The sequence below is a fragment of the Mangifera indica genome, chromosome 7 (genome assembly GCF_011075055.1).
Source record: "Mangifera indica cultivar Alphonso chromosome 7, CATAS_Mindica_2.1, whole genome shotgun sequence".
In the NCBI taxonomy this organism is placed as follows: domain Eukaryota; kingdom Viridiplantae; phylum Streptophyta; class Magnoliopsida; order Sapindales; family Anacardiaceae; genus Mangifera; species Mangifera indica.
In genome coordinates this window covers 6,312,371-6,456,549 of record NC_058143.1, presented here as the reverse complement: position 1 = coordinate 6,456,549, position 144,179 = coordinate 6,312,371, and the positions used below count along the sequence as shown (strand labels likewise).

The 144,179-nt window shown below is 29.9% G+C and overlaps 8 protein-coding genes, 4 non-coding genes and 2 pseudogenes across 16 annotated transcripts; 11 read left to right on the top strand and 3 right to left on the bottom strand.

Annotated features, from left to right (window-relative positions):
- Nucleotides 1–29,635: 29,635 nt before the first annotated feature.
- Nucleotides 29,636–39,017, bottom strand: LOC123221116 (protease 2). The gene is made up of 11 exons (XM_044643823.1): nt 38,714–39,017; nt 37,586–37,869; nt 37,314–37,508; nt 36,215–36,558; nt 35,537–35,828; nt 34,314–34,472; nt 31,892–32,257; nt 31,049–31,114; nt 30,835–30,883; nt 30,348–30,471; nt 29,636–30,008 (listed from the first exon to the last, which is right to left on the bottom strand). Exons 1-11 carry the CDS (start codon nt 39,000–39,002, stop codon nt 29,918–29,920), a joined length of 2,259 nt encoding a protein of 752 aa, XP_044499758.1. The 5' UTR covers nt 39,003–39,017; the 3' UTR covers nt 29,636–29,917.
- A 7,143-nt stretch (nt 39,018–46,160) lies between these two features.
- On the top strand, nt 46,161–53,591 carry LOC123221608 (prolyl 4-hydroxylase 1). Of its 2 annotated transcripts, XM_044644465.1 has the most exons (12): nt 46,161–46,351; nt 46,462–46,509; nt 47,849–47,917; nt 48,810–48,862; nt 49,657–49,722; nt 50,631–50,705; nt 51,119–51,193; nt 51,439–51,509; nt 51,603–51,654; nt 51,791–51,880; nt 52,428–52,520; nt 53,192–53,591. In XM_044644465.1, exons 1-12 carry the CDS (start codon nt 46,288–46,290, stop codon nt 53,297–53,299), a joined length of 864 nt encoding a protein of 287 aa, XP_044500400.1. In that variant the 5' UTR covers nt 46,161–46,287; the 3' UTR covers nt 53,300–53,591. The 2 variants fall into 2 exon arrangements, with proteins under 2 accessions (XP_044500400.1, XP_044500401.1); XM_044644466.1 differs by lacking the exon at nt 47,849–47,917 and having other exon boundaries at nt 46,162–46,351.
- A 2,558-nt stretch (nt 53,592–56,149) lies between these two features.
- On the top strand, nt 56,150–62,332 carry LOC123220056 (protein CMSS1). The gene is made up of 6 exons (XM_044642052.1): nt 56,150–56,910; nt 57,742–57,937; nt 58,031–58,103; nt 60,743–60,792; nt 61,460–61,573; nt 61,996–62,332. The coding sequence occupies exons 1-6, from the start codon at nt 56,658–56,660 to the stop codon at nt 62,132–62,134; spliced, it is 825 nt and encodes a 274-aa protein (XP_044497987.1). The 5' UTR covers nt 56,150–56,657; the 3' UTR covers nt 62,135–62,332.
- On the top strand, nt 58,468–58,552 carry LOC123222241. Its single transcript, XR_006503564.1, has one exon. It is a non-coding gene; the product is annotated as a small nucleolar RNA Z122 (small nucleolar RNA).
- LOC123222240 lies at nt 58,725–58,810 on the top strand. Its single transcript, XR_006503563.1, has one exon. It is a non-coding gene; the product is annotated as a small nucleolar RNA Z122 (small nucleolar RNA).
- Nucleotides 59,225–59,310, top strand: LOC123222239. Its single transcript, XR_006503562.1, has one exon. It is a non-coding gene; the product is annotated as a small nucleolar RNA Z122 (small nucleolar RNA).
- Nucleotides 59,869–59,954, top strand: LOC123222242. The gene has a single exon (XR_006503565.1). It is a non-coding gene; the product is annotated as a small nucleolar RNA Z122 (small nucleolar RNA).
- Nucleotides 62,333–65,427: 3,095 nt separating the features above from the next.
- LOC123220134 (pirin-like protein) lies at nt 65,428–67,563 on the top strand. The gene is made up of 6 exons (XM_044642159.1): nt 65,428–65,696; nt 65,821–65,870; nt 65,964–66,031; nt 66,114–66,176; nt 66,261–66,364; nt 66,739–67,563. The coding sequence occupies exons 1-6, from the start codon at nt 65,509–65,511 to the stop codon at nt 67,220–67,222; spliced, it is 957 nt and encodes a 318-aa protein (XP_044498094.1). The 5' UTR covers nt 65,428–65,508; the 3' UTR covers nt 67,223–67,563.
- Nucleotides 67,564–68,430: 867 nt separating this feature from the next.
- LOC123221815 (ras-related protein RABA5c) lies at nt 68,431–75,076 on the bottom strand. Of its 2 annotated transcripts, XM_044644734.1 has the most exons (3): nt 74,653–75,076; nt 69,236–69,594; nt 68,431–68,842 (listed from the first exon to the last, which is right to left on the bottom strand). In XM_044644734.1, the coding sequence occupies exons 1-2, from the start codon at nt 74,984–74,986 to the stop codon at nt 69,272–69,274; spliced, it is 657 nt and encodes a 218-aa protein (XP_044500669.1). In that variant the 5' UTR covers nt 74,987–75,076; the 3' UTR covers nt 68,431–68,842; nt 69,236–69,271. The 2 variants fall into 2 exon arrangements, with proteins under 2 accessions (XP_044500669.1, XP_044500668.1); XM_044644733.1 differs by lacking the exon at nt 68,431–68,842 and having other exon boundaries at nt 68,932–69,594.
- A 1,136-nt stretch (nt 75,077–76,212) lies between these two features.
- On the top strand, nt 76,213–76,715 carry LOC123220024 (defensin-like protein 296). The gene is made up of 2 exons (XM_044642017.1): nt 76,213–76,291; nt 76,407–76,715. Exons 1-2 carry the CDS (start codon nt 76,231–76,233, stop codon nt 76,604–76,606), a joined length of 261 nt encoding a protein of 86 aa, XP_044497952.1. The 5' UTR covers nt 76,213–76,230; the 3' UTR covers nt 76,607–76,715.
- A 28,838-nt stretch (nt 76,716–105,553) lies between these two features.
- On the bottom strand, nt 105,554–107,700 carry LOC123221425 (annotated as a pseudogene).
- A 3,692-nt stretch (nt 107,701–111,392) lies between these two features.
- Nucleotides 111,393–115,943, top strand: LOC123221424 (annotated as a pseudogene).
- An 11,843-nt stretch (nt 115,944–127,786) lies between these two features.
- On the top strand, nt 127,787–128,938 carry LOC123219931 (receptor-like protein 14). The gene is made up of 2 exons (XM_044641904.1): nt 127,787–128,190; nt 128,464–128,938. The coding sequence occupies exons 1-2, from the start codon at nt 127,800–127,802 to the stop codon at nt 128,646–128,648; spliced, it is 576 nt and encodes a 191-aa protein (XP_044497839.1). The 5' UTR covers nt 127,787–127,799; the 3' UTR covers nt 128,649–128,938.
- Nucleotides 128,939–130,076: 1,138 nt separating this feature from the next.
- On the top strand, nt 130,077–136,441 carry LOC123220691 (receptor-like protein 13). 3 transcript variants are annotated; one of them, XM_044643246.1, is made up of 7 exons: nt 130,077–130,182; nt 130,856–130,930; nt 131,225–131,293; nt 131,900–131,965; nt 132,402–132,476; nt 133,182–133,256; nt 134,177–136,441. In XM_044643246.1, exons 1-7 carry the CDS (start codon nt 130,119–130,121, stop codon nt 136,309–136,311), a joined length of 2,559 nt encoding a protein of 852 aa, XP_044499181.1. In that variant the 5' UTR covers nt 130,077–130,118; the 3' UTR covers nt 136,312–136,441. The 3 variants fall into 3 exon arrangements, with proteins under 3 accessions (XP_044499181.1, XP_044499182.1, XP_044499183.1); XM_044643247.1 differs by lacking the exon at nt 131,900–131,965; XM_044643248.1 differs by lacking the exon at nt 130,856–130,930 and having other exon boundaries at nt 130,095–130,182.
- The last annotated feature ends 7,738 nt before the right edge of the window (nt 136,442–144,179 follow it).

The following is a 144,179-nucleotide window of genomic DNA, read 5'->3' as shown; positions in this document are numbered from 1 at the left end:
ATTGTTTTGGGTTTTACCTGCTCAATCAAATTTTAGACTGAAAGACATTTCATTAACATATAAATTATGACATGCTATTGCTTGAAGATGGAGAACTAGCTTACAGAAAAGAAGGAAGAAAACCATATATTAAAGAAAACCCTCCCTTCACAATCAAGATTTTACAGTAAGTATATAAATTAGATAACACTGCCTCAACGTAAGATAGCAGATTCAAATATCGATCACAGAGTTTCATTAACATATAAGCTTGGTAATAAGATATATAGACAGCTATAGGATTCCCATATTAAAATCACATAAACAAGAGAGTAAAGCCGCAAACAGAAACATCAGATCAGAAGAGACGGCTTCATTTTATTTAATGGCTTTTAAGCCTAAGTTTAACAATTATCCACGCGAATCCACTTAACTTTCTGACCAAAAATTTTGAAATCGGTCTTTCCGTAAATGTCAATTCTGTACTTTCCATCTTCAAGCTGATAAAGTGTAAGCCAGTCACGAGCCTGAAGACGCATAGCTCGAGAAAATCCAAGCCAACCACCAGTAAAAACAGGCCTTGGATGACCTTGTCTTCTGGTAGAGAAACGGAAAAGCCATTCTCCGCCGTTCCAGTCAGTAACCGGCAAATCACTTCCTTCAAAATAATGAAGATCTGGCAGAGCTCTGGTTGGTACTGACAGCCTGACAGTAGTGTCACTCTGTGACAGAAACTTCGAGAAGACCTCCATAGCCAACGGATCACTGAATGCAAGTTCGTTGTCTAAAGAGGTCACTAGCTTTTTATCCATGAAATTGTGCATTTTGAAGTCGGTCATTCTATACACGTGCACCTATAGCAGATTTTTTTTGTCCACAAGCACATGCGTTAAGAGCCTTGTCGTTTTGAACGTCATGTCATCTGATTAAATATGATGTAATTACCAATATAATTACTAAATAATATGATTTAAAATAGGGTAAATAATTAAAATAATAATTTTGATGAGTTCATAAAAAAAATATCCAGCTGCTCTATTTTTGTATAGAATTAGATGAAATTACCTTTTTATATAATAGTCATATAATAGAGTTTTTTATTCAGTTTTATCCATCTGAAAATCCATATGCACTGCACATCTGAGAATCCATATACCGTCCACATATGGAGTAGTCGATAGACATACCAATTTTTTGCCATCGATCTAAAGAATTATGTCAGTCACACAAAATTAAAGCTGAAAAAAAGTAAGCTATCATTCATCTTCATCTTTTAATGTTTAGGATAAAAATATATACAATAAAACTATATATATTCATTTTAGATATATATATATATATATATATATATATATATATATATTATCATATGATTGAATGATATTAAATTAAGAATAAAATAACACTTAATCATATGATGACAAATATAAATATGAGGCCTGAGTATATACAGCCCAGACAACAGCAAATGCCACACAGAACAGTAAGACCACAAGTGATAGAATAGAAACCTCACCAAACAGAGGCAATTTCACTTTCTTCTGACCGCAATTTCTACATTTCCTTCATAGCAAAAAAAAAATGTGTACATAAACAAGGAATGGAAGAAACATGTTTTTCTCTTTAAAATTGGCAATGAAACCCCAGAACTACTAAAACAACCAACAACTTGTAGATACTAGAGCAGGATGAAGAAGATAGCACATACCCCAACACTAGTGTTACTATACAATTATGCATTCCCTGAAAACAAAAAAATACTCAATGAGCTCAGTACATTCATTGTCATAAAATATTAACACCAAATGAAATAGCATAAGGAAATTCAATTTGTATAAGCATGCTGGAAAAGATTGGGCAGTGCCTAGATATTACATGCATTTGTATGCACACAAAATTATTCTTATTCACTTGAAATGAAAATTACACCCAAAAATCTAAAAAAACTAAAGGGCTCCCAAACACTTGGTTCCCAACTTGTAGATAGTAGAGCAGGATGAAAATTAGCTGCATGTCAAATCAGAATATTCCTATTATATTATATATTATGCTGTCACTTTCAATTCTTAATTTTTTACAAAATTTTACATACCTCAAAAAGTCAGAATTAGCCGCTACGGCACCGTAAATGTTTCAAAATTCCAAGTGGATCTTTGACTTAGGGTCACAGTTGGTTAGATCAATGTTTGGATTAATGAATTATTTAAATAAATATTATAATAATATTTAATTAAACAAAATTTTAATTTAACAATATATAATATATATGAATTAAATGATGAACCAGCATAATTTAATCAGTTCAATAGCAGGTCAAACCAGTTCAAATGTTAAAATTAATTTTTTTTTTTAACTTAATCAAGACTTAATAACCAATTCAATCTAGTACGGTATTGTATCCTAAAAGTTAGATTGGTCATTAGGTCTCGATCACAAAATTTAAATTATATATTATATCATATATTAAAAATTTAGTTTTTCGTATTATATATTGTATATGGTATCATATTTTATTAATAAAAAGTTATAATTATTATATCATTATAATCTTAAAAAATATTGCAAATGTTCTTTGAAATTATAAAATTTATTAAATGGATCTCTATTACGCTATTACTTTTTTAAAAAATTGTATTAATTTATATAAATAATATACTATAAATCGATTATATCATATATTTCTTTGAATATCTTAATATATATTTATTTTTTATTTATTTTATTTTATATTATACCATATATACATACATACATATATACACTGTGCATATATAGCGGTTTATTTAACATAGTACTGAAGACAAAATTAGAAATAGACAAACAAATAAAAATAGTCAAAAGGTTGAAGAAAAGCTACACCATTGGTTTTAATTAAAGCAGGATAGAATTGAAAGGTGAACTATTTTGATCGAGACAGTGGTAGTTATTATATATATCATCAAATAATAACTATCATCAAATAATAACTAGAACTATTTTGATCGAGACAGTGGTAGTTATTATATATATCATCAAAATAGTTCACCTTTCAATTCTATCCTGCTTTAATAGTTCACCTTTCAATTCTATCCTGCTTTAATTAAAACCAATGGTGTAGCTTTTCTTCAACCTTTTGACTATTTTTATTTGTTTGTCTATTTCTAATTTTGTCTTCAGTACTATGTTAAATGAAGGTTCATTTAAGCATCAGAGAAAAGCCAACAATAGGTGGGCTAATGTTCAGCAAATTTCTTATTTAACCCTTTTTCAAATTGCACCGGCAACATTATTATTGAAATTTTCAAGTGTGGATATTAATTAGCCAAGCCTCCCAATTGTACAAATCGTCCAATAATCTACTTTCCTCTTCTCCTGTGTCCCTATTTAATTGTTGGCCCACGTTTTGAAAGCTACAATGCATACTGTTTCATTGCCGCACTAAAAAAATTTTGGGATATAGAATATTCTAGCTTTTTTTCAATAGTATATACATATATATCACACAACTCGTTTATTTAATAAAAATATTATAATAATATTTTTTTTTTCTAAAATACCCCCCTTTGACATTACTCATATAGAGAGATTTTGTCTTTTTTTCATCATCCTTCCAAGAAAAAAAATATATCTACAACTCTGAAAAATAATTGAAGCAAGCACATATGATTGAATAATAAATCCTATAAAAGAAATTTAAAGAAAGGAATTGCTAGTCGTTATAAAGGATTCATATAAACACAAGAGAGGAAGAGATGAAAATTTTCAAATTTCTTTAGAGAATTCATATTTCTTACAAAGATTTCACGACAAAATCATCTAAATTCAAATAAGTCTTAATTCAAGTCCTTATGTTTTGTGTTTTCTTCTTTAACAATGAAAATCAAATAATATAAAATAAATTCATATTTATAATTTCATGTGAAATATAATTTTATTATGATTTTATGTTGTTTATATTGTTCAATGTTATAATTTTATATTATTGTATTGTTTAATATTGTTATAATGTTATTTAATGTTGCATTGATAGTTAAAAAATACAAAAATTCAGTTCTATATAAAAACTAAATGAAGAAAAAGGTGGCAGTAACGCCAACTCTTAGTGTCAATGCCAACCCTTGGCATTAACGCTAAGGGTTGGTGTTGCCGCCAACCCTTGGCTTCCCACCAACTTGTTTTTTATCTGGTTTTTATCCAGAATTGAATTTTTGTATTTTTTAACCATCAATACACCATAAACCAATATTTTAACAACATTAAACAATACAACAACATGAAATCACAACATTAAACAATCTAACAATATAAAATCATAACAATCTTATATTTCATATGTGAATTTTTTAAAGAAATTTGACAATTTTCGTCTCCCTCTCCCTTATATCTAAATTGAATCCGTTATAATGAATTTCTCTCATGAGTTTTATTGTTCAATCACAGATGTCTTCTTTGTTAAATAATTTTTTTTTTATATTGTAAATATTTCTTCTCTTGTTGGAAGGTGAAGGAAAAAAAAAAAGAGATCACTTCTTTCTTTCCACACAAGTTTCATCAATTGAGATATTTTAGGAAAATAGATTACTATTATAGTACTTTTGTTTAGAGTTTGAAATAAGTAACATATATATATGCACGGTTAAAAAAAAGATAAAAAATTTTAGTATTGAAGAAAGCTACAATGAGACCTTGGGAGCTAGAGAGAACGAATTAAATCACAATTCATGAAAGAGAGAACTTAAAAATTAAAAAAAGAAGGCCAAAGGACTATTTCACACCCAAGGTATGCTGCAATCTCAAGTTTCTACTCTTTATCTTTGATAATACTAATTACCCACCTATGAGCAGTAAAATTAACGGAACCCTAACTCCTTAAAATTTTATCTCTTTTTACCCCCTCTAAACTTTAAAAACTAAAAGTTTCCCCTAGCCTAAGTTTTAAAAAATGACAGTTTCACCCTAGGGTTTCGTTTTGAAATCTTTGACGACATCTCCAACTCTATTGCCGACGACCTTTCCTTCTGGCAATCTCTTTCCTCCCTTTTGAACATTCAAATGGAAGAAAAGAGATCACCGAAAGGAGAGGATACTTCAGGAGGGAGAGGTCGTCGGCAATGGAGTTGGAGATATCGTCAGAGATTTCAAAACGAAACCCTAAGGTAAAACTGTCATTTTTTAAAACTTAGACTGGGGGAAATTTTAGTTTTTAAAGTTTAGGGGATAAAAATAGATTCTATTTTAGTTTATTTTAAATATTATAGAGAAAATAACGATTTTACCCTTATCACCGTTAATTTTAACTGTTCATGAGTGGATGTTTAATATTATCAAAGATAAATGGTAGAAACTTGAGATTGCAGTATACTTTGGATGGGAAATAGTCCTTTGGCCATTAAGAAGGCGAAAAGGATTAGGCTTTATTCTTTGACGATCGAATTAGAAGGTGAAATCACATCATAAAGAGAAAATATGGGTGATTTATTTTAATTTATTCAAAAAAGAGTTACATTTATTAAAGTTAACATTGTTTTAATATTTTCTCACATTTTTCATTTCAATGATTGTCTTCATTGATGAATTGTAGAGGACTATTTCCCGTCTTCATTGATGAATTGTAAAGGACTATTTCCCACTCCATTTTTTATGAACTAACATATTCACATCATTTAACTTTGAAAAAATAATTTTTCACTTATTTGTAAAAATCAATAGTTAGTTTTAACTATTAAATGGTATATATGTTATTTTATTCAAATATTATAATATGGAATGTAAATAGGTATATAATTGTTATTTTTTAAAATTTATTAGGGCAAATAAACATTTCTCTTTATCTTTTTTCCCAAATTATCATATTCATTTAATATATTTTGAAAATATATTTATAATTCTAATAGTTTTAATATAACATTTATGTTCCTAATTTGTTGTATTATATTAATTTTTTGAAGTGTAATTATAATTTTTATCCAAAAGGACATAATAAAATTTAAAATTTTTAGAACAACCCTAAATTTTTTGAGAATTTTTAAAACCCCTAAAAATTATTGTGACCACTCTTAAAATTTTTAAAAATTACACTTATATGTCATTTTCAATTATAGTGGTCATTGTCTATCGATGTACTAGTTTTTTTAATTTAATTAAAAGTAATATAAATTAGCAGTGTAAAAATTATTTAATAAACTTTTGGGAGCATAATTTTATTTAGCTAGAAGGTTTTTTTGTCTTTTCAAATATTGTATAAAAAATAGATTTTTTTAAAATAAATTTAATAAATTAATTGAAGATTGGTTTTTTCAATTTTAAAAGATAGAATTTATCATTTCATCAAACCTTGTGTGAAAAATAATTATTTGGTTATTGTTATATCACTTATATAAAGGGAATAATATATTTATATTTATATTATTATTTTTGTGAGTAACCTTATTATTTCTAAGGAAAATCTGATTGTGATTCAGATTCTTAAGAGATCAAGAGTGGTGTTGCCCACCAACTCACCAAACAGCAAAACTTGTTTGCGGCAATGTTACACGTTACAGATCTGATTGCCAATTTCAACGTTTGAACAGTCCATACGTACGAATTATGCATGCATATATGAGTATAACGTGGCTAACTTAGCTGAGCTGAAGCTTTATCCCCATGAATCCACGTTACTTTTTGACACAGTAACTCAAAATCAGTCTCCCTAAACGCCTCAATTCTGTATTAACCGTGTTCCAGCCGAGTGAATATGAGTAAATCATTATTTTAGAGACGCTTAGCTTGAGTAAATCTAACCCAATCTCCGGTAAAATCAGACCTTGGATGGCTGACGTTCCTAATGGAAAAAATGAAATTTCCACTCTCATTCAGTCCAGTCTCTAACCAGCAAATCACGTCCTCCAGAATTCTCAAAATGTGGCAGCAACTGGCTGCTATTGCCAGCTTGACAGTCCAATCGGTCTTCGGAAAGAAACTAAGAGAAAACCTCAAAAACTAACTAGAAAACCAGAGAATTATCAGAGAGCCAGATATTCTGAATATGGTAAGTACGCTGTAGTTGCTGCTAATTATACAGTCATTTCATGCAAAACAATTGCACCAATAATTAGAAAAGGCAATACAATACACACTCTGATTGGACCAACTGATACTACGGATTTGATTGGGATCTTTTGCCCAGACCTTGGACTGGTTCAACCGATCAGTTCCCGCAAGTTTCATTTAAAGATTCACAATTTGGATGCTCTGAGCAACGACAAGCAAATTACTACCCGGCAAAACAATTTTGTTGGATTATATATTGGCGAAGGTCGAAATCTCACCCAAGGTTTGATGAAATAACGGATTTTAACCAGTTTGAGTTTGATGAAATTGTCATTTCAAAGTCAATGCATAACTCCAATATCGTTCATAGATTTATAGTTTTTATTGAACAAGAAAACTTAGACAACAAGAAATTAAAATTTTCATAATCTCCAAAGAAAGAATGCACTATGCATTTACAAAACTATCTCTGAGCTATCATCTTTTAACATGAAGTTTTTGGTCTGAGCTAATAGTTTCCTGTTTCTAGGCACTTTTTGTTGCCCGTTAGGTTATTAATAGATTAATTTCTCTCCTTCTCGTTACTCTTTTCGTTAAGGGGGGCTTCTGCGTGCTTGACATTGTATACAAATCAACACCTAAATCTCAATTTTAAGAAATTTACTCACAATATATTTGAATCCCACATTTTCCCATAACTAGTGCTTAATTTTGAACATGCAAAAGAAAATGGATGAAATTTGTAGTGATATGGCTCTCAAATGAGACAGAAGCAACACTTTCATGAATACTATTTATAGTTTTGTGAAAATGACAAATGAAATCTTTGATTGAATGTGTACTAATATTTATTTCTAATTATTTTCCATCATCTATTGCTTAAAATTATACTAGTTATAATTATTCAAATTTAGCAAGAGTATGGCTAAAAAGAAACTTAAAAATAAAATCATCTATTGCTTAAGATACTGATGCTGGACAACAAGAAGTTAAAAAGATAAGCATATCTAATGACATTTATAAATTGAGAAATTCTATCACACATATTTATAATATAGCTCAAATATGTACAAAGAATAGTCAAACTACATATCTATTTGATAAAAATGATCAATGCAAATAGAGAGAGTAACATACTAACACTCTCGTAAAATTGATAAAAAAAAAATCTTAGTAATTAGTTTAAAAATCTTAAAATCCCAATCAATGAAACAAGAGAGAATTTAAACACAGAAGATTAAATATTAAAAGTGATTATTTATTGATTAAAAAAAACATTTTGATCAAGCAACTCATCAAATAAGCTATACCAAAAAGATAAAATTCATGATAAGATTCATAAAATTCTTGGATACAAATAGAAATGACCAAAAAATAATAATATTTCAAAGTTAGAGATTTCACTCAAATGTGCGTCATCATATAAAGGGTGAAAGGAATTGAGTTGAAGAAAGTGAGCTAGCAAAAGCATACTTAAGGAAACGTGCTATAATAAGAGTGTCTATATTTTTCAAAGCTTTTTAAGTTTGAAGAGCAGACCCAAACCTACCCTCAGGGACTAGTTCTGCCCCAATGGCACAAAAGAAAAGAATAAATTATGAGTCATTCCTAAATCAGAGTAAAAATAAACTATGAATCATTTTCAAAATAATACTTAATGTTAAATGTAAAGCATGTATAAGTTTTGAATATTCATAGAATAGGTCTAGATTTGATCTAGGCTAAGGCCAAACAAGACACAATTCAAGATCAGTTTAAATCCAAAAATGTCAACTTATGATTGATGAGTTGAAACTCGAATTCAACTAAAAAATAATGTAACATTCTATTTTATATAAATATTAACAAATTTTAGGATTAAAGCAGTCAAAGACACAAAAGAGAAGAAAAAATTATGAATCATTCCTAAATCAGAGTAAAAATAAACTATGAATAATTCCCAAAACAATATTTAATATTAAATGTAAAGCATGTATGAGTTTTGAATATAATGTATCAAACAAATATAAAACAAAGGTTAATACACTAACATAAAACTAGAAAAGGACAACTAGCTCCATGTCAACCTAGGTTGATTCTATTTTTAAATTAACCTTGAAATGGCAAACCTGCCTCAACTATAATGTCTTGATCTAATTCTAGGTTGATTCTATTTACTTGATCCCCACTAAAAAGAAAAGAAAAATAGATTGAAAGTTACTCTAGAGACGTAAAGTTCTACAAGCTTATAAAAGATAAGCATTTCAAGTTCGGAAATCTTAAAATGTTGACCTTGGTTAGAGAACTTGATAAAATCATTCCTAGAAAACACTCAGTTTCTTTATCAATTCCATTGATGTGAAACCACTCAATCAGTGGATTATAAATTCTTAAATTTGAAATAGAAAGTTTTGTAAGATTATTAGGAAAACCTTTTCTAGGAAATGATGTAATTGGGACAATTTGTTGTCTCTAATCGTTGTTGAGATTTTAAACACTGCATGATCTTTAACAGTTCATTAAGATTGTCACATGCTATTATTTCAAGGCTTAAAAGAGTGTTAGGAAGCTCTCTTCTTAAGGTGGAAACAAGCCTTGGACAATTTCGAATGTAAACATACTAAAGACAGGTGTGAATGTTGAGGCCTTCTAAATGTTCAACTTAATGGTAACCATATTATTGTTTACAGTAAATGTGAATAAAAATGAAATTAAACAACTAGAACGTGACTAGCACATGATTAGCACGTGATTAGCACATGATAGGGAAATCATATTGCTTAAAGTCATAAATGACAAGCCCACATTACCTAGTAATTCAAGCATTGACCCTTTCAAACATTGGCAAATTGGTGAATTCACTAAAAATAAAAACATTGCATCAATCACAAAGCCCATAATTGTCATATTAATCTTTTCGACAGTTGCATACAATGTCCAACTTTGAGTTGATTGACTCTAGATGAATTTATAACAGTGATACTCAGTTTGGTTCATAACAATCTTGGAGATCATTAAATTATTTGTAGTTTTGTATGCATAGTATAACTCATTTTAGTTGAATACAAAAATTACAAAAGCATAGGTGCAGAGACAATGGGTGTTCTTTTTTTTCTTTTAATTTTATAAAGTTTGCATTTTTTCTTCTGAGAATTCTCCCATGTAGCAGATTCTATTAGTTCATCACAGTCTATATGTGATACTAATGGCACCACCTGATTTCAAATGATGAAACCTTTGAGCTTGGATTCTTAAGTCCTATTATAACATCTATCATTACTACATGTAATATATTTGGAATCACTACATATAATTCAGAGCATATTAACTAATAAGTTCCTGTAGTTTTATTTTTCAATCAATTTTACACCTTTCTAATACTCATTAACCTATCATGATGTGATTGCATTCACTAGGCATTAACAAGTCTAATTGAAAATTAGACTGGAGAAAAGTCTCAGCTATGCTAAACTGGAAAAGGGTTGGATGGAAGGAAATTTCTGCCATTCATTTTTGTTTATAGAAAACAAAAGACCATAATAAATTTCCCAAGGCAAACAAAGAAACTTTACTTGATATTTTGTTTTTCCTCCTTTAAATGAAATAACTTAGTATAAGCACAAGTATACCAACTACTAAACCAATTGTTGTATCTTCTTATTTCCCTCACTCGACCTTAAAAAACAATTTGGATACAGCCAAGCAAATGAATCAACAATACTACACCAAAAACAATATATCTATGTAACACAAAAATGATTAAGCCAATGCCTAGTTCTAAAGTAGACATTAGAATAACTAAGTACTACCCATTACTTGTCATTTGTCTGATATCAATCAAATTACCAACCACATGGTGTAACCATTACTTGTTCCGTTAACACAGGGGCAAAACTAGGCCTTTTTAGGATAGGTCTAGACCCACCCTTAATTTTAAATTTCTTTTGAAAAACTTGAGCAAACTCACCATTATTTTTTTTATTTGGCCTACCTTTATTATGATTTTTTTTTTTAAGTTTGAGCAACCTACCTTGTTTTTTTTATTAGATGTATCTTGATTTTGGGTTTTTTTTTTTTTAAGTTTGAACAGTCTACCCTTATTTCTTTTATTGGGCCTATTCTTATTCTAATTTTTTTTTTAAGTTTAAACAACCCAAAAACTTTCAAATCCCTAACTTCTATAACTTAATTGGATTTTTCACCTCACCTTCTTTATTTTTCTTCACTCATTCTCCCTTGTTACCCCATTGCTCATTCTCTAAGAATTTGATAAATTGTTGTTCCATTGCTTCAAGTTTTCCAAGTAAAATTTTTTATTTTTCTAGTGACAATTTCATGTTGATATGTTAAGTTTGAGTTATGAGAAATAAAATGTTGGGTTTCAATATGTCATTCCTGGTTTTTTTTTTTTTTTTTTTCGCTTCTTGTTTTATTTCTGCTTGTGGATAATTAATTTTTAGCATGAAATATTGAGTGCATTTTGGTTATGTTGTCTTAAAGATGAGACCTTTTTTTTTGGTAATTTAAGAATATATTAAAAAAAAAAGACCCTGAGTGAGGGTTGTAAACAACCTAAGTTTACCTTTACAGAAATGAAGGGAAGCCGAAGAACTACAAAATGTAAGACTATCAAAGCAACAAAAAAAAAAACATCCTAACATTCTGCTTTTGAAGATCTATCACCGTTCTTATGATAATAGAGTTCAAAAGGGGAACACAAAGAGCTATACAAGATTCGAATGCTAAATACATACAAATTAGTAAGTCCGTGAGCAAAAAAAACCAAAACAAGCAAAAGGGCAACTTTTAACTAAAAATGGTAAGAGATAGGGAAGCCAGGGGCTAAACAAGGAAACCAAGATGTTTATGAAATCGCAGAACCTTAAGGGAGTTTAACACAAACAATTTTTTGTCATAAATTCTATAACCTAGAAAATGTACAACTAAGGGAGAACTTGTAGCTGAATTAAAGAGCTCATTGGAAAGTAGGAGGCAAACTACTTAGAAGAAAGCCTGTAAGACTGAAAGTAGTAACCAAAAATAGCCATTTACAAGAGGAGAGACCAAGGAAACACAAGTTGCAGGATTGCATCCCAAAAGAAGATGCAACAAAAAATCAGCAGAGAGGGAAGAAGGATTTTACTAGCATTATGGACTTAAGCTGAAAAAGTAGAAACTAGGTAGGCTAAAAGAAACTTGATCTGTAAAAAGGAAGTCAAGAAACCAAGATCGATAAAAGTTATAATTGTTGGGAGTTTATTATTTTAATGAAGAGATTTGAAGAGATAAAAGTTATTTATAAATTGTTGGGAGTTAATAGTGTTTAAAATGGTTGGTGTGTTTTCTAGAAAATAGTCTTTTATGATATTACTAGGATAAAGGAGCTTCTATGGGTCATATGAATTAAATATTGACTTTTTCATTCAAAATGCTACCACCACTAATTTTTTTAACAAAGGTTTGCATTCATGTTTACAACATCATTGAAATTAAACCTATAAATAAACATGTAACATCATTAGTTATGTGATGTTTTGTTAACAATAAATTACCAAATTTGATATACATAAACTTGATATCTTTTTGTTTCTCTTTACGTGAGTTTATATGGTAATTTTGTTGGGATTATTTTTTATTTTAGGAAATTTAATCCTAATTTGATTTATCCTAGTTATAGCAATAGTATTATATTATCCATAAAACAAGGGAATCCTAGCAAATTTATATATAAGTTTATATTTATTATATGAGTTTGTGTTGTTGTGCATTGCATTTAGAAAATAATTTTTTTTTTTTATAGATTTGATATTTGATTGAGTGTTACACTAAGGTAAAATATGTGTTAATTGGTGAATAATGACAAAGCTGTGGAGGCCCCCTTTAGTGAAAATCCTAATTTCGCCCCTGCCTCGACATATGAATTTTTGTATGTCATACAAGAATAGTTATGTAAGCATTTAACCATACATTCCTTTAGATTCATATTTGCATTAACCTAAGAGTGTTTAGCATATGACAATTTCAACCCTTTAAATTTGATAAAACCACCTATTGTTGACAAGTTTAATGGCTCATTCTAAACACACTACTGTGACCAATCCATATTTCTTGGTGATTTAGGTGTGAACCTTTTCAAACATTGGCAAATCAATGATTCACTAAGAATACATCACCATATGAACCTCAAAGCCCATAATTATCACATTTATCTATCAACATAGTTGTATACAACATCCAACTTTTAGTTGATTGACTCCACATGATTTTATTACGTTGATACTCAACTAAGTTTATAAAAAATCTTGGACATCTCTAAATTAATTATGGTTTTATGTGTATAATATTATTCATTTTCATTGGATACACAGCTAAAAATGAAGAGTAGGCTAGGCCACAACTTTGGGGTACCACTAAATCTCAAGCCATTCCAAGGGCACCCCTATAGAATTTGGTCGATCTCTTCCACGTAACTATCTCAATAATTTGTTGTGGTTCTAACTGTTAGGTTATGACGAGCTCATAAGACAACGAAACTTGTCATTTAAAATTTTTTGAAGCAAACACACTAGTGCTGCATGATCCATTCGTAAAGGATCATTATATAATCAAGCATATTTTTATATATTTAAATGAACTAAGAAAGAATCTAGAAGAAAAGCTACATAGGCGACCCCTTCATTTTGATAGTCATGAACCTTTAATGTAATCACTTTCAAACCCAAGGAAAAGGTCACACCTTAGTATCCACATGAAGCATGGGCTCTAGGATGCTCAAAAGTGCCCAAATGTACAACTAGGAGGCTTGTGCATGGGAAGGTGTTTCAGAGGCACAAACATGCACTTTGTATATGGGGTGAAATAAACTCAAATTGTAAAATTATATCTTTTTATATAGAAACCATGTACACCTATACATCATCCTATCCATATCTTGTGCATTCTGTGATTTATCCAAATTTTCGGGGTAGAAAAGGATAATGGATAATCTTGTTTAAGAGCCATACATTCAGATGCATAAGCATGCATGATTGTGAATAAACTAGAATTATCCATTTGGGTTGTATGTTTATCTTATCGAATAAAGTATGATCTCCACAATTACTATTATACACAAACACCTCATGATTGTTACACTTTAGTCTCTAGATCCAATAAATTGTTCTTTGAGCTGAAAGACTTTCAAGACTCAAAATCCATTATGTAGATTATGTATCAAATTCAGTGCGAATAATCTTATACCTCTAGAGTTTGATCAACTCATTTTGTATATAACCTACAAGTTCTTTATTAGGTCGATAATGGATAGGTTCGTGTTGAGATCTCAACTTAACGACTGTTTCAACACAAATTAAGTTAACCTTTAGCAAAACATCATGGCCACCCAACTAACAAAGTGTCAATAATTAACTCATAACCTATCAATAATATAGTTATTCATATAATTCAGTCATTTTGTCATACAACATCTCTTCAAGGCTAAAACATAGATTTAGTGTCTACCTCAATATACTTTCGATGTATATAGCCTAAAACCTATATCAATATCTAAACGAAATCAGATTAAGTATTGTGATCACAAATTTTATTGGTTATTGATAATCATTAGTTTTGGTCTAATAGAGATGTTAGTTTTTGTGCTCAAAAGTAACGTATCCTTTATTGATATACTATAGCCTTTGACATATTTCAATATGACCAATCACCATTTTTTTTGCAATCCTCTATAAAGACTACATTAGGCTAGTGTCTGACTATACCAATCATTACACAAGATGATCCGGTGATCTCAAGTCTAAGGATCATATGTATCCCTATTTGCTAAGAAAATTTATTATGTAGACATTGGCACAACCATTCATATGGAATTATCTTGGTAAGTGTGTTTAGTGTACACATTTATAAGGTATATTTATGTGTCACACCAAATTGTCAATAAATAACTTTAACACATGAGATATGTTACCACCTTTCAATAGGGTCCTTCAACACTATGATAGTTCTAACTATATTACTAATGCCTTTAGTCATAGTAGTATCAGGACTACAAATGTTTATAGAACGATCACCTAACTGAACATAAGGTCCTCAAGATTAGTTATGATAAACTGATTCCTTCATCATGGTTCAACTATTCTAAAGGCATTTTTCTTGGCATTAATATATGTTCTTGCAAACAAAGGAGGCCAAAAGAAATTACATATACCACTTTTATTCATGAACCTATGTCATTTGGAGAATTGGGTTGACAACACCATTTCTAACATTGACATATAGGTGAAGTTTCCAGGAGATAGGTCATCATGGCTTTTCCAAGATGTTAAACATCACTTGAAACTAGTTCCTAAGTCCCACCCAGGCTTCACTCTTGCAAGCAAAATATCATATAGGTAGTCAAAACTTTACCACAAAAAATCAATCTCAGAATTCTTATCTTGTTCATCTTTCAGGACAAGATTCCCTATATTCAAGAGCTAAAGTATTACCCCGAAACTTGACAGTTGTCTTGTGAATTTTGCAAACCAAACTACATTGGTGTTTTGACTCATTAAAACAAAATTGCCCAAGCCATTTATCAACAACAAACTTGTCAAATCATTAATGGGATTGCCTTTATTAACAACTTTTTAATTGGGATAGTTTTGTGCAAAATCCTTTAGTACTGATTGGTGTTATTACCAGGATTGAAAAATCCAAACTCAAAGGTTCCATCATTCGAAATCAAGGTAGTGTCATTGTTTTCACAAAGAAATTGTGATAAACTGATAAAATTTGCTACATATGAGAATTTTGAGAAGAAAACATGTAAAGTGAATAAAATTACAAAAAAGAATACCTATGGCCTTTGCACCTATGCTTTTGTAACTTTTGTATCCAACAAAAAGGAGTTATACTGTACATACAAAACCACAAATAGTTTAGTGATCTCCAAGATTGTTAAGAACCAAACTAAGTATCAATGTGATAGTTCTTTCAGAGTCAATCAACTCAAAGTTAGACATTATATGCAACAATTGAGAGATAGATATGACAATTATGGGCTTTGTGATTCATATAGTGCATGTATTCTTAGTGAATCACACATTTGCCAATGTTTGAAAGGGTTAACAGTTAAATTAACAAGTAATGTGGACTTATCATTTATGATTAACTAATATGATTTCCTTGTCATGTGTTAATCACGTGCTAGTCACGTGCTAACAATATTGTGTTGTTTAATTTCTTTTTTAAGTCACATGTATTGTGAACAAACGTTCTATTTAAGTTATGAGCTCTAAGCAGTTATTAGTCTCAAGATTTATAAGATTGCCCAGTAACTACCTAGTCGATGATATGCCTACGAGAGATAGGCAGTCAAAGATAAACAAGTACTCAAGTAAAGAGTCATAGTTAGTCATTGAAGAATTCAGCATTGAAGATGAAGTACAAATGTCCCCACTATCTTCCACCAAAACTTGCAAATTTTTATAGCCAGTTATCTCATACCTTTTCAAAAAAAAAAAGGGTAGCATACCACCTGTAATACATATTTGAAAGTGACAACCTTTGATTTTCAAGCTTTACAATCGTGCATTACCTTGTTTTAGTCCCTCAAGTAACAATCTAAGAGCATAACAATCTAAATCTTGAAAAAACTCAATTTGGAAAAAAAAATGGCTTGTGGAAATTACACATATGACTTTACTTCATGAACCTATATCGTTTAGAGAATTGGGTTGACAACACCATCTCTAACATTAACATGTAAGTGAAGTTTCCAAGAGATAGGTCATCATAGCTTTTCCAAGATGTTAAACGTTCTTGAAACTAGTTCCTAAGTCCCACACAAGTTTCATTCTTGCAAGCAAAGTATCATATAGGTAGTCAAAACATTAGCACAAAAAATCAATCTCAGAATTCCTATCTTGTTCATCTTTCAAGACAAGATTCCCTATATTCAAGAGCTAAAGTATTACCCCAAAACTTGACAGTTGTCTTGTAAATTTTGCAAACCAAACTGCACTGGTGTTTTGATTCATTAACACAAGATTGCCTAAGCCATTTCTCAACAACAAACCTATCAAATCATTGATAGGATTGCCTTTATTGATAATTTCTTAATCAGGATAGTTTTGTACAAAATCCTTTAGTAATGATTGGTATTATTACCAGGATTGAAAAATCCAAACTCAAAGGTTCCATCATTTGAAATCAAGGTGGTGCTATTGTTATCACAAAAAAACTGTGATAAACTGACAGAATTTGCTACATATGAGACTTTTGAAAAGAAAACATGTAAAGTGAATAAAATTAAAAAAAGAATACCTATGGTCTTTGCACCTATGCTTTCGTAATTTTTGTATCCAATAAAAAGGCGTTATACTGCACATAAAAAACCACAAATACTTTAGTGATCTCCAAGATTGTTATGAACCAAACTAAGTATCAACGTGATAGTTCTTTTAGAGTCAATCAATTCAAAGTTGGACATTATATACAACAATTGAGAGATAGATATGACAATTATGGGCTTTGTGATTCATATAGTGCATGTATTCTTAGTGAATCACACATTTGCCAATGTTTGAAAGGGTTAACAGTTAAAATAACAAGTAATGTGGACTTATCTTTTATGACTAACTAATATGATTTTCTCATCATGTGCTAATCACATGCTAGTCATGTGCTAATAATATCGAGTTGTTTAATTTCTTTTTTAAGGCATATGTATTGTGAACAAACGTTATATTTAAGTTATGAGCTCAAAGCAGTTGTTAGTCTCAAGGTATATAAGATTGCCCAATAACTGCCTAGTCGATGATATGCCTACGAGAGATAGGCAGTCAAAGATATACAAGTACTCAAGTAAAGAATCATAGTTAGTCACTGAAGAAATTCAGCATTGAAGATGAAGTGCAAATGTCCTCACTGTCTTCCACTAAAACTTGCAAATTCTTGTAGCCAGTCATCTCATACCTTTTTAGGAATAAGGTAGCATGCCTCATGCAATACATATTTGAAAGTGATAACCTTTGATTTTCAACCTTTGCAGTCATGCATTATCTTGCTTTAGTCCCTCAAGTCAAGATCTTAGAACATAACAATCTAAATCTTGAAAAAACTCAACTTGGAAAAAAAAAATGGCTTGTGAAAATTACACATATGACTTTTATTCATGAACCTATATCGTTTGGAGAATTGGCTTGACAACACCATCTCTAACACTAACATGTAAGTGAAGTGTCTATGAGATAGGTCATCATGGCTTTTCCAAGATGTTAAACACCGTTTGCAACTAGTTCTTAAGTCACTCCCAACCTTCATTCTTGCAGGCAAAGTATAATATAGATAGTCAAAACTTTTCCACAAAAACTCAATCTCAGAATTCATATCTTGTTCATCTTTCAGGACAAGATTCCCTATTTTCAAGAGCTAAAGTATTACCCAAAAACTTGATAGTTGTCTTGTAAATTTTACAAACCAAACTGCATTAGTGTTTTGATTCATTAAAACAAGACTACCTAAGTCATTTATCAACAACAAACCTATCAAATCATTAATGGGATTGCCTTTATTGACAACTTTTTAATCGGGATACTTTTGTACAAAATCCTTTAGCAATGATTGGTGTTATTACCAAGATTGAAAAATCCAAACTCAAAGGTTCTATCATTTGAAATCAAGGTGGTGCCACTATTATCGCAAGTAAACTGTGCTAAACTAATAGAATTTGCTACATATGAGAATTTTGAAAAGAAAACATGTAAAGTGAATAAAATTTTGAGAAGTGCAAATGTCCTCACTGTCTTTCACTAAAACTTGCAAATTCTTGTAGTTAATTATCTCATACCTTTTTAGAAAACAAGGTAGCATGCCTCCTACATTACATATTAGAAAGTGACAACCTTTGATTTCCTAGCTTTGCAGTCATGCATTATCTTGTTTTAGTCCCTCAAGCAAAGATCTTAGAGCATAACAATCTAAATCTTGAAAAAACTCAATTTGGAAAAAAGAAATGGCTTATGGAAATTACACATATGACTTCTATTTATGAACCTATATCGTTTGGAGAATTGGCTTGACAACACTATCTATAACACTAATATGTAAGTGAAGTTTCTAGGAGATGGGTCATCGTGGCCTTTCCAAAATGTTAAACGTCGCTTGAAACTAGTTCTTAAGTCCCATCCAAGCTTCATTCTTGTAAGCAAAATATCATATAGATAGTTAAAACTTTACCACAAAAGATCAATCTCAGAATTCCTATCTTGTACATCTTTCAAGACAAGATTCCCTATATTCAAGAGCTGAAGTATTACCCCAAAGCATGACAGTTGTCTTGTAAATTTTGCAAACCAAACTACATTGGTATTCTAACTCATTAAAACAAGATTGCCTAAGCCATTTATCAACAACAAACCTATCAAATCATTAGTGGGATTGCCTTTATTGACAACTTTTTAATCGGGATAATTTTATATAACATCCTTTAGTAATGATTGGTGTTATTACCAGGATGGGAAAATCCAAACTCAAAGGTTCTATCATTTGAAATCAAGGTGTTGTCATGGTTATCATAAAAAAACTGTGATAAATTGATAGAATTTGCTACATATGAGAATTTTGAGAAGAAAACATGTAAGGTGAATAAAATTAATAAAAGAATAACTATAGTTTTTGCACCTATGCTTTTATAATTTTTATATCCAACAAAAAGGAGTTATACTACATATACAAAACCACAAATAGTTCAGTGATCTCCAAGATTGTTATGAACCAAACTAAGTATCAACGTGATAGTTCTTTTGGAGTCAATCAACTCAAAGTTAGACATTATATGCAACAATTGAGAGATATATATGACAATTATGGGCTTTGTGATTCATATAGTGCATGTATTTTTAGTGAATCGCACATTTGCCAATGTTTGAAAGGGTTAATAATTAAATTAACAAGTAATGTGGACTTATCCTTTATGACTACCTAATATGATTTCCTCGTCATGTGCTAATCGCGTGCTAGTCACGTGCTAATAATATCGCGTTGTTTAATTTCTTTTTTAAGTCACATGTATTATGAACAAACATTCTATTTAAGTTAGGAGCTCTAAGCAGTTGTTAGTCTCAAGGTATATAAGATTGCCCGATAACTGCCTAGTCAATGATATGCCTATGAGAGATAGGCAGTCAAAGATATACAAGTACTCAAGTAAAGAATCGTAGTTAGTCACTAAACAATTCGACATTGAGGATGAAGTGCAAATGTCCCCACTGTCTTCCATTAAAACTTACAAATTCTTGTACCCAGTTATCTTATACCTTTTCAGAAAGAAAGGTAGCATGCCTCCTACAATACATATTTGAATGTGATAACCTTTGATTTCCAAGCTTTGCAATCGTGCATTATCTTGCCTTAGTCCATCAAGTAAAAATCTTATAGCATAACAATCTAAATCTTGAAAAAACTCAATTTTGGAAAAAAAAAATGGCTTGTGGAAATTACACATATGACTTTTATTCATGAACCTATATCGTTTGGAGATTTCGCTTGAGAACACCTTCTCTAACACTAACATGTAAGTGAAGTTTCTAGGAGATGGGTCATCATGGCTTTTCCAAAATGTTAAACGTCGCTTGAAACTAGTTCTTAAGTCCCACCCAAGCTTCATTCTTGTAAGCAAAATATCATATAGATAGTCAAAACTTTACCACAAAAGATCAATCTCAAAATTCTTATCTTGTTCATCTTTCAAGACAAGATTCCATATATTCAAGAGCTAAAGTATTACCCCAAAGCATGACAGTTGTCTTGTAAATTTTGCAAACTAAACTACATTAGTATTTTAACTCATTAAAACAAGATTGCCTAAGCCATTTATCAACAACAAACCTGTCAAATCATTTATGGGATTGCTTTTATTGACAACTTTTTAATTGGGATAATTTTATATAAAATCCTTTAGTAATGAGTGGTGTTATTACCAGGATTGAAAAATCCAAACTCAAAGGTTCTATCATTTGAAATCAAGGTGGTGTCATTGTTATCACAAAGAAATTGTGATAAACTGATAGAATTTGTTACATATGAGAATTTTGAGAAGAAAACATGTAAAGTGAATAAAATTAATAAAAGAATACCTATGGTCTTTGCACCTATGCTTTTGTAATTTTTGTATCCAACAAAAAGGGGTTATACTACACATACAAACCACAAATAGTTCAATGATCTCCAAGATTGTTATGAACCAAACTAAGTATCAACGTGATAATTCTTTTAGAGTCAATCAACTCAAAGTTAGACATTATATGCAACAATTGATAGATAGATATGACAATTATGGGCTTTGTGATTCATATAGTACATGTATTTTTAGTTAATCACACATTTGTCAATGTTTGAAAGGGTCAACAATTAAATTAACAAGTAATGTGGACTTATTATTTATGACTAACTAATATGATTTCCTCGTCATATGCTAATCACGTACTAGTCACGTGCTAATAATATTGTGTTGTTTAATTTCTTTTTTAAGTCACATGTATTGTGAACAAACGTTCTATTTAAATTATGAGCTCTAAGCAGTTGTCAGTCTCAAGGTATATAAGATGCCCAATAACTGCCTAGTCGATGATATGCCTTCGAGAGATAGGCAGTCAAGGATATACAAGTACTAAAGCAAAGAATCGTAATTAGTCACTGAAGAATTCAGCATTGAAGATGAAGTGCAAATGTCCCCACTGTCTTCCACTAAAACTTGCAAAATTCTTGTAGCCAGTTATCTCATACCTTTTCAAAAAAGAAGGTAGCATGCCTCCTACAATACATATTAGAAAGTGACAACCTTTGATTTCCAAGCTTTGCAGTCGTGCATTATCTTGTTTTAGTCCCTCAAGTAAAGATTTTAGTGCACAACAATCTAAATCATGAAAAAACTCAATTTGGAAAAAAAAAATGGCTTGTGGAAGGATTACAGGACTTGAACAATTTTCAACATGATACTCTAAGGGGGAAGTGAAGGTTTGGGGCCATTGTGGTTGTTTTTGAAGACATCCAATTCCAAGTGTTTCATATCCTTTAATATCTCCTCAACTATAGCATGTGAATGATTCATATTTTCAAACTTTGAAACTCAAAGTTCTCTTCCAAAAAACTTGAAATACGTCAAATCTTTCAAACAAAAGCCTAACAATATTGTACACAATAAACATGAAAGATCAAATGACCTAAGAGAGGGGTGAATTGGGTAATTTAAAATAATTTTTACTAAATTAAAAAATTAAACCAATTTATACAACTTAATAAATATTGGCTATTTTTAATGCAATTGTAAGTATGTCAAGATATATTTCAAATAATCAATACATTCAAAACAACATAATCCAAATTATAAGTTTAAGGGAAGAAAAAAATCAAACAAGTGATTTATAGTGGTTCAGCGCAACACAATCTATGTCCACTCTTTCAAGCTATCTCTTATGAGATATTCCATTAATTCTTGGTTGACAAAACCCCAACCAAGTTTTTCTTCACAATACAAATAACTTGCAAGATGCTATTAACTTTTACAACTGTTATAACTCACTTTCTCTCACTTGAAATATATAGTCTCTCTAATAGTGAACCTTACTCTTTTGTAATACGAATTTTATGAGAAAATAAAGTTTAAAACTCTCTCAAATAGTAAATATAAAAGTTATAGTTCAATACAACCCAACACAAGTGTATTCAAGAGAATGAGTAAGCAAAGGTTATGATTAAGAATAAAAGATTTTGCAAGTGAATAGGTCAATAACAATTTGTTCTCAAATTTATGAAAGTTTTTGTTTGCAAAAGCCATTCTCAAGTGATTTTGATTGAGTTTATATAAGAGAAAATGATGAAAGTTATGATTGTGCATAAAACTAGTTGTTTGAATTTTCCAAAAAACATAAAATTTTATCAATCAGATATAATTTGGTCATCAGATATGACGCGACACTTTTGTAATATCCACATGGCACTAACTGTTAAAAAATTCATAATACAATTTAGTCGATCAGATTTGTGGAAGTCAAAATATATGGCTTCTGGATAATTCAAAAGCTGTCATCAAACAATTCGATTGGTTAAATTGGGTCAACCAAATTTTATTACATTTTACCCCTTGAATTTTAAAATTTGTAATTTCCCTCCTAAAACTTTGAAATATGACAATTTAACTCATTTTAGAAAACTCTTTCAAAACCAACTTTGAGATATGAAATTTTATTGTATAAAACTTCATAATTTTAAATGAGTTGTTGAAATTTGATAAAAATTTTGACTTACTAAGTTTGAAAAATGATATTTTTAACCCAAAATTTTGAAATTTATGGGAAATGTCAATTTAACCTGATTTTGGAAAACTTATTCAAATCGTAAATTAAGATATAATATTTTAGTTCACAAAACTTCATAATTTCAAATAGGTTATTGGAATTTGATAAAAATCGGTTTAACTCTTTAAGTTTGAAAAATAACACTGTAACCTAAAAATATGAAAGATATAAAAACAAATTTTTGAATGAACTTTTACATACAAACAAATTTTCTAATCAATACTAATACTTCAAGATACAAAAACCATCTACCTAAATTTGAGTTTTCTTCAAATCTTCAAGAATTCTTCATTTTGAGTCTTGTTTTTAGTTTTTATCTTGATACTTCTTCAAGTACATTAGGTGAAATATTGCAATTTAAACTCACACTCAAGTAAAGTTATTAGTCAATATGATTAGAAACATATTAGTTTATTATCATCAAAATACGAATGTAATAATTCATTGAGTCAACAAAACTTAGACAAGAAGCTTTTTCATTCATAAGGCATCTCTTTTAATAAATTTGCTTTGTTTATATCAAGATAACATAAATGGGTCAAAAACCTGATTTCAGAAACCATTTGAGCTACTTAGATTGTGGATAAGGTCATGCATTACAAACTAACAACCATCATGTGTTCGGTCATTGAAATTGACCTCAATAATAAATCACGCAAATTAGGATTCAAAAACTAACAAATCAAATACATGCGAAAGAGTAAGTTTATTTTTATAAAATAAATCAAATCCAAACTGATCTAAATATTCGAAATCAAATCAACTCAGTTGAATTCAAAATTAAATTGTTTTTTAACCAATTTTAAACTTCAATTTATTGAGCTTGAATTAACACATTTATATACAAATTAACCTTTAGCTGGATCTTATTTAAACTCAACGTAGTTTAAATCTAAGTCTAACATAAATCTAAGGAGCCCTTACCAATTTTAAGCCCTTTAACAGTGGAGTAGAGAAAGGTGGGAAACGTGTTGATAACGGATACATCGAGTTCGCGTGTAATTCTACGGGAACAGTAGTTGGTTCCTCTAAGAAGGACGGCATAAGGCTCGCCATCGCTACGGTGTGAACGTCGCTGGTAACACTGTTGAAAGTAAACAGAGCAATATCCTATTAAAAGAATACACTGATCAACACCACCATGACAATAGCCATTTTCGGGTTGAATATGGGCCCCTGTGTGTTAAACTCGTTATCCAGTAGAGGACCGAGTGGCACAGTTCTGAATTGCACAGTGACGTACGGCAAGACATAGAGTGTAAAAAGTAGAAAGAATAAAATGCCATGATTGGAAATGGAAAGTCTGAAAATCCAAAGACATTGATTCTTCTTTAGGACTGCCATAGCTCAAGTAAACTGCAGTTGCTATTTTTTTTCATATCTGAGCTTCGCTCCAAAGTGAAGCAAGGCACATCTGAGAAAGCCTAAAAAGAGAAGAAGGGGCCAAAAAACAGGCAAAGTGTTGGCGCTAAAGAAGAGCCTGATAGCTAGAGAGACGATGCAATCTGCTGTGAAATATAAAGAAAGTGGGTTTACATGCATTGACGCGCAGGTGAACGCGTTTGGTAGAGAGTTAATCAAATTTGCTTTCTGACTTTTAAGAGAACTTTGGCCCCACAACTTTACAGAGGTATTTATGTTTGGTTGACTAACGATGATTATGTGGCGGCCACGTAGTAGAGAGAAATATCAAAAGGAAAGATAAAGATAATTCGATTTAACCAATAAGCTTCTTAAAATTAGAATCTGGTGGTTCCTATGACAATTGCCAATGTTTGAAAGGGTTAACAGTTAAATTAACAAATAATGTGAACTTATCATTTATAACTAAATAATATGATTTCGTCGTCATGTGCTAATCACGTGCTAGTCACGTGCTAATAATATCGCGTTGTTTAATTTCTTTTTTAGTTCACATGTATTGTAAACAAACGTTCTATTTAACTTATGAGTTCTAAACAGTTGTCAGTCTTAAGGTATATAAGATTGCCCAATAACTGTCTAGTCGATAATATGCCTACGAGAGATAGACAGTCAAAGATATACTAGTACTCAAGTAAAGAATCGTGGTTAGTCACTCAAGAATTCAGCATTGAAGATGAAGTGCAAATATCCCTATTGTCTTCCACTAAAACTTGCAAATTCTTGTAGCCAATTATCTCATACCTTTTCAGAAAATAAGGTAGCATGCCTCCTACATTACATATTAGAAAGTGACAACCTTTGATTTCCAAGCCTTGCAGTCGTGCATTATCTTGCTTTAGTCCCTCAAGTAAAGATCTTAGAGCATAACAATCTAAATCTTGAAAAAACTCAATTTGGAAAAAAAAATGGCTTGTGGAAATTACACATATGACTTTTATTCATGAACCTATATCGTTTGGAGTATTGGCTTGACAACACCATCTCTAACACTAACATGTAAGTGAAGTTTCTAGGAGAAGGGTCATCATGGCTTTTCAAGCGATGTTAAACATCGCTTGAAACTAGTTCTTAAGTCCCACCCAAGCTTCATTCTTGCAAGCAAAGTATCATATACATAGTCAAAACTTTACCACAAAAAATCAATCTCAGAATCCCTATCTTATTCATCTTTCAGGACAAGATTCTCTATATTTAAGAGCTAAAGTATTACACCAAAACTTGACAGTTGTCTTGTAAATTTCGCAAACCAAACTGCATTGGCGTTTTGACTCATTAAAACAAGATTGTCTAAGCCATTTATCATCAACAAGCCTGTCAAATCATTAATGAGATTGCCTTTATTGACAACTTTTTAATTAGGATAGTTTTGTACAAAATCCTTTAGTAATGATTGGTGTTATTACCAGGATTGAAAAATCCAAACTCAAAGGTTCCATCATTTGAAATCAGGGTGGTGCCATTGTTATCACAAAGAAACTATGATAAACTGATAGAATTTGCTACATATGAGAATTTTGTGAAGAAAACATGTAAATTGAATAAAATTAATAAAAGAATACCTATGGTCTTTATGTGTTTCTAATTTTTGTATCCAACAAAAATGGCTTATACTGCATATACAAAACCACAAATAGTTCAATGATCTCCAAGATTGTTATGAACCAAACTAAATATCAATGTGATAGTTCTTTTAGAGTCAATCAACTCAAAGTTGGACATTATATGCAACAATTGAGAGATAGATATGACAATTATGGGCTTTGTGATTCATATAGTGCATGTATTCTTAGTGAATCACATATTTGCCAATGTTTGAAAGGGTTAACAGTTAAATTAACAAGTAATGTGGATTTATCATTTATGACTAACTAATATGATTTCCTCGTCTTGTGTTACTCACGTGCTAATAATATTGTGTTGTTTAATTTCTTTTTTAAGTCACATGTATTGTGAACAAACGTTCTATTTAAATTATGAGCTCTAAGCAGTTGTCAGTCTCAAGGTATATAAGATGCCCAATAACTGTCTAGTCGATGATATGCCTTCGAGAGATAGACAGTCAAGGATATACAAGTACTCAAGCAAAGAATCGTAATTAGTCACTGAAGAATTCAGCATTGAAGATGAAGTGCAAATGTCCCCACTGTCTTCCACTAAAACTTGCAAAATTCTTGTAGCCAATTATCTCATACCTTTTCAAAAAAGAAGGTAGCATGCCTCCTACAATACATATTAGAAAGTGACAACCTTTGATTTCCAAGCTTTGCAGTCATGCATTATCTTGTTTTAGTCCCTCAAGTAAAGATCTTAGAGCATAACAATCTAAATCATGAAAAAACTCAATTTGGAAAAAAAAAAAAATGGCTTGTGGAAGGATTACAGGACTCGAACAATTTTCAACATGATACTCTGAGAGGGAAGTGAAGGTTTGGGGCCATTGTGTTTGTTTTTTAAGACATCCCATTCCAAGTGTTTCATGTCTTTTAATATCTCCTCAACTATGGCAAGTGAATCATTCATATTTTCAAACTTTGAAACACAAAGTTCTCTACCAAAAAACTTGAATACGTCAAATCTTTCAAACAAAAACCTAACAGTATTGTACACAATAAACATGAAAGATCAAATGACCTAAGAGAAGGGTGAATTAGGTAGTTTAATACAATTTTTACTAAATTACAAAATTAAACCAATTTATGCAACTTAATAAATATTGGCTATTTTTAATGCAATTGTAAGTATGTCAAGATATATTTCAAATAATCAATGCAATCAAAACAACATAATCCAAATTATAAGTTTAAGGGAAGAAAAAAATCAAACAAGTGATGTATACTGATTCAGCGCAACACGATCTATGTCCACTCCTCCAAAATATCTCTCTTGAAATATTCCATTAATTCTTGGTTGACAAAACCCCAACCAAGTTTTTCTTCACAATAAAAACAACTTTCAAGGTGTTATTAACCTTTACAACTATTATAACTCACTTTTTCTCACTTGAAATCTATAGTCTCTCCAATAGTGAACCTTATTCTTTTGTAATACGAATTTTATGAGAAAATAAAGTTTAAAACTCTCTCAAATATTGAATATGAAAGTTATAGTTCAATACAACCCAACACAAGTGTATTCAAGAGAATGAGTAAGCAAAGGTTATGATTAAGAATAAAAGATTTTGCAAGTGAATAAGTCAATAACAATTTGTTCTCAAATATATGAAAATTTTTGGTTGCAAAAGTCATTCCCAAGTGATTTTGATTGAGTTTATATAAGGGGAAATGATGAAAGTTGCCATTGTGCATAAAACTAGTTGTTTGAATTTTCCAAAAAAAACAAAATTTTATCAATCAGATATAATTTGGCCAATCGGATGTGATGCAACACTTTTGTTGTATCCACGTGGCATTAGCAGTTAGAAAATTCATAATGCAATTCAGTCGATCAGATTTGTGGAAATCAAAATACATGGCTTTTGAATAATTCAAAAGCTATCATCAAACAATTCGATTGGTAAATTGGGTCAACCAAAGTTTTTTACATTTTACCCTTTGAATTTTGAAATTTGTAATTTACCTCCTAAAACTTTGAAATATAACAATTGAACTCATTTTGGAAAACTCTTTCAAAACCAACTTTGAGATATGAAATTTTATTGTATAAAACTTCATAATTTTAAATGAGTAATTGAAATTTGATAAAAATTTTGACTTAATAAGTTTGAAAAATGATTTTTTAACCCAAAATTTTGAAATTTATGGGAAATGTCAATTTAACCTAATTTTAAAAAACTTATTCAAATCGTAAATTAAGATATAATATTTTAGTTCACAAAACTTCATAATTTCAAATAGGTTATTGGAATTTGATAAAAATCAGTTTAACTCGTTAAATTTGAAAAATAACACTGTAACCTAAAAATATGAAAGATATGAAAACAAATTTTCTAATCAATACTAATACTTCAAGATATAAAAACCATCTACCTAAATTTGAGTTTCAAATCTTTAAGAATTTTTCATTTTGAATCTTGTTTTTAGTTTCTATCTCGATACTCCTTCAAGTGCATTAGGTAAAATATTACAATCTAAACTCACACTTAAATAAAATTATTAGTCAATATGACTAGAGATAAATTAGTTTGTTATCATCAAAATAAGAATATAATGACTCATTGAGTCAACAAAACTTACAAAAGAGGCTCTCTCATTCCTAAGGCATCTCTTTCAATAAATTTGCATTGTTTATATCAAGACAACATAAATTGGTCAAAAACCTCATTTCAGTAACCATTTGAGCTACTTAGATCGTGGATCATGCATTACAAATTAACAACCATCATGTGTTCGGCCATTGAAATTGACCTCAGTAATAAATCACGCAAATTAGGGTTCAAAACTAACAAATCAAATACATGCAAAAAATTAAGTTTGTTTTTATAAAATAAATCAAATTCGAATCAATCTAAATATTCAAAATCAAATCAACTCAGTTGAATTCAAAATTAAAAGTGGTTTTTAACCAATTTTAAGCGTCAATTCATCGAGCTTGAATTAACTCATTTATATACAAACCAATCTTTTGCTAGATCTTATTTAAACTCAACATAGTTTAAATCCAAGTCTAACATAAAGACCTTTCAAAACCATATTTTCTGTCACTAATTATTTATTGATGGATTGAGTATTACAACGTCGTAAGTATCTTATACTGTTTTACAGCAAACGATAATTAGTTAGATTTGGCATAATTTGTAAACCGAACTGATTTGCCACAAATGATACCTGGTCTTCGCACTGCCCATCCCTTGATGTCCTTTGAAATAAATCCTCAATAAATTAAAAAGAAAAAAAAAAGGCACACCAGCTAATTATTTAAATATTATAGCATTATAAATGTAATCAATATTATTAAAAACTATCACTTTTAGCATTAACAAAGATGAAATGTTCACAGATTTAAAATTATAATATCAAAATAATTAGGTTGAAAACTAACATTACTTCGAAAGGCAAGTTCTGGAAGTGCGTTCAAACTAATGAGCGCCAGTTGCTACATGGCTAAAGAATCAACCATCAGTTCATATGATAAATCGAAAGTAGTTGTTCGATCTCATAACAAATTAGTATCAAAGCAATTGCAATACATGTTACCGATCTTCTGCATTAAACTTATGGGAAATGGTTTGACTAGCTCTGCTCGGAACCAAAGCCAGGGATCATGTTTAGAGCCTTCATTATAAAAGTATATGTGAATGCATCTTCTTGAAGCTTCTCAAATCTGCAACAAAATGATTTTGCTTGATTATTTAACCAAATAGACCACTCGACCCGGTCAAAGAATGGATCAAAAGCATACTTCCAAGCAACAAAGATACAAGAATCTAATCTCACGAGTTCAATTTCCTAAATAAGCACTACTTGTTTAGGCTTAATTGAACAACGAGGATGCCATCTACCATGATTTCTAATTTCTCGTATGTCTGAGCCATAAATATTCACTCACAACAAACATGACACAGAATTCCACCAATGAAACACATAGATGATCAGCATTAACAGAAATATAATGCAAATGAAAGCCTACTTCACAAATAATCGTTAAAAGTAAGTAGCTTACCTCCCAGACTTCGAAAAATGTCCCGCACCAAGTTCACATTTAAATAACAGTGTATTAGCATCAGTTTTTGTATCCCTCAGTTTTGCCACAAACTTGGCAGGTTCTGAATACATAACGCGAGGATCTGTTTAAGAATACATTTATTAGATTTTGTGGTAATGAAAGTAATAGAAGTATCAAATATGAGCAATCTAAAATCACTCCTGGTAAATTCAAGAAGAAATGTGCGATTAATCACTATTTCATTTCTATACATGAGAAAAGGCTGGACTAAGAAACTAATTTAAGTGCCAATCGAAACTCTTTAAATGGTAAAACACCTCTATTATAAAGAAATAACATACCCAGATAACAACCAAAAAAATACTGTTATTAAACATTTATTGAGAACATTGTTGGTTAATCCCAAAATTTTGGCTCTTGATGCATAGATATGTGTATTAGAAGCAATGCCAAAAACGGAAATGATTTGGACTTTTGTTCTCACCATTTAAACCAGCAGTGACAAGAATGTTAGGATAATTTTGAGCCTTGACCTGCATAAAACATTCATAGATCAGAGCAAAAAGATAACCAAAACAGTTGAGATTTGAGTAACAATCAAACACTACATTCAAAAAGAGCCAAAGCTAATAGCATAATGGTTAATAAAGATAAAACCACGAAGAAAATAAAGTCATGCAGAGTTATGATGTACTCACATTATCAACAGGAGAATACGACTTCATATAGAAATAAAATTCCTCCTTCCTTGGGTCACCCCATTCCTACACTTAGAAAAGAAAGTATTTTAGAAGCAGTACATCATCTCTAGAACTTTGAACAAAATGCACCAGGTCCACAGTAGCAGCTTCTGGAAGTCGATTAGGATCTTGACAACACTATTGAAACAAGATAAGAGAAGACCAAGTACATCCAGAGCAGAAGAATGCAGAACCTCATTATAACAACTATCAACAAACTAATCTTCATATTGATCAGCTTTTCAAACTCAGAGATGGTTTACAAAACTAAGTATAACTTTATGTCATGTGTGTTGATAGAAAGGCAATAACTGATGATCTAATTTGGCATTTGATAAGTTTCTTAACCATTTCTTTACTTGGATTGTCAACTATCTGATAAATCTACTATTTATCAGAAAGTGTTAAATACCCCAATCAAACCGAATATAGATACAAATGTACACTTTTAAAGTGTAAACAACATGAGATACATAGATTACTTAGACCGTTTAACTATAATGCTATATTGCATGCACATTTATAGCATATTTAAAAGCCATATCCTGATTAAATTATAGCCAGACTTGAAATAAGCTTAAAAGGATGAAGTAACACCCAGTAAATAAGATGTTTCATATGCTAATTAAGAAGTGGCCATATCCAATATCTGAACAATCTTGTCAGGCACTAAATTTTACAGACAAGAAAAAAGAAATATGGTGTCTGTCAGATTTTAGCATGAATCCAACACAAATTCTGCTTAAAGGATGACATCGATGAAAATTTTTTATACTAATTCTTAAGAAGGGAATACAATACCTCCCACTCTGAAGTTGTAAGAGGGATAGTTGGATCAAGCATTGTAGTCAGAACATCAACAAAAGGGACTCCAGCAACAGCAGCCTTAAACAAATCAGGCCTCATATTGAGGACAGCACCAATAAGCAATCCCCCAGCACTTCTTCCTTCAATGCACAACTTCTCCTTTGTACAGTACTGGTTTTCTATTAAATACTGAGCACAGGCAATAAAATCAGTGAAAGTATTCTTTTTCTTTAACAACTTCCCATTCTCATACCACTGCCTCCCCATTTCACCTCCTCCCCGTATGTGAGCAATTGCATAGATGAAACCACGGTCTAATAAAGAAAGTCGTGATGCCTTGAAACTAGGATCGATGCACATCTGTCAACACCAAAGAATTAGCATAAAGAAAGTTCAGCTAAATCATTTACTTCATGGCATACACACTAAGCTGCACCATACCATAAGAATGGAAGACAATGCCTCCATACCAACATGTATGGCCAATCAACAAAAAAGATTCACCTATAGATGGATGATACAAGAATGCTATAAAGCAAAAAGAAAAAAAATTTATTACAAAATGTCAAGCAATTTCCAAATAAACCAACTGATGTCATGATTGGAAATAATTACTTATAAGACAATATTGTGACTTCTCAATTTGTCCTTCAACTTCTATGACAAGTGTTACAAAATATTATGACGATAATAATTACATTCTAGTGACAAATTTTTACCTACTTGAATAACCATTTATAATTTTACAATTGAAAATACAATAAAAAGTAGTGATTAAATAAACACAGAAAAATCAATCTCAAAATAGAATTTACTACAGACAAGGCAATAAAGAAATGCAGCAAGGCATGATTAAGGCAATGTTCCATGGCAAAACTGCAATGGAATCAGATGTCAGAAAAGCTGCATCCATGAAGCATTTTAATTTTTAGCTGCTTTAACCATACACCAGAGCAAGATTTATGGCTGTATGACTTTTTCGCATATACAGAATAAGAAAAGAGTACTTCAACTCAACCTTGTATTGCTCATATCTTCTTTCTTGTGCAATATGAGATTGGAGTTTCAACTCTTAAGAATCGTTAATGACAGTGAAAATAAAAAACTACCTGATGCAGTCACTAAGCCAACTCAGAATTACTAATACAAATCCTGGCATCCAAGCAACTCAGTTAATTTCATTATTTTCCGACAGTATTAATCACAGTACAGTACATACATTGTATATAGAAAGTTGTTGAACATTAATTTATCAGCCCCATTATGTGTGTTACACAAAGAAATCTCAGAGAGAACTCACCATTTTCTTTTATACTACTTTCTGGCATCAATTTATGGGGTCATCTATGCAGGATAGATAAAATAAGATAGGTTCATGAAAAATGCAGTGATATACATAAATTGAATGTTTCTGGCATTGCTAAAACAGAGAAAGTCAAGAAATTTTGTGAATGTAATGTGTTAACTATCCTTTGGGTGATTGGACAAGAAAAAAAATGCCCAGGTCTTTGAAGAGAAAGAAACAGGAACACCTGCAATTTACGGGATAAAAGCCCCATTATGTAACCTCTTTATGCCTTCCAAGGAATTCCAATTTCTTCTATCTTCTTCACTCACTCCATTGAGATGGGGCTGACAGTGATCTTGTCTTTTTCCTTTCTTTTTTACTTTAAAAAATGTTGATATTCACAAAAGAAATCAAAAAGTATGCATTAAGTGAACCAGGTGTCCACAAAGGAATTGAATAAAAACATGCAACCTACCTAAGATCTAGGTACAAAAAGATCTACTAAAAGCTTGACATCTAATTACAAAAACAGTGCCCTAACAACAATTCCCAAAGAAAAAAGCACCTAGAAGATTAAGAGATTGCCACTTCCAGATTAGAATGAATGAAGAAAATGGGAATACATGTATAAATTTTAAACATATAGAAAACCATAAGCAGGCCAAAATTTAACTCTGTCCCAAACAAGAGAAAAATCTTCTCCTATAATCTTCAAAAGTTCTTTTGCTTTTCTAAAATCCAAGTGACCTAAAAAAACCCAAAACAAGAAAATCGCACAAGACAACTTCTTTCTTCGGTCCCCCTAAAAGCCATAATCCTTTCAATAAGAATGGAATAGCAAAAGGAAATTAGAAACTAGCTGCCATTGAAAACCCTGAGCAGCTCAGGTTCTCAGCTAACAGTTACTTGTCTCATGTCTACAATGGTTAGATAGACACGAATTCACCTTATGTAGTTGTATAGCTTTGGCTCCTAAAGATTGCTTTGTTTTGGCTATTATGAACACACAGTCAAATACCTCTACACCCAACATGATTTCAAATGTAACAAGATTTGCAAAAAATAAAATCATAAAGATTCCAGTTCCTTCCACTAGCAAATATTCACTATAGAGATATGAATTAGTACCTCATATGAACCATAGCCATAAAGTAGTAATGGATCTGATCCATCAAGCTTCACAAGATTCTTATGATAAACAATGGATAAAGGAATCTGAGTGCCATCTGAAGCACTGGCCCACTTCCTTTCAGTAACATAATTTGATGCATCAAACTCCCCCAAGACCTAAAATAGTGGACAAGCATGCCCAATGTGAGGCACAGGAAACAAAACAGAGTTCATGGGTAAATCAGAGATAAGACATACATGTTAGAGGATTAATCATACCAAGAAGAAAATCTAATAAGTATCTAAGCTTTCGAAAAAAAAAAAAAAATGTATGAGTCCACCAATATATACTAATTTCCACCAGTAAAATATAACTCAATAAATGCATCACACCTTTTAAGAGCTGTCTTGGACACGAGTCTTACTTTTGTAAAAACAGTATGTATCACCTTTGTATAATTTTTGATATTGCAATCATGCTGTTTTTATACATTAAATGCACATTTGAAGCAATCTATTATTACCTTCATATGATCTCATAGATTAATCTCTCATAGATTAATCTCTATTCTGCGCCCCCCCACCCCCCACCCAAAACCAAAACCAACTCAGTGTTCAAATAACATTTCATCTTACAGAATAACAGCACACATTTGTCACTAACATTAATAACTGGGTAAAGGTATTGGAAATTTCCTTGCTAAATTCTCCATTAGTAAATTAACTACAATAAAAGAGAAATAGACAGTATAGATAGAGAAAGAACGAGGGGGAGAGAGCAAGACAAACTTTCCAGAACATATACTTCCACTAGTCTCTTAAATAGAATTGACTTCTTGTAAAAAACACATTTAAAATGTCAGGAAAAGCAGTTACTAACTAATTCAACCGCGAAAAAACCCAAAATATGTATTAATGAAATTACAACAAAGGGGATAAATCTGCAGGAGCAGAATATCGATATTGATCCCCATACCGAAGGGAGGTCACTCAAATTTTTATTGAAAAAGCAGAGTTCTTAGATGCAGTATGAGCATGAAGTTTCTAATTTGTTTCTCAGGTATCCTCACTGTATATTCAGAAACTAGTCTAGTAATATTTGAGAACTTCTGATAAACTTTATTTGTATGATTTCTAGGGACATTTAATGATTAAGCATAATATACCAGCACACAAGAAATATGTGAAAAACACAGAATTGAAAAAAACCAAATCCTGGTTGCCTTTTTTCATAAACTTACAGTTTCAAGCTTCTTCAAAACAGAAGTCCCTGTATTCATATCATAATCATATACTGAGGGAGGCGTCTTCAATGAGCTATACCCAAACCGCAAAATACTGGAAGAGAATTGTGATTCTAATGGTTCGACAGAGTACACAGGGTCAATAAACTCAACAGACGTGCCAACTTGAAGGCTTTTGAGTGGCTCTTCAACAGCGGGAAGGCAATAAGTGGTAATTTTGGGCAAACCCATTTCACGCTCATAAACAATAAGATGGTCTGTGAAAAGCTGTATGTCCTGAATTTTTACGCTGAAAAAAAATGTGTTATTTCACTGCAATGGTGACCCTCTACAGATATTGAGATATGAAAACTACCAACATGACGCTTACACATGCATTCTTCAAAAATGAATACTGATTGTTTCACCCAGTTGTTTGCAAAAGAACACATAGCAATGCTTAATACGTCATTGAATTTTGTTATCTTAATTTTATTAATTAAGGGAGAAAATATGCTGAAATCACACATTCAAGTTGTTTCACAAGAAAACACATTCAGGATAAAGTTTTGTCATATGCTAACAATATGACAATGTTCAATTTAAAAGAAAAAGAAAGTTAGAAAAATCAAGCTTCTTTCTCAGGTCTTCCTTTTGAAATAACTCCACCTGCTAAACTAATGAATTCATTATTACCTTTCCCTGTGCGGTATAAGAACTGTAGTTTCAGATGTATTATCCACAGGGCATGCTAGTAGTTCTGAGTTGAAGAATTCAGCACTTCTCCTCTTTATAAAGAAATGGTTTCCTCGATGACTGACAGATGTATCAGTGCCTACTACACGAGGTGTCAAAACCCTCAGTTCTTCAGGCTTGGAAACATCAAGATAGGATACAAAACTTGTAATTTTGCTTTCAGACCCAACAAACAAATATTTCTTGCTCTCTGAAGCTTCAAGAGCAAGAGAATACATATCATCCTTCTCATGATAAAGGCAAGTATCACTCGACTGGTCTGCTCCCATCTTATGTAACCACACCTGTAATAGGTCATTAACTCAAGCCATAACTTTAATTAGCTCAAGATGAGTCACAATTCTACAACAGGGAAAACACATAAAGTGAATAATTTCAATTTCTTAGCAATCAAAAACAAACACCATAATTCTGGGGTCCATGCAGAAAGTCAACCAACAGGGCAACTGGCCAAAGATGTATATTATATTAAGATAATTTACAAGTAATCAAAGTTTATAGAGGACCAAAGAGCATGTTAGTCCACATATGTAGCTGAACATTTAAGAACAAAGTTTTCAAATCAGATCATAACTAAGCATAAGATTGCCATGAATTAGAACATAGCACTACCATGAATACAATGACTTCATCAAAACTATCAGACACAACAACAAGACACAACAACACATGGATAGGAGCATTAAATTGTGCCCAAGAATACTTTCTATTTGAAAAACATGTCACAGGAGCCTAATAAAAAAAGGAGATAAACAATCATTCATAAACTCTAAGATTTAGGACTGAATGAATGCAACCCAGTGACAGACACACACAACAAATATAATGGTACATATACCACATATTCCAACAACAAACTTACCGTGAAATCAAAATCGAGACCAATCTTTGGATTGTAATATTTGCATCGTAAATGTTACAGTCCAACAACTTGGTTGTTTTTTCTTCCTCTTTTTTTTTTTTTTTTATGTGAAAGGAGAAGCATGCCAGCGAAATTAATTTTCATGTATACATCACATGAACCAGAATAGTCATATACCTTATAAGGCCGAAGGATTTCATCCATTGTAATGTAAACTAAAGCTTCATCACCAGCCCATTCAAGCTCTGAAGTTATGCCGACCAGAGGCTTCCCCACAGGAGCACCAGTCTCTATATCAATGACATAAACAGTATATATTTCATCTCCTTTAGTGTCTTCCGCGTATGCCACCAACTTATTATTTGGACTAACCTAAAACAAATAAAACTTTTAAGAAAACAGAAAACTTAATACTGCAAACACACTCACAAACTTTAACTTTTCTCAACCTTGAAAGCATCAATGCTGTAATAAGCATGATTTTCAGCCTTAACATTCTCATCCAAGATGATATGCTCTGGAGGAGCATCAGGTCCAGTTGGCATAGTATCATAGACAGAGGGTGGAATCTCACTGCTGGAGATAAGTCGCCTACAATGCTGAACATATTCCTTACCCTCTAAAGTTCTTTGATAATAGTAGTACTGCCCTCTCCGGACTGGTGCAGAAATATCATCCTCCTTGATTCTTCCTCTTATCTCAGCAAATAAATCATCCTCAAACTTTTTCACTCCTAAAAGAGTTTCCTAAATTTCATCAATCATACACCATCTCAAAAGAAAAAGTTACAGATTTATATTAGACTTGTATAATGTAGTACACAACAAAACTATCCCCTTGATTGTTTTATGTTTCCCTCCACATAAATTGTTAGGGAATTTCAAGTGTTGTTCACTACCATTTGTTTTACGAATTCAGGATGTGTTTATATATATATATATATAAAGAAAAAAGGTTTTGACAACAGAAGAGGCAAATACTACAAACATTAAAGGTCCAAATTGTAAAATAAACAAATTGACAATATGAAACATCAATAATGATATGGTAACATAACGATACTAAGATAAACAAAGTTAAAGAATTACAACATGGATTTTGACACATTTAATCTTTGGAAATCACAGAGAATAGACTAAGAGGAATTTGCTCATTATATATAACAGATTTTGCAACTTTAAAATAAAAATATCTCAAGAACAAAAAAATTCCATCCTTAAACAAGAAATTTTTAACTCAAAAATGCCGTTAGCAATCTTTTGAAATACAGGATTCCAGAAACAATCAAATTATTCTAAAAAAATACCTAAAAATTTTAAAATATACCCCTTTTCTTTAGAACAGCACTATACAAATCATAACAATTGGATTTCATTTCACATACCATAAAACCATTAAATCGGACTTAATTAGTACAAAATATAATAAAACAAACAGTTTTGTTCTAAGTTTAAATTTTAAACCCAAAAAATCATTTCAAAGTATTAAATAGGTGTGTCAAACATATTTACGAGCAGCAATAGAGCACGTGTGAGATTAAACAACCTCATGTTGAAAATTTAAAGCACGTGATATACCAGACATGAGCGACTCTGTGTAGGCATTTTCGAGCTTGAGGTATGAGAGGACGTCGGGATCGGAACGAGAGTCGTCTCGGAGCCAGTAGTAGTTGTCAACTCGGGGGTCGCCAAATATCTCCATCACGTGTTCTACCTTCTTGGCCACTGGCGGCGGCGGTGACTGTAAGTTCGCTGCCTCCATTGACGACGTTGAAAACGAGATGCGCTGGGGGATCTTGGGAGTAAGCGAAACAAACGATGAAAGTAAAGCAAAAGAGTGGAATGAACGTCTTCCAACCCGATGCATTTGCCTTTGTTTTGTTTATCTTCTTGCTTAAGATTCTGGGTGTTTTGAGAATAACACATAAATTATGGGACTATCAAAAATTAAGTTATTTTGGAGGGATTTTTTTACGAAAATCAATTATTCACTTTCCCTGATATCATACCGACTAAAAGACTATTTCCCATCCAAGGGTCAGCGCAAACTCTAACTCACTAATTTTTTAAATTTTAAATATTATAATTAAGGATAAAATCATTATTAAAAAATTTACCTCTTTTTTTACCGTAATTTTAAAAATTAATAATTTTTCTCTAATTTAACACCATTACCATCTAGGGTTTATAAAGTTTTATATTTTAGAATTAACCACCATTCTTTCAAAATTTGAAACATTATACTTATATCTCCAAATCTTCATTTAAGTTTTTTGATGATCGTTCTTATAAGCAATTCACTTTGACAACATCTTCTCTTCACCTCTAGTGGTTTCCCAATGTAGAAACCACCACAAATCAAATTGAAATGGTCATATTTTTATGCACGAATCTATACAAATTTATATAGATTCATGCAACGATCTATGCGTCGACTAACGTACAGATCGACCAGACAACATCCAAGTCTGTGAGACATCGTTTGACTAATTTGTACAAATTTACACAAATCTGTGCACAAAAATCTAACCATTTTAATCTGATTTCAATTATTTCTATGTTGAGAAACCATTGGAGAGAGAGAGCAGGCGCCATTTGTGAGGTTGACAACATGCCAAAGTAAATCGTTAGGAAAAACGGTTGTTGGAAAAATGGAATGAAATTTTGAGGGTCTAAATGCAATGTTTCAAACTTTGGTAGCTAAACTTAAAATATAAACCCTAGATGGTGTGGGTGAAAATATAATTTTTTAAAATTTGAAAAAAAAATAATTAATTTTTAAAATTATAATAGAAAAAAGAAATAATTTTTTTGTTTAAATAAATTTTATAAATAAATATTTAATTTTTTAAAAGTTAACATATATTGGTTTGCAGTAAACGTTGTGGTGGGGGGCCTATCATAAATTAGAAAATTTTCACTTGCTTGTGCTTTGAAGTAACGGCAACTACGCAAGCAAGGAACATTTCAACGATAATTAGAATTTTTTTTGTAAGTGCAATAATTAGAATTTTACTAAACCTAGAAGTTAGAGATGTCAACCAAGTCTATGACTCATATCGGACGAAGACTCACACGGTAGTGAGCCTTGTGGATAAGGCCAAACCACAAAATAGATAAGGTTTAAGGTAGGATCCTATATACAAGGTCATATTATCTGAGCCCTTATTAAATTGGCCCATAAACCTTATGGTGGGATGTCTGGTAATTATATTGAAAAAATAATTTTATAAAATAAATAATTATTAAACTTTATTAATTTATATTTCCTTTTAAATTAATACAACTGAAAATCATAAATTATAAATCAATTCTCAAAATTATATTTCATATATATTTTTAAATGATGTAAAATCATTTTATATTACTTGTTAATGTATTCTAATTAAATAAAAAAATTTATTTTATCGGTGACACTACGTTAAAACTTATTTTTTCTAACTACATTTTTCTTGATTTACTTAATACTTGAGTTGAGACAACTGTTGTTCATATATTCCACCAACAAAAAGAATTGAGTAACTCGTATGCATGGTCATCAAATAGTGTCCACTTCTCATATTTTTATTTTACTTGCTACTTCCACTATTCCCTTAATATCTATTAACAACTTAATTTCTATTTTATTTTTTTAATTTTATTCATCATTATTTTTCTTTATAATATTTTGATGATAAAAAAATATATAATATATTTTAAACAAAAAAATTATTCAAACGATTAAGACGACTTTACTATTATAGACTTAATTACCCAAGAATGAGTGTAAAGTAAGCATTATAAGAGAAACTTTATAGAAACAAATAAGAACTCTTTTCTGAAATAATAAAATAGGATAATCTTTCGGAATTCAGTTCAAAATCGGTTAATCTTTAAATCAGTTCAGTTTCTATTTATGATTTTCTCCTAACCAAAAATTCGGTTTAGCTCAAAAAATATCAAATCAATTCAGTTAACTGATTTGGAATACTCTTATAAGTTTGTATAATTTATTTATATATATAGTTTTATTTTTAATGTAAACTTTTCTTCTTATGTTAAATGTTTATAAATTTAAAGTTTTTGTATTATTGTATATATTTAAGGGTGTGTATTATGTTCATATGTGTTTAATATAAGTAAAATGCTTAGAGGAAATAAATCAAAAGCTCATATTCTAATACCTGAAATAGAATAAAAGTTTCTACTCTTTTTTAAAGGAATATTTATAGGTATTAAATTATTACTTTTTTTTTAAATAGATTGAATTTTGTTTGTTTATTAAACTCTCAAATTTCTTATTGAAAAAAATGAGCTTTTATATTTTTTCTATAGATAGAATTGAACTTTCAATATTTTTTTATTAAATATATGAAAAAACACAGTATGATTGTTTATTTTGTCTTGTTTTGAAAGTCAGATGATTAGTTTGGTAATTAGTGGAAGTTTAACCTATTCAATAGAAAAATCAAAAAATTTGATCTATTTAATAATAATATTTGAAATTATCATTTTATTAAAAAAAAATTTGGCTTCTTCAATAGAAAAATGTGATAGTTTGATATCTTTAAGTGTTGTTATCTCAATTTTAAATAAACTCCAGTCGCTCACTATTGACTCAAAAAGTCATTAACTCAAATGAGTTGACTATTAACTCAAAAAGTCATTATACTTTTATTTTGATGATAACAAACTAATATATTTCTAAGCATATTAACTAATATATTTATTTGAGTGTGAATATTAGATTGTAAAAATTTTCTTAATGCACTTAAAAAAGTATCAAGGTGGAAAATCAAATATAAAACTGAAATGAAGAATTCTTGAAGACTTGAAAAAAAAAACTTAAATTTAGATAGATAGTTTTTATAATCTTTAAGTATTTGTCATGATTACAATATTTAGTTGTATGTGAAAAATCGCTTAAAATTTTATTTTCATATTTTTAAAATTTTTGGGTTAAAGTATTATTTTTCAAACCTTAATTAGTTAAATTATTTTTGTCAAATTTCAATGACCTATATCAAATGGTGAAGTTTTTGTGGACTAAAATGCTATGTCTCAAAGTTTGGTTTGAGTAAGTTTCCAAAATAGTTTATATTGTTATTTTTATTATCTTTCAATTTTTTGCATAGAATATTATTTTTCAAACCTAATAAATTAGACCAATTTTTATCTGATTCTAATGATTTATTTAAAATTATAAAGTTTTATAAATTAAAATATCATATATTAAAATTGGTTTTGAAAAAGTTTTCTAAAATAGGTTAAATAATTATTTTTCAAAGTTTAAAAGGGAAAATTGTGATTTTTCAAAAACTTCAAACAAAAAGTGTAATAAAATTTATTTGACTGAATTGACCAATAGAATTTTTCTATTTGTGGCTACTAGATTATCTATAAGTCATGTTTTTGGCTTTCAAAAATTTGGTCAATCAAATCAGACAATGAAATTTCTAACATAGACACCACAAAAGTATCACATCACATCTAGTTAACCAAAATATATCCGATCGACCGAATTTTATATTTTTTGAAAATTTATAATGGCTAAATTTGTGTATGAGCTACTTTCTTTCTTTTTTCCTTATAAAAGCTCAATTGGATCCACTTGGGAATGACTTTTGCAAACTAAAATTTTCATACATGTAAGAGCAAAATTTTTTGAGCTATTCACTTTCAAATATTTCATTCTAATAAAAACCTTTACTTATTCACTTTCTTAAATACATTTACATTGAATTGTATTAAGCTTCAACTTTCATATATACTCTTTAAAAAACTTTTGAACTTCATCTTCTTAAAAATTCATGTTGTAAAAGAGTGAGTTTCACTTTTAGTGAGGCTAAAGATTTTTATTAAGAGGAATTAAGTTTTAGTTCTTGTAAACGTTAATAGTACATTGGAAACTATTTGTATTGTGAAGAAAAACTTGATTGAAGTTTTGTCAATTAAGGATTTGTGAAATATTTTAAAGGAGATAGCTTAGAGGAGTAAACATAGATCATGTTATGTTGAACTACTATATATCGCATGTTTAATTTTCTAATCCCTTTGATAGGTTTTCAAGGCATTGATAATCGACAATGTAAAGAAATTAAAAATTTTAAAATCAAACAATCCTAAAAAACCATAACTAGGATACTCATTTTATGCATGTGAAACGACCAACATCTATCCCACCAAGGTGCACACACTTGGTTAAAACACGGTTGAACTAGGCTTTCAACCTTATTGGACAAGTCCAATCCATTTGCAGTCTTTCTCTCATTTTTAAACACCAAGATTATTAGCAAATTATCCTAGCTTCTAAGTTTGATTCAACTATTTTTTGCATGTGACCCATAAGCTTTTTATCAAGTTGACAATGTCTGAATTCACATTAAATTTAAACACAGACTAAGATTGACCTTTAGTAAGACATCATAACCACTTAGATGACAGAGTGGCAATAAACATCTCCTAAGTTTTTATAACATCACAGTTACGTACAATTTAACTCTTCCGTCAATCAATATCTCTCAAGGTTAAAACATAGGTCTATCTCAATATCTCCTCGACATAAATTGATACACATCAATTACCAACATAGATCAAACTACAACCTAATTTCATTATAGTCACAAATTCAAACGGTCATGAATGTTAGTTAGTATTTTTATACAAGATATTTTCTCTGGTGCTTAGGAGTGATGAATAATTTATTAATCAACTATAGTTTCCATGTATCTCATGATATGATCAATCACTACATTTATGTTTACTCTAATTACAGTAGCACATTGCGATCTGTACATGAGATAGTTTGACAACCCCAAGTCAAAGAATTACATGCGCCCATGATGTTTAAAGGATTTATTTCATAGACAATAGAACAATCATCTATATGGATATCATTTGGTTGAGTCAGTCTAGTGAATACGTCTACAATGTGCACTTATATGTTTCAATAAACTATCTACAAGCAACTTCGATATCTTTTAGTACGGTTGTTCAACACCATAATAGTCTCATCATCATTACATGTGCTTTTACTCATTGTAATGTCAAGATTATAAACATCTTTAGAATAAATACTTAATGTGTATATAAAATTTTCACAATCAGTTGTTTGATTATTTTGTCATAATTCTACTATTTTAAAGATATATTATTCATATAAGCATATATATAAATAATTGTCATATGAATATAATAACAATAAATCTATTATTAATTATTAATATAAAATTATAATTATAAATGTTAAATGTGACTGGCTCTAGGGTACATACTCTAATACCTTTAATCTTATATTTTGTGTTAATTATTTGCAATATCTCTTGAAATTATCATAAAGAACATTAAAAATAGTCAACATTTATTAATATATATAAATTGTTTTGAAAAACCTAATTCATCTCATTCTTAGCCAATTCGATCTTTCATTACAAACCAAACAAAATCAAATTCCTTTTAATTCAAATTTAATTTGATTTTTAAAAACAACTAAATCCTTCTATTTGAGCCGAACCTAGCCGAATAGCTTTCGAGACCAAATTAATTCAGTTTGAATCTAACCCTAAACGAATAAAGCATCTCAAATTAAGTAATTAAAATGGGATTTACATAAGAAAATAATTTCTAGTTTTATAAATATAATAAAATAGCAAAATTAGGACCAATCAAAGTCTTGAAAATAAACCAGGAAGGATTTAAGTTATTTCAGTAAAAAGTGTTATAAGAATTATAAATAAACAATGATATCGATAATCAGTTTTAAATATTTGATTGATTATCAACAAAATTATATGTACATATTTTTTATATACAATTTAAGTACATAAATAATGTATCATCATATGATTAGACGATTTTTGATTAAAAATAAAATAATAATAAATAACATGATAATATGTTATTTATATGCTTAAATTATATATAAAAAATATATATATATAAAACATTATTTAGGGTATTACCATTTTCGTGGCCACGATTTTAGGTTCAAATTGAAAGATCATGTTTCGCATAAATATTTCAACGTGCTTGATGGTGGCTTGAAAATAGCCAATGGTGCTGGACACTGAAATTACAAGTCAACCACAACAATTTCATATATTTTTTTAATTATTATTATTATTTTATTTTTTGAAATGTTGAAACATTAGAGTATTATGATTCGTCATAGAAGATCAATATATGCTATGAGCAACAATTCACAAAATGCGCTCAATAATCACTCAAACATAGGTTTATTTTATTTTTTTTCAAATATTTTTACGTTAGTGCAAGGTGAACCAAATATTTTCTTCAAATAAATGTAAATACTTTATGATTTTATTTATAAAAAATTTATAATATTATATTTTTAATGGAAAATATATTTACCTATTTATTTAAAATATATATATCATTTATCTAGTAATCTTTAGATTTCGTATATTCTTTAAAATTTTATTATTAAAATTACTTTATTTTTAATGTAATATTATGCTATACAATTAAAAAACCAATGTACAATGAGCAAACTGAGTCATCTGTGAGCCTAAGAGTTAATAAAATTGATAGAGTATTAGAACTTTTAAAGTGAAGGTCTGAATTCGAATTTTTATCATATTTATAAAACTTTGACTTACTCAATACAATAATTATAATTTCAGTTATTATAATATTAATTACACCATCATTTTAATTTGATATCCACTCTTGTATTTGATAAGTACGAGATAATTATCATATTATAATATTGTTATCTCTCATTTTAATTTAGATATTAATCACACTGTCAATTTTGATTATCCACCCATCATTTTCGATCCCATTCATTACTATTTTTCATTGGTGTTGAGATTTTCGCATCAACGTAATACATAAAATATAAATATTTGCTTTATATAATTAATATTAATTTATAATTTAAAAGTTCATAAATGGCACTCAAATAAACAATTTATTTATTTACCAACAAAGAGCTACCTACCTAACCCACCGAACAAGCAAAGTAAATTTAAAAATACCACTAAAGATTACTTCAACTCGTCGTGGACTTTGGTTAGTTTAAACTTTCAACGGCAGAAAATTTGACAAATAGAGAGAGAGAGAGAGAGAGAAAGAAAAATCGTCTTGGTCTCCTGCTTGGCCTCCATTTGCATTGTATCGTAACGTACAGCTGAGGAGTCAAGGGCAAAGCCATGGCTTCCACCATGAAAATCGTTTTCGGACTTCTTACATTCGTCACTGTTGGCATGATTATCGGTAACTTCTGAAGATCTATCTGCTTTCTATTCAACAATTTCACTCTCGATTTTGTTTCTTTTGTTTTTACGTTTTCTTTGTAAATCTGATTCTGATCTTGATGCTTTCAGGGGCTTTGTTTCAATTAGCGTTTATAAGAAAGCTGGAAGATTCATACGGTACTTTATTTATTCAAAACACATGTATTTGGAGTCTCTCTGAGGGAATTTTCGGTAATGTCTGCAATAATTTGATAGTCATCACAGTTTATGGTAAACTTAAAGAGAACTGAATTTATATTGTGATATAATGTAAGGGACTGTTTAGTACTTTTTTCATTTTTTTAATTCAAATATTACTTTTACAAATGAAGTTTTGAAACAGATCCAACCTGGAAGGTTTTTTTTTTTTTTTTTTTTAAGATTATGATTTATTTCTTGCTTTCGTTTAATGTGAACTATTGTTAATTGAATTTATAAGCAACTTCTGTATGCGTTCATTTCTTTATCCAACTTAATTCCGGTTTTTTGGAACAACTCTAGTAGACATTTATTCTTTGTCCTACTATCCTCAATGAGTGTATTGTCATTTTGAATATTTATGTAAGCTGATTTACATTTTTGTGGCTATTTATAGACCCAGCCTACAACACTTTTGTTTTTGGAATTTTTTTTTTTTTTTTGCTTGTTAAATTGAGATGAAAATATCTCAAAAATATTATTAAGATACAAGACTAACCACAAAACATCTTAATGACTGACATTAAGATGCATCAAATCTTTTTCCTAATTGAAAATCAGTCTTCTCCAAATTCCCAGACTTTCTTCGTTATTGGGATTTTCGGTACTCTAGAGACCCCCAAAATTGAAAAGAAAAGAAAGAAGAATTTTTGTTTCAACTATTGGTTGTATATAGTACATTGTTTAGCTGTCTTAGTTTGTTATGTTTAAGTAATCTTTTGCCCTTCTCGTTAGTCCAGTTGTTTTTTATGGGGATATTTCAATCTGCTTGGTTGAGGAATCTATGCCGAGGCAGTGATATCACCTGTTATATTGCTGCTCTTGTTCATGGCTAAGTGAGATGCAACTCATGTATGTGAAACAATTTACATTAAGACCAAGCATATATTATTCATGAGCACGTTGTCTGTTTACTAGCCATTGTAGTCATATATGTGTGTGACATTTCTTATTTGTCTTGCTTTTGGACTAGCTTTTGTAAGAACATAGTTTTGTGAACAGGATGCATACGTTTGAAATCCAATTATAGAGTGTAAATTATGGTTGCTATTCCTTTTTCATTTTCAGCAATTTTATACTGTTTTGATCTATCCTTAGGATCTCGCCTTGTTTGTTAACATTTTTATTTTCAGTTTCCTATATTTACTGTCAGTTTCCTTTAAGAAAATATGTTGCCTGACAATTTAGGCTTTCTTTGCTCTTTAACTATGCTCAGATATAATCTGTTTCTTATTGTCCTCATATTAGTCAAATTACTTAAGAATCATATCCTTTATAGGCTCTGCGTTTCCATCATTTAAAAGAGTGCATAAACGTCAAAATGATGGCTACCTTCAGTTTCCCAGAGGTACATGGTCCCTGTCAAGTTTCTATTACGTAAATGCACTGAAACATTTCACTACATGAATGAATTTTACACTAGGAAATTCAGATTTTGGTCCAAGTTGATATATTTATACATATGCCACTATTGCTTTCATGGTAGATTTTGGGCTCCTTATAGGATTTGTTTCCTATGTGGACAATGAATTGGGTTTGTCATCCTATTTTCTTTTACTGTTCTCATATGGTAATATTAAGAAAGTAACACATTCAAACTTCTATAAGTGATTTCTCAACTCTTTCACCTCCTACTTTTCCCTCTCTCAAGAGCAAATCTCAAAATACCTTCAACAAATTTAAGTTGGCTTGCTCTTTTATGTGGTGTTTAGACATTCTGACATATTTTTATCTTCTGATTATTAATTGTTTGTCAACAATATCAACAGTTCAAAACAGTTGACTAATTTTTGAAGAAAAAAGAAGTTAAGAATATAACGAGGAAATGACGCAATTCTTGTTCTCTTGCTTCTTGTTTTTAGTAACATGGTAGTAGGCGAAAAAAAGAAAACGAAGAAATATTTTGTCCAAAAAGAGTAAGATCTCAAAACTTTATACCATAGTCTTTAATTTATGAGGTAGGTTAGGTTGGTAGACAAGGTTGGGTTGTCTTGAGTTCACTATGATTTCAGTTATTTGTTTGCTGAATTTCAAACTTTTGGTGACATATATTTGAGATGTTTATTTAGATTTATTAATGAATATTTGGTCTGACTTATTGTGGTTGTGTTTTCAAGTTTACAATAATTAATCTGTTTCTCTTAAGTCATTTGATATTGAATTTGTTAGTGGATGTGTTGGGTCCATAAACTTCTATACAATTTGATTTTTAATTTTGACTTTACTTTTTTCAATTTTAGGTGTTCCCATTTGGAATAATGATAAAGAAGCTGAACTCTTACGTCTTGGATATGTATGTTTCTTACCATCTTTTTCATCATATTGTTCAGTTGTTGTCATACCTGAACTCTTGAGATTTTTGGATGTTGCTCTATGTGAAGGTAAAGCCACAAAACTAAAGTGAGACAAGATAAGAAAAACTCTTTCTGGCCATTATGATTTAAAATATTAAACTTAGCTGGTTTCAACTGTTTTTGACGGCATTGAGAAATTGAATTAGAAAGACTATTTATTCCTGCTTAGATTATGCAGGAAAATTATTATGCAAATGGCATATACCTTTTTTAACAACCTGATGCCATAAAAAATCATGACAAAGTGGGGGATTGTTATATGGTTCCATTTAATATTCAATCTGTGGTGGCATAAATATAATAATGCACTTGTGATTAACATGGTAACATGTGTGAGATAGTGATAAGTCAAACTTTAATTGTGCTGTGATTAATATGGTAACATGTTTTTTCTGCATGCTAGTGTAGTTTTTCTCTAATATTGTATGTTGTTTTTTGTGGCTTGGGGGAACTTGGTATTTGGGTTGTCTTTGTATATGTTTCTGCTTGTCTTATTCAGTACTCATAACTGTATCAGGTATAGTCCTTCATTCAAGCAAATGAATGCTTTATTTGTGTTTTCTCATTTTGTTTGACCATATGTACTGGTCTTGATATGCATCCAACTGTCTTTATGATTGGAATTGCTTTTTTTCCTAAATTTGTTGCCTATAAGATGGTTCTTGTTACATTTCCTTTTCTTTGTTTATAAATTGGCTGATGAGTTTAATATTTTTACTTTTTGTTTATGTAGGTCAAACCTGAAGTAATTAGCTGGTCACCTAGAATTATATTACTTCACAACTTTTTGAGCACAGAGGTATGCTTACTTTCTTTTCTGTCATTAATATTGCTGACTCATAACCATATATTTAACCAGGACAGGTGTAGATTATTGGCTATAATGCCCCAATAGAACTGCAAGAATATCTTAAAGTTTTGCTAATATAGTTTGGTGGAACCAGTGATCATATTGTTTTTATTAGATGCATATAAACTGTTGGTAATTAGCTAGCAAAGAACTGCTCAGTTCTCATTCCACATTTGTGCATTATCTTTTTATAGTTAAAGAATAATGTGTGCTTTCCACACAGGTTTTGTTTAAACTTATAGATAGTTTCATGTAATTCTCTATATAATTATTAATTTGAGGAGGGGGGTTATTTTTTGAAATTTTATTAAACAGTTGTCTACAAAAGTTATTAGTTGAGCACCAAAGAATAAAGTTGGTTCCCAAAAATAATATTATTTATGAGAGTTTCTTAATCTATTGTATAATTTTGGTTACCATTTCTTAAGAAGCTCAATATTTAGATGAAGTTTGGCTTCTTATGTGAAGATTTTTCCTAGAGGATATTTTCCATCTTTTCTCTTTTTTTTTTTTTTTTTTTAAATTATTTGTATTAATTGGAAAAAGATTTACATAAGAGTACACTTCCAAGGTTTCACAACTTTATAGACCTTTTCACCAGCTCAAAATAATTAAATAAATTATATCCATTTACATACTTAGAAGATTCTATTAACCAAAGATATTGGGAACTTTTTTCGGTCAACTTATTTAACCAAAGGTATTGGTATCTACTACGGATGCATTTGAAACTTTTTCTGTTTGATCAATAGTAATGATGAAATTTATTCGCTAGTTATAAATCTATCGTGCAATGCTATGTTACCGATGATTCTGTTTAACTAGGGTTTTAATTGGTAACTTCATGGCCTTTGCAGGAATGTGATTATCTTAGGGCCATAGCCCGTCCTCGTCTTTATGCTTCCACTGTAGTTGATGCAAAAACAGGGAAGGTATTTCTAATAGATTATACATCACCTTGTAATTTAAATTGATAGGCTTAACACATTTCTGTTGTATACTAGGTTGTTTTTCGCTGATAGTGTAAGTTATCATGAAGACAAGTCACCATTTTGGTCATAGATATTGACTCATTTCTCATCAACATTTTATTTACTATTCAATCCTGGTAGAGTTTCTTGTATGAAGCATGTCTTTGTCTTTCTGAGTTTGGTAGGGCTTCCCATATGAAAGATGTGTTTGATGTTCTAAATTTGGTAGACTTTCACATGTGAAAGACGTTTTTATCTTTTGAAATTTGGTAGTGTTTTAAATAGAAAATGTGTTTATATTTCCAAATTTATTAATTTCTTTTACTTCCACAGATGCTTAAGTACATTAAACTTAATTAAGTTCTTCTTTTCAGGGAATCAAGAGTAATGTTAGGACAAGCTCTGGAATGTTTCTGAGCCCTGAAGAGAAGAATTACCCAATGGTGCAGGTTTGTTCTTGTCTCAGTCCTGAAGTTGTTACGTAGGGAATGTACAAAAGTATGATTGGCTTATGTTCTTGTTTATTCCACTTTTACTAGAGATTTTTAATCATGCCTTGTCCTTTTCAACATTGCATATTACTTTAATGTTGTATTATTCATATTATTGTCGGCTTCTGGCTTTGCTTTTGGTACAGTTGTAAAATTCTGCCCTAAGCTCTTTTGTTTCTGTATCTGTCTCTTGGCATAGACAGGCAATTGAAAAACGGATTTCTGTCTTTTCTCAAGTACCAATTGAAAACGGAGAACTCATCCAAGTGTTAAGGTGGGTATCTGAGTTATTTAATGTTAAGTATTTGCTTACTAGCTGGAAAACTGATCTGTTTCAGTATCAAGGCTAACATCTGCAGCAGCACAGGTACGAGAAAGATCAGTATTACAAACCTCATCATGACTACTTTGCAGATACTGTAAGTTTTTGGTTTTCTTCTTGAAATTGTTGGTATTAATTATGTTAGACTGGTTTCTGTTAATAGATTCATCATATTCCTACTCACACGATATCGTATTTTCAATGCTTTTTTTCTTCCCCTTGATCTTTGACAGTACAATTTGAAGCGCGGTGGTCAGCGGATAGCCACAGTGCTCATGTATCTGAGTGACAATGTGGAAGGGGGAGAAACTTATTTCCCAATGGTGATGACTCTAGAATGTGATGCTTATCCTCTGTTTTATCTTTTTTATGTACAGAGTCAGGTTTAATGAAAATACTAAATTTCTGCTATTGAGCATATGTAGATGCTCAACTAATCCATATTTTAATGAGTTTGCTGGGAATTCCAATGTATGGTAGGAATTTTCAGGAAATTGAGGCATTGACAAAGCTTTAGGCAATGCTTGCTGCTAGTCCATTTGGCATCTAACAGAATGCAGAAAGTCCATTATCACTTCCTTTTTAGGAAATTAGAAACAATCAGGCTTTCGATGATAAAGGGTTCAGCAATGCTGAATCATCTGTGATTTCAGTGAGGTTTAAAAAAGGAAAAGATATGATACAAATTGGAGTTTCTTTCATCTTTGTTATATTCTTGTGGATAAATATGGTGGTATTCTATACATTACATTGTGTATTTACCATGTTGGGTGATAAAATGTTAGTTTTTTGTTAATTATTCTTATTAATTTTCTGTCAATTCTTTTCGTTTGCACGATTAAAACTGCATTTTATCTCTTGTTATCTCAGGCTGGCTCGGGTGAGTGCAGCTGCGGTGGAAAGACTATGAAAGGGTTGTCTGTAAAACCAATAAAAGGAAATGCGGTGCTTTTTTGGAGCATGGTTTGTTCTCTTGTTCTCTTTAGGCTGCATATTTTTTAAGGAATATATATTTATTTTCTATTGTCTATTTCATGCTCTTGTTGCTTTGGAAATTTGATTGTCTTCAAGTAATTATATTTTTAAATCCTTTTCCGCCTTTTTTCATTAGCAATTTGATGTGTAGAGAAGTAGCCTGATCAAGTACTTATATTTTAGAATGCAACCCCATTGATTATTCTCTCTCACTTCAGGCATTATCTGCCTACTAGCTCCTCTGGAGAAAAAAAAAAAAAAACTGATTATTTGTTTTCAGTTATAGAGCATGCTTCGAGTAATTTGTCATCCTCATTGGATAATCTCTAATTTTCATTGCAATTCCAGATTGTGCAGTTGGTGATTACTAAACCTGCTTATTTGATTTGCCCATTGCGTTTTCTACCCTCAACATTTCTTTTCATAGAATAGTTGTGTGAACTTAAAATAAGAATCTTGAGCATGTTGTGACACTTGTCCTTTTTTTTGTCTTTCCTGAAATTTTGTAAAGTGCCAATGACCATGGCGTGGTCTTTTGCTTGTTCTTGACACTTTTCTTGTACAAAAGAATATGATGGTTAAATAGTTGCATCTCAGTCTTTTTTCCTGTTATGACGTCCTTGGTGTTGTCTGTAATTGTCTTTGTTTGGCTATTTTAGGGACTAGACGGACAGTCGGATCCAAATAGCATGCATGGAGGATGTGAGGTTATTTCCGGAGAGAAGTGGTCAGCTACAAAATGGATGAGACAAAGAGCTTCTAGCTGAGTTTTTCAGCTTCCCTTCAAAATGAGTAGGGTTCTTCCCTTTCATGGATCTCAATATTCATCTAGGGTTAAAGAATATAATTTTACTTTAGTCATTAGAATAAACTTGACATAAAAGTTTTAAAGTTAATGTTGGTGTCAAAATCACTAAACCACACCTTATAATCAAGTTCTAAACAAGATTAGAGGTGTAGAACCTGATATGAAACATTTTACTATCATGTATACTATAATATTTCATTTTTTGGTTTGAAATTGACTTGGTGAGGGCCCAGAGAGCCATTAATGATGTTCGTTAGATGTGCATTTTTTGACAGTCACTCTGTAAAGTGCTGCGTTTTTATGCTTAAAACTAGAAGAAAAGAGTGCAACTTCAATGATTTAGTCTACGCAGTTATGCACTAAATAAAAACATTTTTATGCCTCTTTACAAAGATAAAATGTGTGTTTCTTTTGCAAAGTGATATATCAATGTTAGTTTTTAGAATCAAGGTGTGCTTGTTTATAGTAAGATTGACACGAATTGTAATCAATTCGTAAATTAGTAATATTATGTATATATATTTTTTATATAAAATTTGAGTAAATAAATTATATGATTGAATATTATTTTATTTTTAATTTAAAATTATTTAATTATACAATAATATATTATTTATATATTCAACTTTTATGTTAAAAATTTGGATGTATGGTTTTATTGTTTGTAAATGGTTAACTCATTTTTTTAATAAACGAAGTATTTTCCAAGCTTTTCTACTTGTAAATTTTCTCGGAACTTTTCTAACTCGTTTCTCTACAGAGTTTGTCTTTCTTCGATACTAGGAGTCTCACAACCCGTTTAAAAGAAAATGTTACCCGCCCGTGGAAATGTCAACAATGCTTACAAGGAACAATATGGCAACTTTTAGGGGCGGTTGATTGGGAGTAAATAAAGATTATTCTTTACCTTATTTAATTTAATTTATAAGAAATGAAAGGTTTTAATAATTTTTTATTATAAATAGTGATAAATAATAATCTTATTATTATATTTATGAAATTTTGATTTTATTATAATTATATTTTTATTTATTAATTTTTTAAGATAAAAATACCATATAACAAAAAAAATATTTTAAAATAATTATATTTAAGAGTATTTAAATAAAATAATTTATTAATATTATTTTATTATTTATAATTAAATGGCCAAAGGTCTATTTCAATCTCAAGTTTAAGTGTTATCCCAAAGTCATATCAATGAGGTTTGAAAAACCTAAAATCTTATCCATCCGATAAAAATTATAATTATGGTTAGGGTAAAATAGTCATTTAATAAAAAATTTTAAAAATATAAAGTTTTTGTTACATTTCCCTTACCCCTCAGCTTGAAAACTCACATTCGACGCCCACCTGAAGTTTGAAAAATCAAAATTTTCCCCTTAGGGTTTGCAAAAATCATGGTCAGAGTCATCAGAGATAGTCGTCTATGGTGGCATTGGCTCTCCCTCCGGGCTCAATTCTTCTTGCCGATCATTTCCTAGCCACCAGCGTAGGCTATTTCCTCCAATGAAGATGAAATCGTCTTCGTTGGAGTGTCTTTGTCTCAAACGAAGATGATTTCAGCTTCATTCGAGACGAAGATGATCGTTGGTGGTCTCAGATAGTCATATCGTCTCCGTCTGAGACCTTTGACGGTTGTCTTCATCAGAGATGAAGACACTCTAATAAAGACAATTTCGTCTTTGTTGGAGGAAACAGTCTACACCGATGGCTGAAAAATGATTGACAGGAAGAGTTAAGCCTAGAGGGAGAGCCAACGCCACTAAAAATGGCCATTTCTAACGACTCTGACCATAATTTGCAAACCTTGAGGGGGATTTTGATTTTTCAAACTTTAGGTGGGGGTTGAATTGTGAGTTTTCAAGTTGAGGAGGGTCAAACGTAATAAAACTTTAGTTTTTTTTAAAAGACAGTTTTACCCTTAACTTTAACTGAAATTTTTAACAGATGAATGAGATTTGAGGTTTTCAAACCTGACGAGTGTGACTTGGGATAACACTTAAACTTGGGTGGGAAATAGTCCTTTGGCCCTAATTAAATATAATACTCATACACCAATTAATCTACTAAGTATTCTATTTCATAGATAATTCGAATTATTAGTTTACTTTATTAGTGAAATTATGAAAATGCTTTTAAGGGGTCGTTTGGTTTTAATATTTAAAAATTATCTTTATAATTTATCTTTTATTCTCTTGTTTGGTTTGTCAATAATAAAATATTACAGTAATATTTTATTACCAATGTTGACGTAACAGATAATATAAGTGGTAATCTGATTACCATTTTCACCTTAGGTATTTAAAGATTACTAATATAATCTTGATTTTATTATAATTATATTATTATTTATTAATTTTTTGAGACAAAAATAATTTTTTTAATTAATATGACCAATAATATAAAAATATTTAAAAATAATTATATTTAAAGACATTTAAGTAAAATAATTTTTAATAATATTTTATTACCTTTAATCAAACACAATAATTATTTATGCCTATTAAATTTTATCAAACATATTAATTATTTATACTCAATAATCTTCTAAGTAATATATCTTTAAGAAAATATTTCTATTTTGATAATAAAATATACTTGATCTAAAGCCCTTAATGATTAATATAAATTAATTGCATCTCTCAAAAACAGTGACTTAAAAAAAGGGTTTAGCAGCCCATTAGCTTCAAGGGATGGAATCCAAGCCCACCGTCTTTTCAAATCAAATTCAAACTCCAATCATACGTTGTATCTTACCTAGATTTTTCTTCACTCTTTTATAGTATGCAACAACATAGTTTCGGAAGCTTGAGAAATATCTGTTAACGTATTAGAGATCTTGGAATTGATCCTTGATCATCTGATAGGCGCGGAGGTTAGGGAAATAATTCAGGGGGTGAGTAAGAAGATGAGAGGGGCGGTGAATAGGGAAATGCTAGTGTTGGTATTTGTTGAGGAACAAGTGGTTCGATTGCTTCAAGGCGGTGGCCTTGAGAATTGGTGATGAGAATGGTTTCTATCTGTTGGAGAATTTTAGATAAAATCGCCGTTATGCCCTTCCAATGGATCGTTTTAATTGATCGAATTAGAAGGCGGGTGGGAAATTAACTTTTCAAACTGAGAGGGTGAAAAAAATATTCATCAAAGTTTGGGTAACCTTGGCGGCTATTAAACCTCCTTCATATCAGAACCTAAAACCCTAAAACAAACACCCCAACCTGAGAGCCCAAGTTGGCAGCTGAGTGTTTGATTATAAAACTCTATAACCCTAGATAAACCAGCCGCCCAGCAGCAGACAAACTCCTATCAACGCAATGGGGAGTGCTGCGAAAACGAAGAAGCTCTCAAATAAACCTAAACCTTCTCTCGCACCCAAACAACCCAAAACCAAAACCAAGTTGAAGAAGCATAAGAACAACAACATCAAGAACAAGACCCCCAACAACGACAACAATAAAACCAAGGTACAACCGGCATCAGCGTCGGAGCAACTCACTTTCTTTCTCAACCAGTTTGAGTCCGCCAATGGCGTCCAGCTTTCTTCTCTTGAGTTGGAATCAATGCAAGGTATTTCTTTTTAATTCTTATAATTCGCGTGAAAGTTTTTTTTTTTGAGAGAATTTAATGATGGGTTTGCTCGGAAAAACTCTAGGTGCATATAGCCTTCCCCAAATGTGTTTAATATGTGTGGGAAAGTTCTTGTGTTATGAACGGTTAGTTTTGTTAAGCACCTTTACATTATTGCAACTTCAGTTTTCCCGTAGCGAGAATAATTTGGTTGGTAAATAATAAATGGAGAATAGAAAAGAGTATGAAATGAATGGGAGAATGCAGAGGGGGTGTATTGATAGGAATGAGATGTGGTTAAAGATGATTGTTCTTAGGATTAATTAGTGATGTAAATTCTAGTAAGAGTAGTGGAAAAAACTTGATATTCAGAGTAAATAGAAAAATGATCAGAGAAAAAGTTTGAGAACAAGTTTTGGAAGAAAGAAAGGGAGTGCTTAGTGTTTGGAGATGACCACTGCACCCATGGTAGATCTTGATGACCAATAAAAGGAAGAGAATGTTCAAAGTGATGCGAGTGCGAGTGTTACAATGTCAAATGATTTGCAACCAAATGATATAATCAAATGATCATGAGTTTACCCAGTTCACAGTTTTATTTGTGCATGGTAGTTTTAAAATAAAAAGTGAAATGATGATAGAATTATCCTAGAAAATTACATTATAGGTGGTCACTATTTGATGAATAATCATTTGTTGATTAATCTTATCTTTTTATACACCCTTTGTAGATACTGTTTTATGTGGCTTCAATTTTGCTTATTTTTTATCTATGGAATTCATATGCACAAAAGCACTGAAAATCTGTAATTGTGGTTTATAATTTTTCAGAGTCATGTATTGTGAGGATGTCTAACAACTTGGATCAGGATGCTGAAACCTTGGGTAAGCATATGAAAGAAGCTTTTGGAACACAATGGAAAAAAGAATTGTGTGAAGGACAGGTTGTGGAAGGGAAACTTGATCCCGGAAGTCCAGCAGTTCTTATTATTAGTACTTCTGCCTTGAGATCAATAGAGCTTCTCAGGTATGGTACCTTTTCTTTGCATCTGAAATGAAAAACGATTTGAATGATTGGTGACAAGTCACAAAAATACATGATAATAAAATGTCACTGTAGGGGTTTGCGTTCTATGACCAAAGAATGCCATGCAGTAAAGCTATTCTCGAAACACATGAAGGTTGAAGAGCAGGTTGTTTCTCTTGCTTTTAACTCAATTATTTTAGCATTTTTGACATTGGAGTAATGCAATTTATGATCTATATATGTGCAATTTATTTTGTACACCATACCAGTAATCATTCTATAGTGACCTTAACCATTATACATATAAGAGTGCAGTAAAAAAAAATAATTTTTTTGACTAATCATGTCTTTGCTAGACCAATTAAACTTTTTATTTTTCAAATTAATACTATAAAAGATTATAGTATGATTGCAGGATAGTGTCTTCTTAACGTTATATACCAAATCCATATTAAATTCTAAAATTATACTGAACTTGATGTTGAATAAAATTTTGATATTTATATTTATTATTACTCTTTCGTGTTGAGTTTGCGATATGATGCTAAAAGACAGAGATATCAAAGGCACTTGTGATGCTGAATATATGTTATTTGCACGTCAGTCTGATCCAAACTTAACATTAAATTCAATATGAAATGCCCGTGGTTTATGAAAAATTTCATGCTTATCAAACATCTCTTACTATTATATCTCTAGGCCCATGATTAAATTCTTAAATCATAATGGAATTGATGTTGAAAAATTATTTACATTATTTCTTTTTTAATTATTCTTTCATTTTGAGTTTGGGAAATGATGCTAAAATACAGAGATTTCAAAGGCACTTGCAATGCTGATAATATTGTATTTGCACGTCAGTCTGATCCTAAACTCTTAATCACTATGGTCAACATTGTGATTAATTGAACATTAAGAACACTATTTAAAGTTGTTGGCACCCTTGGATATTGTGTATGCTGTCATAGCTATTTTGGATTTTGGAGTGCTTTATAGCTTTAAGATGTTTTGTGTTTTTCTTGTTCATTGAATCTGGTGGGGTTGTGTTTTTAAGCCACAATAGTTTTATGAAAATCACAGAAACTGAACTGTTATCAGTAGCAGAGAATATGGTTCTTAATTTTAAATTTTTAAATTTTATACTTTATTAAGTTGTCTCTAAGACAATCTATTTGATTTTACTAAATTAAATATCTAATTATTATAGATGTTCTTTTATATTGTTCTTTTCTTTGAAACTTTTCATTTTTCTAAACTCCTTTTATATAATTATTCTTTCATTTTGAGTTTGGGAAATGATGCTAAAATACAGAGATTTCAAAGGCACTTGCAATGCTGATAATATTGTATTTGCACGTCAGTCTGATCCTAAACTCTTAATCACTATGGTCAGCATTGTGATTAATTGAACATTAAGAACGCTATTAAAAGGTTGTTGGCACCCTTGGATATTGTGTATGCTGTCATAGCTATTTTGGATTTTGGAGTGCTTTATAGCTTTAAGATGTTTTATGTTTTTCTTGTTCATTGAATCTGGTGGGATTGTGTTTTTAAGCCACAATAGTTTTATGAAAATCACAGAAACTGAACTGTTATCAGTAGCAGAGAATGTGGTTCTTAATTTTAAATTTTTAAATTTTATACTTTATTAAGTTGTCTCTAAGACAATCTATTTGATTTTACTAAATTAAATATCTAATTATTATAGATGTTCTTTTATATTGTTCTCTTCTTTGAAACTTTTCATTTTTCTAAACTCCTTTTTGACTACAGTGCTAGACACTGAGAGCCTCCATCTCTCTTGGAATTACATAACTTCAAATCTTTCTGGGCTGTGCTTTGTAGATTTTATTTCATATCTCACCTACCTCTTTATCATAACCTATTGATTTGTTTAATTTCATTTTCTTGCATTCTTCTTCCTTGCTGGGTTTAAGAAATGATGCTAAAATTATTAGATATCACAGACTTTAACAATGCTGAATATATTGTATATGCACATCAGTCTGATCTGAAACTCTCAACTATTTTGTCATCTTTTCCAAATATGATCAATGGTAGGAATTGAGGTTGATTTTCTTTTAAATGTTTATATCAGTTTGAACTTAAGATGCTTAGATTTATTGGTTGACTTTAGAGTTCAGAAATGAGGAAAATGTTTAAATGCATGTGAGGTACACTGGCTCTAAACCACCAATTATTTACCTTGCATGTCGGTATGATCCCATTTCATCATGGGTGCTTTTTCATTTGGTTGTAAATTTTGTTTGAAATTTTTAAGTTTAAACAGTTGAGGTATGATTGCAGAATGATATAATTATCTATCTAATACAAAAATAATGTTTAAATAATATCGTATATAATATTATGCTTTGTTCATCAAAGAAAATTTTTAGTACATATATTTGTTAAATATATGATTTCAAATCTTTGCTTTTTTACAGTTAAAATGGCCTTCTAAACAAACAGCTTTATTTGCTTCTAATTGTGTCTGTTGGATGTACATTGATTCCAAAATCTTACCGAAATCGCCCTGATATTAGTTTTCAATTGTTTAACATTTATGATCACCCATATTACTAAATCTAGTCAATGGGTTTTACTTTAGGATCTAATAACATATTCATCTTTTCTCTATGAATCATTATTGGGTAATGGAAAAATAGGATTTTTTTTTTCGGGATTTGAACACAAGACCATCTTTATTGTGTATCATGTCTTGTCGGACAGTTAATACGCTCTTCTGCAATAAATTCTTGTATAACTAAAGGTTTAATTATTGTGTATCCCCAATGGTTGATGCAGGTATCCATGTTAAAGAACCGTGTTAATTTTGCTAGTGGTACACCAAGCAGGTCAGGATTTAAGTCTTTCTGTTTGATAGTATAATTTTTTTAAGAATTAAGTGTTTTCATTTTACTCTTTGTCTTTTTCTTAAATTTGTTTAATTCATGAAGTTGTTTTGTCTTATTTTATTTTTGATTTTATGTTTATTATAGAAGATTTTTGTTTGAATAGAAAAAGTTAAAAGTTTCTTACCTTTATCTTAGTGCAAAAAGTTCAATGGTATTCATTCTCAAGGGGACTTTTTCTGATGTTATTATTTTTTTCTTATTTTATCTCCTAATTTTCTTCTTATTTGCTGCTCTGTTCTTTAACTAAACTCCATAAAGTAGTTATCTAGCATCTATTTCTCTGCTGGGCTTTGTTCTCCTTGTTTTGTGATTGCTGGATATAAATGTATATTGTTCTGTTGTGCAACAATTTGCAGTACTATGAGTTCCCCTTAAGCATATGATACAATTCTGTTTTATCATCACGTAGTAGTACCTTTTGAATGCAAAGTTGCTATGACTTTTTCTTCTTGAAACAGAAGGATTAATTAGACCTTGCATTACATTGTTTGATTTTTGCCTATATCTTTGGTGAATTTTAAATTGTATAGTGGATAATATCAGTTTCTCTTTATTTAAGTTTGCAATCTAGTTGGATGATATGAATTCCTGTTCTATTTCAATGCAGAATAAAGAAGTTAATTGACATTGAGGCATTGGGGCTTTCAAGACTAGAAGTGATTGTGCTTGACATGCAATTGGATGTGAAGGGCTATTCTCTGTTCACACTTCCTCAAGTCAGGTTTGATTACAAATGAAACCTATCACCATTTTCTTTGTTGTTTTGTTTTGCTTTGATTTTATTGTATAATAGCAGAAAATGCTTTATATGCTCCTTTAGTAACTTCTGAAAATTTTACATTTTATTAAATTGGCTGCTGGATTCATGTACTTCGATATAATTGTTTATGTGCACTAAATTTGACTCAAAGGTCGGAAAATTGCCTCTAAAAGTTCTAAAAAATAGTGTTATGTAATAAAAAAGGCACTACATGTTTGTGGTTTGGTAGTTACACACCTCTGAATAGTCCATTCAGCTTGCATCTAGGTTTATAAAAAGGTACTTTCATTTCATGATTAGCAAAAGCAAAAACCTAATTTCTGTATTAGAAGTTTTATTGCAATTTAATAACCTTGTCTTATTCACACTCTCCCCTTTGGCAGGGAAGAATTCTGGGACTTGTATAAAAACTACTTTCATCAACGACTATTGCAAGGCGATCTCCGAATTTGTCTCTATGGTCCCATACCTGAAGATAATAAGTTAAAGGGTGAAAGAACTACAATAAATTCTGAAGAATGAATTTGTCTTGGTCTGGTATAAATTTTGCTCTTTTCTGATTTGATGTGCCTTTTGTTTCCCCTCAAATGTATGCACAAAATTTTGGCAGTCATTATTTAGTCCTGATGTTGTAACGATCTACTTGGTCCACATAAACACTAACTATAAGAAGTGTTACTACAACATATAAAAGAATTAGTATGACATTGACAAAGGTAATAGGCTGGTATTGTGGGTAAGATTATAGTATCAGGCTAATGATACCAATAGATGTAGTAAAACATTGAGAAAAAAAATGGGTAGCTATTGTTCTACTGCAGTAACAGGTTAAAGTTACCTCTCCTAACCCTTGGACTGTTGGATTATGATCCAAGTGTTATATATGGGATTAGCAATTACTTAGTATTTATTGAAGATATTGGGATAATATTTCTTAAGTGGAACTAGTGTATGTGCATTTGTTTGATCAAAATTGCATGTTGTGGTTGGATGGGTGTACATGTGCTTGAATCATTCAATAGTTTGTAAGTGATGTCACAATTTTTAATCCTTATTATCTTGATGAAGAATTGTCTACTTGGAATTTCATATATTAAGTCTCATAAGAGAAATTTTTGATAAACAAACAAAAGTGTTTTTTAATTACTTAAATAGAGAAGGCAAAAGGGTACAAAATAATAAAGCATTCTTCTGAATACCCACTATCACTATGGTGGACATTCCACCAAAGCATGTCTCTAGAAGTTGACTTGGAAGCTTCCAAATAAAATGAATCACACTTCTTCTTGAGTATGAAATATGATAGGTCCTATTTTGGTTTCTTTTTGAATTGATTTAGAATTCACCATTGGATTATAGTTGAAAATTCTTGACCAAGGATCCCCATTGTTGTTATTGGGCAGATAGGAGAGGATTTTATTTGACTAGTAGCATGGTATATCCAAATGTGATGAATGTTGTGAATGATAAAAATGGTGGATGACCCAAAAGTTCCACAAGATTTTGGTGTTTGCTTTTTATGCATGACATGAGATGTTTTTATATTTGAAGGATCACTTTTTGAATGGCATTTTCCACCTACTCAATTATAAGTCTCATTTAAAATGGGTTTATTTCATTTATTGTATTTATTGAAAGTTGCAAGTATTATCAGGTTGAATAAGATACTGTTTGTTTTTAACATTATGGTTTTGTTTTTGAGTTTTATAACAAAAAAACGTGTTAGTTTATATTATTTAACGAATGTGTAATTTGTTTAGAGATGTTATAATATATACATGATTTGTTCAACCATTTGAACAGGGATAAATGAAATAATAATTGTATGTTAAATGATTTTGTGTGATTGACCCATTACTAATTGTGCATTATCATCCTGAGTTAAACATAGACAAGTTGTTTATGTCAAAGGCTTGAGGTCAATGCATTGGGCACTATCCATTTCTTTTTAAGAAAATGCAGCCCATAGAAACTCCATAATTTTATGCTTTTGATAGTGATATTAACATGGTGAAAACACTATAATTGTGTTTCATTTATTATGTTAGAATAGAAGTGGCCTTTGATAAGTGCTTTTTTTAAAATTATTTATACATGTGTCCCAGAAAAGCACCTTTAAATTAAATAATGTACAAGGACTAGGAGTACTAATATTTTCAAATATTTTGGATAAATACAAGTAAATATTTTCAAATTCACAGATAATTTTCCACTTGAGAGTCTTCTATTAAGGTTGGCCTATGCCCATTCAATAAATAAATAAAAAGATGAATTCGAATTGAGTTTATTTAGATTTAAATTCATGTCCAATTGAATGAATTGAATATCTGGTTTGGCTCATGTTTGTCGATTTATTGATGTCGTTAGATCCTCCTAATTTTTGTTGACAATTTTTCTTCCCCTTCGTGACTCCTCATCTTTATTTTTTTTAGGGTCATTATTCACCGATTGGCTTATTTCTTACAATCAAATGAATTCAAAAGGATTGAGTTGTCTGTCCAAACACGACACCTGTAAATTTAATTATGGAGTTGAGCGCGGGACACATTCTGGATTCATCTAGAAGGTTCCACTGTTTTCTTCCAACGTGACGAAATTGCTTAATAAATATAAAATATTAAAAACTAATTAATAATAAATTGATAGAAATGAGGTGGAGGCAGCTGGCAGTAAATAAAAGTGGTTGGTTGGATTGTGGGATAATAATAATAAAATATTAAATAAATAAATAAATAAATAAAAGAGAGTAATTGTGGTAAGGCAACGCAATGCTTAGGTATTGTAGATGTCATTTGGATTGGGATTTTAGAATGTTCCACATCCAATAATATCATAAAGTTGGCTGGGCAGCCTTCTTACTTTCTTCTTCTCTACTTATCCCAGCGCTTGCCTTGTACGTAAATAAAACTCAAGATTTCCTTCCATTTCTAATTATAATAACAAAATAATAATAATAATATTTATGATTTCTTTCAATTAATCTCAAAATCAACAATTAATATTTATGATTAATTTCTTTTACTATAATATTTTAATTTTATTTACCATTAACATTTAATGTGAAGATATTAAATAACAATTATCTTCATTTCACGTGTTTATTTGAATGTTGACCATTGTTATGCTGTTAATTTTTATAAAGCTTTAGGAAATTCGATTTACTTTTACTCATAACAAGGGCCGAAAGACTATTTTTCATCCAAGTTTAATTACGTTTTTAAAATTATATTTGTGAGATTTAAAAATTTAAAAAATTTTTCTATCAATTAAAAATTTAATGTGTTTAAAAAAGTTTTCTATCAATTAAAAATCGCAATTAGAGTTAAAAGTAAAACTGTTTTTAATCTAAAAAAAATTAAAATTTTATTATATTTACTTTTCTTAATTTAAAAATTTTACAATTTTTTTTGTTTAAAATTTAAAAAATCAAATTTTTTTTTTAAATATTTGTAAACTATTGTCGAAGATGATACACTTCAAGATTCTCATTTATCTTTTAAAGTGGTCCGTTGACCCCACTAAAATATTATTTTATTTTTATATTTTACTTTAACCACCTTAAATTTGTATTCACAAATTAAATATTTGAAGATTTCACTCTGGATATCGAATCTAACTCAATTTCATTCCAAATAATGTGTAATTTGACTTCAAAAACAGAAAGAGGAAAGATTTTTAAGGGGGCCTCCATCACGATGATCTTAGATTGACATCATCATGACTTTGCTTCAATATGAACATTTTCTATATTTGTACTGCACATAACATAACCTCCAACAACCCAGCCAGGCCCCCATATAGATATATATATTCACACACAATCAACTTCACCATTTCATCAAGTATTCCGACTCCTCTATTTAAAGCCTTTCCCTTACTATTTCTTCTTCTGTTATATGAAACTTATTTTTAGTAACTTGTTCAAGGCACATCAGAATCTCCTTGCCCCTCCCTTTTGCAGAAAAATTATGTCTCAGTCTGATCCGCAAACTGCTTTCAACAGGCCAAGAATGGTGGCCAAGAAAGTTCTTGCCAAACCTCAACATGAGGGTGATGGTGCTGTTGTTAGAAGAAGCATTGGAAGGTTAGAATTTTTTTTTTCTTTTTTTCAATTGGGGTTTTTCAAGGTTTGGTTTTTTTGGGGTTCTTTAGTATTTTCTTTGGTCATCTGGGTAGTATAATTTATTTCTTTATTTTTGGTTTTCCAGGAGTGAATTGAAGCTTTTGGATCCTTTTCTAATGTTGGATGAGTTTTCGGGTATGGTTGAATTCATCTTCTGTTTACCAAAATAATAAATTTAGAAGGTTTGGTATTGAGATTTTAACTGTGTTTTCTTTTGGTCTTTTTCAGCATCCCCTCCTGCTGGATTTCCAGATCATCCACACAGAGGTTTTGAGACTGTTACATATATGTTACAGGTACATTAAAGCATGTTGTGTTCATAAATTTATCTCATAATTGGGATTTTTATAAGCTAACTTTGAGTTTGATGGAATCTAGGGAAGAATCACTCATCAAGATTTTGCAGGCCACAAGGGAACAATTCAAACTGGTGATGTTCAGGTAAATTATATTGACAAATTTTGTTGAATAAATTGTTTAATTTTCTGTGTCACAAATGGGGTTTTTTTTTTTTGTTTGTTGCAGTGGATGACAGCAGGAAGAGGCATAATCCATTCTGAAATGGCTGCTGGTGAAGGTGTCCAATGGGGTTTACAACTTTGGATCAATCTCTCTGCTAAAGATAAAATGTAAGCTAATTTGCTTCTCACTATAATACTGGACCAGTAATGTTACTGAAAGGATCTAGTAAACCCCTCTATTGCTACGTAAAGTTTTAAGCACCTCAGGAAAAAAAAGTTATCAAAATTTTTGCATTCAATAATTGGATTGATGTAAATTTGATAAGCATGCACCATGAAAAATTCCAATTTTTTCAACAAGGATCTTGATTGATGTGTTTAGATCATTTCAGATGGCAATCAATGTTTCCTTTTCCTTTACAGCTACAATAAGCCACCTTTTCCCTTAATTTAAGCAATTTGAATTCCATGATCAATGATTTTCATGTTTTTCTCTGCATTAGTCTTAGTGCAAAAGCGCTAAATCCAAGAATTTGTTGCAGGATTGAGCCAAGGTACCAAGAAATCCGGAGTGAAGACATCAAACAAGTAGAGAAAGACGGGGTAGAAGTCCGCATTATAGCAGGCGAATCAATGGGAGTTCAATCTCCAGTTTACACCAGAACTCCAACAATGTATCTTGATTTCACCCTGAAACCAAGAGCTCAAGTACATCAAAGTATTCCAGAATCATGGAATGCATTTGCATATGTAATTGAAGGCGAAGGCGTGTTCGGATCAATCAATTCACCGCCAGTGTCAGTTCATAACGTGTTAGTGTTGAGTCCTGGAGATGGGGTGAGTGTTTGGAATAAATCTGCAAAGCCATTGAGGTTTGTTTTGATTGCAGGGCAGCCATTGAATGAGCCAGTAGTGCAGTATGGACCATTTGTGATGAATTCACAGGCTGAAATTGAGCAAACCATTGAGGATTATCACTATTGCAAAAATGGGTTTGAAATGGCCAAGTCTTGGAGGTCTCAATGAGTGGAAAAAGGAAAAAAAAATGAATAAAATGAAAGAGAGGCATGAAGATTATTACTATTATTTAATTGAAGTGTAGCTTTTGTTGTATTTTGGATCTTTTTATCATTAGTATTCACTATCTCCATCCAATATTAAAAAAAAAGAGATACTTCAAATGGTAAGTTGAAAAGAAAGTTCTTCTAGAAGAAAAGAAGTGTGCAGGTGGGTGATGGATCAGCTCATCTTGGTTATATTTTTCAACAAAGATTTTAAAAATGGATTTGTGAATTGAATTGATTGGTGGTAGGGTTTGCATGACCTTCCACCTACAATACCAATTACTGGAACCACTTATTTTACAATTATATGACTTTATTTTATTATCTTTTGTTAGATCAGGAAAAAATAAATTCATCTTATACAAAACGACAAATATTATATATTTATATAAATTTATATATATAATTTGATATAGTAATATGAGTAGATAATTTTAAAATAAGAAAAAAATAATTAAATAATTTATTGATATGATATAGTATATGAGTTTAAAATGAGTATTATTTTGGATAACAATAATAATATGTCATTATGTAATTTATTTTATTTTTAATTTAAAATTATCAAATTACATAATATATATTATATTAGTACTCATTATAAAAATACATAATTTCATCGTTTGCCAGTACATATTGTTTTATTTTATTAAAATTCTTTCGTAAATATCTCAAAAATAACTAAAAATAAAATAAAATTATGCTCATAAATTTATACATATTATTTATATACATAGTGATAGTCAAAAAAATATTTAAATAAAATTCTTTGCAAATATCAAACCCTTCTGGGTTCCAACATTTTTTTACTCCAATGATTTGAATAAGTTAAACTAGAATTTGAATTTATAAATCTAGATTAGAATTGAACTTGAACTAACTCTTATTCTGTTTAAATAATCTTAAATCCACCCCAAAATAAGCAATAGCAGAATTAGAGCCAACTAATCTTTCTTGCCTTGAGAAAAATTTTCAATTTTATTCGTGTAAATAACAATATAAAAGCAGACATTGACTTCCCTTCCCTTTATATGAGTATCTGACTCCACCTTCGTAAGTAGGTACCAAATCACGTATAAGTTTTATCCCAGATCCATTAAATCCCATTGATTGGGTTTGGACATCTTTAGTTAATTAAGAGTATGAAGAAAAATCTAATCATCTAGAAGATTGAATCTAAGTTTAATGACATTGATGCAAAATATCAATCACAATCACGTGGTCAGGTCACATCACATCAACAAACAATTGCCATTTTCTTTACTCCTATTAAAATACTACACCTATAAATTACATTTACTCAAAACAACATTATATATTGGGGGGCCATTTGAATTTCTCACTAAACAATATTGAATTATTTAATATTATATTATTATTATTATTTTTTTGAAGCATTAGTATAAATTTTAACTACGTTTCGATAATCTCATGATTCGCCAACCTTACCAATTAATGTTGCATCATCATAGTCTTAATTGCCTTCTTATTCAAGATTTGGAAGTAAATAATGAAACAAAGAAATCCATCTACTATCTTTTTCCATATGCACCAACTTTAACCATTTTGCCCAAATTTGCTCCTACAAACACAAGATGATATATTTATAAATAATAAAACTATATACACTTTTTAATGCATAATTAAACACATAAGTAATGTATTATCATATGATTAAATGATGTATTAACATATCACAAAATGGTAACACATCTATAACATTCTTACTTAAACATAATAGATAATACAATCTCACAACAAATTGGCTGTCTGTCCACCTTGTTTTATGCTTAGGCTTCTTTACAAGCCATAGCACAATAATTTACTCTTTTTTTCTTTTCTCGAATAAAATAATAAGAAATCATTTCTATAAAAATATAATCTTATTTTTGGTGATATAAATAACCATCAAACACATTCTTAAGGAAACAAGAAATTAAAACAACAACCAACAGAATAAATTGAATTAACAAACCTCTCTTCTTCAACTTGTACACTTGATGCACAGTGATCAACTTGAACAGCAAGAAAGATACTTTCCTGTTTGCTTCGATCCATCCGGGTCATTTTTTGCTAGCGTTACTCGGTTGATGGATAATTCGGCTTTGTAAGTATCTGAGTTCAAGACCTTCCTGCTCACGTTGCTGTAAATCTCTTTGATAACTATCTCAAATGCCGTTTTAACGTTTGTTGAATCTAAAGCAGAAGTTTCCATGAAGAAAAATCCTTCTGATTCAGCAAGGCTTTTCCCTTCCTCTATGCTCACGTTCCTTATATCCTCCAAATCACATTTGTTCCCCACAAGCATCCTTGCCACAGTGGTATCAGAGTGAGCTGCATCATTGATCGATTTTAGCACAGAGCTTGAAATATTCAAGATTAAAAGCATATACAGAAGAGTTGCACATGACAGAGAATGGAAGAAAAGACAGATCATAAAACCTAATAACAGATGCCTGTGTGCATAATACATTCAAGATCTCGCAACTATCCTCTGGAAATTCCTCATCATTGCTTGGCAGAAACCGATTCACTTTACACAAAAGAGATGACTTTACAAAAAAGAGATGGCGCTCAGCACAGAGTAAGGCCATTTCATATTTTTTGCAAAAGATTTCTCAGAAATGAAATTAGAAACGGATGCAACCATGATGATTCTAAGAAGACACCACACAATTGTTATAACTGGATGTTGGGCAGTGGCCTCAATGCAATCAATTAATAATGAGCATGCAAAGGATCATAAACTCAACCTAAATCAGTCTAAGTAATCCCTTGAGAACAATAAAGTAGTGAAATCCGATCATGTTGAGAGCTTTAAAAAGCAAAAAATTCAGAGAAACAACAGAGAGGGAGTTCTGTATCTTCATGTTATGCAGCTTCATCCATAGAGATTTGCACAGGTAAAAATAGGCACACAAAATAACAATATATTAGAGGTGTTTAAGAAGTATGGCCTAAATTTGATTAGTATTTAATTGCAATCCCTAAAAAAGATTCTAAAAACTTGGTTTTCTAGTAAAACTCTTGAGTTCTCAAATCTAAGCTTAAATTAAGGCTATACAAGGTTGAATCCACAAGCATTGTGATACAAACTGTTGGAGACAGGAGGCTGGCGGGAATAAGTAGAGAAGAAGAAAGTGCAGGGTTATTTGAATTGAAGTGGAACGCAAGCGGAAGCGTCGTTTTGTAGATATTGAAGAAGTGCGGACGTTATCATTTTGTAATTAAGTAAATAATGCAAAGCGTCATTGTCTAGAGTATAAGTTGCATGATGTCGTTTAGTGCAGGGAGAAATATAAAATGTAAAACTTGGATAGAATGGCGGTTATGCTGTTAAGATGAATATTCTTCTCATGTTCTAATTCTTGTGTTCTATCTTTCTATGATCTCTGATTTCATTCTTCATTCTTGATTAATTCTTGTTAATTTGTAAGCACCCGTATCAGCGGTATCAGAGCTACGTTCAACCATGACAGAGACATGCAATCAAGATCTAAAGAGGGAGATCACTCAGATGATAGCCCAAGTAGTCGAGGAAGCAGAAATTCGGTAACAAGATCGACTACAAGAAACGCAAGACAAGCCGCAACAGTCGACGGAGGACCTTAAGAACATTGTTAGTGGCCCGAGATTACAGCATGCAGAGGTTATGAACCAGGCAACCAATCGAAGGGATGAAGGGTATCCAAGAAACGTCCAAGAACCAAGACAACAATGGAAAAGGCAGACACGTTTAGATTTCCCACGATTCTTTGGAGATGATTTTGAAAATTGGATTGTCAAAGTGGAGTGTTTCTTTGAGGTGGATGGAACGTCAACAACTAACCGTATCAAGATAGCAGCCTTGCATCTTGAGGAAAGAGCAATTCAGTGGCACCAAAGTTTCATGAAGTCTAAGAATGGTATGGCAGTAATTTGGGAGAAGTATGTGGAAGCAGTGAGGGCAAGATTTGGAAGCTATGGTATGATGACCCTTTGGCAGACTTGCGCAACCTAAAACAAGTAGGTACTCTTCAACAATAATTAGATACCTTTGAAGAGTTGTATCCAAGGGCAGGCATTAGGGAAGACCAGGCCCTCAGCTTCTTCTTGCCTGGCTCAATTGATCCTCTACAGATGCCTGTGAGGATGTTTAAGCCCAAGACTCTGATTGAAGCTTACTATCTTGCTAAGCTTCAAGAAATTATAGTAGCAGCACTTAATTTATAAAATAAATTAATGAAAACTTACATAATTTAAATGATGTTTTAAAAGAAGTGAACAAACTGTCCACAGTATATTGATAATGTAAGGATCAGAATAGTCCAAAAACAACATATTAACTAAAGATACAGGACATTAAAAGTTCCTGAAATCCACACAGCTCATATCATACACCTTTAATCACATCACTGCAAACTCACAATTGCATTCAATAAAAAGGAAAGATATGCCTAGAATATGTTACAATCAAAACTTCATATGCCACCTCATTTAAATGTTACCAACAGATTTTAGCTGTTTCAGTGCTTATAATGATTCTTCCATTTGATTCAAACATTTAAAACTCAAATCTTCCATTTCATGGCTTTTAATCTTTTATTATGGTTGGTCCATGATCCTTTTCTCAGTAGGGCTTTATATGGTTGGCTCCGGATTTCTTTGTTTGTATAAGTTGACTAAATCTTGTAACTTTTCTAAAGCTTTATAACACAAGAAATTACACTGAACTGCAAATAACTTCTTACCATTTCATGTTAAAAGATTTCGAATAATAGGCATGCTAGAAGTTGAGAGACAGGGATCCTTTGATTTTATTTTATAGGAAACAACTATATGCAAGAAAGAATTGGGACCAACGAAACTATGGAACTAATTTATTTAGCAGGCATCAACTTACTGAGGCAAGCACCTACCTAGATCTAATTGGCAATTTTCCACGTGAAATTCTTATAAAAAAACTAGGATTCATATAACAACAGATTGGCAATTTGAAGCAATGCATATATCAATTTTCCTTTCTTTGCAAAAACAATGGCAGTCTAATGTACCCTATATGAGATCTTACAATTGCAAAAACAATGACAATGAGCCTATCACAAATATAATTAGATGTCTCAACTCTTTTCTACTCAATATCCAAAAAAGTGTACAAGAAACAATAAATTATAGGTACTCATAATTAGTACCAATTTAGGTATTAATGATAATGTGTCACCGAGTAATTGGATAATTTTGAATTAAGATACAAAAATACTCAATTGCATGATGATACATCATCATTGGTACCTAAATCAGTATTACATATAGTATTTCTATTTTTAGTTTAATATATATAAAATATTAATATAACCCTTAAAGCTTATATTGACTCTCCTAGATTTCATTATTTCTTCATTAACCCCCTTATATTTTACTATTATTTAACCTTGGCCCCCTAAGTTTTATTTATGAAAAATAACATGAGAATCAACATATTTATTTTATACAAACTTACATTTTCAAAAAAAAAAATGTTGAATTTTTTCTTACTCTTGAAAGGCAGAAACTAGAAAAATAACTGACATAAGCTTAATCATATCACGGTGTTTTTTAATTATTTTACTTCAATATATGTAGTTATTTATCAAATGCATTAATTAAACTTTTATTTTCAAAGAAGAAATTCAGGAAATTGCCTTGGCTTTTCAAATAAGATATGAACATAGACTGACAGTTGGCATTGGAAACAAATTCCATGGACCTTATATAAAGACATCCTAAAATTAACTGTTAAATGGCAGATGACAGATACCAATTCACCTCCCCCATACAAAATTACCCAAAACTCCTTCCCAATCAAGATGACAAAACAGAGAAGAATCTTGCAAGTCTTATAAAAGCAAACCTGAAAGAGACCCATAGAGTAGAATCATGTAAATGTATTATTTAATCTTGAAGATACCAAATTTCATGTTTTATTATCATTTCAAGGAAGAATTTTTCAAAAATACATAATATACCCAAAAAGGAAAAACAAACAAAGAAAAAGAAAAAGAACCTCATTTACACATCAATATAGGGATAAACATAAAAATAGAAAAGATTTCTCTATTTAGTTTTCTTTCAAACCACCTTGTACTCTTAGAGCTTATATAAATAGACTCTTAGAAAAATAATTTAACAAAAACAAGTTACTGCAACCAAAAAACTAATAGACTTCCTGAAAAATAAAATGCTAGGACTCTAGAATAAAAACAAGTATGCCTGACCCATAACATCTATCAATTCATAGAATGATCCATATACCAAACATATATCATACACACTAAGACAAAACTTTGACTTTCACAACTGTCCTTAAAAACAAAAAAATCATCACACAAATGATTCCAACTGAAGATTTTTTGTGATGCTTAGAAACTAGGAATCTAATCAAAAAAAATTCCCTACAATGAAACTCAATCTCAGATTTAATACTTGAATTGATGTGGCAGATTCCACATAGATGTTTAGGAATGGGAAACCAGCTCCTTTTATATTTGTTTCCATCAAAGTTTATGAAATTACATTAACTTCAAAGTTCAACCCCTACACATCCACATCTACCTTAAAGAGAAAGGTGAAAAATAAAGATCTAACAGAAATGAGACAGCAAAAGAACACCTTAACAGGTTACAATATCTTCAATTACATAAATCTGATTGTGAGCAGTCAACTCAAAGGTTAGATCACACTGAATCTTATGCAATCTATCTAATGCTAAAGGCCGGAAATGCTTCAGATTCACCTTGCCTTGTTATATAACTTTCTTAGTTTCTGAATAAGATTTGACACCAGATAAAAACTACTCACTGCCCTAATATATCTTGCCTGGGGAGACAAGATGTACGTTGACCGTCTACAGCACCTAAACAAAGACTTAGTTTGGTATCAAAAAATAACTACTAACATTAAGTCCTATGAAAAAGGTCCCAGTAAAATTGGATTTAAAAGAAGCACCATAACGAAGAAACACACTCATAAACTGTAAAATCATTTCTTAAAATATCACAAATTGAAATAATAGTTCAAAACACTAACAAACATGATCGATACACAACCCACAAGGATGAAAGAGGAAATTAAAATATATTCGCACAAATGGACAAACACTAAACAACCGCACACAAACTCCACAAAAAAAAAGCAACAACTATCGAGTCTTTTCAACTTTTTAATTTTTAATTTTTGGCTTTTCTTTCTTCTATCTCAAGTCTCTGCACTAATCATCATAAGTTAACTTCACATTTAAAGAAATGCCACCTCACTTTGCTAAGTCATTCACCACGAATCATAATTAGTTAAACTTTGAAAACTTTTTTCCAGATCTAATATTCTAAACCACCAGAACAATCCAACCAAACAAAAACAAAAGCGAAACACACTTACTCTTCAGCTCATCAAGCCATCGACCGACATTATCAAAAGTAGTTCTCCTACTAATATCATACACAACGAGAGCACCCACAGCGCCGCGGTAGTAAGCAGAAGTGACAGCACGGAACCGTTCTTGACCGGCGGTGTCCCAAATCTGAGCTTTGACCTCTTTGCCGTCGATCTCCATGTTCTGCGTCTGAAACTCGACGCCAATGGTGGCCTTCGAGTGAGGATTGAACTCGTTGCGAGCGTAGCGAGAGAGGAGATTGGATTTGCCGACCGCGGAATCGCCAATTATGACGATCTTGAAGAGATACTCCTCGCCGCCCTCGTCGTCAGAGGACATGATTTCGATTGCTTTGGTGTCGTTTGAGGGAGAGAGAGAGAGTGAGAAAGAAAGTTGTCTCAACGAGTGAATTAATTAGACGTAGCGCACTGGTGTGTGTCAAGCTGGCATTAAGACATACTGCGCATGAAGTGGACTCATCATAGATTTTAAGGTATTTTTTTTATCTTTTTTTTAAAATGTGTTATTAATTACGTTTTAAAACCCGACCCGCTTTTTGAGCTCCTTATTGCCACGATCCAGGTCCGTCACCGGTCTAATGGGCAGGATTGATAAATTATTTAGGGATGGGTTTGATAAATTTTTTAAAAAGGAGTTGAACTAATATATATTTAAAATTTATTTTTTTGTTTTTATTTTATATAAGGATCAAAATAATATTTTTAATGAAAGTTTAAAGAGAAGGTAAGAGGTCAAAATACACCCTTGCCACAATAATTATAGTTGATGATCTCCTCTTTAGAGGTTTCTTCCAATGCTAAAGTCGTCATTTCCACCTTAGGTTTGAGAAAAAAAGAGTTTTAAAGCAAAAAAATAATTTCAATAGTTTTAAGCAAAAAAGAGTTTTTGAATATTTTAAATAAATATATTAGTTGTTAAAATTAAGTACTAATATTTTAAAGATATATTAATATTTTAAATAAATATATTAATATAAAAAGATGAGACAGGGCAAAAAAAGATTCGACTTCATCATTTTTCCGTTAGGGTTGAAACCCTTAAATTTAGACCGAAGTTGTCATCTTTATATAAAGGCTAAGGTTTGCAAGAATTATAGGTTTTGATATGAGTGAAAAAATAATATTAAAACTAAAAAAATATAGTGTCGTCTTTTTAGTAATCCAATCATAAAAGTTTACAGATTTTACGATGAAAGGTGGAAGAGTATTGTTTTCGACTTAGAGGGTGAGATGGTATCAAAGTGGCAAACAGTTGATGACAAATAGTGGTTCTCCTATCTCCTTTATTAGATTTGTGGGATTAAGAAGCCAATAGGCCAAAAGATAAGAACAAAATTGAATTTGTTCGTTTTTTAATTATTAAGAGAAGGTTCTAAAAACAGTAAAATAATAAAAAAGAATTTAATTAATAGATATATTCCCTTATGAATCTCATGGAATTACATTGTTGCTGACTTTGGCTAATTTTCCTTCTATTACATGATACCTACAGCATATTAAGTATATAAATTGATTCTACTGTATAAAAGAAATATATTCATTCAACATACTCACCAAGAGAAAATGGCCAAAGCTTCTTCCAAAACTGGATCATTCACCTTGCTCACCATCTTCATTGTTTTTGGTTAGTCTTTCTTACATTATATTTTATGTACTGCTCGTTCAAGTATTAATTTGATTTTGGCAACGTATTTAAAGAAATGTGTAGCTGATGTTATACCATTGCCGATAACTTACAGGTTTACTAATTAACATGAAGCTGCCAGGGGTAGAAGCACAATTGCGGTGCAAAAGCGTTGCAGATTGTACGGATCTCAGATGTACTGACGGCCCTGTTCAGTGTAGTAATGGCATATGTGTATGCGGTGATGTTGCTGCAGTTGATAAGTTGTCAACTTCAGCTAATTGTAAAACCACATCCAACTGCAAGAAAGATTAATGTTCTTGCTCTTAAGTGCATCGAAAGCGACCTATATGTCGATGTGAAACCCTAATTTATTTTTCTTTTCACCATCTTGAATAAAATTTTAAAATACTAATTTAGTTGTTAAAATTAGTTGTCGACTTTGATAGACAAATGGGAAATTGACTTTTCAAATTTAAAGGGTGAGAATTATTAGTTTATTAAACGTTGGGTGAAAAATGGTTATTTGGCCTAATTATACCCATTAATCTTGAAGGTCATGGTAATTATTTAGCTTTATTAATAAAATATTTCTCAAAATAAACACAACCTAAAAGACATTCAAATTGATAGGCACGAGAAATGTGTGCCTAAGGTGTCACGAAATGTGTGACCTTGGTCACTTCAATTCATTTCTCACAAAAATCATCTCTGTGTAACTATCTATAAGAATTTTAAATCAAATGGATTGAAAAACTTTTATCATCTATTAAGATGGTGTTTGTCGACTTTGCAATATTGGATGTCATAATATTATATTTGAAAGATGAACATTGTCATTGTGCCCATCATTCATTCTCAATATCATGTTATAACTACCACAAAACTTGAAATTTAGTGCCCTAATTTTATGAAATAGGTTTAGGAATAGTGCAACTCTATATTACTTTGTTGCTATAAAGAGCTAACTTTATAAACATCTTTTTGACCTTATGTTCATGTGTAAGAATCATGACTCACATGACATTAAAAAATTTATTTTATCAAATATAATTGTATTTATTTTAATATTAATATTAATTATTTTATCAAATAAATACAATTATATTTGATAAAATAATTTTTTTAATATCATATAAGCCATAATTCTTACACATGAACATAAAGGCAGAAAGATGTTTATAAAGTTAGCTCTTTATAACAACAAAGTAATATAGAGTTGCACTATTCCTAAACCTATTAGGGTTTTAAATTTGAAGTTTTTGTGGTGGTTAATACCTAAAATTTTGTTGGTTAATGTAAAGATGTAACTCTTTATGATAAAACGATGTAACTCTTTATAATTAAAAGACATGTCATTCTATAAAGATGCGACTTTTGATGAGCAGTCACCATTAACTCTATTAATATGGGTTGATCCTCTCTCTACCCCTTATAATATTACATTACTTTGACAACTTACATAGTTACAATATATTACTACATAATCAACATACAACTAATAGTAATAACTTATAGATGAAAAACCTTAAATTGTTTTTATCCATCATTAAATCAAGGAGTCAAGTGAGAGAAATCAATATCCTCTAAATTCTTCATGAAATCTCTTTATGTTTGGTACGTTTCAAAATGTGATGAATCAAAGTATATTTTTCTATCTTTAGTTTATATGAAAAACATGAAGTTTAAAAATTTATGAATATAATAGTTTAACATTTAATTATTTCTTTATGAATGTAGCAATAACTTACATTATGGGCATAATTAATTGTTTATATTATGATTGCAATTATGACTTATATAAATGACAATTTGATATTTAATTTTTTCTGCTTGAATATAATTATTATAGCTTACATGTGGTATCAGAGCATAGTTTAGAAATTCATGTTTTTTTATTAAAGATCGTTGATTTAATGCATAGTTTAAATTTAAATTTGTTTAATTACATATAAAACTGACAATATTGATTCATGTATAAATGCTAAGAACGAGTCTTGGTATTGCATTGACAATTATGACATATTGATCTTCCTTTTTCTTTTATGAAAAATACATATAATGTATGTTATACTTCACGAATAAATCATAATTATGTATTAGTGTATATATTTGTTACACATGACAAATAAATGAGTGTACTTAGATTTGAAGAAATATGTAAACAACATATGCATGGCCTAAGGCGATTTTTTGAGTCACGTGTTCATAGAGATTTTCTCATTTATATGCACAATACTAAGGGAAAAGTCACATAGCCAAATTGTTGCATCGAATAAAAAAGAAAAGAAATGTTGCATTGTAGTTTTGAATTCTAATTTCCTAATGGTTATTGTTTTTGGTTCTTAAAGTTTATTTTTCACTATGAATTTTTTATGTATGATTGGTCATTTAAAATATTAATAATGACAAATATTAAAGATTTTTTAGAAATTTATTATAATTTGAAATTTATATAATGAATGATTTGTTAGCTATCAAAGTGGTCAAATTTTAATGTAAATAAATTTCAGATTATTTGAATTTTATTATAATTTGAATTTTATATTATGAATGATTTATTAGTCAGCAAAGTGACCAAGTCTTAATAAAAATAAATTTCAAATTGTAAATATTAATAATGAGTTGTAATTTATTATAATTTAAAATGTTTATTATAAATGATTTGTTAATCACTAAAGTGGCTAAATCTTAATGTAAATGAATTTTAAAGATGACATTAAGATTATGTAATAATGTTTGTTTATGGGTAAATTGAAATTTATATTATGAGATACTTCGGGATTTACCCAAAGGCTAATTATTTTTTCTTATAATTGACAAACATGATTGTTGTAATTAGTATGTTTTATTAGTTTTATTTTGTATATCCAAAAATAACAAAATAGATCTAATTAGTGCATATGTGGTTACCAGTCCTTTGATTTTTTGATAGTGATCACCTTTATGCTTTATGATTTTGACAATGATTGAAACAACTTTTTCACAAACTCAATGGTCTCAAACTTCTTTCCAAGTCCTTTAAGGTCATTTACCAAGTTTGAGAACTTCTTGTACATATGAGTTATATTCTTTTCCAACTTTATTTCTAACAACTCATACTTTCAGAAGAGACGCTTGATTTTGGACTCCTTCACTTGACTTGTACTTTTATGAGTAATTTGAAGGATAATCTACACCTTTTAGGCTAAATCACATGAGGAAACATGATTAAATTTAGTTCAATCCAATGCACAAAACAACATATTCATAGCTCTTGCATTTAAACTCATCAATTTTTCATCTTTCTCGTTAAAATCTTCTTCATTCTTAAGCAAATTTGTTCTAGGGTACATAGGCACAAGGTCACAATTTTCAATGATTTTTCACAACTTATAATCTACAAATTGAATGTGAAATTTCATCATTATTTTTTATTGAGTATTGTTTAACTGACAAAACAATAGTAGTCTAGTAATGTTATGTCTTTTACCAAACATAGGGGTAGATGCATTAGCCATTTTTTAAAGAATTTAAACTCCAAAATTTGTTGGAATTTATAACCTAAAGTCCAAACTCTAATGTCAATTGAAAAATCCTAAATGACTAATAATTCTAGAGTAAAGTGAATAGGATTATTTAAAACTTTTTAACCAAATAAAAATCTTGAACAAATTTTTAATCAATCACAATTTCACAAACAATTTCAACAAAGATATTCAATCTAAATCAATGTCCAACAAGTTTATTCAAACAATCAAACATAGATAATATTGAACAATTTATCAAAAACATATAATATAAATATAATGCATAAAGTAAAGAGAGTAAAGAAAAAAAATGCTTAAGATTTATAGTTGTTTGGAGCTTTCTCTTTTAAGCCTTTTACATCTACTTTTTCAAGCAAGCCACTTAAAGTTTCAATAGTAAAAAATCCCTCTTTACATTAGTTCTCTGGGTATTTCGTCCACGTTTACTAGTTGATAGGGATTACGCCTAACTCAATATTTATTCAAGATTTTGCCCACCACTACAGTTATATGAGATTTTACCCAAGTGTTTGAATATAGAAAATAATGTAAAATGCCTCTATAAGACTGTTACAAGAAAATAAACATAAATATATCTTTCAAGAATTTGAGTTATGAGCTTGTGTGACAGAAATTGGAGAAGAAGAGAGTTTAAGCTTTTTACATTATAGTCTTTAACCTATTCCACATTAAATAGTCCTCAATTTATAGTCTTGGATGACTGGAATGGCTCAAATGACCACTGATTAGGATAATATATCTGTTGAGCTTCGATAATGATGTTTTGGCCTTGAAAACATGATAGGATAGACATCCTATTACACATTTTGGCTTTGATAGCTTCAAAATAGTCTTCTAATGATCAAATTCTTGAAATGCATCACTCGAGGGACATACAACTCTTTTTTTGGGACGAGCTTCCTTTTTTATACCTTCAAAAATCAATTCTAGATACTTCAAAAATCAATAGTGTTGACCGATCATTGTTGATTGGTCAACGATAATGGTCAAACTTTGATTGTTGATCGGTCAATCGACCTGGGTAGGTGTTGATCTGTTTAGGTTTAACTTGATTGATCATAGGTTGACCTGTTGACTAGTGGGTTTGGACAACCAATTGATCAAATGGGTTGGACAATTGGGTTTTTCCAACCTGAATCAATGAAGAACCCTAATTCTCAACTGGTTGAATTGGTCATCTTCCGACCATCGGTCAGTTAAGAGACCATAGGGCTTTTGAAACTTTTTCTATGATGATCCTATTCATATCAACTTTTGACACCAACGTTGCCAGAATCCGACAAAATGGTGGCATGAAAGTCACATCGTGGGTCATGGTTTTTGGTCTAATTTCGCTGATTTTGACGCTGTTTTCAAGCTTTTTTAATCTAGTGCATGTAAAACTACTTTGAGCAACATTCAAACACATTTCTAGATCTTAATTTTATGCATATTAGACTAATTGAATTTGTGTCCAAAACGAATTTTAACAAAAAATTTTAATAAAAAATCATGTAATTCATAATTTAATTTTTATAGAATATATGCATATACAAGACCTAAATTTTGATACCAATGTTGAAAAATTTAAACATACCATAAATCATAGTTTGTACACTCTGTAAATTGAAATTGCATATCAAGTTTTGCACTCTAGTTTCTAGATTATTTGAATACGATGTGTTTCAACCCATTTCCGAATGATCCCATCGGAATAAATTCTTTCTAGACTATATATTCATTTGATTTTATTAAACGACAAAAAAATTCATCAATATGTGTCCACAATATTTTAACAGAGGCAACAAATACTAAGCAAAACAAGCTGTAGAGAAAAGAATGAATAGAAGATGCAGGGCGTTCTAGTGGAACACGAGAGAGAGAGCTACGAACTAACAAGCCCTGGAGACGAGACGAGAAATGGCTTCGACAGTTTCCAAGAGAGATAATTTATTTTGCGAGTTCCATAATTAAGAAAAATAATTAATGTCTATTAAATGATAACTGACTTTATATTTAAAAAGAATTAATTATTATTTTGGAACAAAACTAAAAATATCTTAAAAAATGAACCTTAAATCTTTAGGATAAAATTAAAATTTCATCTCCTAAAATTATTAGTTTTGTCAAAATAAAATCATCCTTAAAACTATCATTTTGAGACGACACTAAAAATATTTCTATGATAAAATTAAAATTTTGTCCCTAAAATAACAATTTGGTCCCAAAGATTATCATTTTGGGACTCTGAAAATGAATCTAGAATTAACATTTCATCCCTAAAAGTATCATTTTGGGACAAAATTCAAATTTTGTCCTTACAAACAAATCCTAAGTCTTAGGGGAAGAAATTGAAATTTTGTCCCCTAAAATAATCATTTTCGGACAAAATTAAAATTTCATCCCCAAAATTATCATTTTGGGACTCTAAAATTGAATCCTAAGTTTTAGGAGACAAAATTAAAATTTTCTCCCTAGAGGTAACATTCTAGGACAAAAGTCAAATTTTATCTCTAAAAATAAATTATAAGTTTTAGGAGACGAAATTAAAATTTTATCTTTTAAAATTATCATTTTAAGACAAAATTAAAATTTCATCTCTAAAAAGTAATATTATGAGATGAAACTAAAATTGTCTCTAAAAATAAATCATAAGTTGTAAGAGATAAAATTAAAATTTCATTCCTAAAAGTAAAATTTTGGGCCAAAAGTCAAATTTTGTCCTTAAAAATAAATCCTAAATTTTCAGAGCAAAATTAAAATTTTATCACTTAAAATTATTATTCTAGAATAAAATTAAAATTTTATCTGTAGAAGTAACATTCTAGGACGGAACTAACGTTGACTCTAAAAATGAATCCTAAGTTTTTGAGAACAAAATTAAAATTTTGTCTTTAAAAATAAATCCTAAATTTTAAAGGGCGAAATTAAAATTTGGTCTCCTAAAATAATCATTTTAGGATAAAATTAAAATTCCTCCATAAAAATAACATTTTAAAATGAGATTAAAATTTCATTCATAAAATTATCATTTTTGGACGAAACTAAAATTTTCTTAGTCTGAATCTTAAGTTTTAGGGTATGAAATTCAATTTTCACCTCTAAAAATAGTATTTTGGGATGAAATTAAAATCATCCCTAAATTAAATATTTGTGTAGTGACTCCTCCAAAAATCCCCTCCAACCACGTTTTGCTGCCCTTCCCTCCTCTAGTCTACTTCCCTCTTTGTCAACAGGTTTGACAAAGTCATTTGTTGTTGTTTGATTTGCAAACATGAGTAGCTGTCTTCTTTGTATATGGTTTCCTTGCAACACTTGTCTTATATCTCTTCCATAGTCTTCTCTCGAACACTTACAGCTGACTTTGAAGGAGCTGGAGGACCATCTGTCTCTGACGGAGTGGAGTAAAAGTGAGAAAGAGGGTCAGTGAAAAAGTATTCATAAGAACATATGATAACTGTTAGATGAACAACAATGGAGATGTAAACATCACATGGCAGTTGATGAAAATACTAGAGAAGTATAATATTTTGTCGTTTTAATACAACAAAATGTTAATCATTTCCCTATTAAAAAAAGTAAGGACAAAAATTATAACATATATTCAACAACTTAATTAATTATTTTCAAAGATGTTCAATCAGTTTTTCGTGCATGCCAATTTGCATTTGAAGTAATCATCGAGATTATTACAAGCATAAATATCTTAAATTTCATTGACAAAGAAGAATCTAAACTAGATGTTTTGATAGGTATTGATAAGAAATCCTGTGTCATCCTAACTAGTGTTGGATAAATTGAAAATTGGTGACGTTACCATTCTAGAATATCCAAAATCTGAGACTATTAGATAAAACAACATAAGATACGAGAATGACATTTAATTATTAACAACAAAATCTTTGAGCTTTGGATCATGCTAGCTTATATTTTATTGAATTTTATGAGATAATAATTCGGATCTTACTGAATCCATTTCCATTTCTTTTTTGGAAGGGACTACTCCGTGCCCGGGCAACCTGAATTCTTCATCCCTTCAAGTCAAGTTGTATTGCCTCAAAAATGAGCAAATTATAGAGTAATGAAACCCAAAGAAAAACAAGCATTAAAATGCACAAATGCGAAAACATAGTAAGTATTTATGTGAAAAACTTAACATGATTTACAATGGTTGAAGAAGATGAAGATTACGATATGAAAAAAAGACTATGTTATTCTCTCTATTTTGCCCACAAGTCGTTGTGATTCAATTTGTTGCCCACTACCACCTCAGGCCTCGTAAAAATTTACATCTCAAATTTGTACATTTTAAAATTCGGATAATCCACTTTTAGAATTCAGATTACCACTATATAACATATAGAAATTCTGAATATTTGTAAACCTCACTTTTGACTGCTTTAGACCCAGAAGAATAGACTAAATCACGTTAAATAAAATGACAAGGAGTGGATAGAACTTATGACAAATTTCACAAAAGCCTTTTTTTTGTTTTTTGTTTTTCTAATCTTAATCGGCTAAGAATCCGAATCCGAACTCGAGTAGTAAAGCAAACACTAAATAGAGAGCAAATTTGTGCTGTACATTAGAATATGATAGTTTGATTTTTTTTTTTTTTAAAGGTTTGAAAGCTTGCTATCTAGTCCCTATAGCCCATTGAAACCCTAGCCACCATTCTCGTCATCATTTCTCCACTGCTGCAGTCTCATTGTCTAAACCCTAAACCACCGTGGTTCATTTGATTATAATTTGAGATCATGTTAATGACTCAACTTGATCCAATCGTCAATGAAATCATAACAACTTTGTAAAAGAAAAACCATTGTTTAACAAAGAACCATAAACCATTGTTCATGAGGAAACTGTTATATTTTGTATTACGCTATGAAATTAACTATTGTTCATAATGAAACACCGTAAACAATAGTTTCATCATGAACAGTATTTTCTGGATTCATTACTTGTTATACTTATTCTTCTGCATTATTTTCCATATTCTACAATCTACAACACTTGCATCTGATGAAGACAAGCTTATATTTCACATGATATACAAAGTTCCATCAACAACTTCAAAAACAATAACAGTCCTTTGATAATATGATCTTGACTGGAATTGCACTGACCTGGAGTGATTCCAGTCACCATCGATGGCCTTTTAAGTTTTAAAATATATTAATTTCCTAAACTAGAGTGAAAATATATTTAATAAAGTTTGGGGGTACAATGCTATTTATTTTTAATAAATATTAAAAGGTTATGAAAGGTATTTTCGTAGTTTATCCTAAAAGTTACTAACATCGATAAAAGTGTTTGACAAAGTGTGGCAAAATGTCATGCTTCGACTAATTTTGACATAGTTTAGGTGGGAAACTGTCCCTCTCTCTTCTTTTAATGGCAGTAAGCTTTCAATTTGAATTCTTATATGCTAAGACACTTCATTTCCATCTTAAAAATTTCTCCTTTTAACATAGTTCAATCATGCATTCACGCTTGTCACCCTTGCATTTATTTTCAAGGCATCTTTACATGGCATATTAATTGCTATATAAACGAACTTAACGTCTAATTTTTATCAGTAAATTCCATCATATATAGTTTACAAAATAACAACAAAAAATTGAATCCAAACCCTATTACACATGATGATGAGTAGGGTTTCTAGTTGTTTTGTAAACAATATACATCCAAGAGAAACAAGGATGTACATGATTGACATATGTTAAAAAAAGTAGTCTTAAAAATGGCAATTAAATGTCTTACAAAACAAGAATTCAAATTAAAATTAGAATTAAAAGTGTATTGTCATTGAAAGAATGGTTAATAAAAGAAGAGTAGAGCTATGTGCACAAAAACTATGCAAATATAATGATGTGTCTCTATTTGATTTGATAATTTTAAATTAAAAATAAAAAATATTCAATCATATAATAATATGTTATTGTTTGTGCTCATAGTTTTATTGATAAAATAATACTTTTTGTATCAAGAAAGAGTACAAGTAAATAATGGGGGATCGGGACATTCCAATCATAGAGAAAAAATAAGACTAAATTATGAAAAGAAAAAGAGGTTGATAGAAGATTTAAGAAAAGAGGGAGGCTGGGCAAAAAAAGAGAATGAGGACATTAAGAAACGAGCCAACGACAAGAGGGAGGATGGGTTGGATGATGTGGCAGCAAACAATGACATGATAAAGTGATGTTGCTTGCTTATGTGGCATGAGGTGGCATGTTTCTTAATTATGGAAAGTTTAATTTAATTAAACTTTTCTAAGTTTTTAATTTAAAGTCAATTTTCTATTATTTTGGATAAATTATTAAGTCTTAAAAAAGTCATATTTTGATTTAGGAAATAAAAAGCTTTTTAGAATTATTTATTTAGGAAAGATGAATTTTAATTAGAAGTCTATTAATATTATTTTCTAAAATTATAGTTTCCTAAAATTTGGAATTAATTAATATTACTGATTCTAGTTAAACTATTGTGCTATTTTAATAGAATTAAGATTTTTATTTTAGTTAGGAGAGTCACTAACTTATATAAAGGGCTTAAGTCTTTGATAGTCAATCAATTTATCAATTATTAATAAAATTTAGTTTAAATTTTTTTAAGAATTGTTTTGTAAATAGCATTAAATTATTGTTTGTCTCTTTGCATCCGTTAAACAATATCAACTCTAAACGTTTTTGTGAAAGTTATTACTACCCTAACTATGCTTGTCCTACTGAATTCATAATTAAATTATTTTCAAGCACTCTTTTAGATTTAAACTGGTTTCAAACTATATCTTGTTTAAACTTGATGATAATGTTATTTGATATTTACACAACTTGTGTATAGTTATTTGTTAAGTCTACAAATTTGATGATAATATTCATATTGGAGGGACATGAAACTTTTGAAAAAAAAAACAATGAAGCAAATTGGTTTTTGCCTAAACTTATTATTTTTACAACAATATTGCATGTATAGAAAGAATGAGGAGCAACGGGTGCTAATGATTGACGTAATTAAAAAATTAAATGATCATATCATATGATAATACGTTAATTTTATTATACATTAATATCAATTTTGTGAGTACATATAATGGTACTCTTATTTTTATTATACATATGATGGAGGGCTACATTCAAATCAAAACCAAGGATACTTTTTCTCCCATGCATTATTATCATTACTGAAATAGAATCCGTCCTCTTTCGCCAACCAAAAACAATTTCCAGTTTCTTTGCAAGTCACAGTTTCTACTCCAGCTTTAAAGACATCGATCGTCTTCTGTTGCGACCCACTTCTCATCTCACACCAGAAATGCGTAAGCCTCCATACATGGTTGCCAAATTTAAAGTCAAAACCTTGATTCATCAAAAGAGTGCGTTCTCCAATATCGTCATCGTTGGATCGACAATGAGCTATGAGAGGAGTAGAATTGTTGCTAATGCCATTGGTGATGTAGACATGGTACTTAAAGCGAATACCCAAAAAGTTTTCACGATCATTTGCAAGTGTTGGAGCTTGAAAAAACAGAACGGCAATTAAGGAGAGGCAGAAAAATTGTATCCAAACCTTGTAACACATGATGATGAATGGTGCTTCTACTTGTTATTTTGTAAACTATATCTAAAGGAATTTACTAATAAAAATTAGACTTAAACTTCATTTATATAGCAATTAACATGGAATATAAAGATGCTTGGAATATACTTGTAAGGGGACACGTGTGTATGCATGATTGGGCTATGTTAAAAAGAGAAATTTATAAAATGGAAACTAAGTGTCTTACCTAATAAAAATTCAAATGACAATTATTATCATTTGAGATGTGTTAAATTTGGGTAATATTTTTATTATTAAAAATAAAAAAAATTGTAAAGATAAATTACTTAGAAGATTATTAAATATAAATTATTACTATATTTGATAAAATTTAGTAAAAAATGATAGATAGAAATAATTATTATGTTTGCTCAGAAGTAGTAAAAGAATATTAGTATATTATTTTACTTAAATATCCTTGGGTATGATTATTTTAAAAAATTATGTTAATTATGTGTTATATTAATTGAAGATGAGGTTAATTTTATTCTTAAAAAAATCAATAAATAAAGATATAATTATAATAAATCAAACTTAACTTGGTAATATTTTAATATCTATATTTTTCTAATTATAGAAAAAATCATACTAAAAATTGGTGTTCAAATATGTGAAGTTTTAACCAATATATCAAATTACTATTATTTTTCATTTATGGATTCCTATATTTGATTTTAAAATCTATTTATCTTTTGTGTGTAGGTTTAGCAAATTTGAAAAACTTGCAAGCATTGGATTTAAGTAGTAATCAAATAAATGGGCATCTATCAAATCTAGGTATCTACCATCAAGCAATTTTTAATTTAAATTTTTAATGTTGAAAATTCAAATTAAATTGGTATATAGAAATTTAATCTTGATATTAGAGGATTTTACTTGTAGATATTATTAAACATATTTTTTAGATATATTTTTAAACAGTATAATGAACTTATGATATTTGAATTGGGTTAGTTTTACTGAATTCTCTTCCAAGTATTTAAAATTTCAAGTAATTTATATATAGTTGAAAATTTTCAAGTACGAATATTAATTAAAATTAACACAAAAATTTCTGTCTAAACCTTTTTGGACAAACTTTGAATGAATTTACTTTTTTAGGCAAATTTAATTTTTATTTTAATAATAACCCTCTCTGCTAAGTACCTTAGATTTAGCATAGTTTTTCCTCAGCAACGTTTTCTTCCAGAGCTACATCATCACATTGATGATATGTTTGATAACTTATAAACTAAACATTCAAAAACTTATTCGAAAATAGATCAATTTTTGGTGTAATTGTTGATATATACAAATCAAAATGAAAAAAATAAACATAAGTGCGAAGAGTGCATGCAGGTGCATGTGAGCGCGAAGAGTGCGTGTGGGTGCATGAAACTTTATAATATTTGAATTGGGTTGAATTTCCTAATTTACAATTTATTACTTTTCTTCTTTTTCTATGTGATTTTCAAACTCTTTTCTTTTTAATATTATTTATTCAATTTTTTTTTTTTTGCAGGTTTAGCAAATATGACAAACTTGAAAACATTGGATCTAAGTTTAAATCAAATCAACACTTCTTTAACAAGTTTAGGTATATACTATTTAAAAATTTGTAAAATTTTGTGCTTTATATTATAAATATCACATTAAAAAAATCAAATATATTTCGATTTCCAACAATATTTGATTTTCAATTATAAATATTAACTACATGATAATAAAATCACATGACAAAGATTTTATGTCGGTGGTTCAATATGGTACAAATTTACAAAGATAAAAATATTATCATTTTTCACGATTATTTCACAATCTTAATAAATAAATATAAGAGAAACAAGAAAATGTAGTAATATTTTAATTTATGATATATTTAGTAATTTAGCTCTCACTTGATGTAGGTTTACAAAGTTTAAAAAATTTGAAAAAGTTATATATGAGGGTGCCACAATCTGAGAGAGCAGAGTTGGTTCAATACGGCGAACCAGAGAAGCTCAAGAAAAGTAAAGAAAGAATTATTGTTTTCTATTACTTGTGTTTACAATCTTTACATACAATGACTTATATAGTGTAAACTCTAATCTATCTTTGGTAATGAAATATTAAATTGTACAAATAAGGCTGTGCTTTGAATGGAAAAATAATCTGCTAATTAATGTGTGATGTCTAAAAATCTGGGATATGATTTCCAAGGATAATATAGATATGATTTCCAGGGGTAATGTAGGATTCCCAGGGATGTGATAGGATTTCCAAGGATGTGATATGATCTGATTTCCAATACTCCCTCTCAAGCTTGTGGTTTGTAGATGTCATAAACTCCAAGCTTGTGTAAAAAGTAAAAATGTTGTCTTGATCCCAAGGGTTTGGTGAATATATCAGCTAGTTGTTCTATGGTTCGAACATGGTAAGGTTTAATTAAACCTTCCTGTATCTTGTCTCTCACAAAGTGACAATCAATCTCTATATGCTTAGTTCTTTCATGGAAGACAAGATTAGTAGAGATATCCTTTGCTGCCTTATTGTCACAATAAAGTCTAACCGATTATGAAATTGTCACGCCCAAATCTTCTAATAGACCACGAATCCATATTATTTCACAAGTAGTTTTTGCCATTGCCCGGTATTCTGTTTCAGCTGAAAAGAGAGAGACAATAGATTGTTTCTTTGTTTTCCATGAGATAAGTGAATTCCTAATTTTGACACAAAAAACTGTGAGTGATTTCCTTGTCATGGGACATGAACCCTAGTCTGATTCACAATAAGCTGTTACTTTCAAGTTCTTTTCTCGAGGAAACAATAACCCTAGACCCGGACATCTTTTCAAGTATTTAATTACCTTTAAAGCTGCATCCATGTGAGACTGCTTTGGTGCATGCATAAATTGACTAAGAATCTAAACCGCATAACTGATGTCTAGTCTGGTCATTGTGAAATAGATTAGTCGTCCTACTAGCCGTTGATATTCAAGATGATTCTGTAATGGTGGGTCTTCTGCTGATTTGCTGTTATGATCATATTCTTAACTGGTGAGTTTGATGTTTTGTTTTACTAGGATGATACTTGGTTTACAAGCAAATAATCCAGTATCTGCTATTAATTCTAAGGCGTACTTCCTTTGGCTGAGGACAATTCCATTTATAGATTGGGCAATTTCAATTCCCAGAAAATATTTTGGAGATCCTAAATCTTTTATCCTGAATGATTTATGGAGGTGAGCTTTCAACTTCTCTATGGCGATAACGTCATTCCCAGTTGTAAGGATATCATCCATATAGACCACGAGGCATATGAATGAATTTCTTTGTCTTCTTGTGAACAAGGCATAATCATGTCTTGACTGTTTGAAACCTAGCTTGATCAATGCCTCTGTTATCTTGGTGTTCCATTGCCGAGATGCTTGTTTCAAGCCATATAAGGACTTTCATAGTTGACATACAAGATTCTCCCCTTATCTGTGAACTCTTAATGGAACTTCCATATATATTTCTTTATCTAAGTCTCTATGAAGAAAAGCATTATGAACATCCATCTGATAAAGAGACCAGTCATAAGAAGCTGTAATAACAAGGAGTGTGTGAACAGTAACATGTTTAATGACAGGTCAAAAAGTCTCCTGGTAATCAAAGCCCTCCTACTGAGTAAATCCTTTTACAACCAATCAAGCTTTATAACGTTTAATGGAACCATCCGCTCGATGTTTTATTTTGAAGACCCATTTGCAACCTATGGGTTTCCTATGAGATGGTCGTGGTACTAAATCCCAGGTTTTGTTGAAGTACAAAGCTTTTAGTTCTTCTGCCATCGCCTAACACCAATGAGGTAATTGAACTACTTCTGAATATGAGTTAGGTTCACGATATTTAGAGATGTGATTGATACAGGCTCTATGCCTTGGAGATAACCTATCATAATTGATATATTGAGAAATAACATATGGTTTAGATGAAGTAACACAAACATAGTCAGTGCTCCAAATGGGAGGTTTTTTGGTTCGTGATGAACATCTCAAGGGAACTTGTGTAGGATCAGAAGTAGCTAGAACATCCATGGACGATGAAGTTGGATCTAAAATAGGTGAAAGTGGATCAGCACCTTAAGTAGAGTCAAAACCCATTGATATACCACCAGTGTTGTAAGACGATGAAATTACATCGTATTTTTATCCAAGGAATTCAGTGTGAGTCATTGGTGGTGAACTAGTAGATGTCGTGTCCTTAATCTCATTAGCAAAAGGAAAAACATTTTCATGAAATGTGACATCTTTACTGATGAAGAATTTATTTATAGTCATATTATATAGGCGATATCCCTTTTGTAGTGGGGGATATCCCATGAATACATAGCTAGTTGCTTGAGTGTCAAATTTGTCTGCTTGCTGAAGTTTAGTGGAGTAGCAGAGACACCCAAATACTCTTAAGTTCCTGATGTCTGGTTTTTTGCCAAAGAGAAGTTCATAAGGTGTTTTGTCACCCAGAACCTTGGTTGGCATTCTATTGATCAGATAGGCTGTCGTGACCATATAATCTCCTTAGAATTTAGGTGGTACTTTGGATTGGTGTTTGAGGGCACGAGCTACTTCCAATAGATGTCTATGTTTTCATTCCACAATACCATTCTATTGTGGTGTGTAAGGGCAGGAACTTTCATGTAGAATTCCTTAAGAGTCAAAGTAGGTAATGGTGGTATGGTTAAAAAAATCTTTTGCATTGTCTATTCAGATTCGCCAGATTTTTGTGTGGAATTGAGTTTGGACCATGGATACGAATTTCAAGAAAAAGGTATGTGTTTGGGCTTTTGAGTTCATGAGGTACAACCATATGGCACGTGAGAAGTCATCTACTATGGTAAGAACGTATTTGGATCCATCATAATTAGGTGTACTATAAGGTCCCCAAATGTCTAAATGTATCAATTGGAATGGTTTTGTGGTTGAAGAAGTGCTTATAGGAAAGGTAATGAGAGTTTGCTTAGCAAAGGGGCAAATGAGACACTTTGGATATGGGATAGTACTCGAATGCCCTAATCTTTGATGAGAAATTAATGACACTTTATTAATTTGATTTGTATTACAGTAGGGAGAAGTAATACAATTTTTATTCAATAAAGGGAATGTCTTGGGGTTCGGTGTCCAGTAGTATAACTCATATTGTTTTTTACCCAAGCCCATCAGATTGCTAGTCGAATAGTCCTGAAATGTGTATATAATAGGTAAAAAGGTTACTACGCATTTTTTGTCTACGCATAGTTTGGAAACTGAGATGAGGTTAAAGCAGAATATGGGTATACAAAAGGCATTTTTTAGTATGAGTTTATCTAATCAGACATCTCCTATTTGTGTGGCTTGAGTTGTGGTCTCATTAGGTAATTTAACTGGTGTTGGAGGGGACAAATATTTTATGTTGGTACAGAATTTTGGGGAACATATTATATGGTCACTAGCCTTTGAATCTATTATCTAAACATCTAGAGAAATAAAAGTATTAAAGCACAAAATCGTACCTACGTAGGAAGTAGAGATGTCATTGCCCTTTGGTATCTGATTTAGAAGTTGGATCAGTTAATCATATTGTTCAGATGAGAGTTCGGTTGTAGCTCCTAAACTGGTTGAAGCAGCTTGATTTACAGTGGGCCCTTCTGCCTTTGTTTTACTGGATCCAGGATGACCATGCAACTTCTAGTAAGTGTCTCTGGTGTGATTACGTCGCTTGTAATAGTCACAATATAATTTTCCCTTTTGTTTGGGTGGCTAATTATAATTATTAAAATTGTTTGGGACTTGATGAAAATTGTTAAAAGTTTGGGTGCCAATTTGATTTTGTGCTGTGGGCGAATATGAGCCGTTGGATCTCTTGACTCCATCCTATCCATTCATCTTGCCATATAAATTAAAAGCTTGAGGTGGCCCTAATTCATTTTCTTCTCCAGCGGCTTGTTTCCTTTGATAAACATTGAGAGCTGCTGCTTCTTTCTCTTCATCATGGCCGGTGCTCCTCTGACTTTCATCTTGAATGGCAAGATGATATGCTCGTCGTAGTGATAGTGCATCTGCAAAGGTAAGTATATGAGTTTTGAAAGCGACAAATCCTTTATTCAGCCCCATTAGAAAACGTGTCAGCCTCTCCCATTCCTTTGTGCATTAAATCTATCTAAGAACCTCTGGTGGTGCAACGATCGACTCTTCGAAGGCATCCAACTCGTTCTAGGTAGCGGAAAGTCTATTGAAGTAGTTTGTGACACTCTGATTTTCTTGTCGAATCTCTGTAAGGGTTTGTCGAATGCTATAGATCTTCGCAAGATCTAAAGCTCCATACATGTCTCTGATGAATCCCCATAGCTTGCTAGCGTCTTCTGTAGGTGGTAGACTAGCTGCAATTTCTTCAGTCAAACAGTTGCTAATCTAGGCTCGGACAAGGGTATTACATCGTACCCAAAATCGGGCAAGGTCAGGTTTAGATGACATGGGTATAGTGCCATCGACGAATCCAATCTTGTTCTTTGCAATAAGCACTCTTCTGAAATCTCTAGCCTACTGTGCATAATTCTCGACTCCAGTCAATGTTTGTTTTATCAAAACGAGTTCTGGTCCATCTGATGGTGAAGCATAAAGAACATCTCCAGGCTCCGATTTATTTTTGTTTGTAGGAATTAGGCGAAACGCTGGCATTTGTGATGTTTCAATAGTGGATTGAGGTGATATAGGATTGATGGATGTTGCTTTAATTAGCTCCATCTAATCCGGTTCTTCTTTGTGCAGGTTAATAGGATGCAAGTGAGGCTGCCTTGTATTGGAACTAAACAGAAGATTAAAGAAAGAGCAATTCGGAACCTTGCTCTGATACCATGCCAAAATCTGAGAGAGTAGAGTTGGTTCAATACGGCGAACCAGAGAAGCTCAAGAAAAGTAAAGAAAGAATTATTGTTTTCTATTACTTGTGTTTACAATCTTTACATACAATGACTTATATAGTGTAAACTCTAATCTATCTTTGGTAACGAAATATTAAATTGTACAAATAAGGCTATGCTTTGAATGGAAAAAAAATCTGCTAATCAATGTGTGATGTTTAAAAATCTGGGATATGATTTCCAAGGATAATGTAGATATGATTTCCAGGGATAATGTAGGATTCCCATGGATGTGATAGGATTTCCAGGGATGTGATATGATCTGATTTCCAATAGAGGGATAATGGATTAGGTGGTTCTCTTGCTTTGTTAAGTAGCATTTTTGCCTTTTGCCTTGTTGCCATTTGCCAAAATTTAAAATCACATTGTATTATTTTTAAGTAGCACTAAAATCTTCAATTTAAATATGTAATACTCAAATGCCAATGTTGAAACCTTTAAAAATATCTTGACATGTAGTTTTATCTGTTAGATTCAATTAATCTTTAAGAATGCATAATTATTTAATTTTTTTTAATTATCTATCCAATTTTCATATTTTATCTCTTTTTTATTGGTGCAAGGTTAGTAATTTGACAAATTTGAAAATATTGGATTTAAGTATGAATCAAATCATCAATGCTAAAGGTATGAAAATTTTCAAAATTTTCTGTAATTGAACATTTATTCTAAATAACAATAAGAAATGTTTCAAGTAAATAAACTTATAAAATAAATAAAGCAGACAATCACTTAACATGTCTATCAAATCAATATGTGTTGAAGAAAGTGTTTAGATAATTTAAGAGTAAATAGTATTAATTTTTAAGCTAGCTATATTTCATTGTATCTGCTATGCTCATATAAATTAATTAAACCATATAAGGTTATCGGAGAGTGATTTTTGTATTATAAAATATAATTCTTTCTTTTGGTGTAAGACTAAAAGAATATGATAGAAACTTGGAAGTGTTGGATATAACCCATTATGTAACATTACTATATGTGTAGGACAAAATTTATATATGTAGTTAGCTCAAAAAGAGCAAGATTGTAATATTTTTTTCTCTTCTTTTGTCATCAAATTCTCATCTTATATTTAAAAATTTTGACAAACTTGAAAGAGTTGTATATGGCATCCAATGAAATGACTTGTATATGAGATCTAATAAAATGAGTGATGACCATGTCGATTTAGGTAACAATGGAATGTTATAAGCTTCAAAGTTTTATATCAAAATATTAAACTAAAATTATCCTGCCAATTCTTGTATTTACTTATCATAATAATTTTACGACACTGATTTAGTATTTTGAAACCCTCAATTTAAAATATACTATACTTAACTACCAATTTTGGATCTTTCTATTATAATTTAACCTTTTGATTGTCAAGTAATTCTTAAGAAAAAATATTAGCAAATGATTTTATTTTGCTCTTTCAAATTATAAATTCCTATATATGATTTTAAAATTCTATTTGTTTTTTCTTTTTTTTTTTTGGGCATAGGTTATCAATTTTGAAAAACTTGAAAGTGTTGGATTTAAGTAAAAATCAAACAATTTGACATAGCAAATTTTATTTTAAATAATTAAAGTTGAAAATTTAAATTAAATTGGTCATAGTAGAGGTTCTCCTTAAAGATATTATTATAATCCTTTTTAGATATATTTTTTAAAACAGTATAAACATGTAATATTTTAGTTGGATTGGTTTCTCTAAATTCTCTTCCAAGTAATTAAAATTTCGAGTTTGATGGCATGATTGTTCCTTCATATATATCTTATTTAAATCTTATGGTGCAGGTGTAGTAAATTTGACAAATTTAAAAATATTGGATTTAAGTTTAAATCATATCAACACTTCTGTAACAAGTTTAGGTATATAGAATGTAAAAATTTGTAAAATTTTGTGTTTTATGCATATATGAATTCAAATATCGTCGAGCTCGTTATGCTTGAGCTCAAAGTCGGCTTGAGTTCGGCTCGGCTCATTTCGAATTCGAGTATTCGTTATTAAAACGATATCGTTTTAATATATATTAGTCAAAACGACGTTGTTTTGTATCAAAAATTTTAATTTATAAACTTTGACAATTAAGCTCCAGCTCAAAAACATCGGTTCGAGCTCGAACTTGCTTAGGACTGACTCGTTTCGAGCTCGTTTGAGTCAAGCTTAAGCTCAAGCTCGAACAGGCTCGGATCAAATCCAGCCTTATATTAAACAGTAATAAAATAAATAAATAAGAGAAAAAGTAGGATATAAGGTAATATTTTAATTTCTTATTTAGTAATCTAGCTCTCTCTTGATGCAGTTTTACAAAATTTAAAATGTTCGAAAAAGTTATATATGAGTGATAATGGAATGAGCAGTTTTCTTACTCCATTAGATAATATTAAAGTTTTTAATTTAAATATTTAATATTTAAATACCAATATTAAAACTTTTAATAATAACTTTATAAATAGTCATATTTGTTGAATTCAATTAATCTTTCACAATGTATAATTATCTAACTTTTTCTATAATAACCTATTTGATTTTTATATTTGATTTCTCTTTTTCAGTGGTGTTAGTTTAGTAAATTTGAATAGATAGGATTTAAGTGTTAATCCAATCGTCTATGCTAAAGACTTAAAAAAATCTAAAAATTTCTTTTTATTGTTAAAATGAATAATAACCCTTATGTTATTGAACCTTTATCCAAGTACTGTTTGCATAAATAACAATAAGAAATGTTTTAAGTAATCAAACTCATAAAGTGACAATCATGTAATGTGCCTTAAACTATGTATATTTCATTGTATTTGCTAATTGACTCAAATAAATCAATTAAATTACATAGGGTTATTGGAGAGTGATTTTTGTATTTTAAAATCTAATTATTTCTCTTGGTATAAGATTTAAAAAAATTGAGAAACTTGAAGTGTTGGATCTGAGTCGTAATGTAACATTACTAGATAATAATAATAATAGACATGGATATAGGACAAAGTATATTGTTGTCTACGTTATTGAAAAAGAAGTTTATTTTTGTCTTGTATACATGCTCTAGAAATTAACATATTCATTTCTATTAAAGAATTTATATATGTAGTTAGCTCAAAAGAGTACATTTGCAATATAGTCATCTCTTCTTTTCTTGTTATCAACATTTTGTTCATTTATTTTTTCCATACAATTCCAAAATTGCCTTCATAATAAATTTTACCTATATGTGTATGAGTGTTAAACCTTGTTATTTTCTCTATTTGATCCTACTTTTAGAAACATGTGAATTGAAGAACTTGGTTATATTGGATCTCAGTTTCAATAGTTTCAATGGCCACCACTTGAAATGCCTACATAACTTGACTGGCCTTAAAGTTCTTGATCTTTCAATTAATCAGTTAAGTGGGAAGTACGTGTCATTTGTTGCTAATGATCTCACATCCCTTGAATATTTGTTACTTTCTCATAACAGTTTAGAAGGTTTCTCGACTTATGATCTGATTCAACCTGCAAGTGAAAATCAACTTCCAACATATCAATTGAAGGTCATCATATTATAGAATTATAGCTTAAATGTTATACCTGTTTTTCTTTCATACCATTACAATTTAAGATTTATTGACTTTTCTAATAACAAATTGGTTGGAAATTTCCTCATTTGGTTGTTAGAAAATAACACCAAATTACAAGACCTAAGTTTAAGGAAAAACTCATTCTTAGGAATCCTTCAAGTGCCTAAGTCTAAATGCAATCTACATCTTCTAAATATTGCTAGAAACAATTTCACAGGTCAACTACCCGAGAATATACATATAATTTTGCCTACTTGTAGTATATAGACATGTCAAAGAATTTATTACAAGGTAAAATTCCTTCTTCAATAGGTGAAATGAAAAGACTTAGTACTTTGAACTTGTCTAGTGATAATTTTTCAAGAGAGTTACCTGATAATTTTGTTAATGGTTGCTTCTCATTAAGAAACTAAGACTGTCAGATAACAAATTTCAGGGGCATACTTTTCCTAGGCATATGAAGCTAACATAATTGCAGTGGTTATACTTGGATAACAACAACTTTAGTGGAAAGACTGGAAATGGGCTTTTGAACCTAACTTCTTTGTTTTTCTTAGATATCAACAACAATAAGACATCTGGTCAAATTCCACAATGGATTGGCAAAATTTCAAGTCTTGATTATCTTTTAATGTCAAACAATCTTTTAGAAAATACTCTTCCCATTGAGCTAAGCAATCTTAAAGGACTTTTAATGCTAGATGTCTCTGAAAATAGGTTGTCGGGATCCATAACACAAGACTTTAATCTGTCGGTGAAATATCTTTACATGCAAAAGAATGCTCTTAATGGATCAATCCCAAATTCATTGTTTGAAAACTCTAATTTGATTACAACTAATTTGAGAGACAACAAGTTTTTTTGAAAATATTGATCTCTATTGGTTTAATGATCATTCAACTGTTCATTTTCTTCTCTTATCAAACAATGAGCTATAAGACAATATTCCTAACCAATTGTGTCAACTAAGAAACATAGGTCTTTTAGATCTTTCACATAACAAACTCAATGGGTCAATACCTTCATGTTTTACTAATTTGACATGTTGGAGTATGGTTGGAGATATTGATTGTAAGCAAGGATTTTAAAATCGGACCGAACTGGATGGTCGAATCAATTGGACTGTGAACCGGTACTGTAGCCAGGTGTTGTTAAACACATAACTGTTGTAAGGTTAAAACTAGATTGGACCACGATCGAACCATCGATTCGCATCTGAACCACGGTCCAACCTGGTCAAGGTGGTTCCCGATTCAAAGCTGCATATAAAATAACAGTTTTATTTTTTTCTTGTTCTTTGCAGTGTACGCAAACGCAAATCTTTAGTTGCTACAACCGACGAATTTCTCCTACTTCACAAGTTGAAATTGTCATTGATTCATCTCTTGTTGACGAAGGTTTAAAGACGCCAGCCGACGACGATGCAACCGTCGAGGGGTGTTCGTTTGCAGGCTCACAAGACAGTAGTTTCACAACTATATTTGTAACCTTTCACGACGACTTTTCAAGCTTAGATGACAGCTGACGACGACGAGGTTCCATTGCTGTTATGACAGACGACTTCTTAGGTAACAACGGGAAGCTAGTGTGTATCCAAGGCTTTGTAAACTGTTTGGATCCAATGCTTTCTTTTGCTTGGATTTGAAGTTTTGAAACAATATATTATTACTTGATTTTTGTATAGTGAAGCAATAAAGATTGAAACTTCAAACAAATTAGAAAATATATAAATAATAGGTCAATTTATATAAACAAATGTCAATTCTCAATTAGAAAATATATAAATTAGTAACTATTAATTGATGTATTATTAATTTGTAATTTTATGTTATGAATTTATAATTTTATTATGTATCTGTATTGAATGTCTAGATTGAATATATTTTATTCATAATGTGGTTAGTTTCTAAGAATTTAAAAGTTGAATATAAGTCTTCTGTGATACCCTATTTACATATAATAACCTAATATATGACAATTTATAACGAATATTGAAATTTAGATTACGAATGTATGGAGTTATGTATGATGAAATTCCATAGTTGAATTAAATAATAAAATTGATTATAAGTTTTTGAGTTTTTGACTTTCACATAACAAATATTGATGATATTAAATTTTAAAATTAGAAGTTATACTTTAAAAACCTAATTATAAAAGTTTTTATTTTTAATGCTCAGTATATATTTAATGAATATATATATATATATATATATATATATATATATATATATATATATATAAATTGCAATTCTGATTTTATTGTTATTCTTATATGCAATAGATAAATAAAATGGAAGTATGTCCTCATCTGGATCTGGGGTTTCTTCAACACCATATCGAGTGAAAGGTGATATTACTTAGACACATGTTTCTGAGAGTGTAGATGAGAATGAAAGGAAGATGTTGAAGTGTTTATACTGTGGTAAAACAATTAGAAGAGGTGGCATATATAGAATGAAGCAACATTTGGCCCAAAAAAAAAGGGATATTGGTCCATGCACTAAAGTTCCTCATGATGTTAGATATCAAATGGTGAATGCATTAGATGAGATTGCAGCAAAAAATAAAGAAAAACAAGAATTTCGTAGGCATGCAACTCCTTTTGGTGCTACTATACCTCCATTTGAGGGTGATATTGTAGTTGAAGAATTTGAAGGATTGTCTTCTCCTATGAACATGACTAAAGGCAATACTGGTATTAGGTCTTCCAGAAAAAAAATTAGACTTGCAAATGATTCAAAAAGAAAAAGACCGATTGGGGTTGGTGATTTTTTTACTCCAAGGACTACTAATGGGGCTCAACCTTCAATAAAGAGTGTTTTGGCTGGAAAAGAAGCCAAATGGAGAGTTGACATGACTGTTGTGAGGTTCTTATATGATGCTTGTATCCCTTTTAATGCATTAAATTCTATTTATTTCCAACCTATGTTAGATGCCATTACTACAATTAGGCCTGGATATAAGCAGTCGACATATTATGGAGTACGAGTGAATTTGTTGAACGATTCAAAGGAGGAAGTGCAATTACTTATTGATAGTTATAGAAAAAATTGGGAAAAAGTTGATTGTATACTTATGGCTGATGGTTGGACAGACATTTCTAGTAGGTCACTGATAAATTTTTAGTATATTATTCAAAAGGGATTTGTTTTATCAAATCAGTGGATGCATCTAGTGTTGTAAAAGGGGCGGACACATTATTTGGGTTGTTTGAGGAAATAGTATTATGGGTTGGGCCTAAGAGCATTGTCCATTTTGTGATTAATAATGAAGCTAATTATAAAGTAGCTGGAGGATTATTGTCTGAAAAATATAAAAGTATTACTTGATCACCTTGTGTAGCACATTGTATCAATTTGATTTTGAAAGATATTGGTGAAATGGATCACATTATTAGAATTTCCAAATGTGCATCTCTTGTGACAAAGTTCATTAACAATCATACATTATTGATAGCTTGGTTGAGGAAGAGAGAAGGATGGAGAGAAATTATATGGCCTGGTGCAACCCGATTTACTATGACTTTCATCGCATTGCAAAGTCTTTTTTAGCATAAGCATGACTTAGAAACGATGGTCACTGAGAGGTTTTTTATTGATTCTAGATATGCAAAGAGTAATCAAGGCAAAAAAGTTGTGATCATAATTTTGAATAATGATTTTTGGGATGAAGTGGGTATAATTGTAAAAGTTGTAGGACTATTGATACGTTTGCTTCGTATTGTAGACTCAGATGAAAGACCTTCATTGGGATATGTCTATGATGGAATGTATAGAGCTAGGTTGGGGATAAATAAGTTGTTTAAGAATAAAAAGAATTTTACAAGCCTTATACTCAAATAATCAAGTTGAGGTGAGATAGGACATTACGTCGAGGTATTCATGCAACTGCATATTACTTGAATCTTGCATTTCAATATGATTGTGAATCTTTCTGCACAAAACCAGAGGTATTACAAGGTTTTCTGGATGTTGTTGAGAGTAAAACATGTATGTTTAATGTTAGTAAGACAAAGTTAGTAGAAGAAAGTAGAATGTTTCATGATTGTGAAAGGAGTTTCTTAAGTTAGCTTGCTATTGAAACATGCAAAACCACACGGCCTGGTATGAATTTAATTTATATATTTCTTATGTCTCGATTCTTTTTGCAATTTATAAAATTCTATTACATAATTATTTATATGTTATTTTGTATTAGATGAATGATAGAGAACATATGGGTACAATATTCCCAATTTACAGAAGTTTGCAATTAAAATTATTAGTCAAACTTCAACATCTTCAAGCTGTCAATGTAATTGGAGTGTTTTTGAACACATACATACTAAGAAAAGAAATAGATTAGAGCATCAACGTGTAAATGATCTTGTTTTTATTTATTATAACTTACGATTGCAAAATAGGTAACACAATTATCAATTATGCATAATTACATTTATAAATATTTTTATTTAAACTATTTTATCATGTTTAATGATTATTTACAACTTTACATGTACCCTACTTAATGGCTATTGATATAGTGCTCTTTAATCTTTTAATTATTTACTTTTTATCGTTTTGGCTATTTAGGTTATATTATAAGAAATCAAATTTTGATCCAATTGATTATGAAAGTATCGATAAAACAGACTTCTGGATAATAGACGAGGAAGAGAAGTTTGGTGAACTTAATGCAGATAAATTAGATCAAATGCTTTATAGAGAGGGATTTATTCCCATCAATAATGATTCAACAAGTTATGATTTGTTACATAATTTCCCAGGTAAAAACATTTTTTTGGTACTTACACAAATATTTACACACTTATATAAATGATTGATTTTTGAGGCTGAAAGAAAGTAAAATGTTCAATTATAAATTTTGTAGATAATACTATTGAAGAAGATGGTGTAGAAGATGAACAATTGATATAGGGTACAATAGAAGCAATGGCATAATCTTTTATCATTAGTGATAATAAAGAATGACTAATTATTCATTTATTAAACTTTATGTTAAGCAAATTATATTTTTAATATGTTTTGTTAAATGTTGAATTGAATATTATTTGTTTAATAATGGTTATGTTGGTTGGTTGATTTTATATTTTATTTAATGCATATATTAGATTTCTGATTTGTTTGCGTGTTTAATAATTAATAATGCATGTGTTTATAGAATTGGATTTGTTTTATGCATATGTTTTGTTTTGATGCAAAGTTAGTTGTTATTACTTTTTAGATTTATGTTTAATAATGCATATATTTTGTTAATTGTGAAAACTGAAAAGTATGTACAATATAAAATTTACTGTGTAAAGCATATGTAATTACTAATTAGATATAAATTTTTTAGATTTTTACATAAAACTGTAATTTCAGTCCAACCGACCAGTCCAAACGGTCCAATCGATCCGATCGAAACTAGTACTTAAAACAGTTTTTATCCCGGTCTGATTTTGAAAACCTTGATTGTAAGCCTTTCGTTTCGGTGTATTCTCGGGGTATTCTTACTGATGAACTAGATTTCTCCTATGATTTAATAGTTTCATTATTTTTTATGGAGGAAAATTTTTATGAACACAAATATTTTTTGAAGTGGAATTTACTATGAAAAATAGATTAGAGTCATACAAGGTATATACTTTTTACAATGTTGTTGAATTAGATTTGTCAAACAATGAATTAAACGATGAAATCCCATCAACAATTGGGGAGCTCTAAGGAATCTTAGCATTGAATATGTCTTATTATTTGTTATCAGGATCTATACTAGGAACTTTGCCCACCTGAAAGAGATAAAGGGCCTAGACCTTTCCCACAATAATTTAAGTAGCCAAATTCCTCAACAATTGACTCAACTGTATAATTTGGAGGTCTTCCACGTGGCACACAACAACTTGTCAGAATCAATTTCTAATCAAGCTCAATTTGGAAGTTTTAATGATGGCGACTTTGAAGATAATCCTTATCTCTATGGTTAATTAATAAAGAAGAGTTGCACTAATGTGGCAATACTGCCACTTTTAGCAGCTATGAAAGATGAAGATGATGATAAATCTGTTGTTGACATGGCAACATTCGACTGGAGTTTTGTTGGATCGTACGTCACAACTATAATAATGTTGATAGTGATCTTTTGGATCGACTCGTATTGGAGTATAATTTGGTTTAAGTTCATTAATATATGTATTTTTTTATATTTTCATTGGTTTTCCAAACATGTTTGACATTGATTTTGATCCCTATATATGTCATAATAAGTTGATATCATTTGAGTTTTCATGTCTAGGAAGCTACCAGTGGCTGAATCCATAGTTAAGTCAAAATTTTAAGTTAAAAGATGGCTTCCCTTTAATTGATTTAAGTTTATATGTTGTAGGTCTCTCTTTGTTCATTATTCCACATTGGTTAAAGATTAACTGAGTGTAAGTATACATGTTAGTTTTTAGATTGGCAGAGATACAATAACATTTTGATGAGATACTACAGAATTAACTACAAATTAACCTGTAAATACTCCGGTTATCACTAGATGGGAAAGCCCCTTGGTTCAAATATGAAAATATAAAAAGCTACTAAAAGCAGTACTATTAATTATATGAGCCATCACCATTAATTAATTACTTCTATACACAATTTGAGCATTGCATGTTCTATCTATTACAAATATTTACTGATTAGTTTTTCAGACTGGAAGTATTAGAATCACATACCAAAGTGGTATATTTTCCAAACAGTTTTCTGAGGCCTCCAGAATTTCTATATTGCTATCCTGTTCCACCAATCTCAACATTCTGAGGTTTGGCTTTCTACAAATCAGAGATTTCTTAATTTTTATCTCTTTCTACCCATCTCAACATTCTGAGGCTTGACATTTTGCACATCACAGATCAACATCAACATTATTTTACATTATTTCAATTGAATTAAAAAAAGACATCAATAACGAAACATCATATGTGTGCATCTGCAAAACCAAACACATTAGGTACTTTTTAACCTTTTTAGATAAAAGTTTACAGTAGCACAAGAAATTTTTTTTAATAATCTTACTTATTGCATCAAATGGAAGCAATGACTCCGGAAAAAAAACTGCCTTAAAGGAGAAATGTCATTTTCAACATGATGCTTTGCTAATTCAACTATCTTAACTTAAATACACATCTCTTTAGAAGACATTTATGGGAAGTTTTTTCATGATTCAAAGAATATCTATGACGATCCCGGCCATTATAACAGTGGTTTTTGATGAATTATGTAATTATAATGACCAGCATTTTGATCAAAAATTCTCTGATAGATTCAAGAACAAACAAAATACTCTCACTGAATACAAATATGTCAATTAGCATGGATAAAACATGCAGTGTCTATGATGGATGTTGTATATACATGCTAATAATCAAATGCATGATGATGTCATAAAATCAGTTATGTGTAGATGATAGTTCACCAAGGATAGGATACATTAACAGCTATCGTGAATGATAGGTTGAAATGGTGATAACAGAAAGAAAAATGGAAAAGTTTCATCTATAGAAGTAGAATTTGAAAAGAAAAAACAACCCTGAATTTAGAAAGAATGAGCTAATTGCTTTGTAATTCCTTCCCGAGGTTTCTTCAAGATGATTATCCAAATGCAAATACCACGTATCATTACATATTTCAAGAATTTTCTGTATCACATAGTTAGCAAATTGGTCCTTTATTATTATCTGATACATGGATATTCAAGGCTTCAAGAGTCAACAAAGAGAAAAAGAATGGCCTCAAAAAAGGCTTCGGAAGGAGATATGATCATAGTAGAATTTGTAAATTAAGATTTTAATTTGCCTCACCAATAAATTGTCATTTTCTTCAGATTGCCCAGTAATCTCCTCAATCAAAAGCTCCCGTTCAGCAACATCACCAAACTCCAAACACTTCTCAACAACATTTGAGGCATATTTATGTTGCCTCAACTGTAATATTTTTCCAGCCAACTTGTTGATAATTTGGCTTTTTCATTGGATTTTCTCCTCTCCAGAACATGCAGGAAGTAGTTAAAACAATTCAAGTTAAGAGTCAAGAATAACATCATCCGAGAGAATAGAAATGCTTTACAGATAGAGCAAAGAAACTTGGGGAATTTTAGGCAGTAAGAAACCCCAGACAAACAATTAATGACCTGGACCAGCTGAAACCATAAATAGAAACCTAGCAAAGCACTCTCAAGAGAGAAAAAAAAAATTTAAATGCATCTAATTCACCCATTGAAATTGCAAAATGTTGAGCAAGTGGTGCTTATTAAACAATAATTTTATTAACTAAAACAATTACAAAGTTGTACAAAATCACACCCCACAAATTACTCACACCACTTGACAATACTCACAGTACTCACTAAACTCACACAACCCACTCTTTATTTGTCTGTACACACAGCACACACATTTCTGTTTTTGCTGCACTCACAGACTCTAACTCTAACTCTCTGCACACAGTCACTGCTTCTTATTTTGGCTGCACACAGTCACTGCTTTAATTTTCTGCACAATCACATGGGAATCACTTAAGTCATATTTATACTGTATGTCGGTTGTGCAGCCGACTTTAATCTTTCTTTAATTTTCTGAAATGTCGGTTGTTCTAGCTGGTCATGAATCATCTTGAGTGGCGGCTGGAAGGCTCCAAAACTCTCTATTGAAAAGAAAAATACATATATAAATAATAGTTTCAATAGGCACAACAAATGAACTGGGAACTCAAGTCTGCACAACCAAGTTGAGTTACATTACCTGAATAACACGACAACCATATGGATGCGTAGAAAGCGTGGCAACTTGACCTCGAAGAGCAGAAATACTAAACCCAATTTTTTCTGTAGGTACACATTGTATTCACTTCTGTATCACATGATTCCCACTCTGATCACGTACACATCTCATGACATGCCCATCAAGCTCGAGGACTAATTGTGCTTTCTGATCTAGCTCAATGACTTCAAAGGCCTAGGAAAAACAATCAAGATTCAAAGCAAATGCTATTAACATTTCAAACTGAAGGATACTTGGAACTCATTCAAGCAAAAAAATGATGCATTCATTTTGAAAAACAAACCCCCCTTCTCCCTCCCCCACAATAATCCCTGCCAAATTTCTTATTTAATTTGGTATCTTACTTCACACTGAAAGACTTCACTTTGGAATTTACTTGGCTTTCTCTGATTGCCTAGTCTACTTCCAAAAGGGGTGAGGTTGTATTTGTTGATTGTCTCACATTCCGGTGAATCACCTCTAAATGAATAAACTAACTTAAATGCCCTTTAATCATTTAAGGTCTGCAGGCCAACAAAAGAAGGCTAAAAACTTTTAAAGCAAGCACCAATCGGCGGACTATCATGCACAGTTCAACGTTCTCTCCCACTTGACAGCTCAAAAAAATGCTCTAGAAGAAGCTAATGTACCACTAAACTTTTGAGGGAGATATATCAGAAAATTCAGCCTACCTTTTGTATCACTCGGCAACCATACATCTGCAAGCTTAAAGGCAAAATCTGGCCATCAAGTTTATCTGCAAGCTCCTTCCCCTGCTTAGGACTTCCATGTTCAAAAAACTGTAAGAAATCAAATTTAAACAAACAACAATCAATAGCATGAACTATGCATTTAGGACCACATATTGTAGAAAAGCATACCTTTTGAATAACATCATTTCCAAAAGCATCTGTCATTAATTTTGAAGCAAGAGGAAGAACTTCTTTGAAAACAGACAACTTGTCTTCAAGACTGCAATGTTCTAGCTTCTGCTGAATAAATCGACTCCCGTGTTGATCCACACTGAAACGAGATGTGCATGCAAATTTATTTTCATATTGGAGATAGTACAACAAATACATGACGTAAGGTTTTGGGAAAACAAACTCAGTTAAGAACACTGCCTAAATTCTACTATACGCCCTGCTATGTCCAAGAGCTCAAAAATTTTGCACATTGCTGGATTTCATTTCTTCAAGAAATGAATGCCTCCTGGGGTCATCAAAGATGTTTACTCCTCTCTGCCCTTGCCATCCAGGATAGATACCTGCTCTTCTATATGAACCCTGAGGATACCTTAGATCATTTATGCGGTAGTTTATACTTTCTGTGGAATTTTAAAGAAAATTTGGCATACTTTGTGATGCCATTGACATGCTGTTTAAGAGTTTTGTTATATGGTTAATGACTAATATTATCTGACATGGAGGATTACTATTCTGTCCTAGGGGAGCCAAAAGATGCCAGTATATCTGAAATAAAAAGTGGTATCCAGATTTTCATTTTCTTTTTTTTTAATATGTTAATTTTATGGCTTACATAGTGGAGTACGTATTCTTATTTCTTTATTGTTCTTTCTCTATTTGTTTTATCCAAAATTTTCGGTTCATTTATATATCAAAATGATTTTTCTTCTAGTCATTTGAATTTCATAATTAATCAGGCTTTAAAGTTTTAATTTTTGTTTAACAATGTGATAGGAATCTATAACACTGTTGCAAGAATGCCTCATCAGCTGCATTATGCAGACATGGGCTGCTGATGTGTGATGAAGAATAAGACATGCATAGGAAGTGGTCAAACTGAATATTCCATGTCTAACCAAATTTTGAGGAAGTTAGTAGTATTGTTTATAGCTTGATAATAGGAATATCATGCTTTTTGTTTATGGTTTGATAATAGGAAGTTCATGCCTTTTGTTTACGGCTTGACAATAGGATGATCATACCTTTCGTTTATGGCTTGATAATAGGAAGATCATGCCATATAATTAGTAATCCTTTTGTAGTTAAGGAAGATGCATTTAATGGAAAAAAAAAACATTTTTCAGTTCCATATACTCATTATTCCTTATTAAGAGTTTATTTTTTATGTTTTGTCTCAAACACAATTAACTGAATCACTGCAAAGATTAACATTTTTATTATAATAAGAATGGGGAACTTGTAAGGTTCCTATTACACAGGAAATTAGAAAAATAGAAAATACACTCTTCTTGCAGTTCTGCGGAGCCAGATCACCTCCCAACAACACTCCGAAATTGGATGAGTCTAGCTGACACCCATCCTCCCCTTTTATTGACACTGAGAATAATTTAAGAAGGTCGGGAATCATGAACTTCCCTTTTATTGCAAATTAGGTTTGGAAATCAGGGATTCTTCCCTGATTGAGACTTTAAATTATGACTCTCTCCTATTCTTATTAGTTCTATGATAAATTGGCCTCATTGGGGTCTTAACATAATGCATATGCTTCCATGATATGTTTGTGGTTTTCCCTCTTTGCTGTCCAGTTTATTAATACTATCTTTATTAATCATATCTTGGTTTTTTTAGTATTTCATTTTATTATTTGCATACTATGCGATAGTTTTTCTACGTGTATTTTTTGACTCTGCATGCGATAGGCTTTTTATTTTACATTATCCTTATGCTCTTTCAAGTCCCTGGTAAAAGGTTATTTGTTTTGTGTATTTGGCAGTTGGCACAATTGACATTGATTTGTTTTTCCTTGCCTGCTTCATTTAAGAGGAAGCAATTTCATGAGGTTGTGTTTTTGATGTATATTATATGTACACAGAAAGTAAATACGAAGCTCAGTTAAAATCACAACTTGAAAAAAGAGAAGAGCATTAGTTTGTTATGCTAGGATATGACTTCTCTTTTCTGGTTTGGCAGTGCCAAAACGGTCAGGTTAGTCGCTGATACTGGTCACAGGTTCATCTATCAGGAGAAGCTATAAGTGATGTTTATTCATCAGCCATGCATATCAGTGTTAGAAGCCTTTATTCATAGTCGTAAGAAACCAAAATAATTCCTGTCCTAACAAAACAACAAAATAAATGTTTGGTTTGATGATACGAACCTTAGGAGAACCATACCTTAAAAGCTAGCATTTGATACCACCACGCTCCACAGCCCCGGCGCCCACGCAGACTGACTGTGAGCTAGCTCCTTGCTAGCCCCGGGCGAACACTGCAATGCTGGCGTAACCACCCACGCCGCATGATTGCAACTGGAAGATAAGGTGATGACTCTAATACCAAATGATACGAACCTTAGGAGAGCTTTTGAGATGTGGTTCTCCTAAGGTTCACATCATTTGGTATCAGAGCCATCACCATGTCTCCTAGTTGCAATTGTGCAACGCGGGTGATAACGTCGGCATTGTAGTGTTCACCTGAGGCTAGTAGGGAGCTAGCGCACAGCCAGCCCGCGTGGGCGCTGGGGCTGCGGAGCGTGATGGTATGTTAGGATCCCAAGTGCAAGGTATGAGACTTGAATCTCACATTAGAAAGTATGAACAACTAGTGTGAGATTTATATGACATTGGGCTCTCCCATCTCAATAGCTAGCTTTTAAGGTATGGTTCTCCTAAAGTTCATGTCTAAGAAGCACGGAAACGCACAACAGTGTGCGTTTCCATGAATCCGAAACAACCCGAAACTGGTACTAAACGTTTCGGGGCCGTTTCGGTAATTTTAAATAAAAGGGAAACGCGTTTCTTTAACAGAAACAATTTTCTATGCATACAAGGATTCTGAAAGTATATCATAAAAGGATTCTGAAAGGATTTTGAAAGGATTTTGAAAGTGAATAACAAAAACAGTTTCCTATGTGTTAGATTATCTTCTCTTCTTTGTTGTCAATCTCTTGGGCATCTTCTTCTTCTCCGAACAGTGGTTGGAAGAAAGAAAACTCTGTGAAAAAAGTGTGCGTTTTTCTTGCTTTTTATGATACAAATTAGTTTATATGGATTTTAATCTAATGCATCTTTACTCCCAAGATTAATTTCTTTTTATAAAATATATATTAATTTATTATATATACTCTATTCCCAAGACTATAATTTTGCATGCCTCTTCCAGATTTGTTAGTTTTCCAAGATTTTTATTTTATTATAAAACATGTATTAAATTATTATATATATACTCCCATATGCCTGCTTTTTGCTCAAAGATTTTATATGTCTCTGTCAATGCATGCTTCTTCCAGGTGCATCAGTTTGCCAAGATTTTTTTTTATTATAAAATATATATTAAATTATTAAATCAATTTTTTGGTCAATGCATGCTTTCTTCCAGATGTGTCAACGTTTGAATTCTAATTTATCATAAAATATATTTTAAAATATTAAATTATTTTATATGCTCTATTCCCCCTTAAATATATATATATATATTTATATCAATGCAATTTGGTTAATTTTTGCAATATATATATATACACACTCCCACATAAGTTATTCATGAATATAATTTGTAATTATAATCCATAATTTATTTTATTAATAATTATTGAATATTTGATTTTATATAATTTAATCGAATAATTTTATAGTCTGTAATTTAGTTATTCTTGTTTGATTTGAATATTATTTATAGATAAAAGTTTTCCTATAATTAAATTGATTTATTTATGTTTTCAATTTGTGATTTTATTTCAGTTGTGTAGCAAGCTGCCAAGAAGAATAATCGGTGATTTATGTGATTTGGTTGATTTTTTGGATAAATTTTAGCAAATTGTTGGTGATACTGAATTTGGGTTAATCATTAATGGATTCTGCTACTGGTAAGGAAAGTTCTAATTCTAAAAGTAGTAGTAGTAGTGTGGGTTATGCAAAAAAGAATAATGATGAAGACTAAAATTCATTGTGGAAATATATCACAAAAATTGAGAAACTTGGAGAATCATGGGGTACATGCAAATGGGTTTGTAATTTTTGTCATAGAGAAAGGCAAGAGACTTATACTAGAGTTAAAGCTCACCTATTAAAAATTACGGGGAAAGGAATCGGTGCTTGTTCTAAAGTGAAATTTGAAGATTTAGTAGAAATGAGAAAATTAGATGATGAAGCTACTAATAAGATTTATAATTCTCAACCTAAGGAAGTGTCATTGCCTAGTAGTACTACTAATGTAAATCAATCATTATCTTTATCCTTACCGTCACCGAGTGGGTCAAATCTTTTTTCAAAGAAGAGAAAAGTTAATAATTCTCTTATTGCTAAATCTTTTGACATACAAATTAGAGCTCAATTAGATGAGAAAATTGCTAGAATGTTTTACATTGGTGGTCTTCCTTTAATTTTGTTATGAATCCAAACTATGTTAGTGCCTTTTCATTTGCAGCTAATCATTTATTGGGTGGTTATGTGCCTCCTGGGTACAATAAATTAAGAACTACACTACTTTGACAAGAGAAAACAAATGTGGAAAGGTTATTGAAACCTATTAAAAGCACTTGGATGGAAAAAAGGGTTAGTATTGTTAGTGATGGATGGAGTGACCCACAAAGGAGACCTTTAATTAACTTCATGGTTGTTTGTGAATCAAGCCCGATGTTTATTAAAACTGTTAATTGTGTAGGTGAAGTTAAAGATAAATATTTCATTGCTAATTTATTGAAAGAGATAATTGATGAGGTTGGTTATCAAAAAGTAGTTCAAGTAATAACTGATAATGCTAAAAATTGTAAAGCTGCTGGGGAAATCATTGAAGGTATGTTTCCACATATTTATTGGACTTCATGTGTTGTGCATACTTTGAATCTAGCTTTGAAAAATATATGTTCAGCTAAAAATGTGGAATCTAATCAAGAGACATGATAAATGTCATTGGATAACTGATGTTTATGGTGATATTATGGTAATTAAAAACTTCATAATGAACCATTCAATGCGATTGGCTATGTTTAATCGACTTAATCCTTTGAAATTACTTTCAGTTATGAACACTCATTTTGCTTCTGTTGTTGTTATGCTCAAAATATTTAAATTAATTAAGGGTGCTCTAGAATTAATGATTGTAAGTGAACAATGGGGGCAATATAGAGAAGATGATCAAGGCAAAGCAAGATTTGTTCGTGATAAGGTGTTGGATGAGAATTGGTGGGTGAAGGTCAATTACATTCTTTCTTTTACTGCACCGATTTATAATATGATTCGAATGTGTGATACAAATAAGTCATGTCTTCATTTGGTTTATGAGAATTGGGATTCTATGATCGAAAAGGTTAAATTGATTAATTATGAACATGAAAGAAAGTTTCCTACCCAAGATTCTCCTTTCTATTTAGTGATCTATAGTATTCTTTATGATCGTTGGGCAAAAAGTAATACTCCACTCCATTGTCTAGCTCATTCATTAAATCCAAGGTAAATATCTAATTGAATTATATATATCTTTTATACTTATTTGATATATTTATTTATTAAATTGGGTATTAATTTGTTAACTATTTGATATATCTATTATTTGTGAAGGTTTTATAGTGAACAATGGCTTGAAAGAGGTGAAGGTAGAGTGCCTCCTCATATGGATGGGGAGGCATCTATTGAAAGGAACAAATGTTTTAGAAGGATCTTTTCTGAAGATAAGCGTGTTAAAACATTGGATGAGTATGCTAACTTCTCCCTCAAAAGTGGACCGTTTGAAGATCCTGACTCAATTGGTGCTAGATTTAATATAGAACCGATGAAGCGGTGGGCATGTTTTGGTTTGAATGCTCCATTGCTTCAAAAGTTAGCATTCAGAGTACTTGGACAACTTAGTTCCTCCTCTTGTTGTGAAAGAAATTGGAGTACTTATTCCTTCATTCATTCAATTATAAAGAATAAATTAATTCCAAAACGTGTAAAAGATTTGATTTTTGTTCATAACAATCTTCGTTTATTGTTAAGGGTTAACTCTAAGTATTATGATGACAAGGAGAAGATGTGGGATGTTGGTGGAGATGACTTTGGGAGTATGGAAGATGTGAGAGTTCTTCAATTAACCAATCTGTCATTAGATGAACTAGAATTGGAGTCTGTTTTTTTCAATGAAGATGCGAATGACATAATGGATAAGGAGAATGATCAAATAGAGAAAATATAATAAATATTTTACTATTTTTTAAATTTTTTTCATTATATTTTATTTGATGACTTTGATATTGACCCTTGGAAATTATTATTTTGATGAAATAATATTGAGTTTGTAGATTGATTTATTTACATTTTGATAAAATATATTGATTTATATACATGTTTATTTTCCATTTTAAAAGATTAATATATAAATATTGATTTAATTTATACATACATGTTTCAATAACTTGAATTTGTAATCTATTTTTGGTATAAAATTATTTTGTTATATGTTATTTTAAATTGGTTGGAAAAAATCAATTGTTGTATTTTTTTAATTAAAATATAGGTTATTGTATTTTTTATAAAAATTTCATATTAAAAAAAAAACCCTATATTTTTTATATTGACATGTTTCCCCACATTTCCGTTTCCTACTTTTTTAAGAAAATACGTTTCGACGTTTCCATTTTCATGTTTCGATGTTTCGACGTTTCCGTTTCCGTGCTACTTAGGTTCGTATCATTTGACTAAGAAAACTCAACTCTAAAACATTGAGAGACAAGGACTAAATAGCCTCTTGTATCCTTCTCGTATGTCACCTTGTTGGAGATGATTGTGCTGTTTTACTTTAAAAGATGATTGTGCCACCTTGTTGGAGAAATCCTTTCTTTGTGAATTTTATACTTGGTTAATTAAGTAATAATTTTGTTCAAATTAGAAGCTTTTGTCGTTTCTACATTTTTATTTCCTCTGCAACTGAGCTGCCAAAGGTACTCTAATCAACAGCTTTGGCATGACCTCTTATTTTTCGTTCAATTAGTACAAACTTGCTCATATTCTTTTCATTTTTCAGCCTATCGGAAGCTTGCTAGTAATTACCACCCAGATGTGAACAAGTGAGTTCCTACATTATTCTAATCTGTCCTTTTTACTGCTTGCAACACCAGTAGTCTTAGCGTGCTTAGTTTGTTTTGCTAGTTCCATCATCTGTATAAATTTGAGACTCATATCATTAATGTTGTTTATTTGGAATTGTTCAAATAACTATGCAGACAACCTGGTGTAGAACAGAAATTCAAGGAAATAAGCAATGCATATGAGGTAAAAAGTTGAATCATGTGATTATTTTAGTTTGTAATTTGTGGTCAAGCTAGGGTTTATGGTTCAACTGACGAGGTTGTTCTTACTGCAGGTCTTGTCAGAAGATGAAAAACGGTCCTTATATGACAGGTATGGAGAGGCTGGACTTAAAGGTGCTGGTATTGGCATGGGGGTAAGTTAACTTCTGCTGATTCTGAATCAGACCATTTATTTCAGAATAGATGATTTATTTGGTTACTCTCAACACTTGCTTGCCACGGTTAAATGTTACTTGACTATTCCAGGATTTCAGCAATCCTTTCGATTTGTTTGAGTCACTTTTTGAGGGCTTGGATGTTATGGGAGGAATGGGAGGTATGGGGGGCAGAGCCCCCAGAAGCAGAGCAGTTGATGGACAGGATGAATATTACAGCCTTGTCATAGATTTTAAGGAAGCAGTTTTTGGAGTTGAAAAAGTGATTTGAGGTAAAACGCCCTTGAGAATTGTGGGACTTGTGATGGTTCAGGTGCAAAACTAGGGACAAAGCCATCTAAATGTTACTACCTATGGTGGGCAAGGGCAAGTTGTCTCATCAGCAAGGACTCCTTTAGGTGTCCTGCTCTTCATGTAATGGGACTGGGGAAGTGTTTACTCCATGCAACCCATGTTTTGGGGATGGACGTCTGAGGCAAACCAAACGGATCAGTCTGAAAGTTCCAGTTGGTGTGGTCAGTGGCAGCCGTTTAAGGGAAAGCTGGAAAGAGAGGTGGTCCCAATAGTGGATGGCATGGTTGATTTGAAGATCACAGCTGGGACGCAGCCGAACACAACTCTTGTTATGGCAAGGAAAGGGGTTCCAGTACTAAATAAAAGCAACATGAGAGGAGATCAGTTGGTACGCGTGCAAGTTGAAATCCCAAAAAGATTGAGCAGTGAAGAGAGAAAGCTTATAGAGGAGCTTGCTGATCTAAGCAAGGGAAAGAGAGTGAGCAGGAGATGGTTGAATGTGCATTTTTGTATTTTCAATTCTTAATTTGCTTATCTTTGAAATCATATTACTGGTTTGATGGATGAAGCCTGGGAGCTATGGAAATCTCTATTGAGCTGTGGAAGGGTTAACCGGGTGTACTTAGTGGTACTAGGTAAAATTATATTATAATACTTTTGTCCCACAAAATGAAGATATATTCAGGGGAATTAGAAGGTGAAATGGGAGGTACATCCATCTTTAATTTTTCATTCCATAATCTATTAGTTCTTTTTACTATGTTTAAGAGTGCATTTGATTTGGGTAATATTTTATTATTAAAATTAAAATATTACTAAAAAAATAAATTATCTAGAAAATGTATAAATAGTTATTGTGTATAACGGATATAATAAAATAATATGAAAATATTTTTTTTCTAAAATATCTTTTGGTACAGTTATTTTAAAATATTTTTCGAGTTACTTGTTATAATAATTGAAAATGCTGATATTTTTATTTAAAAAAATAATAAAATACATAATTATAATAAAATTAAGATTATTTTGGTAATATTTTAATATTTGCAAATAAAACAAAATAATACCAAGCCCATCTAAGAGTACATTTAACAATCTTTAATAGAATTTATCTTTTTTTTTTTTAATTTGCATCCTTTCTTAAGAGGAATTATATTATTTAAAACTTTTCTACGCCATCTTTCACGATCCATTGTTGGAATTTTAACTGTGAAAACGTATGAGGATGGAATGTGTCAGAGGTCCTCATTCTAGGGTCAAATATTTGATATGATTGTTTCGTCACTAACTGATGTATACAATTTGGAGCCTTGCACAAACTATTCTAAGGTAATATTGATTAGAATCTGAATAGATTTTGGTGTCCACTACTATGTAGTATAAATACATAAGAACAAATTAAAAATATGCATATTTATTGGAATGTCTATATCTACAATGTAGCTATCAGCTAAGATGTATTCAATAGGAAATTAATTATATGAGTTTGAGTGTGTCGATTTATTGTTAGCCCTCTTTTTTCCTTCCTATACAATCCTTTGTATTTATAGGATTAACGAGGATAAATTATATTTAAATTTGGATAGTTAAGATATTTTTAATTCAAGTAAAATTATAAGGATTTATTCATATTCTAACTTAAGATTTCATCTTTCTTATGTGTTTTTCAATAAAAGATTTGACTATTACACACTTTCATTATTTAGACGCAAGACTCCATGGTTAGCATTTTCGTAATTTGAATGGATAGACTTGAAAAGTTACATAAGAAAAAAAGATATTTCATATTCTTTTGGGTTTTTCTAGAAAAAACTTATCAAACACTTCATTATTTAGACGCAAGACTCAACTATTATCATTTCATAATTTGAACAAAGAGATTTGAAAACAAAATTATATTCTTCTTTGTTTTTTTATAAAATACTTATTATTAACAGTTTTGTTATTTACATGGAAGATTGGTCATAATTTCATTGATAAGACTTAATAAGTGACTTACAATAATATTATCATGAGATTCATGAAATTTCTTTTTTTAATTTGTCTTGATACATGTTGAAATTTCAATATTTGAAAACCCTTCAATTACGAAAGTGCTTTTAATTAATAAATGACTTTGACTACAGACTCATATTTGAAAGTTGATAAAGATTATATTGTCTTTTCATAATTTGAATGGGAAGACTTGGAAACAAGATTATATTCTTCTTTTTCTTTTTTATAAAATACTTATTATTTCGTTATTTACACGCAAGACTTATTATAATATTACCACAAGGTTCAAGAAATTTCCTTTTCTAATTTGTCTTGATATATGTTGCAATTTCAATATTTAGAAGTCATTTAATTATGAAAAGGGCTTTCAATTAATAAAGACCAAAAAACTTATTCCCACCTAAAGTTTATTTTTTCTCCCAAGTTTACATCCTTATCTTTTAAAAACTCATATACCCACTTGTCAGTCGTTAAGTTTGTTAGTTTTATGAATGAAATTGTCATTTAATTAGTAATATTAAAAAAATTAAAATTTTATCTCTTTTTCCCTCCTAAACACTAAAAATTAACACTTTTTCCTAGGTCAACTTTTAAAAAGTAAAATTTCCCCCTAGGGACATTTTTTTCGATGACTAGCCACCTTCTCCGATGATTTTTAGGTGATGTCTCTTCCTCTTTGGCGTGTTCTCCTTTTGACATTATGTGGCATCAACGTTAGAGAACGAAGACAGTTCGTCTTCATTCTCTAACATCGATGTCATACAACATTGGGAAGAAACAACATCAAAAGGAGGACATGCTAAAGAGGAAGAGATATCGCCTAGAGATCACTAGAGAAGTTGGCTAGTCACAAAAAAAAGTCTTTGAGAAAATAGAAACCTAGGGCAAAATGTTTCTTTTTAAAACTTGGTGTAGGGGAAAATTGTTAGTTTTAAGGGTTTAGAGGAGAAAATGATATAAAATTTTAAAACTAACGGATTCGGTTAACTTTCATAGTTTATGGGTGGGTATATGAGTTTTTAAAAGATAAAGGGTGAAAACTTAGGTAAATAGTAAACTTAGGGTGGGAATAAATCCTTTGACAATTAATAAATGACTTTGACTATAGACTCACATTTAAAAGTTAATAAACTTTTCATAATTTGAACAAGGAGACTTAAAAACAAAATTATATTATTCTTTGTCTTTTTATAAAACACTTATTATTAATAATTTTGTTATTTACACGCAAAACTTGTCATAATTTGAACGATAAAACTTAATAAATGACCTATAATAATATTACTACAAGGTTCACAAAATTTATTTTTCTAACTTATCTTCATATATGTTGAAATTTTAACATTTAGAAACCCTTTAATTACGAAAACGTTTTCAATTACTAAATGATTTTGACTATAGACTCATATTTGAAAAATGAGAAAGAGTAACGAAATTTCATTAATGAGAAAATATGAAAGTCTTTAGTCAAGTTTTCAAATTTATGATAGCAAATTTATTGCCCATCAATTGGTGGAAAATGTTTAGATCAAAATAGTAATTGACTTGTGGCTTTAAATATTAATTGATTTAAAATTATTTGCAATTGAGTTATTAATAATTTAAAAGATTATCAAATCCTCTTATGACAGGTTAATGTTTTAATTTCAAATAATTATTAATATTTACTAATTTGTGCCAATATTTTAGCTGACTAATAAAATAAATAAAAGTGCATATATATTTGTTTGTGTGTGAGTCAACTACAGTAAATATATTTGCAATGAATTCATTTAAGTCAATAATTACTTGTTATAAATGATGCAAATTTGAAAAAACGTAATTTAGTGTATCGGGATATTAATTAAAATAGGCAAAAAATTTTTCGCTTTTACCTTTTTAGGCAAACGCACAGTAGTTTTACTTTTATAAGCAAATTTTTTTGTAACTCCAAAAATACCCTTTCAACCCTGTATACGTAGGCACTGGAAGAAAGGTTTGAGTGCGCGCGGAGTGTGTGGGTGCATGCCGAGTGCGTGGGTGCGTACGGAGTGCGCGCAGAGTGCGTGAGTGCGTGTGGAGTGCGTGGTGCGCACAGTGTGAGTGCAGTGCGCGCACTATACATAGTGCACAGTGAGTGTGCAGTGTGTAAACAGTGAATGCACAGTGTGCGCACAGTGAGTGCACAGTGTGCGCACTGTGCATATATTATATATATATAATATTATATTATTACATATATTTATTATATTATAATATTATATATAATATATAATAATATAATATATATATTTAAAAATTATTATTATTATTATTTATATATATTATATTAAATATTATAATATTTAATATATATATTTATTAATTATATTTTTTATATTATTTAATATATATATATATATATATATATATATATATATATATATATATATATATATATATATATATATATATATATACATATATATATATATATTTAAAAGAAAGGGTGCGCGCACTGCACGCACACCCTCACACTTTGTTTATATATATTAATCAGGGTGCGCGCACTACTCACGCACCACACGCACTGTGCGCACCGCACGCACCACGCACGCACCGCGCGCACTCTGCACGCACTCACGCATTCAAGTTTTCCTTCCAGCACCGACGTATACAGGGTTGGGAGGGTATTTTTGGAGTTATAAAAAGTTTTGCTTATAAAAATAAAACTACTATGCGTTTGCCTAAAAAGGTATAAACGGAAAAATTTTTGCCTATTTTAATTATTATCCCTTTAGTATCACCTATATTACAAATTTTAAATATTAATAATATATTTTTACACATTAGAAAAATAGTAAAATTTTTAGCCGTCTTATTTTCTCCACTTTGTAATTTTATTAATGCTAAACAATTAAATTTTATTAAAATATCAATTTTGTTTTTTTATATAATTTAATTTAAAGAAAAAAAGAAAGTATTGCGTAGTTTATAAGTCCATCTTTTGTCCTGTCAAATTTGTAAATTAAACAATAAAAATTGTTGGTCCATTAATTGATGAAAATTTGAAATTTCTATATAAAACTTAATTCTTTATGAGTTGTGTTTGAATGATAAATCTTGTGCCAATAATTCTTTTGGCCTAATATATATATATATATATATATATATATATATATATATATTTTGACTATTACTATTCATGTATCTCAAGAAAAAAAAAAATTTCATCTTCTTCTGGGTTTTTCAATAAAAAACTTGATTATCAGACACTTCATTATTTAGATGCAAGACTCAACTATTAACATTTTCATAATTTAAATGAAGAGATTTGAAAACAAAATGATATTCTTCCTTTTTTTTTTTATAAAATACTTATTATTAACAATTTTTTTATTTACATGAAAGATTTGTCGTAATTTGATCGATAAGACCTAATGAGTGACTCACAATAAGATTACCACAAGATTCACGAAATTTCTTTTTCTAATTTGTCTTGATATATGTTGAAATTTCAATATTTTGCAGCCCTTCAATTATGAAAGGGCTTTCAATTAATAAATGACTTTGACTATAGACTCACATTTAAAAGTTGATAAAGATTATATTGTCTTTTCATAATTTGAACAGAAAGACTTGAAATTAAGATTATATATATATTTTTAAATAAAATACTTATTATTAACAATTTTGTTATTCACACATAAGACTTATTATAATTTGAATAATAAGACTTAATAAGTGACCTATAATAATATTACCACGAGATTCATAAAATTTCCTTTTTTAATTTGTCTTGATATATGTTGAAATTTCAACATTTAGAAGTCTTTTAATTATGAAAAGGTTTTCAATTAATAAAGGCCAAAAGACTTATTCCCACCCAAAGTTTTTTTTTCCCCCCAAGTTAAGATATTTTATCTTTTAAAAACTCATATACCCACTTGTCAGTTATTAAGTTCATTAGTTATATAGATGAAATCGTCATTTAACCAATAATATTAAAAAAATTAAAATTTTGTTTCATTTTTTCTCCTAAACTCTAAAATTAACAATTTTTCCTAGGTTAAGTTTTAAAAAGTAACATTTCCTTCTTAGGGTTTTCATTTTTTCAGAGACATTTTTTTCGGTGACTGGCCAACTTCTTCGACAATCTTTAGGTGAAGTCTCTTTCTCTTCGGCGTGACTTCCTTTCAACACTATGTGGCATCAATATCACAGAACGAAGATAGTTTATCTTCATTCTCTAACATCGATGCCACACAACACTGGGAAGAAACAATATTGGAAGGAGGACAAGTTGGAGAGGAAGTGACATCACCTAAAGATCACTGTAGAAGTTGGCTGGTCACTAAAAAAAAAAGTCTTTGAAAAAATGGAAACCCTAATGGGAAATGTTACTTTTTAAAACTTGGTTTAGGAGAAAATTGTTAGTTTTTATGATTTAATAAGGAAAATTATATAAAATTTTAAAACCAATAGATTTAGTTAACTTTAACAGTTTATAGGTGGGTATACATGTTTTTAAATGATAAATAGTGAAAACTTAGGAAAATAGTAAACTTTTGGTGGGAATAAGTCCTTTGACCATTAATAAATGACTTTGATTGTACACTCACAATTAAAAGTTAATAAACTTTTCATAATGTGAACAAGGAGACTTAAAAACAAAATTTATTATTGTTTGTCTTTTTATAAAACACTTACTATTAATAATTTCATTATTTACATCCAAAATTTGTCATAATTTGAATGATCAGACTTAATGAGTGACCTATAGTAATATTACCATGAGTTACACAAAATTTATTTTTTTAATTTGTCTCCTTATATGTTGAAATTTTAACATTTAGAAATCCTTTAATTACGAAAGAGTTTTCAGTTAATAAATGATTTTGATTATAAACTCACATTTGAAAAATGAGAAAGAGTAAGGAAATTTCATTAATGAGAAGATGTGAAAGTCTTTAGTCAAGCTTTTAAATTTGTGATAGCGAATTTGTTGGCCCATCAATTGGTGGAAAATGTTAAGGTCAAAATAGTGATTGACCTATGGCTTTAAATATTAATTGATTTAAAATTATTGTAATTGAGTTTTTAATAATTTAAAAGATTGTCAGAATCCTCTTATGATATGTTTATGTTTTAATTTCAAACAATTATTAATATTTAATAATTTATGCCAATATTTTAGCAAATTAATAAAGTAAATAAAAGTGTATATGTATTTGTTTGTGTGTGAGTCAACTACAGTAAATATATTTGTAATGAATTCATTTAAATCAATAATTACTTGTTATATCATTTTCATGTTACTTTTTCAATAAAAATTAGTGATGCAAATTTTAAAAAAGGTTATTCAGTATCACTTATATAACAAATTTTAAATATTAATAATATATTTTGACACATTAGTAAAATAGTAAAATTATTAGCCATTTTATTTACTCCACTTTGTAATTTTATTAATGCCAAAAACATTAAATTTGATTAAAATGTCAATTTTGTTTTTTATATAATTTAAATTAAAAAAAAAGTATTGCGTAGTCTATAAGTCCATCTTTTGACTTGTTAAATTTGTGAATTAAACAATAAAAAATTGTTAGTCCATTAATTGATTAAAATTTGATATTTATATATAAAACTTAATTCTAAATGAGTTGTATTTGAATGATAAACCTTGTGCCAATAATATTTTTTGGCCAAATTAATATATATATATATATATATATATATATATATATATATATTTATATATATATTGACTATTATTATTTGTGTATCTCAATTAATTTTGAAATATTTTCACTAGAGCAATGTTATGCGTATGACTTTGTACATAAATAATGATGTGTTATCATATGATTGGATAGTTAAAAATTAACAATGTTATGCGTTTATTTTTAAATAATGATGTACCATGTAATTATAAGGTGATATGTTATTGTTTGTTCACAAAAATTATATATATAGTTTTATTGTTCTCAATAATACACAATACTAAGTTTAATTTCCAAAATATAAAAAATTGTTTAAAAGATACATTTAGTCATAAACGGGGTTTAATTTAGATATTAAAAGATTATCAAAGTAATTTTAATTTTATTATAATTATATTCTTATTTATTAATTTTTTAAAATAAAAATACTCTTATTTTTAATTAATATAACAATTTGAAAATTTTTTAGAATAATTACACTCAAGGATATTTAATTGAATAATATATTAGTATTTTTTATTACATTAAATTAAATACAATAATTATTTCACTTATCAATTTTTATCAAATATAGTAATAATATATCCAAAATATTTTAGATAATATATATTTGTGATAATTTTTATTTTTAGTAATAAAATATTATTCGAACCAAACGTATCCTTAATGAAACAGAATGCGTTAGACTATCAAATCTAGCATCATCTAGTCTGATCCAATATGTTTTAATTAAACTATCAAACTATATCAAACCATTGTAGACTCTATCTAAACTAACAAATATAGCATAAGCAATATATTAATAATATAACATTTATTGTTTCATTAAGGTTATAATAGGTAAGTTATTGGATTTTATGATAAAATTAGTGTTTTAAATTAATTTTTTTTATATTTTTTGAAATTATAATTATTGAGTTGATTATATATTAGGAATCTAGAAGCTTGATAATTCTATAAACATGTTGACAAACTAAGTAAACAAATATCGTGTAATCTACTCCTTATTTATATGATTAATGAGGATAAATTACATTGAAATTTAGATTGTTAAGATATTTTCAATTCAAGTAAAGTTATAAGGATTTATTCCTATCCTAACTTAAGATTTCATCTTTCTTATGTGTTTTTCAATAAAAGACTTAGACTATCACACACTTTCATTGTTTAGACACAAGATTCTATTGTTAGCATTTTCGTAATTTGAATGGGGAGACTTGAAAAGTTACATAAGAAAAAAAGAGATTTCATCTTCTTTTGGGTTTTTCAATAAAAAACTTGACTATCAAACACTTCATTATTTAGATGCAAGACTCAACTATTAACATTTTCATAATTTGAAAGAAGAGATTTGAAAACAAGATGATATTCTTCTTTGTTTTTTTTTTATAAAATACTTATTATTGACAGTTTTGTTATTTACACGGAAGATTTGTCATAATTTGATCGATAAGACTTAATGAGTGACTTACAATAATATTACCATGAGATTCATGAAATTTCTTTTTCTAATTTGTCTTGATATATGCTGAAATTTCAATATTTAGAAGCCCTTCAATTACGAAAAGGTTTTCAATTAATAAATGACTTTGACTATAAACTCACATTTGAAAGTTGATAAAAATTATATTGTTTTTTCATAATTTGAATGGGAAAACTTGAATACAAGATTATATTCTTCTTTTTCTTTTTATAAAATACTTACTATTAATAGTTTCGTTATTAACACGCAAGACTTTTTATAATTTGAACGATAAGACTTAATAAGTGACGTATAATAATATTACCACAAGGTTCATGAAATTTCATTTTCTAATTTGTCTTGATATATGTTGAAATTTCAACTTTTAGAAGTCCTTTAATTATGAAAGGGCTTTCAATTAATAAAGACCAAAAGACTTATTTCCACCCAAAGTTTATTTTTTTCCCAAGTTCCATATACCCACTTGCCAGTTGTTAAGTTTGTTAGTTTTATGGATGAAATCATTATTTAATCAGTAATATTAGAAAAACTAAAATTTTACCTTATTTTCCCTCATAAACCCTAAAAATTCACAATTTCTCCTAGGTCAAATTTTAAAAAGTAACATTTTCCCTCTAAAGTTTTCATTTTTTCAAAGACATTTTCTTTGGTGGCGGGGTGACTTCTCTGACAATCTCTTGGTGATGTCTCTTCATCTTAGTGTATCCTCCTTTTGACACTATTTGGCCTCAATGCCAGGGAACAAAGACGATTTATCTCCGTTCTTTAACATCGATGCCACGTAACACTAGGAAGAAACAACATTGGAAGGAGGACATGCTGGAGAGGAAGAGACATCACTTGGAGATCACTGGAGAAATTGGCTAGTCACTGAAAAAAAAAGTCTCTAAAAAAATGGAAACCCTAGGGGCAAATTTTACCTTTTAAAACTTGGTTTAGAGGAAAAAAATTAATTTTTAGTGTTTAGGGAGAAAAATGATATACATTTTTAAAACTAATAGATTTGGTCAACTTTAACAGTTTATGGGTGGGTATATGGGTTTATAAAAGAAAAAGGGTGAAAACTTAGAAAAATAGTAAACTTTGGGTGGGAATAAGTCCTTTGACCATTAATAATTGACTTTGATTATAGACTCACATTTAGAAGTTGATAAACTTTTCATAATTTAAGCAGGGACGTAAAAAGAAAATTATATTTTTCTTTGTCTTTTTATAAAACACTTATTATTAATAATTTCGTTATTCACACGCAAGACTTTTCATAATTTGAATGATAAGACTTCATAAGTGACCTATAATAATATTATCACGAGGTTCACAAAATTTATTTTTTTAATTTGTCTTCATATATGTTGAAATTTTAACATTTAAAAACCCTTCAATTACGAAAGAGTTTTCAATTAATAAATTACTTTGACTATAAAAACACATTTGAAAATTGAGAAAGAGTAACGAAATTTCATTAATGAGAAAATATAAAAGTCTTTAGTCAAGCTTTCAAATTCGTGATAGCAAATTTGTTGGCCCACCAATTGGTGGAAAATGTTAAGATCAAAATAGTAATTGACTTGTGACTTTAAATATTAATTGATTTAAAATGATTTGTAATTGAATTATTAATAATTTAAAATATTATCTGAATTCTCCTATGATATATTAATGTTTTAATTTCAAATAATTATTAATATTTAATAATTTATGCCAATATTTTAGCAAATTAATAACATAAATAAAAGTGTGCATATATTTGTTTGTGTCGGAGTCAACTACAATATATATATTTGTAACGAATTTATTTAAATCAATAATGATTTGTTATATCATTTCCATGTTACTTTTTAAATAAAATGAGAGATGCAAGGTGATATAGATCCAAAAAAAGGTTTATTTAGTATCACTTATATAATAAATTTATATTTTGACACTTAGTAGAATGGTAAAATTATTAGCCGTTTTATTTACTCCACTTTGTAATTTTATTAATGCTAAAAACATTAAATTTTATTAAAATGTTGATTTTGTCTTTACATAATTTTAATTTAAAGAAAAAAAAGTATTGCGTAGTCTATAAGTCCATCTTTTGACCTGCCAACTTCGTAAATTAAAGAATAAAAAATTGTTGGTCTATTAATTGATTAAGATTTGAAATTTATGTATAAAACTAAATTTTAAATAAGTTGCTTGAATCATAAATCTTGTGCCAATAATTTTTTTGGCCAAATTAATATATATATATATATATATATATATATATATATATATATATATATATATATATATATATATATATATATATATATATATATATTTACTATTACCGTTTGTATATCTCAATTAATTTTAAAATATTCTCTCTAGAGTAATATTATGTGTGTGACTTTATACATAAATAATGATGTGATTATACATAAATAATTACTATGTGATTAGATAATTAAAAATTAAAAATAAATCTTATGATTAGGTGATATGTCATTGTTTATTCATAAAAATTATACATATAGTTTTATTGTTCTCAATAATACTTATTACTAAGTTTAATTTCTAAAATATAAAAAATTGTTTAAAAGATAAATTTAATTATAAACCACGTTTAACTTAGAATTAAAAGATTATCAAAATAATTTTAATTTTATGATAATTATATTCTTATTTATTGATTTTTTGAAATAGAAATACTCTTATTTTTAATTAATATAATAATATAAAAAAATTTTAGAATAATTATACTCAAAGATATTTAATTAAATAATACATTAATATTTTTTTATTACATTAAATTAAATACAATAATTATTTTACTTATCCATTTTTTTTATCAAATATAATAATAATATATCCAAAAATATTCTAGATAATATAAATTTTTAATAATTTTTCATTTTTAGTAATAAAATATTATTTAAACCAAATGTATTCTTAATGAAACAAAATGCATTAGACTATCAAATAACAAATAACAAAATGCACCATCTAATCTAATCCAATATGTTTTAATTAAACTATCAAACTATATTAAATATATTAATAATATAACATTTATTGTTTCATTAAGGTTATAATAGGTAAGTTATTGGATTTTATGATAAAATTAGTGTTTTAAATTAATTTTTTTTCATATTTTTTAAAATTATAATTATTGAGTTGATTACATATTATGAATCTAGAAGCTTGATAATTCTATCAACATGTTGACAAACAAAGTAAACAAATATCGTGTAATCTACTCTATTGGTTGATTGAGATTGTCATGACTAAAACTAGAAAAGTTAAAAGAGACTTGAATTTCAGTTCTATATATATAGCTCAAAACAAAAAGAAAAAAATCAAAGCATACGAATTGATAGATTAAAAAAGAAAAATATGATGGAAAGGTTGCTAATTAAGTTGCTATTGATGGTTGCAATAGTTTTAGTTCAAGCATACGGATTCAAAGGTTTCTTGGAGAAAGAGAGGATTGGTCTATTAGAATTGAAATCTTTTATAAGATCAGTCAGTAATAATGAAACAGAAAAAATTCTTGTTTCATGGGTTGATGATAAAGCATCTAATTATTGTGAATGGGAGCGAGTTCAGTGCAATGCCACTATTGGACGTGTCATCAAACTATCCCTCAATTATACTGTGCAAATCAAATATATTCAAGATCTTCGGAGACTTCCAACTCTAAATTTGTCTTTGTTTCATCCTTTTGAAGAGCTGAGAAGTCTTGATTTATCTGAGAATAACTTTGGAGGTTGTCATGAGAATAAAGGTATGTTAGCTCATATTAAATTACTTTTGTAAAAGTTAAGCAAAAAGGTGATTATATTATCTTAGTATAATTCAGATTCAGTTTATTGGCCATACAAGAAATTGATGTCAGGGTTGCTGACATTCTTAGTTAAATTATAAAACATGGTTATTATGTGTCAAAGAATTTCTGTCTATATATGTATGTTGATGGATTCATTGATTTGAATCAATAAATATCTAGAATAAATTATAAATATAATAAATGAATAATATATTGCTATTATCTTTACAGCAAATGATGGCTTCAGGAGTTTGAAAAAACTCAAGATCTTAGATCTTAGTTACAATTACTTCAACGTCACTTTTTTATCATACTTGACTACCATAACTTCACTTACCACTTTGAATCTTGAAAGCAATAATTTGGGAGAAGGTCTCAAATGGGTGAAACAAGGTATACAATATTCAATTAATTAATCTTAATTTATTTTTGTTTCTAATTTAAAAAACTAACTCTTTTTTCTTGGTGCAGGTATTGATTTCATCTTACAAACTTAAAAACGTTGGATCTAAGTTATAATTATAAAATTAATAGAATTTATAACAATACTCACCTCTTCTTAATACGTTAATACTAACATTCTTAGGGTTGTTGTTTGTTGTTGTCTTTTTTTTTTTTTTTCAGTTAATAGAATTTAGTTACACCAAACTTTTAGTAATTATAATACAGATAATGTGTTTGTATTTTTAAACTAATACTGTTTGAATAATTTTTTAGTATTTTTATTTATTATTATAACCTTATATTTATAATAATTAATTATATTTCTCAATGGCAAGTAGTATAGTTTTTTTATGCATAAAGGTAATAAAAATTGATATCAAATACCTGCAGCTATCCGAGCTTTCTTTGCTAGTCAAATACATCATCTGTGATTAAGGCAAATTGTAGGAATAAATAAAGTACCTAAATACAAGCATTTTCATATGAATTTTATTATCAAATCATGACAATTTTCTTTTGTATTAAATTACTTAATTCTCCTTTTAATATTTTTTATTTAAATCTATCACATAATGTAGGGTATTTTAGGTAATTAAGTTTTGTAATTATGAAAAGCTTTCAAATTTTAGAATTAAGTTAGAAAATTTTATTTTTTCTACTCAATGAAAATTCTAAAAATAAATGATAATTAAAAAATAAAATTCTATTTCTAATTAGATTTAAGATAAGTGATAATAACAAACAAGTGTGTGTGTGCGTATATATATATATATATATATATATATATATATATATATATATATATATATATATATATATATATATATATATATATATATATATATATATATATATATATATATATATATATATATATTCTAATTATAGTGAATTAGTTTATTTATAATATAAGAATAGAAAAAATCATACTAAAAATTGGTGTTCAAATATGTGAAGTTTTAACCAGTATATAAAATTACTAATATTTTTCATTTACCATCAAGCAGTTTTTATTTTAAATTTTTAAAGTTGAAAATTCAAATTAAATTGGTATATAGAAATTTAATCTTGATATTAGAGGATTTTACTTGTGGATATTATTAAACATATTTTTTAGATATAGTTTTAAACAGTATAATGAACTTTTGATTTTTGAATTAGGTTAGTTTTACTAAATTCTCTTCTAAGTAATTAAAATTTCAAGTAATTTATATATTTGTGTACATAATTATGTATATTATTTCTATACATAGTTTTATTATTATTAATTTTATCTTATGGTTTAACATGTTGAAATAGTATAATGAATTTATAATACTAGAATTCGGTTGGTTTTCCTAAATTTTCTTCCAAATAATTAAAATTTTGAGTTTGATGGCATTCAAACTCTTTTCTTTTTTTTATCTTATTTATTTCTTTATTTTTTTGCAGGTTTAGCAAATATGACAAACTTGAAAATATTGGATCTAAGTTCAAATCAAATCAACACTTCTCTGGCAAGTTTAGGTATGTAGCATTTATAAATTCATAAAATTTTGTGTTTTGTGCTATAAATATCACACTTAAAAAATCAAATATAGTTAGAATATATAGAATAATGCATCTAAAAGGCAAAGCATTAAAATTTGATGATAAATTATGCATATGCTAAATAGATGACAATACACTCACATAACCAAGATTTTATACCAATAGTTTAGTAGTATTGTACAAGTAGACAAATATTGAAATATTATTATTTGCAAAAATCTTTTACTACCCTAATAATACCTATGATTATTGAATTATAATTATAAATTATTATTATAAAAATAATTGATTATGTGATAATCAAATTCAATTGTGTCTATTTGACAAATAAATTAAAAAGACGATTGTTTGTGTTAAAATGTCTAATACACTTTACACTCTAGCTTTTAGATTAAAATGAATAAAATAATTAATTAAATCCAATAATTTAAAAAACCTAATTTTATAAACTTTTGGGTTATAACTTCAATAATTTAAAAATGTGATTAAAATTGCAATTATATTGTGCACATAATAAACTATCCTAATAATGTAGATTAAATAAGTAATACTAAACAATAATTAAGTAAATAAATAAATAACAGACAAAGCATAATATATAGAAATATTTTAATTTCTTATTTAGTAATAAAACTCTATCTTGATACAGGTTTACAAAATATAAAAAGTTTAGAAGAGTTATATACGAGTGATAATGGAATGAGCTGTTCTTTTACTTCGTTAGGTAAACCTTTCTTTAATTTAAATATGTAATACTTAAAAAGTTATGTAATATTTCAAAGTTGAAAATTTAAATTAAATTGGTATATAGAAATTTAATCTTGATATTAGAGTATTTTCCTTGTAGATATTATTAAACATATTTTGTAGATATATTTCTAAACTGTATAATGAATTTATAATATTTGAATTGGATTGATTTTCCTACTTTACAGTGTATAACTTTTCTTCTTTTTCTATGTGATTTTCAAACTCTTTTCTTTTACATCTTATTCATTCTTTTTTTTTTTTTGGGCAGGTTTAGCAAATATGACAAACTTGAAAACATTGGATCTAAGTTCCAATCAAATCAATACTTCTCCAGCAAGTATGCACCATTTAAAAATTCATAAAAATTTGCGTTTTATGTTATAAATATCACACTAAAAAATCAAATATAGTTAGAAATGCTCTTGCATATATAAAACAATGCATTCAAACAAAAATTTATTTTTTAATTATCAATTATAAATATTAAATACATGATAATAAAATCATATAACGAAGATTTTATGTCAGTGGTTCAATAGTATGATACAAGTTTACAAAAATTAAAATATTATCAATTTTCATGATTACTTCACTATCCTAATAATTAAATATGAGAGAAACAAGAAAATATAGTAATATTTTAATTTATTATATATTTAATAATTTATCTCTCACTTGATGTAGGTTTACAAAATTTAAAAAGTTTGGAAAAGTTGATTATGAGAGATAATGGAATAAGCGGTTCTCTTACTTCATTAGATAAGATTAAAACCTTCAGTTTAAATATGTAATACTTAAATACCAATGTTAAAACTCTTAAAAGTATGTTGATATGTAGTTTAAGTTGTTGGATTCAATTAGTCTTTGAGAATGTATAATTATCTAACTTTTTTTATAATTACCTATCTGATTTTTATATTTTATCTCTTTTTTATTGGTGCAGGCTTAGAAAATTTGACTAATTTAAAAATATTGAATTTAAGTTATAATCAAATCACCAATGCTAAAGGTATGAAAATTTGCAAAATTTTTTGTTTACTGTTAGAATGAATATTAACACCTTTTATAATTAAACCTTTATTCCAAGTACAGTTTGCATAATATATAGATAAATAACAATAAGAAATATTTCAAGTAAACAAACTTATAAAATAAATAAAGTGAAATAATTTAACATATCTATCAAATCAATATGAGTTGAATAAAATGTTTAGACAATTTAAAAGTAAATAGTATTACTTTTTAGGCTAACTATATTTCATTGTATTTGTTATGACTCGAATAAATTATTCAAATCATATAAGGTTTTTAGAGAGTTATTTTTGTATTATAAAATATAGTTCTTTCATTGGGTGTAAGATTAAGGAAACTATGCATTTTGGACAAAGTTTATACATGTAGTTATATATGCAGTTAGCTAAAAAATATTGGATCTCTTGGTGCAGGTTTTGCAAATTTGACAAACTTAAAAATATTGGATCTACGTTCAAATCATATCAACACTTCTGTAGCAAGTTTAGGTATGTAGAATTTAAAACTTTGTAAAATTTTGTGTTTTATGCATATATAAAATCAAATATAGTTAGTAGTACTCTTGCATATATAAAATAATGCATACAAAAATATTAAAATTTGATTATTAATTATGCATATACTAAATAGAAGACATTACACTCATATAACAAAGATTTTATACTAGTAGTTTAGTAGTATTGTACTAGTAGACAAATATTTAAATATTATTATTTGCAAGAATACTTCAATCCCCTATAGGAATAATTGATTATGCAATAATTAAATCATGCATATTTGGTATAACTTATAATTATTGAATTATGAAAATCATAATCCAATTGTGCATGTTTGAAAAATAATTTAAAAAGTAAATTATTTGTGTTAAATCTCCAATAAGTCTAATGCGATAGCTTTTAGATTAAAAATTAAAAATTAATCATGCAATCAAATAATTCAAAAGAAGAAAAACTAATCTTACTAGCTTTTGGATTATAACTTAAATACCCTAAAAATATGATTATAATCACAATTACTTTATTCATATAATAAGTTATCATAAATATGTCATACTTGATTATTCAATCAAAGAAGTTGGATTAAATAAGTTATACTAATAAGTAATAAAGTAAATAAATAAAAAAAAAAAGAAAGAAAGATATAAGGTAATATTTTAATTTTTTATTTAGTAATCTAGCTTTCTTCTGATGCAGGTTTACAAAATTTAAAAAACTTGAAAGGGTTATATATGAGTGATAATGGAATGAGCGGTTCTCTTATTTCGCAAGGTAATATTAAAGTTTTTAATTTAACTATTTAATACTTAAATACTAATATTGAAACTTTTAATAATAACTTGATATATAGTCATATATGTGGGATTCAATTAATCCATGAGAATGAATAATTATCTAACTTTTTCTATAATAACCTATTTGATTTATCTTTTTCATTGGTGTTGGTTTAGTAAATTTGAGAAATTTGAATATATAGGATTTAAGTGGTAATCGAATGCTAAAGACAAAAAAATCTAAAACTTTATTTTTATTGTTAAAATGAATAATAGCCCCTTTTGTAATTCAACCTTTATCCAAGTGCTGTTTGCATAAATAACAATAAGAAATGTTTTAAGTAATCAAGCTCGTAAAGTGACAATCACATAATATGTCTTAATATATGTTGAAGAGTCTTTATAGAAAATTCAGAAGTAGAGTACTACTTTTTAAACTATGTACATTTCATTGTATTTGCTAATTGGCTCAAATAAATTAATTAAATCATATAAGGTTATTGGAGAGTATTTTTGTATTTTAAAATCTAATTATTTCTCTTGGTGTAAGATTAAAAAAATTTTGAAAAACTTGTGTTGGATTTGAGTAAGTAATGTAAGATTACTAGATAACAATAGTAATAAACATAGGTATTGGACAAAGTATATTGTTGTCTAGGTTATCAAAAAAATAAAAGTTTATTGTTCTCTTGTATACATGCTCTAGAAATTAACATATTCATTTCTATTAACGAATTTGTATATGTAGTTAGCTCAAAAGAGTACATTTGCAATATAGTTATCTCTTCTTTTTTTGTTAACAACATTTTGTTAATTTATTTTTTTCATACAATTCCAAAATTCCCTTCATAATAAATTATACCAATGTATGTATGCGTGTTTAACTTTGTCATTTTCTCTATTTGATCCTATTTTTAGGAATATGTGAATTGAAGAACTTGGTTATATTGGATCTCAGTTTCAACAGTTTCGATGGTTACCACTTGAAATGCCTACGCAACTTGACTAAACTTAAGGCTCTTGATCTTTCAGTTAATCGGTTAAGTGGGAAGTACTTGTCATTTGTTACTGATGATCTCGCATCCCTTGAATATTTGTCACTTTCCCATAACAATTTAAAAGATTCCTCGACTGATGATATGATTCAACCTGCAAGTGGAAATCGGCTTCCAACATATCAATTGAAGGTCATCATATTACAGAATTGCAGCTTAGATTTCATACCTATTTTTCTTTCATACCATTACAATTTAAGATTTATTGACTTTTCTGATAACAAATTAGTTGGAAATTTCCCCACTTGGTTGTTAGAAAATAACACCAAATTACAAGATCTAAGTTTAAGGAATAACTCATTCTCAGGGATCCTTCAAGTGCCCAAGTCTAAATGCAATTTACATCTTCTCAATATTGCTAGCAACAATTTCACAGGTCAGGTGCCTGAGAATATAGGTACAATTTTGCCTAGCTTGTCGTATATGGATATGTCAAAGAATTTATTACAAGGTAAAATTCCTTCTTCAATGGGTGAAATGAAAAGACTTAGTACTTTGGACTTGTCTAGTAATAATTTTTCAGGAGAGTTACCTGATAATTTTGTTAATGGTTGCTTCTCATTAACAATACTAAGATTATCAGATAACAAATTTCAAGGGCAGATTTTTCCTAAGCATATGAACCTAACACAATTGCAGTGGTTATACTTGGATAACAACAACTTTAGTGGGAAAATCGGAAATGGACTCTTGAACGCAACTTCTTTATTTTTCTTAGATATCAGCAACAATAAGGTATCTGGTCAAATTCCACAATGGATTGGCAAAATTTCAAGTATTGTCTATCTTTTAATGTCAAATAATCTTTTAGAAGGTACTCTTCCTATTGAGCTAAGCAATCTTGAAAGACTTTCAATGCTAGATATCTCTGAAAATAGGTTGTCGGGATCCATAACACGAGACTTTAATCTTTCGGTGAATCATCTTTACATGCAAAAGAATACTCTTAATGGATCAATCCCAAATTCATTGTTCGAAAACTCTGACTTGATTACAATTGATTTGAGAGACAACAAGTTTTCTGGAAATATTGATCCCCGTTGGTTTAATGATCATTCAGCTCTTCATTTTCTTCTCCTGTCAAACAATGACCTACAAGGCAATATTCCTAACCAATTGTGTCAACTAAGAAACCTAGGTCTCTTAGATCTTTCACATAACAAACTCAATGGGTCAATACCTTCATGTTTTACTAATTTGACATGTTGGAGTATGGTAGGAGACAATGATTGTAAGCCTTTTGTTTTGGTGAGTTATTGGGGTATTGCTAATGATGAACTAGATTTCTCTTATGATTTAACAGTTTCATCATTTTCTATGGAGGAAAGCCTTTATGAATCATTAGATACAGAAATATTTTTTGAAGTGGAGTTTACTATGAAAAATAGATTAGAGTTGTACAAAGGATATACTTTTTACAATGTTGCCGGATTAGACTTGTCAGACAATGAATTAACCGGTGAAATCCCATCAACAATTGGAGAGCTCCAAGGAATCTTAGCATTGAATTTATCTTACAATTCATTATCAGGATCTATACCAGAGAACTTTGCTCACCTGAAAGAGATAGAAAGCCTAGACCTTTCCCACAATAAGTTAAGCGGCCAAATTCCTCAACAATTAACCCAACTATATAATTTAGAGGTCTTCCACGTGGCACACAACAACTTATCGGGATCAATTCCTAATCAAGCTCAATTTGGAAGCTTTAATGAAAGTGACTTTGTAGATAATCCTTATCTCTGTGGCCAATTAATAAAGAAGAGTTGCACTAATGTGGCAATACTGTCACCTCCAGCAGCTATGACAGATGAAGATGATGATAAATCTGTTATTGACAGGGCAGCATTCGGTTGGAGTTTTGTTGGATCATATGTTGCAGCTATAACGGTGTTGATAGTGATCCTTTGGATCGACTCGTATTGGAGTGGTATCTGGTTTAATTTCATTGATGTATTTATTTATTTATATTTTCATTGGTTTTCTAAGTATGTTTGATATTAATTTTGATCAATATATATGTCATAATAAGTTGATATCATTTGAATTTTCATGTTTAAGAAGCTACTAGTGGCTCAATCATATGTCAGTCAAAATTTTAAGTTCAAAGATGGCTTCTCTTCAATTAGTTTAAGTTTATATGTTGCAGGTGTCTCTTTGTTCATTATTCCACATTGGTTAAAGATTAATTGAGTGTGAGCATACATGTTAGCTTTTAGATTGGCAGAGACGCACAATAACAATTTTGTGGAGCCCAGCACTCTATAATATTTAGACACTTTTAAGTGTTTTTTTTTTTTTTTATATAGTTACTTCATAAACTTAAGTATGTTTTTTTCTTTTAAGTTTATAAAAGAATTTAATCTGAAGAAATATGATATTAATTCAACAGTAATATTACATATATTACTTCAATTGATCATTGGTCTATGTATATAACAAGTTTGTTTTTTATGTTTGTCATATCACATCCTAATTTGAGTTGAGTTTGTTGTTCATTTGATTTCTCATTTAATATTAATTCTACTTTTTACTTATGAATATTTTTTAGATTTTTTTACTTATGGTAAGTTTTTATGTGATTTTATGCCACAACATATGTTCACAATTCTGAACTTGTATAAGTAAACAATAAAACTATGTATACCCATTTTTGATACATAATTTGTGTACACAGATGAGATGTTATCATGTGATTGAATGTTTCTTTATCATATGATGACACATGTTTTAAAATTAGCTAATTATATGATGACATATCACTGTGTGCATGAATTATGTACCAAAAATGGGTACATATAGTATTGCTCATAAGTAAAAGAGAGAAAAAAAAAACAAGATTTTTAATGTGTTTTGACCGGGTGTGTTATGTAGTTTATAAGGGGTGAATACAATGGAGTAATTTGTCAATTTTCCTCTCGGTGTCTAGATTGCTTTTTTATCTACAGGATGATGAGACTAATTTATATTCAAATTAGGTCAAAAATTAAAAAAAAAAAAGGATTATCAAAAGATGCTTAATTCAAATATAACACAATTACATAGACAACTTTAGTCTCTTGTTTAGCTTTTGCATATTCTTACAAGTCCAGGAGTAGATTAAAATGAAACCTAAAAACCTAATCATGATTGAAGTAGTAATAACTTAAAAAAAAAAAAGAAAATAGATCAGAGTGAACGTTAATAAATACTTCATCATTCAGCCTGCAAACAATTTTAAAAGAAAATAGAAAATTAGCAATTCCTTCCCGAGGTTTCTTCAAGATGATTACCCAAACGTAAATACTACGTCCAATCTAAATATTTGTGAGAAAAAAGAAGGCCTTAAACTGGGCTTTGGAAGGAGGTATGATGATAGTAGAATTTGTAAATTAAGATTTTAATTTGCATCAACAATAAATTGTCATTTTCTTCAGAATGGAATTTGAATTCTATGACAGAGCACTAGCTGACAGTAAGGTCAAGCTTCGAGCTAGCTAACACACTAGGAAACAAAATAAATACTGTTAGCTGTATATTTTGACATACAACATTTCATTACTTACAAAGATGATCGAATGCTAGATATAAATTAGGGATAACGTTACTTCTCCTGTAACATAAAAATTTCCTAATTGTATATGTCAATTGAAATTGGAAAGATAAGAAATAATTAACGTACATAATATATATTCATATAATTTGGAGATGACCTGGAGAAGGACAGGAAAGTTAGGTGCATAATTGTTGACAAACAATCTGCATGGTTGGCCTAGATTCTAGGTTGGCATCTAAGCAAGAAAAAGAAACCTCTACAATGGATTTGAGTTTGTCCTAGACATCAAGTAAGGGAGTTGCAAGTCAAGGATCTAACATATCATCGAGAGCTATATTCACATTGGAAGGCAACGATGGAAATGAGGAAAGAAAATTTGTAGGATGATTCCCTTTGATTATTTCTAGTGTTAACACTTTGAAGCTATAAACGTCGCATTTCTCAGTAATATTCATTGTGTAAACAAGCTTTGCAAATGAAGGATAAATATAACTATGTAGCATCCACATTTTGTAAATTAGATGAAAATGGAAGAATTACATATCCGTTGCAACATATCTATATGTGCCTACAAGTTCAGACCAGTCAGATGAGTCTTGCTTGAGAAATTTGGCAGTTCCAAAGTCTGAAACATGAGCTTCATATTCCATATCCAACAACACATTCTGGCTTGATATGTCTCAGTGGACAATCGATGGGGAGCAATCATGCTACAAGTAAGACAAATCTTTGGCTACACCTTCTATAATATTCATTCGATTCCTCCAACCTAGTTTTTTCGCTTCTACTTCACTACTCAAGAATATGGCCAAGCTGCCCCTTTCAAGGAATTCATAAATCAAGAATGAGTTTTGAGCATGTAGCAAAACCCATAAAATTTCACACTATTAAAGTGTCATATCTCTGTCAATGCCCTTATTTTGTTGGAGAAGACTTTTTTATTTTCCATCTCCATAATAGGTTGAGAGTAAAATTTCTTGATAGTTAAAACATCTCTCAATGGTGGTTCTGCTTTATAAACACTTCCATAGCCACCACTACCAATGCAGTAATCAAAATCAAAATCATTGGTAGCTCTTATATTTTCTTCACACACGAGTCTCCTTTTAAAATTCAATATTGAAAGTAATCCATGAGTGTTTCATAGAACTTTGTTGCTTTTGCAAGTTCCTCTTTTGTCTTTGCATAATGAAGAACATTACAATTACAATAGTTAAAATTACAATTCGACTTAAAAGAGGAAACACAACAACCCAAGTTTTTCCTAATGCATGCTTGTGTGATGCAGTTACTCCACCACACAACCCTTTGTTCCCTTGCAATGTTCAATTGGGGCATTTTGGAAGCTTCACTGTTTGGAATTTGACCCCAAACTCATTATAAGATATGTCAACAAGTGACAACCCATGCATTCCTTCAAAACAACTTGTAATTAAACCATAAACTTATTGTGGGAAAGATTAAGCTTTTCCAAGCTATCCAAATTATATATTTCAAAGGGTATCTGTCTTTTGAGCAAGTTTTGACTCAAATCTAGCTTTGACAATTGACCTAACTTCCCTAATTCAATTGGAATATCTTGGGTAAGAAGATTGTTACTCAGATTCTAATAGTACAATTTCATTAAGAAGACAAGACCTTTCGGGATTGACTTGGTCAATTTATTTGAAGACAAGTCAAAGTACTCAAGTTCAGAGAGAACAGCTCGTTCAAGAGGTATACCACTAGAATGTTGAAGATTAATTAAAAGATTTCTAGGTGCATTTCATATGACACAAGTTCAATGTTTGCACAACTCAAAGTTCAATGTTTATAGCACAGGTTCGTGTTCATACATGATTCATGTACAAGTTCAAGTTTATGTTCATACATAAGTTCCATGTTAGGTTATTAATGGTTAATGATAAGTTCAATGTTAGATTTATGTATTTAGGATTTTAAAAGTCATTTTGTACCTATAAATACCGTAATGGTTTTGTATTTGTAAGTATGAATGAAAATTATAAGTCTTCCTCTCAAATAATTCTCTCCATACAAAGCCTCTCCCTTATAAAATTACCTAACATTTCTAACAAAGTGGTATCAGAGCCTAGTTTTTTTTAGAGATAACAAATAATAATGAAGTCTACTCATTTCAATTTCCTCACCTTACAAAAGAGAATTATGGAACTTGGTGTTTACACATAAAAGTTGTACTTAGCTTACAAGATGCATGAGATATTGTTGAGAAAGGTTATGTACAACTTAAAAATGAAGCCAATTTACCATAGAATGAGAAGGATGCTTTGAAGAAGATAAGGAAGAAAGGATTAACAAGCTCTCACCTTCATCCATTAATGTTTGGATAATTCAATGTTTGTGAAGGTGGTCGATGTAACTACCTTAAAGGAAGCATGAGAGATTTTGCAAAGTCTATTTCGAGGAGTTGATAGAGTGAAAAGAGTGCGACTCCAATCATTACAAGGTGATTTTGAAGCTTTGCATATGAATGATTTTGAATCAATTTTGGATTATTGTTTAAGGATAAAGGCCATTGTAAGTCAAATAAAAAGGTATGACGATCAAATTAAAGATGTTCATATGATAGAAAATATTCTTTGTTTCTTAACTCCAAAGTTTGGTTATGTGGTTTGTGTTATTAAAGAGTCCAAAGATTTAGACTTCTTATCACTTGAACAAATAGAAGGCTCTTTATAAGCCCATGAAGACAAGATTAAAAAGAGGGAAGATGAACCATTGAAGAAAGGTCTAAAAGTGAAAGTTTATTTGAAAGATGATAATGGCGAGACTAACCATAAAGGAAGAGGATGACGATGAGACCATGGTTATAGTCATGGTCAAGGAGGATAAGGTAAAGGTGATTATAACAACTTCACCAATGATGAAAGGAGTCATCAATTGTATAGAGGTCAAGCAATAGTAAGAGGAAGAGGAAGAGATAACAATTCTAGACTAAATGAAAAAAAGTATGACAAATCTAAAGTTGAGTGTTACAACTATCATATTTATGGTCATTATTATTAGGAATGTTATTTTGCAACAACTCGTGTTGAGGAACAAGCGAATGTTATTGATAACAAGCACGAAGTTGAAAAGCTTGTTTTGTTGCTAACACTCAAAGATGACAAGATAAAAGAAGCAAAATGCTTGAAGGTAAATATGAGAGATTCATCTAAAGAAGAAGTTTCCATAGAAAGATATAAGGAAGTGCTTGTAGAGTTAAATTGTGAGAAGCAAGCACGACAAGCAACAAAGAATTTAGAGTAAGAATTGAGTGAGAAATTAAATTGGTTAAAGACTATGACATATGAGTCAATTAAGTATCACGATGAGTATGCAAGACTAAAAGATTAAACATTGCATGAGAAGGATGAGGTTACAAGATTGAATAGGGAGTTGTAATAAAAAATTATTAAAGTTAATAATGCCAAGGATCAGGTTTGTGAGGAGTCCATGTGAATAAAAAATTTTTAATTAATGAAGTGTAGAAGCACGATAACATGATAATGCACTTGCATAAGACAAAGTTGGAAGAACAATATAAAAGGCAGATTGATTTTTATAAGCTTGAGTGTGAGCTTCATGCTATGAGAAATGTCTTTAAGAGATATAAAAGGGCTTTGAAAAAGACCCATAAAGCATTTGCTGAATATAGAGCATAATGTCTGTAAACTGGTGAACCACTTTACATGAATCTTATAGGTGGTAAATGTTTAGTTCTAAGTACTATGGAGTTGGAAAAACAATATGTGAAACTAGAAAAAGATGAAACTTTGAACCATATGCTAATTGAAAAGAAAATTAAGGAGTTTGAAGAAAGATGGATTTTAGAACAAAATGTTTATAAAAATTTTCATCGATTCTGAGCATATGTTAGAGTGAAGAAGAAAATTTCAAATTAAGGGGGAGTGTTAAAGATTAATTTGAAAATTTTTATCTAGGTGCATTTCATGTGACACAAGCTCATGAACACATTTTTAGGTGCATCTCATGTGACACAAGTTCAGTGTCTGCACAACTCAAAGTTCAATGTTTATAACACAAGTTTATATTTATACGTGATTCATATACAAGTTCAAGTTCATGTTTATACACAAGTTTAATGTTAGTAGTATAAGTTCAATGTTAGGTTATTAATGGTTAATGTATAAATTTAATGTCAGGTTTATGTATTTAGGATTTTCAAATTCATCCTTGTACCTATAAATACCTTAATGGTTTTGTATTTGAAGTATAAATGAAAATTATAAGTCTTCCTCTTAAATAATTCTCTCTTACACAAAGCCTCTCTTGTATAAGATTACTTCTCCTCTTTAACACAAAAAGTTGATTTCTATTCAAAGTCAACTTGATTAGAGAAGTTACGTTTCCAAGCTACATTTGAATCATCCCAACTAAATGATTTGAAGAAACATCAAGTGCTACCAATTGAGTTGAATTACCAATCTCAAAAGGTATTCTTCTAGTTTGGTTATTGTAGCTAATATTTAAAAAATTCTATTTTTGGGAATTTTTTCGAGTTCAATGAGATTTCCCAATAAAAATTATTGTGACTAACATCAAAGTAAATCAGATTGGGGTAGATGTCAAACTCTTCTAAAAAGTTTCCAAAGAATCGATTTCTTTCAAGGCGCACCCTCACTAGACTTGTGCAATTTCTCAAGCTTCTAAGGATTTGACCATGAAAATGGTTGTCAAATACACTTAATTGGCTAAGTAACCCACCTCGGCAAAATATTACATGGCAAATACCCAGTGAATTGGTTTGTGTCAATTTCAAGTTCAACTAGCTACATCAAATTTCCAATTTCTTGAGGAAAGAAATTGGATGGCTTGTTATGACGAAGGTGCAAATATTGTAAGTTGCTTAGATTTCCAAGTGAAGGACAAAAAATATTTAACCAAGGCTCAAAACCGCATGAAGAAATATGTTGATTCCTCCCGGCGTGAAGTTTAATATCGACCAGGTGACTGGGTTTTTCTCAAGCTACAACCCTACCGCCTTCGTTCTCTAGCCTCGTGACCAAATGAGAAACGCTATTATGGGTCTTATTAGATTTTGGAAAAGACTAGTTCAGTTGTGTACAAGTTGGCCTTTCCACCTTACACCAAAATTCATCTCATCTTTCATGTGTCCTAACTAAAGAAGGTCATTAGGGCCCACATCTCATGTCAACCATTGCCACCATGCCTAATTGAAGACGTGGAGTTGAATGTCTATCCCTACGAGGTGTTAGCAGTTCGTGGAAACTCTTTTGATACTTTGGAAGTCCTGATTCATTGGCATAGTTTTCAAGTTAGGTGAGAGTTCATGAGAGCCTTATGCCACCATCGCTACTTCTTTCCCTTCTTTTCACCTTGAGGATAAGGTGAAACTCCCAGGAGGGGGGAGAGGGGGGAGTATTGATAGGCCTCAAATTATCAAGACTTATCATAGGAAGGGCAGGAAAGGAAATTCCTCTCTAGTAGCTGAGATAGCAATGATCCAAGATAAACATCATTAAGATAAAGCAAAGAAACTAGATGAGCGTCATCAAGATAAATAAAAAAAAAAAGTTAATACACATCTGTGAGGTTGCTTGGCTATAAAAGGAAAAGAAGACAGTGAATGAGAACATCACGGGAAACATAATTAATTAGGGTTTGGGGGCTTAGGCCTAGGGACATTGGTTATTGTTCTTGGCAGTCCAATGTATTGGTTTTAGTCTTTCTGATTCAATTAAATAAGCAGTGTAATCTGCACGTCATAATTCAATAAAAGTAGCATTGTTTATTCATTATTATTCTGTCTATTACATACAGCTTTCTTCCCTTAATACACAAGAACACATGATCACTCATATTTCTAGCTTGTTGGCACCTGAATCAGCTCCAAGGGACAGTAACATTCTTACAGGAGGATCCACTTTCAGTCTAGGAACACATCACAAGTGGTATCAGAGTGAGGGAGAAGTCAAGGTATAGTCAACATAAGGATGGAATCTAAGGTAGAACAATTTGAAAAAACGACACGTGAAAGATTTAATGGCTTGGAATTGAAGGTCGGAATGGTCAAAGAAGAATTAAAGGGGATCTAAACGGAGTTAAAAGAAGTTCATTCAATAAGGAAGAAATTGTCAGAAATCAAAGATGTCATAGCTGTGGTTTGTCAAAAAGAACTCAAAGGCAAATCAATCATCGATCACTCAAAAGTTCAAGAAAACATTGAAGTATTGGGAAGTAGTAAAAGAGCAGAAGAAGAACATAGAGAAAATAACCATAAGGAGCCAAAAGCAACCCATTTGGAAGCAAGAGAATTTGTTAGCAACAGGGGAATAGAGGGAGGAGAGAT

Bases quoted from the DNA above. Each gene is read 5' to 3' on its own strand.
- LOC123220056 (XM_044642052.1), top strand. From the start codon at position 56,658: ATGGGGAGTGCTGCGAAAACGAAGAAGCTCTCAAATAAACCTAAACCT. The intron at 56,911-57,741 runs GTATTTCTTTTT...ATAATTTTTCAG, and splicing joins TGAGTTGGAATCAATGCAAG to AGTCATGTATTGTGAGGATG. The intron at 57,938-58,030 runs GTATGGTACCTT...ATGTCACTGTAG, and splicing joins AGATCAATAGAGCTTCTCAG to GGGTTTGCGTTCTATGACCA.
- LOC123221815 (XM_044644734.1), bottom strand. From the start codon at position 74,986: ATGTCCTCTGACGACGAGGGCGGCGAGGAGTATCTCTTCAAGATCGTC. The intron at 69,595-74,652 runs GTAAGTGTGTTT...TCAATGATGCAG, and splicing joins ATGGCTTGATGAGCTGAAGA to CTCACTCTGATACCACTGTG.
- LOC123220024 (XM_044642017.1), top strand. From the start codon at position 76,231: ATGGCCAAAGCTTCTTCCAAAACTGGATCATTCACCTTGCTCACCATC. The intron at 76,292-76,406 runs GTTAGTCTTTCT...GATAACTTACAG, and splicing joins CACCATCTTCATTGTTTTTG to GTTTACTAATTAACATGAAG.
- LOC123220134 (XM_044642159.1), top strand. From the start codon at position 65,509: ATGAAACTTATTTTTAGTAACTTGTTCAAGGCACATCAGAATCTCCTT. The intron at 65,871-65,963 runs GTATGGTTGAAT...GGTCTTTTTCAG, and splicing joins AATGTTGGATGAGTTTTCGG to CATCCCCTCCTGCTGGATTT. The intron at 66,032-66,113 runs GTACATTAAAGC...GATGGAATCTAG, and splicing joins CTGTTACATATATGTTACAG to GGAAGAATCACTCATCAAGA.
- LOC123219931 (XM_044641904.1), top strand. From the start codon at position 127,800: ATGATGGAAAGGTTGCTAATTAAGTTGCTATTGATGGTTGCAATAGTT. The intron at 128,191-128,463 runs GTATGTTAGCTC...TTATCTTTACAG, and splicing joins AGGTTGTCATGAGAATAAAG to CAAATGATGGCTTCAGGAGT.
- LOC123220691 (XM_044643246.1), top strand. From the start codon at position 130,119: ATGACAAACTTGAAAATATTGGATCTAAGTTCAAATCAAATCAACACT. The intron at 130,931-131,224 runs GTAAACCTTTCT...TTTTTTGGGCAG, and splicing joins CTGTTCTTTTACTTCGTTAG to GTTTAGCAAATATGACAAAC. The intron at 133,257-134,176 runs GTAATATTAAAG...TCCTATTTTTAG, and splicing joins CGGTTCTCTTATTTCGCAAG to GAATATGTGAATTGAAGAAC.
- LOC123221608 (XM_044644465.1), top strand. From the start codon at position 46,288: ATGGCTTCCACCATGAAAATCGTTTTCGGACTTCTTACATTCGTCACT. The intron at 51,510-51,602 runs GTGGGTATCTGA...GCAGCAGCACAG, and splicing joins GAACTCATCCAAGTGTTAAG to GTACGAGAAAGATCAGTATT. The intron at 52,521-53,191 runs GTTTGTTCTCTT...TGGCTATTTTAG, and splicing joins CGGTGCTTTTTTGGAGCATG to GGACTAGACGGACAGTCGGA.
- LOC123221116 (XM_044643823.1), bottom strand. From the start codon at position 39,002: ATGCATCGGGTTGGAAGACGTTCATTCCACTCTTTTGCTTTACTTTCA. The intron at 30,884-31,048 runs GTGAGTACATCA...TGTTTTATGCAG, and splicing joins CGTATTCTCCTGTTGATAAT to GTCAAGGCTCAAAATTATCC. The intron at 30,009-30,347 runs GTAAGCTACTTA...ATTTTGTTGCAG, and splicing joins CATTTTTCGAAGTCTGGGAG to ATTTGAGAAGCTTCAAGAAG.